Source organism: Nelusetta ayraudi, unplaced genomic scaffold, assembly GCF_046127955.1.
Source record: "Nelusetta ayraudi isolate G7.1 ecotype Tasmania unplaced genomic scaffold, CSIRO-AGI_Nayr_v1 ptg000034l, whole genome shotgun sequence".
NCBI classification, from domain to species: Eukaryota; Metazoa; Chordata; class Actinopteri; order Tetraodontiformes; family Monacanthidae; genus Nelusetta; species Nelusetta ayraudi.
In genome coordinates, this window is record NW_027466084.1 from 240,001 (window position 1) to 354,126 (window position 114,126).

The 114,126-nt window shown below is 46.0% G+C and overlaps 5 protein-coding genes and 1 long non-coding RNA gene across 11 annotated transcripts; 4 read left to right on the forward strand and 2 right to left on the reverse strand.

The window, feature by feature from the left end:
• The first annotated feature begins 4,167 nt into the window (after positions 1-4,167).
• Positions 4,168-4,701, forward strand: LOC142892204 (uncharacterized). The gene is made up of 2 exons (XR_012927389.1): positions 4,168-4,389; positions 4,421-4,701. It is a non-coding gene; the product is annotated as an uncharacterized LOC142892204 (long non-coding RNA).
• Positions 4,702-10,528: 5,827 nt separating this feature from the next.
• LOC142892212 (primary amine oxidase, liver isozyme-like) lies at positions 10,529-19,360 on the forward strand. The gene is made up of 6 exons (XM_076032201.1): positions 10,529-12,170; positions 14,035-14,153; positions 15,571-15,737; positions 16,960-17,092; positions 17,185-17,589; positions 17,629-19,360. The coding sequence occupies exons 1-5, from the start codon at positions 10,595-10,597 to the stop codon at positions 17,467-17,469; spliced, it is 2,280 nt and encodes a 759-aa protein (XP_075888316.1). The 5' UTR covers positions 10,529-10,594; the 3' UTR covers positions 17,470-17,589; positions 17,629-19,360.
• A 2,940-nt stretch (positions 19,361-22,300) lies between these two features.
• Positions 22,301-26,064, reverse strand: LOC142892540 (primary amine oxidase, liver isozyme-like). Its single transcript, XM_076032752.1, has 6 exons — positions 24,492-26,064; positions 24,266-24,384; positions 23,975-24,141; positions 23,705-23,837; positions 23,334-23,605; positions 22,301-22,799 (listed from the first exon to the last, which is right to left on the reverse strand). Exons 1-6 carry the CDS (start codon positions 26,062-26,064, stop codon positions 22,634-22,636), a joined length of 2,430 nt encoding a protein of 809 aa, XP_075888867.1. The 3' UTR covers positions 22,301-22,633.
• A 4,402-nt stretch (positions 26,065-30,466) lies between these two features.
• Positions 30,467-35,646, forward strand: LOC142892213 (apoptosis regulator BAX-like). 2 transcript variants are annotated; one of them, XM_076032203.1, is made up of 6 exons: positions 30,481-30,711; positions 31,740-31,770; positions 32,803-32,961; positions 33,046-33,184; positions 33,273-33,377; positions 34,072-35,646. In XM_076032203.1, exons 1-6 carry the CDS (start codon positions 30,705-30,707, stop codon positions 34,213-34,215), a joined length of 585 nt encoding a protein of 194 aa, XP_075888318.1. In that variant the 5' UTR covers positions 30,481-30,704; the 3' UTR covers positions 34,216-35,646. The 2 variants fall into 2 exon arrangements, with proteins under 2 accessions (XP_075888317.1, XP_075888318.1); XM_076032202.1 differs by lacking the exon at positions 34,072-35,646 and having other exon boundaries at positions 30,467-30,711; positions 33,273-33,823.
• An 860-nt stretch (positions 35,647-36,506) lies between these two features.
• LOC142892525 (anti-apoptotic protein NR13-like) lies at positions 36,507-38,094 on the reverse strand. The gene is made up of 2 exons (XM_076032738.1): positions 37,636-38,094; positions 36,507-36,696 (listed from the first exon to the last, which is right to left on the reverse strand). Exons 1-2 carry the CDS (start codon positions 38,092-38,094, stop codon positions 36,544-36,546), a joined length of 612 nt encoding a protein of 203 aa, XP_075888853.1. The 3' UTR covers positions 36,507-36,543.
• A 12,655-nt stretch (positions 38,095-50,749) lies between these two features.
• On the forward strand, positions 50,750-110,247 carry LOC142892214 (voltage-gated potassium channel KCNC1-like). 5 transcript variants are annotated; one of them, XR_012927391.1, is made up of 6 exons: positions 50,750-51,442; positions 77,411-77,542; positions 78,485-79,346; positions 83,428-83,640; positions 102,595-103,579; positions 103,618-103,913. XR_012927391.1 is itself a non-coding variant. In XM_076032206.1 (5 exons), the coding sequence occupies exons 1-5, from the start codon at positions 50,900-50,902 to the stop codon at positions 109,677-109,679; spliced, it is 1,764 nt and encodes a 587-aa protein (XP_075888321.1). In that variant the 5' UTR covers positions 50,750-50,899; the 3' UTR covers positions 109,680-110,247. The 5 variants fall into 5 exon arrangements, 3 of the variants coding, with proteins under 3 accessions (XP_075888321.1, XP_075888319.1, XP_075888320.1); XR_012927392.1 differs by having other exon boundaries at positions 102,595-103,575; XM_076032206.1 differs by lacking the exons at positions 102,595-103,579; positions 103,618-103,913 and adding an exon at positions 109,666-110,247.
• Positions 110,248-114,126: the final 3,879 nt, after the last annotated feature.

The following is a 114,126-nucleotide window of genomic DNA, read 5'->3' on the forward strand; positions in this document are numbered from 1 at the left end:
GTAGTAATAGAGTGAAGAGTAGTGTGGGCAGTGCTGGCTACACAGCCAGTGTAAATAATGATTTGATGTGTGGTTCGGCTAAATTCCTTGAAGCTGTAATGCAGACTTCTTTCTTTTCAAGACTAATAAAAGTAAATTAAAATAAAATTGAATTGAAGCGCTTCTCACAGTCAAGGAAAAAAAAAAAAGTCTGTTGCTGCCGTCGGTGTTTCAACTGAGTTCATGTCATGGACGTACCTGGCTCATCTCGGTCTGTCCTGCTCATCAACTCAGCTGAGCGGCAATACATGAAAAAACTGGACTGGTCACGGCACCATGGACTTAATTTCATGTTGCATTTCTTGCCATGACCCCTAAGAAATGAAGAGGGCACCAACGGCTGCACCTGTTCTGCGCTGAACCGCACAGAAAGTGCATTTGCTTGCCTCTTGAAATAATGCGTCGCATTCACTCACCTTTTTAAATGGTGTTTATCCACTCGTTAGCGCGCGCGTCCGTGTGTGTGTGTGTGCTGAGAGAGAGAGATGAGAGCGACACAGACATTCAGCTGAGGACATCCTCTGCCCCGCCCCCTCATCCTGTCACAGTGCGGTGGTGATACAGGTAAGCACATAAGAGTCCTTTGCATTAGAGCCAATAAAATAATTATGGCAATAAAAAGTGCAGATCTTCTTTGGAGTCCTTCACAGCGACGACATCCTCCCGTTCCTCGGGTCAGCGGGCAGCATTTCAAACCCTGTCAATCACCAAAACGGCACGAGATTGACAGTTGTCGGTCTAAATTAACTTGACAGCAATGATAAACAAATACGCCTTGGAACGTCCCAGGTGCGTTGTGATTGGCTCGGCTCAGCTCAGCTCAGCTCATGACATGGGAAGTCGAACGGAATCCCAACAGCTCGTTTCAGCACAGTAACGTGGGAAAGCCAGCCCACGAATATAAGTTGTCATATTTTTGTACTTGGTGTTATTTTTGTTTGTTTGTTTGTTTTTTTAAGCCAGTAACACAAAAACACGGGTGAAAGAGCTGAAAGTGATTTTTTCCTTCTTAAATTAAGCAAAGTGGGGATGAATAAATGTGTTTACAGCCATGTGACAGTCACAAAGCTATAATTATAGACTCTATAAAATGCACATTATTATTTCGTGCACACCACGGTCCAGCAGGTGGCAGCAGACAGCGTGAGCCGTGTAAAATATATTGTCTTTATTCCTTGATGATTTTACTTAGTGTGTATCGGTGATTCTGTCAACGCGTTCGGTCATCATGCACATAAAAATCCTTTACAGCCACACATAGGACGCCTGGGCATCGTTCATTTGCGCTGCAAACTTTGTAGTCCAGGGCAGAACGCAGTGTAGAGTACTTGTTTGGACATTTTCTTCTGTCTGACATCCATTAAACCCATTTCCCAGACTGACAAATAGCACAGTCTCATTCCCCGTCTTTCCTAAGCACCAGTTCCCAGCTCACCACATTCAAGACTATATATGTACTTGTACAATGTGCAATCCTGAAAACTCTCCAACATGCCACTGTGTGTGTCCTGCTTTCTTGAATCCAGAAGATCTACTTCATGACAATACACTCAAAGTGTGTGTGTGTGTGTGGGGGCGGGGGGGGCAATGACAATCCAAAGATGCACTTCTGCACTGTTACTTACCTTCTGTCTGACTTGCTGTGTCATGTCCCGTTAAGGTATTAAACAATGAGTAAACAAAACTGACAACAGCCAGGTGGGAACACGGACAAGTCGGTGTCTCGTCTACGTCTCTGTCTCTGTTCTCAGAGACCATTAGTGAGCCGGGACATTCAACAGTATCAGGAGGAGTGAGCTCTCTTTCCGCACTTCTGGGAAGGAGCTGGCAGGAGGGAGGGAAAAGTGATAAATCACCGCGCAGGAGAATGAGGCAGTGGATCCGAGCGTCGGAGGATCTTTGCTAAGTTCCAGGTTGGGGAGTCAGATGTGGAGTCTCCCCCAGAAAGCAGCTGGAATGTAGGGAGACCACGGGGTCAACCAAACACCCATTCATAACACTTAAAAGGGAACAGATGTACTGTATGTGCGTGTGTGCGTGCGTGCGTGTGAGAGAGGAAGGAGGGGAACCTTTCCACGGTAGTGCAGTAATGATGTGATTATTTGAAATGTAATCCAGTGTGCACCAGTTTGTACCCAGCGCGCTTGTTGGCAGGCCGTCACTTTTATTTTATCTGGGTTTTTGGTTGAAAATTAACAGTGTCCTTAAACACACACACACACACACACACACACACACCTCTTGGAAAACAAGAGGCTCCATGAGAAAACAACCTGCTGGACAGTTATGAAACTGGCCCGACGCTACACTAGCCCTGGTGTCAGCAGCTCTTTTTGGTGCACTGAATGAGACTCACAATCGCAAAAAAATGCACGCAAAAACAGATTTCATTTCACTCCCCAGCACTTCACAAAGTCAGTGCCGTTGCTTTCACAGTAGCACCAAAGTGTTCAAAAACTATAATAATGGCAGGCAATCATGACTTCCTTTACATAATGTGCTTGATTCCAGCAGTTTTTTTTTGTTTTTTTTTGCCAAGGTTTTTGTCACATTCAGTCAATTTAGTCAGTACAGTTCCAAGAAGGAACCGCCTTCGTGAATTCCGTAAAAGTGAGTTACGCAGACCGGTCGTATATCCGACTGTCCACGTCAGCCCTTTCTTGAGCCTTCGCCACGCTTTGCTAAGGTGGCGAAATGTAAGTCCTCCAATGAACTAAGAGTTGAGCAAACACTTTCAGGAAGTGATTCTGTAAGACATAAGACATTAGCAAGAAAAAGGAACTACATTAGACACTACATTATAAATATAAAAGTAAAGACAAAAAATACATGTAGCACATGCCATGAAGTTAGTTAGTTAGTTACCAAGGTAGTAGGCTAGTAGTCTAGCAGACTGCCCTCCTACAACATATGATCGACAACAACACTAGAGCAATCCTGCTGGTTAAATAAACATGAATCCAACAATATTATTATACATTGTATTAAAGCCTAGTTAACAGCTTTCACTCTCAACTTTTAAACTACTGGGTGCACAGCGCAGAGTGTGGTGTCCTGCCACATGGAACACTTACAAAGACAACAATCTGGTTGAATTGAGATGGAAAGAACAACATCCAAACAACCGCCGCTGCCAAGAGACATGGCGCGATCGCTACAAAAACGAGCTCTGTTAGAACTGGGTGGCGTTTTTACATGAAAAGAAAACTGAAAATGACACTAAAGGTTTTCCCTCGCTGGATAACTTTTTTTTAATTTTTATTTTTATTTTTTTTTACTTTGCCCCCGACTGGCTTTGGCAAAAACACAGGGGAGACAAAAAGATAACAGCTTGCCACATGCGGCTAATGTTCCCCTTTGCACCAAATAGGAAGCCTTGGGCAAGCTAGCACTGGCAGTAAATGAAAGGGCGGGGAAAATTAAATTAAAAATCTAAGAAACCTGGCAGGTGATGAGAGTGAAATTTAGACGCAAACTTTGAGAGGAGTTGAAAACCCTCCACTGAGGATTGGCAAGGTGAATGGGCAGGGTTGTCGGGTAGAAATCTGAGCAATCCAGCTGTTGTGCAAAGTTAACCCGATAGTTTAATGGCGCTCTGTCTTGGCTCGATGGACTGTGAAAACGCACCAACTCCCAATGCTGTTGTAGTGGGGTAAGGTTGATTGATTCATTTAATCAATCAAACTCACAAAGGAGTGGAAACGGACATCAAAAAGAAATTGATCATTTTAATGTTTATAATATTTAATATGATTTGATCGGGGCACCACCTGCTTTTTGGTTGTTGACGTCAGCAGGAAACGCCAGAATCAGTCTCAATACCGTCTCCTTAACGGGGAGTTCTTGACGATACGCAGGGATTTGAACCACACATTAATAAGTCAGTCAAACAATGACATCAGGCTTAATGTGCATTTATTTGTGTAACAATAGATGGTTCACACAGAACAGTATGACATGAGTGTGATCATAAAGACACAATCAGCAACGAACTGTGTGAGTCTTGTGTGTGCGTGTGTGTGTGTGTGTGCGTGTGTGTGTGTGTGTGTGTGTGAGAGAGAGAGAGAGAGAGTAAGAGAGAGAGAATAAGTAAAGAAAACCTAAACTTAAGCTGAAAGTAACAAAATAAAAGAGTTTTGTTTGTCTACTAGACTTGTTGTGGCTAAGTCTAGCAAAAATAATTTAGCAGTTATTGGTTACACTGATGCGACAACCAGACTCTTGACAGTGAGCAAGTGATGAGGGCTTATGTTGGATGAGCTTCTTCCAAGGTGGTCCTGGGAGTTTGTAATGTACCGTTCGGGTCCGGTACCGCGCAGGAAGCTTGGATTAGCAACACCGACCGTCGAGGTGGAACTGCCCGTTCTGCTCTGTCCTGCAGGTGGCTTCACTGGCGTTTTGGCATCAGAGTAGAGTCTTTCTTCGTAACCAGTTGTAATGTTGGTGATCAAACGAATTACACGGTTACGAGGAAGGAAAAACTGCTTGGCTGGTCCAAAAAGAAAAATCACAAAAATCACAATCTCAGGGCTGAGGATGCCAGTTGAGATTGGGCAAAAGTTAAAATGAAAAATAATGGTCACTGGACGAGGCTGAGTTGTTTCTGCTTCTGTCTTAAATTGGCCTTTTGCCAGAAATGAGGAAAAATCAAGTTGACAAAAATTAGAAGAAAGAAAAATGTCGAGGACAAAAACACTAGACAAGACGACACTAAGAAAGACTAGACAACACTGAGGAAAACTTCTTCTTCATCTTCTGATCTTCTGAGACAAAGGAACTGAGTTCGCTGGTATAACTTGGAGAAGAGGGTGGTCTTTTGAACTCCAAGAACCAATGACAAGGCTGTTCAAACACTAAAACTGATGGGTCGTCTTACGCTATACGCATCTGATGAATATGTATGTGGAGTCGGGTTCGTTGCTGATAAAGAAATGAAACAACAACCAAAAATGAAATAGAAGAACATGAAGAAATAAAAACCGTGTGATCCTTCATATGGTGGATACCTTGCGAAAGTTAGGCAACAGTTGAGGAAGACAAAGCGTTCAAAGCACATTAAAACTTCAACATATATTTTATATCTAAATACCTATCAAAATTTCCAAGGATGCATACAAGGGCAGGAGTAAGTTTGTTTATATTTAAAAGACAACTGAAAGATTTAATAGATTTCGCATTCAGGCACTTATATGGGCACGTATACAAATATATTTATATATATGAGTATATATATGTATATGTAGTTGTCAATATTTAAAAGGTGTATGTACGGATTGAGGTAACAGTCGCCTAAGTGTAACGTAGAAAACTGGTGATGGTAATGATAGGGATTATGGCAAAGCATGTAACATTGATATGAGGAAAACCGAGGTGCAAAGTTTATTCAACTTTTAATCGATCACCTCGGAATCACTTTTGTAACCCCCCCCCCCTTAGGGGACACTCTTGCTCCACCTGAAGCTTGAAAGCCTCCAGGCTTCCTTTATGAAGAAATCCTAAATCCGTTAATCTTGAGGTTAGAAGAGTGATTCAAAGTCCATTAATGCTTTATTCTTGATGGTGATCACGGAAATGTGACTTCCAGATGTCTCTGTAAAAGGGAAAATAAGAGTTTTTAACATTGTCTGTGTTGAGGATGGCCCCTTGGAATGTTCTGCAGAAAGATAACGGTCGTAAAACTAGCGCTGGCCGCCAGTGGTACCAGTCCATGTCTGGAACCAGGTCGTCTGAGAGCGCTTCGGAGTGGACACCCAACTGTGATTTGTGGGTGAAAGTGTTCTTCCGAGAGCGGGTGTTTTACGGCTTTAAGATATTAAGTAGGGATAGTCGCAGAGAAGGTAGCATCACAGCCAATCAGGTACCACTTTTAGTTCCTCCAAACGTGGTTCACCGGAAGGCCATGCTGCAATAAATTCCAATTGTCCCGGTGAAAAACATTAGGTCCAGATGTGGCACTACACTGTGCAGGCTTTTTTTGTTTATTTGAGGAAATTTTTCTCCATCTAATCGGACGAGAATCTACTGATGCCCAGCCGGGCAGAGTAATGGAGCGAGGCAGACAGTGGGGAGATTGGGGTGTGGTGGCGGTGGAGGGCAGTCCACGTGTTTGCTATTTTTTTTTTTTTTTTAAATGTTCATGTGAACCACCAGCAGGACCCAAACGAGGCTGAGCTGTATTTGGGGAAAAGTTATGTTTGACAGTATCCAGACCTTTAAGGGTGATAAACATCCAAAGTCGAGAGACAGAGTTAATGTGATGTTGTAAACAACTGGGATTAGCATGTCTGAACATTATGTATAGCTGTGGCTCTCCCTCCACCACTGAAAGGAAAGGATAAGAAAAAAGGAGGAAGCAGAAACAGGCTGAAACATTCCACGGTGAGGTTCATCCGATCACAGAAATTACTCAACTGTTCACTTCTTTTTTTCTAAACTGAAGAGTTTTTATTGTTTGTTTGTTTTTTTTGCTTTTCAGTGACCGGCCTGCACTTCATCTCGTAAACGATGACTCCGGATTCAAGATCACTGAGATTGAACATGTGTCGGTACCGGTCCGTGGGTCATTTGGCACTGGGCCGAACAAAAAGAATAATCAGCTTCCAGATTCTCTCCGTTACGTCCAACTATGGCTCAACTCTTGACGTATATCAAGGCGCTTGTCTCGGTCACGTGGCACGTTACTCCTAGATTAAACCCATGAGCCAGCAAGCTAGCGAGCAACAGCGTAAAAAGAGTGAATAGAAGCGTCCTTGGAAAGAGGAAAAGGCCCAGTGAGGAGACACAAGAGGCCACGACTTCCAAGAAAAAGAAAGCAACGTTTAACAGACAATACCAGGAGTCCTACCGCTAACATGGGTTTTATCTCGAGGGAAGATTCCTACGCAACAAGCCCACTCTGCTTAACATGCGGCCACCGGCCTCTCTAATGAGGCCATGAAGCCTTCAAAACTGCTTGGCCACTCAGAGACACAAGCACCCTGCATTAAAAGACCAGCAGCCTTTGGAGCATTGAGAGAGAAAAAAAGCGGCTGTTCCTCGCGTTACGTTGTCGTCGCCACGTTAAGAAGACGCTGCCGATAAAGTTCCAAATCAGTACATGGTGGATTCACGTTTATTATTATATTTAGGAAAGTACCACAGTTTTCATGCCGGTCCGGGAAAATATTACATGTAGTGTGTGCGTAGTGTGGGAGTTTGTTGTGTCACGTTCACTATGTTTGTCATTTGTTGCAAATTGAAAATCTTTTTTTTTTTTTTTTTAAACTGTTCTCTGCAAGAAAAACGTTCATCATTCACAAATCATCACATTTTGTGCCTTTATAATCTCATTGCTGCAGTTAAATACGGCGCGTTTAGGGCCCGCGCGTGCATTCCGGCCACGTCCGCCAAGAGAGACAGTCGCCCTCAAAGAAGTTTTTTTGGCCCCTCAAAACGTCCGCTAGTGCCTCCCAGGATGGGCCTCAACACCCCCCACCACCACCTTTCATTCTTTCTTTTCTTTTCTTTTCTTCCTTCCGTCCCCTTGTGTAAACACGTCTGAGGAAAGCCTGAGAGGCCTGGCTGCAATCAGGACCATCGGGGGTTGGGGGGGAGACGGCTACGCTGCGAGATTAATCGCACAAAAACATTTCCCACTGCGTCGGCCGGAAGCACAGCGCGTCAGCAGCGGGCCAATTAGGGCCCACTTCCTCTTCCCAGCGACCTGGCTGGACCTGGAGGGAGCAACAGGATCCCGATCCTGTTCTTGTATTTTTCTCTGTTTTTATTACTAATATGTTTGAATGTTTTTTTTTTTCCCACATTTATATCCATATATTGTCTGATATTGATCTTTGATTATTCTAACTAGGATTTTTCTTTGCATTAGTCTCTTTTTCCTTTTTCTTGATTCACTTTTGATATGTATATTTGACAATCAAAATTTAAAGAGTCTTGAATGGTATTCTGGCCCACTATTGAATTTGCTTGGAAAAGTGCGACATAAAAATAAATTTGAATTTAAATCAATTGATTGGTTTGCTGGTGCCGCATCTCAGTAAAGTTTATTTGCATAGCACTTGTCACAGATACTGGATCAGAAAAGTGCTTTCCATTAAACAAAACCCATACAGCAATATAACACATCACGAAATAGGCAGAGGCAAGGTGTCTTTCAAAAGTGCACAATGGAGGTAAAAGACAGAAAACAGGAGTTGATGAACCAAAAGCCAGTCTACAAAGCAGCGTTTTCAGTTGCTTTTTTTTCCAACCGCACTAATCACAGAGATTGTTTTATTGATAACGAAGCCACCAAAGCCGTCAGATAAATGAAGCGATTAAGCCTAAAATGACAATCAAAGGCACCAGTTAATCTCTGATTTGTTTCGCCAATCAATAAATAAGTAAAAAACCCGCAAAACAGCGACTGAACTGAAGTTGCAAACAGGGACAATAATTTGTGTTCTCAGGCAGGAAGGGATGTAATCTTTTTTTCTTTGTTTGTGTGAGAGCCGTGACAGTTTTTTTTTTTTTTTAGAAAAAACAACAACAACAATAAGCCGCTCGGAGAGAGAAAGCCCTGCAGAAAGGGGGCTGACGTCCCTGTTGTGCTCAAGGCTGCGACCCGAGGCAGCCAAACAAATCGCAAGGTGTGGCGGACGGATCACAATAAAAGCTCCCGTGAGGTCAGCGAGACAATGGCACTCTGGAGCCGCGTGTTTATCCTGCGTCAGGGCCAAACACGCCGAAAGGCAAAGCCAGAGCCGGTTGCGCTCGCATCCGCTTTATCTGCTTTGCTTTTCTTCCACTCCTCCCTCATTATCCGACCAATTCCATCCTACACTTCCAGGCCTTCCCCCTCAAAAAAATAAGCTAGCGATAAACAGAAATAGAAGTCGAGGGAAAATTGACTGGAGAAGAAAAATAAACTATTGTAGTAACGGGTCACTCGTTATTTTTAAAGGGGCAGTACGTGATTTCCTGATGTGAAATGTAAGGTGATAAAAAAAAAAAAGAATGCTACAGGTCGTTTCTCCAGGGTTAGAGCTTCACGAGCTGGATGATAGAGCATATAAAAATGTGGTTTATTATAGCATCGATAGCGCACAATGCTCAATGTTAGAGAAAGTTCTAAATAGCTACTTCGCTTTTCGTAAAGAAGAGTTTGTTTAGCTTTTTTTTTAACCGACTTTACCAAAACGTTTGTTGAGGTTTTCCAACAAAGGTTTATCTTCACTCTGATTATCAAGATGTTTCATACAACATAACTATCATTATTTGCGTGTGAACTCGCTTCATCAACCTCGCATGGATATTCGTCTCGCTTTATCGTTACTAATTCGGCTTTACTACTTTTTTTTTTATTTCAACTTACATTTGTCTCTTCTTCACTTACTCACTATTTATTTAGTCACGTCTTTCTCGTTTTTTCTTTACTGCAACGTTATTTCTCCATTGTGCGTCGCAATTCATCAGAATTTAAGCCGAAGCGTCACTCCGAACAACATCGAACAGCAAATGATTCTTTTGCGGTGTGGCCGGCCAACAAGCGCACAGTAACGGCAAACAGCACGCCCAAACTCCCCCCCCCCCCCCCCCCCTGCAGCTGCACAGTGATGAGTAAAGCTACTCTGATTACTGACGACCCCTCGTAGCTTCATATATGATCCATCAACAGCCTCATTGAACAAATCATCGCTCATTGAACAATCACCCCCCCGCCCCGTTTTTGTCAACTTGTTGCAGGAGTAGCGACGAGTTGCGCCGATGCTGCAGACAGCAAACGTGTGACTGCTGACACTTGATTGCACAGGAATTCACAGTCCCAGCATCTCGCATACATACACACACAAGCCCGCTGCTCACGCTGATGAATTCACCCAGTCCATTTCCTCCCGGTACCTCAGCATCCACACGCCACTTGTCATTCAGGGTCATCTCACCGTTCACCTCTGGGTGGCGCCTCCCTACACTAACACAGGCCACCTGTTTAGCCTCAGGGCAGTCATCTTCAAGACTGTTCTCGACCTCCCCATCGACAGTTTTAGATTCTTCCATCTGGTTCACTTCTCAGACCTCCATGTGCTGAAATGAACAGACACAAACACTCCTTCAGCCATCGCTCTTACTGAACTCGAGGAGGAAAAGGCAGTTTAGCTGTGGTGGTTTCTTAACTCGCGTTGTTTTTGTGATCGACTTTCAAATTTGTGTTTGTAATTGGTGTTTATTTTTTTCAAAACATTTATTGATTGTGTATATTTCTCTTTCTACCATGTATTTAGTTTTTATTGATTGATTGCTAAGAGTTCAGACATAACGCACATCACTCTGCACATGCATCATCGAAACGGTGTGCCTAACATCAGCGCGGCCACAGCTCTCGATGGGCCGGCTTCATCGGCAGAGAGGCGGGGATGAGGGGATGAGGGGGGTGTTACTGGGCGACTTTGGACTCGCCCCTACTCACTCCCCCTCCGACCCCAGCCGAAAAAAAAAAAAAAAAAAACAGTCGGCCAACCCGCTGCTCCCCGCGCATCTCACTCCTCTCCTCCACGCTCAGCCGAGAAGCCCGCGCGCCATGGTAGAGAAGAGGATGAACTCCTTGGCGAAATGGGCGCTCATCCTGTTCGTCCTCGTCTCCATCATCCTCAACATCGTCCTCATCGGCATCCACTCCAGCAAGGGCCCTAAGTGCTCCAAGCAGCGCGTCCACGCGCTGCGGGCGGCGCACGACGAGCGCAGCCTCGTGTTCGCCGACCTCAGCCGCGAGGAGTACGCGCAGGTCCAGCAGTACATGCGCGCGCTGGCCGGCGCCGACATCTCCACGAGCCAGACCACCAAGCCGTGGCAGAACTTCCTGTTCCTCATCGACCTGTCGCTGCCCAAGAAGGCCGAAGTGCTCGCCTACCTGGACAACAAGGGCCCCAAGCCCGTCCGGGAGGCTACGGCGGTGGTCTTCTACGGCTCGCGCGGCATCATCAAGGAGTACGTGGTGTGGCCCCTTCCCAACCCGACCCACCACAAGGACGTCACGCACGAGCGCTACGGCGCGGACCTGCCGATCAACGCGCGCACGGTCACCATCGGCGAGTACGCTGAGCTGTTCGCCTTCCTGCAGCGCGAGGTCTTCGAAAAGCTGCAGAAGCTCATGAAGGAGAGCTTCGACGCGAGCGACGCCGACGGGCTGCACCCGTTCGAGCAGATGCCGCGCGGCGTGCGCGCGGGCGAGAGGAAGACGTGGATCTCCTTCTTCCGGCCCATGGAGGGCATGTACATCCACCCGGTGGGCTTCGAGGTGCGCGTGGACCACGGCAGCGTCAACTCGTCCGCGTGGACGGTGAGCCGCGTGCTCTACAACGGCCAGTACTTCGACAGCGTGAAGGAGCTCGCGCGCGCCTACGAGGCGGGCAACAACGTGACGAAGATCGCGTACAAGCCGTCGCCCGACTACGGCTCGCTGTTGCCGCGCACGCGGCCGCTGCAGGTGGGCCCGCAGGAGTTCAGCCCCGAGGGGAAGCGCTACAGCGTCAGTGGCAACCACGTGGTCTACCTGGACTGGACCTTCGCCTTCGGGCTCAGCTCGCTGACGGGCATGCGGGTGTTCGACGTGCGCTTCAAGGGCGAGCGCATCCTCTACGAGCTCAGCGTGCAGGAGGCCATGTCCGTGTACGGCTCCGTCACGCCGGGCATGATCCTCACCAAGTTCCTCGACTCGAGCATCGGCATCGGCCGCTTCGCGCACGAGCTCACGCGCGGCGTCGACTGCCCCTACGAGGCGAGCTACGTGGACACGTACCGCTACATCGACGCGCCGAAGCCGGTGCGGTACCGCAACTCCATCTGCGTCTTCGAGCACAACACGGGCCAGCCGCTGCGCCGTCACTTCGCCGACTTCTTCCACAACAGCTACGGCGGCATGGCCAACAGCGCGCTGGTGTTCCGGACCATCACGGCCATCGGCAACTACGACTACATGTGGGACTTCATCTTCTACCAGAGCGGCTCCGTGGAGGCCAAGGTGCACGCCACCGGCTACATCTCCTCCTCGTACATGGTGAACGGCAGCCAAAGGTACGGCCACCAGGTGGCGAAGAACGTGCTGGGCAACATCCACACGCACTTCATCAGCTTCAAGGCGGACCTGGATGTGGCGGGTGAGTGCCGCTCGTGACCGAGTGAATCTTGAGTGGGAATGCTCTCAAGTCAGGGGCCCGGTGCGTCCCAGGGTTTTGCAGTGTGTCCCAGGATTTTTCCTTTGGTCACAGGGTGAGACCATGACTCACACAGGGCAGGGGTGGCAACACGTAGATACCCGAAAAGACTACATAACTGTTTATATTATTCCAATTGTGACTCTAATTTTCTTGTATTGATTGAGCATTCAGTTAATATTGATAATAAACCTATATCAGCTTTTTCCTATTGTCCTCTGGTCAGGATTAGTGTTGCGTTAAATCTTTTCTTCGAGTGTCTTGTGTCCACCAAGAACAAAACTGAGGCCAATCATCAAGTCCGAAATACATTAAACATATTAAATACATAAATACATGAATGCATTTTACATTAACAATCAGAGACAAGAGCCATCCCACCACAGCTACCACTGCCCACCCCGTGGCTATTGCCCACGCATGCCACGCTTGATTTCTTGTCCTTGTGTTATACTAGCTGTGATGCCACCTTGAAACATAAATAATGAGGCAAAGTATCAAGTGTGAAAGTATCGCCTGGGCTTGCAAGTCAATCTTATTTGTCGACTACACTTCCACACCGCAGCGTCTCAGGCGTCATGCCTTTGTTGATGGATGCACAGTATCTTTTTTTTGTTCTGACTTGATGATTTTCCGTGGCGGAAACTCAAAGAGTAACTTTAATTTAACACTAACCCTGACCCTGACATAGGTTTATTAATAATATGAACATTGGTGAAGATTTCCTGTTCCCTAATTCGCAGTTAGTTTTCTTCTTTCGTTTGTTTGGAGATGGGCTTGGGTGCGGTTAAGTCCACCTTCACAGGGTTGTTATGGGTAGATTGTGGGTGAAATCATTCTCCTGTTGAATGCTGTGATCCGGGACTGCGAGGATGTGCCTTCGCTTCAGGGGCGAGGCTTCGGAGTAAGGCTTGGCACGGGTTGTTTCTGTGCAGGCGGCGGCGGCGGGGGGGGGGAGGCATCACTCGCTGCAGGACTTTGGTCACAGTGGTGCCCTTATAGTTGAAAATTAAAGAGCCTGCATTGGCAATAAAGTCTTATGATCTCCAATATTATACTTTTCCAGCCACGATTTAAAAAAATAAAAAAATAAGATGCCCTGGCCGAAGGATTTGAAATCATCTGCTGCTGGATTTCCTGTTTGTGTTGCCCTCGCCGAAGTCGGGGCCGTCGTCGCCAGTCGAAAACCTCCTGAGGGACGTTGCATGAAACAGGCGGAGAAACAACAGACGCTGAGGTGCAGTCAGGCAGAGTTCTGTCTGTGTCTTTGCCGTGAGAGCAAGAGGGAGAATGCAACAGTCCCACTATTTATTGTGCTCACTCACTCCTCACTTTACCACCCCCCCCCACAGGGTCTTACACTCTGGAATGTTCTTGGCATTTACTAGCTGTTCATGTTGTGTTTTTTTGTTGGGTTGTTGTTGTGTTTGTTTACCTATTTAGCTGTTCATCAGGCCAAGCTAAGCAGCTCCCTTTGCCAAGTTTCCAAACGGTGGAAAATGAAACATCTAAACACGGGCAATTCCAATTTGAAATCTGTGAAATAGCAGGATTAATGATTCAAACATTCTGCGGCTCCGAGGGCGGTTTTCCTAATTTCTGATGTTAATCACTGCGAGAGCTCTCTTTTGATGTTGCGAAACAGCCCTCCCACTGCGGGCCCATAATAACCACTTCGTTGCTGGCTCCATTCGGGAGTAAAAATAGCTGGGAAACGCAGCCTTGTCGATTTGGGTCGGGGGAAACTACAGATGCGACCGAGCAGCGTTCCAAACGTTTGTTTGTGTGCCCTCCCGCCTCCTCCCAGGAGTGGAGAACATTTTCCAGACCAAAGACATGCAGTACGCCAAAGTGAAGACGGGAATGGAACCCGACCACTCCGCCATGGTCCCAGAGCTGGTGGAGAAGCAGCTCCATACAGAACAGGTCCGAGTTCGCCGTCTTTCAGTTTTACGCCGAGGTTTGACGAGAAGGTCCAATATCACCTGACCCACAAAACTATTGTTGAGTCCTCCTCGTTGTAGTTTAGCTGAATTCCACAATATCGGGAATTTATCCCTTTGTGATGTCACAAAGGGAACTCGTTTTGGAGCCGTTTGTACCGCCATTGGAGACTGCCAATGCAAATGTCACCTTTTTTATGCCTCGAGACTTTTTTTTTTTTTTTATTAGAAAAGTTCAACAAAATTCATCAATCTCAGCAGGAAATCAAATTTAAAAAGTTTTTTTTTTTTTTTTTAAAAGTTATAATTATTATTATACATTTCTTTGATAAGCATTCATTGAAAGCACTACTTCATTCACAGTCCAAGCTTCTCATTCATTTCTAGGTGAGCTGACTGAGGGACAAGGAAGCGGGCGCAAACAAAAACCAGCATGTCAGATTTTTTTTTTTAGCCAAGTTGTGTTTTGGGCTTTCATGCTACGAGGCTAAAAACAGCAGCCGTTAGCTTCATTTGTGAACAACTCACCTGTTGCTCGCTCAGTCCACTGGTAGAAGTCGTCCATGTCCACGCTGTCTCCAGGTTAACCGCTGTTATTCCCTTTTCATGTTTCCTGTTGTGTTTTAGCGTCGTTAGGGCGAGATTTCAGGTTTCGGAGGACCAGATTCTCCATCGATGATAGAGCAGAACCACTGTGTGTATGTGGTGCGCAGTCTTTAGAGTTATTTTTTTTTAAATCCTTAAGCGTGTTTTCGACTTTTGATCAGACAAAGAAGAGCTGGGTGGGGTTTTAAATAGAAAAGAGGGAAGAAGACATGGTAAAAAAAACAAAAAAACACTGGCAAATCAAAGAGGGCACAGGTGATAAACCTTCTGCAATCAGAGAAGGTGGGAAAACTACGACAGGAAGAAAACTGGAGACAGCACGGGGGAAGACGAGACTATCAAAATAAAACAGGAAGTTTTCGCAACACGCAGCTTATAAAACATCCATCTGGGCTGTGTGAAAGTGGGAAGGACATGGAAGTGGTGCAACATGTTATACGTAACTGTTGAAGGTATAAAATAAACAAAGTTGTGAATAAGTTTTTAGTTTAAAATGTACATTATGTAATATTCCACTACTCTGTGTGTGTGCGCACATTTTGACTTTGGGATTAATACATATACACATATAATAGTTTTTTTTAAATATATATATATATATTTAGATCACAGTAGGGGGCGATAATGCACCGATGAAGTTGGTTGCCACCCGTCTAAAACCAAGAAGAAGAAGAAGCCGTACGAATCGTGACGACTGCTAACTTTCGCATTACTCAGCAGCATCCGTCCTTGTTTAACAACGGCTACAACCCAAAGTCTCTCGGGAGATTAACGCTCTGCGGCTCCCCCTGCAGGAAGCGGCCATGCGTTACGGCACCAAGACGCCTCGCTACCTGCACATCGCCAGTAAGAAGAAAAACGAGTGGGGTCACGAGCGCTCCTACAGGCTGCAGGTGTACAGCTTCGCCGGGGACCACCTCCCAGAGTCCGACCCCGTGGAGAGTTCCATGTCCTGGGCCAGGTGAGGAAGGGGATGACATTCCAAAACAGCACCGCACTCCTCTGTCATTGGGCCATTTTTTTTTCCTTTTGTTGACCGTGGGCTAGTGCCCCAAGACTGGGAGGTCATACCGAAAAATGCAGACCCCGAGGGAACACTAGCAGTCCCCCATCCCCCAACCTCCCAAACCCCCCCCCCCGCCCCCCCCCGAGCAGGGAGCTCAGAATAACAAGTGTGCCAAGCCCGACATCCAATGTAAAGACTTGTGACATTGTAAATCGTGTGACTGGCTTTGACTCCCTGCGGAGGGCGACGTGCGAAAGGACATGCAGAATTAAGAGCATGCTGCTTAACTTGGCTAAAATTACTATAAGAGGACAAGAAAGCCCGGGAGCCAGACTGTGTGTTTGTTTGTGTTTCTATAACCCCCACCTCCCACCTCCCACCTCCCTTTTTTTTGTTAAACTTCAATCCAGTTCAAGCTTTGGAAACAGGAAGTTACACAATGTACATGAAATGACTTTACTGTACACACACACACACACACACACACACACACACACACACACACACACAGCTAAACTTCTGAGAACGTTACTGTCAACGCAGAAGTGGTGTTGTGATACATGTTGTTTGCTATGCAAAGTTCGTACCAATTAGTATCCCCCATTTATCACCAGTAAATCAGGGCCACACAATTCCCCTTTTATGATATTACACACTGCCTAATGTCAAAGTGGCGAAACTTGTGCAATCGTTATTTGCTGTCTAACTGGGAAGCAGTTGTGTCTCGCACGAGCAGTCCTCATTTCGGTCCGCTTCATCTCTTTTCCTCGCAACTGGAAAACTTGCGCATCCGCAGTAACACGATCCCACGAGTTTGTATGGTGACTTCCCAAACAAGAGAAATCACTGACACTTCGTCAGTGACTTCTGACACTTTGTCAGTGACTTCTCGTGTTCGACACAAACATTTGTCAAAAACAAAATTGTCATATACATACACATACAACTGGTATCAATGTCCTGGTATTGGCATGTATTTTACAAGTACGACTAAAATACTCAACCCCAGTATTAATCCCTACTTTTGAGAAAAATGTGCTGGAGTGAGATATAAAGGCTCAGCGTTTAAAAGCAAACAGCTGCTTTTGTTTTGGTTCTGGTAATGAAATCCGTGATGAGCCACTTATCCTCGTGCCTGTCCCACTTTACCCTCATCCTGTCCTTTGCGTCTCCCAAGGTACAAGGTTGCCATCACCAAGCATAAGGACTCGGAGCAGACCAGCAGCAGCCTGTACTGCCAAAACAACATGTGGGCTCCGACCGTCGACTTCAGCAAGTACATCGCCGACAACGAAAGCATCGTCAACGAGGTGCGTGTGGTCAGACGGCGGCCGCCAGTTTATTTTATTTTATTTTATTTTTTTGTGGGGGCGTGACATGCGTGAATGTGTGTGGCTTGCAGGACCTGGTTGCCTGGGTGACCACCGGCTTCCTCCACATCCCCCACGCCGAGGACATTCCCAACACGGTGACGGTGGGCAACGGGGGCGGGGTCCTGCTGCGGCCTCACAACTACTTTAACGGGGATCCGTCCATCGACTCGCCCGACTCGGTGTACATAGACAAGAAATCTGCCGACAGCTGTGAGAACAACAGGATGGCCTGCCTCGCCCAGGAAAGCTGCAGCCCCGTGCTGGAGCCCTTCACTTACAATGGCTTTGAAGGTGTCATGAAGTTTGAGGACTGAGAGTGATTTGCGTGCTGGGGGTCTAATTTACCGACCAGAAACTTTAGCCAGAGTTAAGAGTTTGGAAAAATGTTGGTGACATTTGTTACATGTGTTTTAATATTTTTTTTTTTTTTTTTGGTGAGCATTCAAAGTGAGTTTGTGGTTAGCCTGGGCTAGCGTAAAACACTGGATCCAGAGGAAGAAGCTAGCATGCATCAGGCCGCAGTCAAACCTTTCCTAATCAATGAACTATGGAGCAATTGTAATCTCAATGGGGCCTGTTTAATTTCTGGCATGTTTAATTACATTAAATACTAGCATAAAATGCTGCAGGTAGCCTTTAGATTGCTGTTATTTCATCCTAACGATTAACAAAAGAATGAGAAAGTTTGAGTTTGCCTGTATAGCAGCAGCTGGGATAAACCTCCCAAATGGAAATGAACCAGCGGTGTCACGACACCCAGAGTAGAAAGTGCTGTCACACATAATGTCCGCTTCCCCCACGCCTTCAGAAGCACTGGTCCCGTCCCCTTCCTGACTCTCTGTGAGTAAACACAGAGTAGTGCTAAACACACACCCTGAGGCGCTAGCAAGAACATTGCACGCAGAATGCTAGCTTAAAGTGGTAGTTTCACAGAAATATAAACGCCTTCAACCAGAGGCCTCTCAGGGCATGCAGGTAGGTTTTTTTGTCACAGTGAACACGCCACAACATTTAGCAGTGAAAACATGTTGCATTTCACCCCTTTAAGTTTATGTTAGCTCTTGTTCCTGTTAGTGCCACACCATTATCGCAATAGCATTATAACCAAAGTGTAAATATAAGTCACATTTTGTGTTGTTCAAACGTACTCAATCTTTTAAAAAGGCATTGTAATGAAGTAACAAGATCACTGGCTGCTACTCAGTTATATATATATAGTGAGAGAGATATTTTGTCAGATAGTTTTTTGATTTGTCTGAAACGGTCTTTCTTTATGCTTTTGGTGTAAATCATGGATGCACTCACTGATACGTTTTATTGGACTCTAACATGACATTGTATCGATCGTGTTTAAAAAAAACAAGCAAAAAAAAACACACTTTTGAGTATGCAGTCACAGTCGACACAAAGGGAATTGGGAGAAACGCAGTTCTGATTTTCTTTTTTTTTCTTTCCGGTTGTTCTCTTTGCATCTTCTATGTTAATCCACAGTGATATAAACTGTGATATCAACGGTTTAAAGTTACACTGTGCCAGCTGCGCGTTGCCATGCGCACTGATGAAACACGACCCCTCTGGGATTACTGTCTGATGCGGCTCTTGGCCCGGGCCACTGCGCGCACAGCCAATCTCCGAATCCTTTTGTTTAGCTTTGGATGGACTGCGCAAAGTGCGGCCATCCCAATCAAACTGTTTTCCCTGCGGTGGTTTTGTTGGGCTGGCACAAATATTCCTGAATGATATCCTGGAAGGGCGTTAAGCTTTGTTTATGCTCACTTGGAACACTGTGCACCTGTAGAACCACTGCACTGAGCAGATCTGCGTCAGCTACATTGTTTGCGCTGTGCCCTGCAGGCCAGTGCTTGAAGGAAACAGTGGCTCCATTGTATGGAAATAGTGTTTGCATTAGATCACAGCTGTTGTTTTTTTTCCCCAGTTTTTTTTATTTGCAGAATTTGGGTTCTTAGATTCAACTTTCACCGACATGACGCTGTTTTTTTTCAGCGTCCTTTCCCCCTTGAGTTTTCCGCAGCGGGTATAAACAAAGCTTCATAGAAATGTGCACGTTATCCTCATCACAATGCACTCGAGCGTACAGTGACCATACATGGTCCCGCCTCGAGCTCCTGACTCGCTCTTAAAAATCTGAGGGATGCTGTTGCCATTTCTACTAAAAAATACAATTTAAAAAAAAAAAGAAAGAAAGAGAACAACATCTGTTCCACTCCAAAAAAAAAACAAACCCTGATGTCAACAGTGTCGTATGTGTGTGAATGGAGTGACAGTGCATGATTGTGTTTTGCTAAAGACGTGGAGTGGATTTGTGCCTCTTTAAAGCTTTCCTGGAGGCGGGCCATGGCAAACGGGAAACAAAGACGACTCCGGCTCATAAAAGCTCCGCCTGATTTGGATTTGGACTGTCCAACTTTTTCACCAAGAGATCCTGTTCTGACGAGCGCTATCAATGAAAGTACAAGATAGACCGTATGGACAAAAAAAAGAGAAAATGTCAGAGAAAATGGCCCATTTGCCCCACAGCGTTACATTTAGAAAAGAAAAGAATTCCACTCTCCGGCGCCACCTTGTGCTGTCTCCCAACATCCTTTTAATATCACACACACACAGTTCTATTCTAGGTTCTACCCTTGGTTCCAGGACAAGGAGTTCATTTCAGGTTTTTCTCCTCTAGAGGGTTCCAGGAACTCCAGAGTCTTTGACTACTAAGAAAATGTGTGTGTGTGCCCAAATGTGAGCGTTTATGCAGACAATTCCTCTGTGGTGCAGGCCTTTTTTTTATTATTACTTTCATCTTTCTTTGAACCCACTCCAATTGTATTGGTTGGGGACAGCTCAACTATCCCCCGTGTCCCCATTGGCCGATAAGTCACAGTATGGAGACACACCACTAAGGAATTTTACATAATCTGCATAACACATGACTCAGTTATTATGGCAGTTTTTGACAATGACAGCTGATCGTTAGCGATGCAAAGGCGACAAAGGTGTAAAGTTTACTTTTAAGTGTCCGTGTCATACTGTAGTACTCCAGGTCATTAAAAACTATTTCAAACGTACAGTTGTCTGGCCGCTTCTGATTCTGGCGACCAATTCAAGATTGAATTTAAATATAGCAGTCCCTAAAGTTGAAGGCATTACTGTTTGTGTCTGGTCTGCAGCTCCAAGCAGATGAATGATCCCCAGCTGCCACTGCACTGCACCTCCCGCACGGCTCCTGCTCCCCAAACAGGTTCGCTCGAGGTGGCGCAGACAACGGACCACCTCTCCTACCAGCAGCAGTGTCACACGCGCACACACACAGGAACAAAAGAATAACAAAACAAAACAGGACTGTGGTGGAGTTGTTTTAGTAGGACTTTTAAGCCTCCCTCTGAGCAAGGGAACCATCGGAGAGCAGAACATGGGGTCCATCTGAAGGGCGGCCAAAACATCTGAAAAACATTTTGCACATCTGGAACCGACTCTCACAGAACACATTCCAACGACAGTCCTGTGTCGTTCGGTGCACTCTTGCAAAGCAGTGAGCGTCACAACAGTGTTTTTGCACCGCATCGCATCAGGGCTGCGAGTGGCACCACTCAGCATTGAAATGGTGCTGGAATCGAGCTTCTCCCCACAACTTCTCCCCCACCAGCATTAAAAGCAGTGCTTGAAGTGTTATTTTTGACTTAGCTTCACACCAGGAAGGAAGCACTACACAATGGTTGGCCTCCAGATGCTTGTCAATGTCACTACAGTAGACTGGAAGGGACGTTCAAATCAGATATTCAATGTGCCAGGCTCAATTGTCACTAAATTTGGCCAAATTTCCTATCGGGCACTTACGATGACTGCACACGCTCAATGGAAAAGGTCCCAGATCATTATCAGCTCATCAGATCATCAAAGCACAAAGCTCTCTACTTAAAGCCTCCTGCAGAAACATTTGTTTTTAGTTTACTGCTCCTACTGACAGCTGCTTTATTCAACCTTTTTTGACCGGGATTTTTCCCAACTGCTTATGACGCTTTCTTAGGAAAACAGGAGCAACATGTGGACTTGTTTGACCCTGTTTGCACTTGGTCACTTGTAACTGTTTTGGGGGATCGGATCACGAGAACGCATCTCGAAGCATCTGTTCGCACTTAGCATTAACGTGCGTCTCGAGCGCGCCATTTGTGATCGCATAACCCCCCGCCCCCTGCAGAACCTATGCAAATGCAACATGCGTCATTTCCGTTTAAAGAGGTAAGTGCTAGGTTTGTTTGTTTTTTTTACGACTGGGGGCCGTAAAGCGCAAAACCACAGCTAGTTTTACCTGAAAGTAAGGGATATGCGGACAACGGACATCTCACAAGAGAGCAGAGACACTTCAACTACAGACTGAGCCGTGCACGCATGACTGAAGGGTAGATTTCGGTGTCTACTGAAAAAGATGGACATCAGCGTTGCAAAGGTCCCTACGGTTGTCAGCAGCTGTGTTGTCTTGAACAACTCGTGTGAGTCACAGGGTGATGCCTTTCTCGACGAATGGAGGAACGGAATGGATGAGGCAGCTGAATTGGGAGAACAAGAGTTTCAGATGCATCCCAAGGAAAATGAAGAGCCACATAATACTAGATGTGCTCTCTCCGCATATTTTACTGAGAACTGATTGTGAGAATAGGAAGTTCTGTTTGTGTTTCAATAAAAAAAAATTACTAAACTTTTAAGATACTAAAGGTCAGCCGAGATAAAGAGTGAGAGGGCTGGATGCCTCTGGCATTCCTGAACCAGAGGGCCTCAAGCTCCACACAATTATAATGACAGTTCAAATGACTTATTTAGAGTAACTGGAGTGTTTAGAGTTACACTGGGCCATCTCAGGATAAACATTGTTCTTGGAGGTTGAGTGGTTGAATCTCCTGGGTCAGGATAAAAGGGCAACATTTTAAATAGGAAACTGCTTCTCTCTTAAAGGAAAGCTTTCATGTAGACACACAGACACGAAAAACCCAAACATCAAACTAAATATGAGCTGGACACCAGAGAATTTCCAGACACAGTTGTCAGAAAATTTGTGTTACAAAGTTAATATTAATAACATGGTGCAAGTGTAAACATTTTGAGGCAAACTGCTTCTTTGCATCTTTCAGACTCAACAATGGAAGTTAGTTGCAAATTGTGCACAATAGTCAAATTATAAATATTTGTCAGAAACACGGTAAGAATTTGCAAATTAGGATTATGGTATTTTGTCTTAGCCGAGTTGCTACAGCTACTTATGGGTACGTATTAATGAGGTAGTTACATTGTTGGCTTACCAAGCTCTATGGTGATTCAGCATAAAACGGGTGTGTTTAGTACCCGGTTGCAGAACAGCAGACATACACGTCAAGTTGGTAACATCTTTAATTAATAGGGAAACCAGAAGAAGGCAGAATAAAAGGCCGTGGTCGGGGACGAAAGGCTGAGATTACCAGGAATCAGGTGAGCTAGACCTCAAACTACCTCTGGAACATTTGATAGTCGTGGGCATCCACTGCTACCATTGTACGGAGGATGAACAATGGGCATGGACCATGGCTTCACTGCTGGCAAAAGTTGCATAAGCGCTCTGGTGGCCAATCTCAACCAAGGAATGTCCAGATGGTTCTCGAGATGTGTGCTGCAGCACAAAGGTCAGGAAACCACGCAGCGCTCAGGGAATACCACAAGTTCAACAATTCCCTCCCTGCATGCATCATCGTGTATCGACATGGAGTTGGGGACGGTCAGCTGCACAGTTTGGTAAACTATGGTGTGGAACAGATCATCGACTCCATCAGGTCCAGATTGGTATGACTTCCACATTGTAAGCCAAGCGGTCAACACTGGAAGCATTTTGGCAACGCACTACAACATGCAGGAGACTGCGGAGAGGCTAAGAACAATCTGGCAGGAAGTCTTAATACTGCTATACTAGGTGGGTTGGAAAAGAACTGAGTGGAGAACAGAATGGCAGAACTGTGACACAGAAAAATGTTTTTCACCCAACGTCAATCACCTCAAGGTCAAGAATTAAAAAAAAAATGCACACAGTTTTTGTTTGTTTGTTTCGAACATAAACTTCATTTTGTTGGAAAGAAACTGAATTTCTGGCAAACCAATGATTACAATTTCAATAAAAGAGCAAAAAAAACATTGAATCAGATTGAATCACTGAATTTCTTGATCAAAGCCATTGTAAATGAAGGGTTCCAGCATGGGGCTGCAGTTCTCTTCAGCAAGGCAAGCCATCCCGTTGCTCTCGCAGATTTCTTCTGCACCAGGTTCAATGTACACCGAGTCGGCCGAGTGGATGGACGGGTCCTCGTCAAAGTAGTTGTGAGGCCGCAGCAAGACCCCGCCCCCGTTGCCGACTGTCACCGTGTTGGGAATGTCCTCAGAATGGGGAATGTGTAGAAAGCCGGTGGTGACCCAGGCAACCAAGTCCTTCATAACACCAGGAAACAGATGAAGACATGATGTTACACACTGAATGTCATCATTTTGGTTTGCTTTTATTATCTGAGTAGCCATGTAAATGCTCACCTCGTTTGTAATGCTCTCATTGTCTTCAATGTACTTGCTGAAATCCACGGCTGGATCCCAGATGCCATTTTGGTTGTAGAGGCTACCGCAGCTTTGCTCAGAGTCCTTCTGCTTCGTGATGGCAACCTTATACCTGGGGAGTTAAGGTCAAGTAAGCTTAAACAAAACAGGTACATGAAATGTCCTGCGTACAGTCATTATGGTAGAGGCAGTGACGAGCAGCTGAAGCCGGAGCTCTTTGACGTTCCCACAATGACTTGGGCTCCTCACCTGGCCCAGGACATGGACTTCTCCTCAGGCTGGCTCTCTGGGAGGTGGTCTCCATTGAAGCTGTACACCTGCAGCCTGTAGGACCGCTGCTGACCCCACCTATTTTTCTGGGAACTGGCAAAGTGCAAGTAGCGAGGGACCTTGGAGTCATGTCTCAGTGCTGCCTCCTAATGTGATTTAAAACCACAGAAAGCAGAAGATTAAAAAAAAAAAAAAAAAAAAAAAAAAATGGGGAAGAAATGGATACTGGTGATAATACACAGTTGTGAAGTAAAAAAAGAAACACCTTACCTGTTCAGTTCGAAGCTCTTTCTCCACTATTCTTGGGATCATTGCATGGTGTTCCGGCATCCAGGGCAGAGACACGTTCACAAACTCCATGTCCTTGACCTGGAATACATTCTTCACACCTGGAAAACATCCATCTTAAGTTGAATCGTTATCTTTTAAGTAACGCACATTTGCAAAACCCGCATTGACCACAGTTCTGACCGGCCTCATTTCCTGTGTCACGCACCTAAAACATCGAGATCCACTTTGAAGTTGATGAAATGAGTGTGGACGTTCCCCGTTACATTTCTTGCCACCTGATGACCGAACGGATTGCTGCCCTTTAGCGTGAAGGAAGAGGCGATGTATCCGGTGGCGTGCACCTTGGCTTCCACCGAGCCACTCTGGTAGAAGACAAAATCCCACAAGTAGTCGTAGTTTCCGATCGTTGTGACAGTCCGAAACACCAGAGCGCTATTGGAAAGTCCCCCGTACCTATGCAACAGGATGTTTGAGAAGTGCCTGCGGAGTGGACGGCCCATGTCGTGCTCAAAGACACAGATGGAGTTTTTGACTTGGGACGGGACACCGCTGTCCATGAAGTAGAAGGTGTCGAGGTACGTGGCTGAATAAGGACAGTCCACACCTCTAACCAACTCGTAGGCACTGCGGCCGATGCCCAAGCTGCCGTCCAGAAATTTGGTGAGCATGAGATTTGGAGTGACAGAGCCGTAGACGGACATAGCTTCCTGAACGCTCAACTCGTAGACAATTCTCTCTCCATTGTACCGCACATCAAAAACTCTCATGCCTCTGAGTGGGCTCAGACCGAAGGCAAAGCTCCAGTCCAGGTATACCACATGATTGTTTTTGATGCTGTATCGCTTACCTCGGACATAATATTGCTGGGGTCCAATGCCTGTAGGTTTCTTTTTAGGTCTGAGAGATGCATAATTCAATACGGGTCTGTACTTGACCTTCTCCACAGTGCCTGCATCGTATTGCTGCTTTAGGTCTGCCAGACTGTCAAAGTACTGACCATTGTAAAGCACTTTCAGCACGCGCCACTGCGTAGCACTTGTGTTTTTGTGATTTATTAAAAGCTCGAAACCAACTGGGTGGATGTAGAAGCCCTCCATATTTCGACAAATAGAAATCCAGGACTGCCTGTCCCCGGTCTTCACTCCTTTGGGCATGCTGTCATAATATGCAAAATATTCGGAGAACTTGATTCCGAAACTTTCTTTCAACAGTTTGCTCACCGGTTTCAGTGCTTTCTTTAAAAAAAGTTCTATAAACCAGTGCTCCCCTGCACCAATTGGACGTGCGGTGAAAGGGATCTCCTTTTGATACCTCTCAAAGGTGACGTCTCGGTGGTACGTCGGGTTGAGCAGAGGTCCAACTACATATTCCTTTATGGTGTTCTGACGGCCATGAAAAACCACCACAGTCGCCTCTCTTCTAGGTCTTGGTCCATTTGCGTCTAGATGCTGTAGAATGTCCAGTTTCTTCGGCAGGGAGAGTTCAATCAGATACAGGTAGTCGTCTGAAAGAGGCCCATACGGTTCGTATGAGATGTTCATTCCAGGGATGTTGGACATGTAGTCACGCACCCGAAGAAGCTCCCTGAATGAAAGGTCTGCAAAGACGGTACTGCGCTCATCATGCACCACAGGCACGGCTGGGTTTGCCTGTTGAGATGGGCAAGTCGGGGTGCGTTGAGTGTTGAGCCATATCAGGACAAAGTTGCCAATCAATGAGGCAACAAGCACAAAAACAAAAAGGCTTCTGAGGGCGAGGTAAATAACTTGAGAGACCATTTCTCTCCAGATGCAGCTGCAACCCGCTACAGCAAGAGACTAGAAAGTGCAGGTTTTTATATGGGCTGTGAAGCAACTCATGGCTTTTACAGCAAGAGAGAAGTTGCCTCTGATAATGTTATATGCTGGAAGGTACCATTGTTATGTTAAACATTGACTAAAGTTGAAAAAAAAAAATGAATTGATGTAAAAAGACCAAGAACCTTTATCATTTTTTTCAATGTTTCATCTAGTTATTTTTGCATTGCTTGCTACCACAAATGCACTGATAGGTCAGAACAAACAAGCAACGCAGATAATCAAGTGAACAACTTTTGTTTCTCAAGAAAGGGGGAAAACATTTTACTGTGTTTCTAGCGAGCTAGCCCTCCGATAACAACGTTATCAGCGATACATTTTGGACTGCTGGCAAACACAGCAAATCACTTGCTGCCCTAAACCAGATACTAAGCTTATCATCAGAGTTCGACATGTGAGAAACTGCCGTAAACTACAAGATATTAATATTTTTGGTAAATATTAACCAGCTTTACCATCTTAGACCCAACCCAAACGGGACTTCTCCCTACATCAGTGCTAGATATCATTAGTCTGTCCTTTACATCAAACTGAACAGAATCCATTTTCATTTGAGACCTTATGGCAACAAGGCCGAACAGCTGTGGCTATGGACAACAGACTTTTTTTTTCTAATGTAGATTGCAATGCAAAGCTATAACTATACCAGGGAGTGGTCCAAGAATGAACATTTACCAGGATCCAACAAGTGTATTTAGTATACAAATGTATTACTAAACTTTGCTCAGTTAAAGATTATCAGAAGTTATCAGAGCTTTGTTCACATTTTTACAGCAAGTTGTCATGGCTTTCCCAGTTCACATTAGCATCTTCACAAATATGTTTGTTACTTGTTTTTGGCTTCATTTTCAATTAAGAATGAAGAATTAATACAGACACAATATACTGACAGGAGTTCTAGTTAAAGTTGAAAATTCAAGAGATTGAAGATCCATCCCTTGCTACTGAAGCAGGAGGTCAGCTTTGTACACCCGCGCACTGTAGGAAGAAATAAAGGAATGTAAAGATTACGGTGGCAGTTACCCCTGTGAAAGATAAGTTGACTATTAGACATGTGTGATCACTTTTTCAAGGATTTTGTTCCGACTTTACATTAACAAAGTTGCAGAAGTAAAAGATTGGGGATGCAAAAGAAAACTCGGCAACAGAGGCCGCTAATATTTTTAGCAGGAGTAGCTGTACTATTAAAAACGTACTGTTTCCAGTGAGCTAGCCCATTAATTAAATGTATTTATGTATAATAACATTTTTTTCTTCAAAACATGAGGTCTGTTTCAGAAATTAGGTTAAACTGCAAGCACATATATTGGGAGTCAATTGTTCACTTTCTCAAACAAACAACAGTCATGACTTGGACTTCAACGTTTTAGTTCTGACTCAAACTAAATATCACTGGTTACTTGACTATGCAGTAGCTTTATCCAACTTGCAGTGGTGTTAAGATTCATGAAATCTACACCTGCATCCTGTTTCTTTCATTTGAAAGGCCTGTTAAATTCATATCTGTGTTAGATTTAGTTAATATTCATAATGTTCATTACTCATTCACATGTTTTACAATATGCAAATGTACCATCTCCCCTCTCCACACCAAGAAATGCTGTTTGTGTATTCCCCAAAAAGAGTCCATCATTTACTTCAGCAACTTGTGTGTGCTATGTCTCAAAGGATTTAAATAAAACTTTCATAGCTTTCGTGACTTAAATAAATGAAAATTTCTTGGGGTGGGAATGGAAGGGCTTTAGCCGGCTTTTGTGTAACAGGAAAGCAGACAAATCAATGTTTTTCCTGGAAGGCTTGCAGCCTTCCAAAAAATCAGCACAGGATTTGTGTTTTTAAAGAATGGTGGAGGAGGAAGGATGAAGACTGGAGCCAACAAAACAAAAACCCCTTGGTGGAGAGTTTCAGTGCTGCCTCTGCATTTCAGTCCAGTTGACAGCACTGCAGCTGGAGGACAACAGCTGCTTTTTTAAAAGGTTCAACAGCTGCCTGGGTTGCAAACGGAAAGTCCCAGGTCACATGATGATTTTAATGGCCGAATAAACAAAATCCCTTTAAATTTCAACCCTGAAAATGGTGTGAGAAACTGCCACAAAAAAAAAAAAAAAAAAAAAAGCTGTTAGACAGCATACAGTGTTATTCCACACTCTTTCAACAATGAGCTAAATAAATGGTCCCAAGAGAGCAGAAGAATCGAGGGAGACCATGTTGGTTGATGGTGGAACTAAACAGAAAACTTATGGGAAAGAGTCTGAAGTTCAGGTCCCACAGAGCCAAAAGCTGCAGGAGAGCAGGATCCCACAACATCTCTGCACGTAAGGCAGCCAGAGCTGAGTGTGTGACCTCAGGTCAACATGTTTTTTTTTTCCTTGTCTATTTGTAAAGACAACAAGATGCTGAGGGCTGGGTGCATACCACACATATACAATGGTGCCATTAATTTAACAGCTCCAAATCACTTTATCCAAGGACAATAAATCCCAAACATCAGACAAAGTGTGAGGGAAGGTCACAGCTGGGGGATCAGTGTAGTCCTTCCTTCCTAAGTGCTTTTTAGGATTGTATCACATCAGCATTCACATTAAAGTGATATGGAAAAAAAAAACAACATATAGATTGCCATCGTGCTATCATAAGCATCTTGTTGGCGCCCGGAAGAATGGTTCGTGGCTGTTTGTAGGAACAGGAAATAAGAAACCAGATATACATTTTTGTTTTAATCTCATGTAGTCATCAGGGAGTTTCTGAGAACTTTCTTTCCCTCTCCACTGCTATCTTATGCTGTCTCCCCAACATCGTTCTTTCAATATCACACACACACACACACACACACACACACACACACACACACACACACACACACACACACACACACACACAGATAATGTATTTTGATAACAAATTTAAAAAAATAATAATGTTATGTTTAAATGATGCTAAAGATAAAAGCTGAGTTATGCCAGGCATGCATTTTATCCAAAAATTAAAAATTCAGGGGCATTTCAAAATGCAGCGTTGGGAAGTATTTGATAAGCAGCAGAAAACTTTATACTTACTTGAAACTAAACAAACAAAAAAAAAAATCCACAAAAACAAGGGTCACAACAGAGGCATGAAGGTCCAGCCAGAATTTGCCAATTATTAATTAGCTCCTCCTGTCACATAATGACAAACAACAATGACAATCAGATGCAAATCCAGGATGTGTTGGGGTTTGTTTTTTTGTTTTTTTTTACACAAAATACAAGAAATATTTGCTAAATGTGGATAGTTGTACAATAATGTGTTGTTAAATGGATATTTTCAGTCACAAGTTTAAATCTCAAATGAAATCACCACCTGGAGTGTGAGATGGAAACATTCTGCCAAGGTCTGACCGCACACACATCCGCTGTCTTTAACGTGTTTTGTGTCCATGCTCAGTACTCAGTACTCAGTGAGATGTGAGTAAGATGTGAGTGTGTGAGTAAGAATTGTACAATCAATTTATGATTTTACAATGGCCAGTATTTATTTTTACTCCACTTGAGATTTTCATTTTCCCCATAAATAACCCTCAGTGACTGTTATGTAGCGCTCCAGCGACCCCGTTTGGCCAGAATGAGAATCAAATGACGCTCAAACGCTCCTTCTATGGTACGCTGACATCTGGAGAAACGGCTTGACGAAACAAGGTCACGGACGCCGTCGTGGTTGCGCTTTTTCTTTGACGGTCAACTCTCCCGAAAAAAGTCAGGAAAGTCGCCCTCGCCCTGTGACAGAGACCTACAAACATTTGACCAAATTCAATGTACACTTGTCTTAAAGATCCCCCATTAGTTTTTAATCTTATGACTGAATAGTGCCATCCAGTGGTGAGCCCTAGGTATTTCAGCCGTCCCGTTATCACTATCACACACGGCTGTCAATGGCATGGCACTACATTTCGACGCTTTTCGTCAGGGGCTCGAGAGCAAATTGTAAAAATGTCATCAATGTCTCCTCGCAAGACTATGATTTTAAACCTATTCATTTCACTCAGTTGTATACAATAAGTAAAACTATTTTAGGTAAAATGTAAAACATTAAATTCAAATAGAGAGAGACCGTTTCTACATGGATTGTTTAGAGTGACGTACAGTCCGTGGAGAAGGTGTTTCATCCATTGGAATCGTGCATACATGTATTATAACAGAATATGATTAAACACAAGCAGAAATCGCACAAATAAACAGCAGAGGGCAGCAATGCGTGTTGGAAGCGTCTAGTCTGTTGAAACTAAAAAAAAAGAAGAAGAAGACGTAGCGTCCGCCGATTGCGTCACAACCGGTGTTAGGCCTTTTCCGCGGTCAGTCTTAACATTTTCTACTATACGTAGCATCACTGCGAGCTGCTTGAACGCGTCGCGAAGACGGGTTAATAGTCCTGGAAACTGTTTTTACCAATACATTTAGTCATAGCCTTCGTGTCCAGGAACTTTGAAGGAAGTTTGTATGCGAGAGTTGGTTTCCGAAGGAAGTTAGTTGGAAGTTTTTTTGTTTGCTTTTTTCTCCCCATAAATTATTGCTTGTGAAGGTAACGAAATGTCAGGTGAGTAAAGAAAATCATTGTTTATCTCTTGTCAGATCAATGAAATGATGTCAGCCATTGATGCACTTATTTGCGAAATTTTCATCACCTCGGGTTGTATACTGCGGCCAAGCCAATTGACAGTTTGAAAAAAAGCGGTCGAGCCAGCAGGCACTCGCTTTTTGCTTGCTCCGTGTACACCAGGTATTACGGTAGTCATTGTACTCAATGGGGAAACGAGATCGAATCGCTTTTCATTGTACTTGGTTTCGGATGAACATTATTGGAGAATTCCTAATTGTCACGCCATCATTCCACTTCAGGGCGCTAGGGAACCACCCCAGGAACACCCTCACTGAATTTCAGGAAATTCTGATGGAGCGTTTCAGAATAAAGCTCATCCAAAAATGTGCATTTTTTTTTTTTAATGTTTATTATTCTTGATTTCAGATGTAAATATTTGGAGAATTCCTAATTGTCACTCCAGTATTCCACTTCAGGGTGCTCGTGCACCAAAATTGTGAAATTCGGTGAGGGTGTTCCTGGGGTCCCAGGAACACCCTCACCGAATTTCAAAAAGCACCCTGAAGTGGAATACTGGAGTGACAATTAGGAATTCTTCAAATATTTACATCTGAAATCAAGAATAATAAACATAAAAAGTGTACATTTTTGGATGAGCTTTATTTTGAAATACTACATCAGAAATTTGTGAAATTCAGTGAGGGTGTTCCTGGCGTGGTGCACGAGCACCCTGAAGTGGAATACTGGCGCGACAATTAGGAATTCTCCAATAATATTAATCTGAAACCAAGTACAGAGAAAAGCGATTCGATCTCGTTTCCCCATTGAGTACAATGACTACCGTAATACCTGGTGTCCACGGAGCAAGCAAAAAGCGAGTGCCTGCTGGCTCGACCGCTTTTTTCGAACTTTCGGTTGGCTTGACCGCAGTGGCGGACTGGGGGAGAGGGCAAAATCGAAAGTGGAAAGCAGACGCTGCATCAATACTGTTTTATTTCATTATATATTTTTTAATCACTCCACAGAAGAGAGGATTGGAGAGGCCGCGATTCAAAAGTAAGTTTGCTTCTTTCTGTGCATGGGTAACGCACCCTGTAATGGGGCAACGTGCCATCGTCTTGGTGCCATTCATTGAAATCTTTAATGAAGACGGATAACATTTTATTTAAAAAAAAAAAAAAAAAAAAAAATCCCTCCATGCACTCATCGCTAACTCGCTTTGGTAAACCAAACGTGGTCACCTGTTGCCCCATTTAGTGTAAGTTTCTCTTTCGCCCCCTTTACTGGAAATCACACCCTTTTTACTAGGCGCAGTAACAGATGACTCATATGTGGAAGGCACTAATAAAAAACAAAAAACAAAAATACCTTTCTGTGCAAGTAATAATTAACAGCAATGGGAGTGTCGACCTGTCAGATGTCACCATAACCGTAAACAGACTGAATGTAGCTCTATCTTTAAGCAATTTAGTTTCCGTCTCCTGCAGAATAGTTCCGTCCTGTTGTTTGCACAGGAAGTTAACCAGTGAGTCAGTGAGTGGCATGGAAACTCGACCGACGGTTTCGCTTTAGTGTGTAGCTGTAAGCGAGTCAGCTGCACGTCACTTGTTTTCCTTTATTTCACGCAAAGCAGTGTAGATGGTTTTCATGGCGTGTCATCAAAACAGGTTTCGACTGCAGTAACCACTCAGGCTGAGAAAAACATCTGGAATACTTTCGACTACCAAAATCAATCACAAATTAGGGAGAGGAGTGCAAAAAAAAACTGCATTCAGAATGGAGACGTTTGTCTGGCACAGAATCCGTGATTTTATTGACACAAATATGACCGTCAACAAGTTCAACATCACTGAATAAGTGATTGTATGTCAGTGGGGATGTTCCCTTTACTTCATCACATTAAAAAAAAAAAAAAAAAACACTTACTGATGCTTTTCCGTCCATTTTTAACTCTTTGTCAAGCCCTCGATAAGCTTCGGCTGCTTGATAACGAATAATTACAATCAGGTGTGTTAGACAGCAGACCTCCAGAAGCAGAATTGGCGACCACTGAGTTAGAGCATCGCTCACATTGGCCCTGTTCCGCAGCGTCATACAGGGGGAGCTGCAGGACGCCGCCCCCGCAGAGGTCCTTCCCCTCACCCCGCTGGGTGTGATGACGGAGCAGGACCGCAAGACGGCGACCCAGCTGGGCAATATGATCCGCATCGTTGGCGACGGGGTCAAAGGCCACAAGGAGTTCCAAGAGTGAGTCTGCCGGTGGCTCCGGGGCCCACGGTGCAGATGCTTGACCTCTGACTTCCCCCCCCACTCTGTTTCCTCTGTTAACAGCGCAATAGACGCCGTGTCTCGGTGTGGCGGCTCCAGGTGGGAAAGTTTCAAGGCGGTGGCGGAGAAGGTTTTCCAGCAGGGCATCACCTGGGAGAGGATCGCTGTGCTCTTCTACGTGGCGGGCAGGCTGGCGGTCAGGGTAGGTCCTGAACTGGTGCCGCCAGAAATGTTGAAACGATGCTGAATGCAACGTCTGAAGACTGCCGTGTGTTTTGTTTGCGCCTCAGATGGTGGAGTTGAGTCTCCCTCAGTTTGTGAAGGACATCCTGAGGTGGACCGTGGACTTCTTCCGTACAAATCTCCTCAGCTGGATCCGCGAACACGGCGGATGGGTACGTTGGACCTTCCATCCTTTCCTCTGCAACCTGTCTGGTCAGGGTGGACAGCAGTGGAGCAGACTCACCATGAATACCAATGAATACCATTTTCAGTTATCAGCAACTGTGTTTTTACAATTTTTCACTTTTGTTTTGTTGCTCTTTGTTATAAAATCAGTAACTCTGCTTCAGGAAGAGAAGCAGGCATGGAGCGTGACTGTTGTGGGCAGGTGTGTCGTCCTGAATGAGCACTCATGGGCGCCTTTGTGCAATCGTGGACGTTAAAGTCCCACTGATGCTCCCATGCCAAATGATGTGAAAGCGCCCAGCAGGCAGAGAGTCAATGGGTACTATTTTTAATGTCTGGTGTGACTCGGCCGGGGGTGAAACCCAACCTCCTGGTCTCAGGGCGTACACTCTACCAGTAGCACACTGACAAGTCTTTCTACTATAAAAATATACTGAAATATCTGAATTTGTTTTGAAAAAAAAAAAAAAAAAAAAAAGAAAGAAAGGAGGAGGTGAATTTAACAATTAGTTCACATCCTAGTGAATCCGTCTGCATTAATCAGAAACCATGAAGTTCATAAAACTACGACTGAGCGTCACACGCTAGGTGGCGCTCACCTCGACTGGACGCCGCAGGGTTTGAAACATCTCGGAGGCGATTGGATTTCCCCTTTTTGAAATGAGAACACTCCTCCCGCAGATCAACAGTTTCTCGGAGTTGGCCATGGCCTCCGTGAACGGCGCGTCCTCCATGACCTCCAGGAGCTACGGCTTTATCCTCATCTTCGTCATGGGCATGGCTTTGGGCAGCTTCATCACCTTGAGGGCGACCAGAAGACTTTGAGGCCAAGCACGCCAGACTTGAGTCGCACGTGTTCATAAGTGAACGCGTGTGTTTTTACCAAATGATGAACAACATCAGGTACTGTTTGGCTGTGAACTGTTTACCAGAGGGTTTGATTTGATTGGATTATTCTATCATATGGTGTTTCTTTGTCATCAAATGGCCAAGCGTCCAGGTGCCAACGCAGCCCGGGTATTCACTCTACACAGTCTTTGTTTTTTGTAACCCTCTTTAACTTTTCATTTGCAGATATAATCAAGATGTGCTGTATCACGTTTAGCAGTTAAAAGACCCAAACAGAAATGTAATACTGGTCTTATGTAGTCTTGTTTTTTTTTTTGTTTTTTTTTACTTTCCTGTCTTTGTCCATTTAAGTTTTATTTTGGCCTAAATCTAAATGTTATTGAGAGTCAATCTGACCTTCGTGCTGCAGTGTGTCAGAAGGGCCTCATTGAGCGCTACAAGCAGTGCTCTGGTTGTATTTGGCTCAGACCAGCAGCGGCCCTCTGCTGATGTTGGTAAATGTATCTAATATTTAGCTTGTAACCCAACAACAACAAAAAACTGTCTTAGAGAATAAATGGAACCTTGCAATATGCAGGCCTGCAATCAAAGCCAAATGACATGACTGAAAGAGGCGTGCTGATGGAAAGTTGCGACACCGACACAATGCATCATCAAATTACAACTAACTCAAAATTCAGGTGAAAAAACTGTCCTAATAAATAAAAATTGCCTTATGTCGCAGATATTTTTGCACCAGCACATAAAACCTCAGGAAACTTAATTGTTTTTTTGTTTTGTTTTTGCAATGTGGGTTTTGTTGATTTAAAATGTTTATTGAAATTTCTTTATTTAAAAAAAATAATAATAATAACTTTATGGCTTTCAACGCTTGTCTTCTTAGATTTTTTTTTCTTAATAGACACAATCAGCCAGGCACAGCTATTGGAACAGCTATAGCAGCTATAGCAATAAGCATTAATCGATTCTTGTTTCTTAACTAACAAAAAATGGTAGTTTTGTTTTTCTACTTTTTTTCTACTAAAAAAAAAAGAAATATGTCACAGCTGTCATTTTTTACATGTTCTTATATCTTTGGAGGGAGATCCTCGTATGAGCTACACCCATTCTGGGACCTTGCATTTTATTTTTTAGGACACCTTTTTTTTTATTATAACATTTTACTTAAGGCCTTTTTGGGAACCAGTGCCTTATACCTACTTACATATAGCAATGTGGCAATGGGTGTTACCAGTTTCATACTCTTCATCTTGTTAACGGTGAAAAAACAACAACGGACTTGCAATAAATCCAGAATCGAACCTGTCTACCTTGATGGAATGAATGGATTCATGAATACCTTTTGTTGTGACTTTGCATGTATACTGTGGATGAAAGAAAAATAAAACATGAAAGCTGTAAAGCTGCCGTAACTGCCTTATTTCCTGAATTTTGAAACTTGAAACTTTTTCCAAAAACAGAAGGGAGTCTGTGGTCTTCACAAGACCTTACGATTGCCCGAGAACTGACATCAATCAATTTGTATTCACAAGTTATCTACACATATCTCTGCTTAAAAATCTTGACTTTTATAATATTCATTTATTTATTTTGGCCTCATCTGCTAATTTTAAGGGGAAATTATTTGGTTCTGGTCAAGAGTAATGTTATAACACAAAGTCAGTGCAACACGAGTCAACCTCCTTGGAGTTTGACTCCAAGAAACTTTTGAGTCTTCTCCACCTTTTTGTCCTGGTTGCTGGAACATGGGGCATGACATTCGGAACAACCTGTCAATTCTATGATTGCATTTTCTTGTATTATTCTTCCATGATAGTACGATGCACTATAAGTACAGGAAGTGAACTAATGTTTCAGTAACTGCTGTGAAAAGGAGGAGGGGTGTGAGCGAAACAGCTCTGCTTGGCTGCTTTATGAACATGTAAATTGTGAAATTGTATGTGTTGCATTTTCAAAATGAACCAACAAGATGAAGTCATTTTCTAATGCGTGATAATTAGGGTCATAATTAAAGAATTGAAAAATATTTTCATACATTATCAACAATTAGATTTAGGCCATGGTTAAGCTGATGGACATAAAGGTGTACAAGTATTATTTTTAATTATCTAAGAAAGGAATTAATTTCCTGTTCATTGTGAAGGCGGCCTCGCCGTGCTGTAAAGAAAACCAAGGTTTCAGTCTGCTCACAAAAAGGCGACAATACTCTGAGAGGGAAGAACTGGGTTTCATATGTGCAAACATTCAAAGCTGAGGTCGCGACCCCGGCGTGGTCAGGACGCATGAGGGCCGTCCTCAACAGTTTTACGAGGAGGACAAGACGCGGAGGACGTAGGGGAACACCTTGCGGCCCGCCAGGAAGGTGAGGCCGATGCCGACGGCGGTGTACAGCGCCGTCTTGATCACCAGCTTATTGTCGATAATGAAGCAGTGCAGGTAGAACCTGCAAAAGCCGTCCTGCGAGACAAGCGAGAGGGAGAGAGAGGGCATAGGCGTTATTTAGCGAAAGAGAAGAAAGAAGAACGTTTCTCAAAAGTTTTAATTTGTAGTTTTTTTCACCCGCTAAACTTATTTCCCTCTTTCACTCGTCATTCTTAATCCAAGAGTAGAGGCAAAATGTAAAACGTGGACGCGGGTCGACATTGATATTTATTGAAAAAAATGTTCCTCCAGATATAACAGTGGAGCTTTTTATATGGACCCAAATGAGTTTTGCTTCAACAGGAATATGGAACAAGCAACTCTTGATACTATGCAATAACTTTATATCACACAAAAGTGCAAAATCAAATTTCAAAGTAAAAAAAAAAAAATCATCAAAATAAGTAAAATAGAAATTAAAATCTTATGGGTCTTTTTATTGTTTGCAGCGTTCTGATTTAAAATTCAACAGGCTAATAACACATTTAAAAATAAATTTGTAGTATTAGCGGCTGTGTAATACCAGCGGTCCAGCTCGAGGAGTGACTTTCTATTTGTGCCTCGACGGCAAAGGTTGACCAGCAGGCCACAATTTGACACCCATGTCTTCAGAACGATGTCTTAGGCTGAAAAGTGTCATTTTATAATATTGATGGTTGGTGGCGTTTCAATGTAAAAAAGTTGCTGGGGCTTAAAAAAGGTTTTTACCCACAAAATAGAACCGGAGTCCTATTCCATTATTCCTAGCTGCGGTATTCAGGCGACCGGGCCTGCTTTGAAGACTAATTTTTTTAACGTAAACTCTTGGGACCCCTACTAACTCTACGGTTCCGAGAGCAACCACTGCAGTCAGGCCAACCGACAGACGGGCTTGCAAATAATTTCGTTGTTTTCAAGTTCGGTGGGCTGGATTGAAAAACTTTAATGGATCGCATATGGCCCCCGGGCCGCAGTTTGCCCGTGTCTGACACTCACCCATCCATCCTGCTTCAGCAGCCAGTCCCTCTGCTCGTCCGCCAGGAAGTCAGCGATGGCCTCCGCCAGCCTGCGGTTGTCGTGCGACTGCTCCTCCTCTGCCTCCTCCTCCCGCCGATCCTGGTGGCTCCGCTGCGCTCTCAGTTGTTTGGCCAGCACCTCGGCAAAGACAAAGATGGTGATCACATCGTCCCAGGTGAGGCTCCTGCCCCTTGGAATCTCGGTCATCACCGTCCTGAGGATGAGTATATAGTCCAGCTCGGGCTGCCCGGGTGGCCTCACCGCCTGGGCCATGGCAGAGACGAGAGCCTGGTTCCGCTGCTCAAAGCGCTCGGTCATGTGCCTCATGCCGACCGCCAGGCGGTTGGGGCGCCGAGGGGGCGGCCTTTGGCTGGAGCAGCAGAGGGAGAGGTAGTCCTCCGCGATGGCCACGGTCTCCTGCCACAACCTGTTAGGCATCTTCTGCAGCAGGAGGGAAGGAAGGAAACAAGGCAACATGAACTTAATGAGGGAAAACCTGTTACCTGTCACACCAAAGATCTTCTTTCAAGTCTTGCCATCACAGGCGCCTCTTTCCTCAGGTCAGCATAGTAAAAAGACTAATGTGCCCTTCCTGGTTTTGAGGCTAAATTTTTTGTTTTCATATTTTTTAGACAAGTTAAAACGAGGAGGAACACATGGAACACTACTTGACTTACATTGTGGCACCAGACTGCTGGTGATGCCATGGGAGACGCAAATCTTAGGCCACAAACTGACACTGAACACATCCAATAGTATTTATAAAGTATAATAAACAAAATGGCTGCGAAACCCTTAAGCGCGACACGACTTGACAACATGTGCTTTCGTAGGGAGCCGTTTGTGGAGAGAACAGGCTTACCGTCCCTGGTGGCGATGTCAGACGGAGCTCATTGGGTCGCCCACTCGGTACCAGTCACAGAGGCGAAAGGCACTCCGACCTTACCCAACTGCGACAAAGTCCATTGACAATTTATAGCACAGCTCAGTTAGAATTCTGCTTTAAAGTGTCCTAACGGTCGCCTTTGATCACAACATTCTAAACGGTAGGCCCCCTATAAATCCTTCCAACCCATCCAGATATCCTACCGAGCCTCACTGCGCTTGTGAATATAATTTGGTGGATTCGATCTGTCGCAGTGTATGTACAATACTGTACACTGATGCCATCATTAACCGTTCTCTTTGAAATACTTCTAAAGTTTTTTGCTTCCTGGCTTCCTGAACATGATGAGGAACAAAAAACATCCGTCTCTGATGACACTTGGCAGAGCTCCGTGTCACTGAGCTGAGCTCCGTCTACTCGTGGTGCGTTCAGTCTTCTGTATGCCAGTATGCCCTCCCATTGGCGAGGAATGGGATGGCATCTCTTCTTTTGATTTGACAGCACACCTCATGCCAAAAAAGTCTCAATCTACATTAAAATATATATCTATGTATGTGCTACACACACACACACACATATATAATTACAAGAACTATAAGAATTACACTTCAATTAATTACAAATGCAATGAAGTATATTTTAGATTTATTATGATTTTAAGGAGACTACTGACCTCTCAATGTGAATTTTGATGCATACTTCCTCAGGTTTTGCCTCTTGGATTTGTCATAGTCGCTGGGGTATGACCCTGCAGAGAGAAAAGCATAAACTTCTTTGAACTTCTCTTCCAAATCTACAAAAGACAGTCGTACATCATTTCTAGTCTGGTGCAGTTCACAGTGAGGAACAAGCCAAGTAGGCTACATTGACAAACATTACCCGCATGCTCAGACCATATTTACACCATGTCTCAGCGCTAACTTGAGCATGGAGATGCAGTGGTTTCTTAGAGGTGGATAAATTCGCTCAATTTACTTAGCAAAAGTTATTTGTTCAAGTGACTGAAAGACTGAAAAACAGAAGTTTAGGGGTCCCATACACTGCGTGACAGACGTAATCCGCAAAGGATAAAAATCCGTTTAGACGGCTTTTACAGTTTTTTTCTTCAAAACAAGGCAAGGACAATGAGTTAAGTCGGCCAAAGCCTCAAACAAAAGTTAGAATTCAGCATTAGGTTAAATTAAGATAACGTTAAAAGTATAACGTTAAACTTACCGCTTTTCGCTCAGAATAGCTGTTTAGTAGGACAAGTTTCTGACGAAGCGTGATTTTGCCGATTTGCGCATGCGCAGTCAGGCTCGTTAGGGACTCCCGATGGGTAGCAAACATTTACGGGACACCAGAGGTCGCGAGAGTTTCCCGCCTAAAAAAAATCAAATTTCAGGTGAGTACTGACAAAAATCATTGATCTCTTATCAGATTAATAAAATTATGCTCGTCATTGATTCACTGCTAGCATACTTTTCATAACCTCAGGCTTTATGAACGGGGGAAAATACCACAATTACAACATGTATATATTTATTTCTCCCCCCCCCACAGAAGAGAGTATAGACGAGGCGGTGATCCACTCCTAAATTTGCTTTTCTTTACCTTCCTTTCATGTGTATATGGATCACAAGTGGAGTCTCTTATACTCCAAGGCGGACTGGCACCGGTGGGATAGGGCGGATAGGGCCAGTCCGCCCTATCTCACCAGTGCCAGTCCGCCGGTGGGATTGGGGCATGAGAAAAAACAAAAAGAAAGAGGGGAAGAGATCGATCGCATCGCACCGCGTTCGCATGGAGGGGCTGGGTCGGTTAGCTATGGATGTCATAGTCTATATCACATCCGGAGCTATAGCAGCGGTTCTCAAACTGTGGTACGCGTACCACAAGTGGTACGTGAGCTCTCATTCGTGGTACATGCCTTTCCTCCACGTTCCCCACCCTCAATCGATCAGAAGAGGGGAAAAACTGTTGGAGACACTCTTTAATGTCACCTTCCTTGAACATCTGAATTGCATTAACATCTTCACTTGCTTTTGTTGCCTGATGAGTCCTATTGGTGAAAGTAATTTTGCTGAGTGAGGATTCAACATTTCAACATTAATCGTGCTAAAAATTGTTGAGACACACTCTCATCAACAGGAAATATCTCTTACACATTTGCCACGCGTAGGCCTGTCACGATAACAAATTTTGCTGGACGATAATTGTGCTACAAATTATTGTCGATAAACGATATTATTGATACCATTTTTTTTAAATCATATATAATGATAATATATGACATAATAATGCAAGTACACCATGTCAAAAGCAATAAACTTTCATTTCTCAAGATTAAGAGGTTGCAAATAAGATGAACGAACATAATAAACATAAAAGACCACGAGAACAACTAAAAACAATTAAAAAGGGGGGGGGGGAGAAAGAAGGACTTTTACGCTGTCTGTAAGCATGCACCATTTTTTTTTTTTTTTTTTTTTTTTTAAATATTTGCTTTGCTTACCAAATGCTTCAGTCAGCGTTGCTCCGCGGAACCTCGGGCGGTACTTTTTTTTTTCACAGTTGGGAAAACTGGAGGGGATGATTGTGCTTGAGGTGCGCGTGCATGTTCCTCGTATTCGCCTTCTTCACCACCACTACTTTCGAACAAATGCGACGTATCGGCTCGTCCGTGTTCATGGGCTCACCTCGTTCGTTTCGTTTGAAGCTGAAACGTTCCCATACTGGCACTGTTCATCACTCATAGCGTTTGCTCGCTTTTCCTTCACTTCGCTGGCTAGTTGAAAATGTAGATGCTTACATGGGGGAAACGGCACTACAGTCTCTTTCTCAATTCTCACAAAACTTTATCATAACAGCAGAAGATTTATAAATACACTGCAAAATAACGTATCACTCATTTACGAGGTTTTGTGATATTTTCCATATCAAAACTCACCTGCTCGTCCACCAATGTGTGCTCTTACTTTGCTGTTTGGCTCAGAGTGAGATCACGCTCAGTGGTCGTGACACTGAGCAAAGGCTAATACGCCACCATGTGGTGAGCAAAGGGTATTACTTTCAAATGACATAAATGGGCTTAGTAACCATATGGGTTACAGTAGGCAACTGGGTGGGAAAATTTAAGCAGACCACTTTCAACATTGCTGAAAACGTAAAGACTGAAAGCTTGCTGATTTCATGTTTTTGTTGCTCAACGGGTACATGAAACAAGACGCACGACAGTTCTGCATAGAAGCTGCTCAAAATCCAACAGATGTGAAGGGAATTAGTTGTAGGTTTTTTTGTTGTGTTGTTGTCTCATGTAATGTGCATTTTGTTGTAATGTGTAAATCCTTTCAATAAATGTGAATTTTTAAATTGCACCTGGCAGTTTGTTGTCAAATCCTGCTGTGCCACACACCAGCAGTCTGCATCCCTCACACCAACAGGAAACCGTAGACTGGCCATACTGGCAGTAAAATATTTTTTGATTGGTCTAACACATCCGGGCAGGTCTCCACTTGGCATCCCAGGTATATCAATTTTGTGCTCCAACCAGTAATAACCACAATCAACAATAGGTTTTCAGTCCTTCAGTCCTGACTGCACTTTGACTTGTCATTTTTCACACTCGTCCATAATCAAATCAAACGAGCCTAGTTGAGCCTTCTTTGAGCTAAAATAAACTCGTGCTCCTGCTGCTGCCCGTCTTTCTACATTCCTTGTGCTGAGAATAAGCTCTATCAAGTTCATGTGTGATTTGGCTCAGCATAATTACACCCCTTGCACGGCCACAGTCTCCCTTTATCTCGCCGTCTTCCCACTCCTGCCGGCTCCCCTGTGTCTCCTATGCTCCTATAAACGGGAGACAACTAGCAGAGAAGGATAGTTTTATTAATTAGTCTGCAGCAGGGAAGGAGGAAAGCAGAGGTTGATTGATGAATTGAGGAAGATGAGGCAGAATAGGAGAGCAGGAGAGGAAGAAATGCCTATTTCCATTGTTGTGGTGGGGAAAAAAAACATCACCTTCCTCACGCCTTCACATCATATTTCCCTTTTTTTTTAATATTAACACCCTAAAAATCTCACTCCCCTTTATTTATTCAAATAGCGCATCTCCAAACTTGTCGGAGAGACACCGGGCAATAAAGCTGAGCCAGCATTAGCTTCTGGCACAGTGGCAAATGATGTCATCTGGTGTAAATAAGCAGATACTCCACAATAACATGCCAGGGTCCCAAATCTGTTCTGTGGTGGTAACATCTTTTGGCTATACGATGCTGTTCATGCCACAACGAAATTCTGAATTCTTGTTCCTCCAGTTGTGCCACGTTCCAACCTCAAGCTCTAATTAAAACCATTCCCAGTGGTGAAGAACTGGTAACGGAACAAAAGCAACTGCCACAAGCCAACCTCAAGAAGACCATAGTAGAAGACAGGTTACAGGTTATTACAGGTTATTGCAGGTTAGGTGAATTGCAACATGTTTAAAATGTTAATGTGGCAAGGCACTGACGAGGACCCATGCGGGCTTCAAGCCCCAGAATCCCAGGTTATTGTTATGTGCGCTAACCAGTCGGCCAAAGGGGTGGCCAGCATACATGATCAATTGGAGGCATAGTGACAGGACCCTCAACTGTCACATTTACATTGTAAAGCAGTGGCTTTTATGTCAAGTGATTCAAGAGACCTTTCAGTCTATGCCAGCTCCAAAGGGGGGGTGGAGTGAAAGAGGGCCATCATTTTTCTGTAATCTATAAACATTGTAAAATACACCAGAATGCGGGAAATTGCATCTACATCTTTCACAATTTTCGATGGAGGACCCCCCAGGGACCTCGAACCATTAATTCATATATGCTGCTGACACTCTTCGTCTGCACATTTAAGAAACAAAAAAAAAGATTCTTTAAATTGAAACATGTTCACGTGTGTTATTTTACACAACAAAATGAATATGAACACCGTCTACGGGACTCAAGCGAGCAAGTATTTACCAGGCCACAGGTGCAGAACCATCGAGTTCAGGAGGGCTCGGCTGGGCAAAAAGCCTGATCCCTGCAGCCATAGCCGCCCTGAACAGCAAGCCCCGTTGATCAGTCCACCTAATCCCACTATTGCGCTGTCTTAAAAGTGCCATTGTTGTTATTGTTTGTAATGTACGTCATTTTGTCAGTGTGTGTGTACTGTAGTGTTTGTGTGTCGTCTGACATATGCTATGTACTGTCAGTGAAGACAAATTTCCCTACGGGCCCAATAAATCAAATCAAATCAAAATCAAATGCTTGCAAGATTTCCATGATGTTCAGACTGACTAAATTTGCTCGCCAAAATCACTCATGATGCAGACATCTTATCAGAAGTAGGTTCCTTGTAACAGAGGAAACATGCATATTCAAGAAAAACATTATTTGCAATCGCTTTACGTCAGCTGAAGGGAGAAATTGGGAGTAACGAAGCGGGACACGATGTTACGGCCGAGGTTCAGGTTCGAATAGTGACACGCCCCCTACAGGCAAAACTCGGAAGATCAGAGCAATCAATCAAATCACATCTGTCTCTCTACTGAAACAATGAATTACAGACAAATGAAAAAACAAATGAAACCTTGGGAAATAAATTATATTTTGTATTTAGCTGTTGTCTTAGCCAGTTTGTCTTTGTGTGCAATTCTATTACATTAGCAGTTTTCATTCATAGTTTTTGGCAGTCACTAAAACTGAATCTATTTTATTTTTTATCTGATATTTTTGCCCCTGTCTGTCATTCGCTCTTCGTGTATTATAGATGACCGAAGTGTGCGGCTCTCATCCTGCTGCTCATTTATTATGGCTTGTGCCGTGTAATGTGACGTGTCCGGTGTCCGTCACCTTCAGAATGCACTGCTAGCGATAAACTTTAGCCCTGAGCCGCTGCCCTGCACTTGCCTCGACTGCTGAATGTTGTCATTATTGCAGTACACATTAATGAACACCAGAGGGAGCCATTGTGCGCAATGGCTTAAACCTACTTAGGGAGCACAGTTCCAGTTCCAGATTGAGTGCGTTGATTACATGAATAGTGCAAAACACATTACGAATGAATGCAAATATTTGATTTCATTTATCTTACTTATAATCACTTAAAATATTTTTTATCCGAGTATGTAGAAATGAGTGCCACCATCATTATAAGTATTATTATAAGTATGACAAGTATTTATTTATTTATTTTAGTAATTTATTTAACTTCTGTGGTGAATGACAGTGAATGAACTGGTTCCATTTCTCACAAAAATATGAAGCTGTTTTCTTTGTTTTGTTCTAACAAAGACTCAAAGTGTGCTATTACCAAAGGGAACCAAACAATCATTGCCACTCAATATAGCATATCATAATTTAAGCTTTTCAATTTATCTTCAAATCAGATGCCAGACGAGTTAACGCACTGCTGAGTGAGTAAGCACATCATCACAAGATGGATCTCTGCGTCTTGCAGCGTGTCAGACTTTGAAGCTGGTGTCTGTTGCAACGTGGATTTACCGTTTTGTTTTTTTGTGTGTGTTTGTTGTCGTGGTCTGGCCTGGCTCAATCTGTGCGCATGTTCAAAATGTCCTGTTACACCTGTGTATCGTCTTTTAAACGTTACCCCTGTTGAGGAGGTTTCCGGTCTTGCCAGCGCCTTGCGCTGCAGTTGCTTGAAAATCTGGCAGAGACTGTGTTAATCCTTCATTTTCTCACCTTCATCGGTCCCCCCCGTTATTGTGCCCGCAAGACACTTGGGGCAAATCCCAAGCCGTCTTAAATTTTGTTTTTCTGGAAACGAGAGGACACAAAGCAGAGAGAGCCAGGGCATGAAATATGAGGGGAGGGAGGGAAATGCGAGGTCAGAGGGGGCACTCGGAGAGCTGAGTTAGGGAGGGGGGACTGCACCATTTTTGCTCCGTGCTGTTCTCTGGTATGGCCTCTAGGGGTCCCCACGAGCCACGGTGCAGTGCGAAAAGAGCAGATTCAGGAACTGCACTGCACTGTGTGTGTGTGTGTGTGTGTGTGTGTGTGTGTGTGTGTGAGAGAGAGAGAGAGAGAGAGATTCAGGTACAGGTTCTCTCCGTAACGACTCTGCAGTTTTATGTCCTTGCAGTTCCAGTGTAATCACTGTAATCTGCTGCTCTATTTCTTGTGTTTTTGGAAAAGATAAAATGCGCTTTTTGTTTAGACAGATAAAAAGGTGGCCGTCAAACCTAATTCTTTAATGGGCCTTAGTAATTTGAGTCAGGATCTTGCGGACCACCCTTAAAATGCAGTGCGTTTTGTGCAGTGTGCATACTTGAGGCTTCTATCTGTGTTCACCCTTTCCATTTAAACAGCCAAGTTACGTACGTCTACCGGCTGTGGTGAAGATGATGATAATGAAGGTGAAGGGCAAGAGAAGAGATAAGCCAGATGTGAACTACTGGGAAAGACGTTAAAAATCCCAAAGTGCGCTTTGATTTTCTGACCCTTTCTCCAAAGGAAAACCCAAATCTTCTTTTGGGAAGAAAAACACCAATTCCATGTTGCGGTGGCTGTGAAAGCTGTGATGTTGGGGACTTGATCTTTCAAAAAAAAAAATGCAACCCTCACAACGCTCCATCTCTCTCTCTCTTGCTCTGCGTGAATGGTGTTTGGTGCCAGCCTAGCAAGGGACAGAGGGGCAGCATCATCCAGGAGTTTCCTGTCATCAGAGCCTGAACCTGAATCATGCCTCGGCCCGGCGCTAATTCCCCCTGACGGCGCCAACGCAGGTGATCATTGAGTGTATTTCAACTTGCTGATCCAACTCTAATCCCGCACAAAGGCTCATGAGGTGGCCGAGAACAGTGGAGAGACTCCTTGGACTCTGCTGGCTGCCAGAGAACTGGGGAGGAAGCCTCAACGCTGCAGTAGAGCCGAAACCACAGACGTCAGCGGGGCTCTCGCACTTGCAATTGTTGCATTTTTGTCGTTATCAGACCTTTTTTTTTTGTCTTCTTTACCATACCAAAGTTTTATGTCTTAACCTAGTGATTCAACATTACAGATCAAGATAAACATTGTGAAATACCTTTTCAGTAGTTAAAAAAAGACACTCAAACAACAGGTGTCACTTCTAACTGCTAAGGGTTTTCCACTCACGCACACACAAACACAAACACTCTCCTCCCGGCGAGTGGTGCAATGTCAAAACAAACACACAACTCTCTCTCTCTCTCTCTCTCTCGGCTCAGGCCTGTCACACGCCGCCCGCGTGTTGCGTTTGTGCACTTTGTATGCGCGTGTCCCCTCCTATCGCTTTCATACCGCAAAGAGCTCCGCGGCCCCTTCGTCAGCATGTTAACTTAATTAACTGGAAGTGTGTGCGCGTGCGCGTGCAGTCGCGCGGGCGGGCGAGGGAGCGCGTGCAGACGTGCTTGTGCGCGCAACGTGTCTACATGTGCTAATGCACTGTCCACCTGTGATGGCAGCTCAGCGCTGGCGAGGGGCGGGCACTAGTGTTTTGCAAAGGGCTCGCGTGAAGGAGACAATGGCAAAAAGGTGTAAAAGAAAAAGGAGGAGAAAACAGGATGGGTTTTATTTGCTTCTGTATGATAAGATTACACATGAAAGGTCATCTTGTCTGAGTTAAAAGGTTGATTTAGGTTGTTTTTATTCTTGGAAAAAAAAAAACCCACTGCAACAGGATTGCAACGGCAAGCTACTTTCTGTTTTCAGCACCACGGACAGCGCCGTCACTGCACTGCACTGCACTGCACGGCCACAGCTCAGAGTTGTGTTGTGAAGGGGGATAGGAGCCAATCACTGGTCATTTGTTTGACTGTTGAATGAGTGTGTGTGATGACAAGACGACAAAGGTTTTCAGAAACCGGAGAAGACCGGCTGCCATCTGACTTTTTTGACTCTGAAAAAGAGACGCCCGCTGCTTGCACAGAGCCACTGCTGTTCCCTCAGGCGGCGATATCCCCCAGATTCATCCTTCACGCTCCGCTGTGAAAGTTTCTTTCTGGGACTTCATTATTAATGCAGCAGTTGATAAACTTGCTGTTTATGGCGTTTTAAATTTCCCAAGCGCTACTTTGAACTTCACCTTGAACCGAACGACTTGTTGCCACGTACGTAACCTCGGTCTACCTCTCTACCTTTGCCACTTTATTGCAGTGATTTGGTCTTTCATTTTTATTTTTACCACGGTGTTGGAACCACCTCCCCATAAGCTTCAGGGTCCAGGTATTGCAAGAGGTAGCAGAGGACAGAGCCGCGGGCGCAGGTGGAAGGAAAGGTCGTGGGGGTAAGTTGACGGCTGATGGTTTAAGGATCATCGCTGATGGTCTCGTTTGATCACATGTTGTCGTGCACAAGGAAAAAGAGAAGAGCGGGGGCGGGAAGAGGACGGGGGTTGACACAGGGATGTGATGGGATCACGGGCTGAGGTTGGGGGGCGTGGGGGTGGAAGAAAAAAAAACTGCTGGCTCTACCGCCAGCAAAGAAAACATTGCAGTGTCAGTAAATGCGTATAAATAAATAAATCTATTTTTACACTGCCTGGCCTTGTGCGTCCCTGAGAGTGCACGCGTTATTAGTCGTGTTTCGGGGGGGGGGCCTGGAGGTTAAAAAGGTAGCAGAGGACGCGGCAGGGAGCATCCCCGAGACGTGTTTTTCGCATTCGAAAGCAGCGCGCTTCCAACTTACGCCCTCCGAGCCTCTAAATGGGATGACGCGTGACTCGCGTCGCCATTCGCCCCAATCGGAGGCCTTTAGCTTTTAGCCGCCTGGCTAGCTAAACTAGCAGCCAGACGTGCGTGCTCCGCCTCCCCTGCACACGTGAGACAAAAAGGATTTCCGGGAAGGTTCCCGCCAGGCCTGCAGAGTCGATACAATGCGACGATAAACGGACGGAACAGCTCGAATCTGTCAAATTTGGTGGGAGGCGCGTCACACGTTGTCATCCTGGGAGAGCCTCACCAAATTCGTCCATAGACTGAAAACCCGCTGGTTGGTGGCTGGAAATATCGTTACCTTCCCACAAAAAAAAAAGACATAACATCACCCATGAAGTGGCTGCAGCAGCATCGATTGTCAGTCGCGGAAAAATAAAATGAAAAGAAAAAAAAAACATCCAGGCAAAGCGCACCTGCTTGTGGAATTTCAAGGAGAGACCTGCAGAGGTGGCCGTGCTTGTGTGCACGCGAGTGTTTTAGAGCAACCGGCCGTGCACAGCAGAGCCCAGTGCAGCAGAATTGCCGTGGACCAGCGCAGCACATTAGCACTGCACTTGAGAGAAGGAGGGGACAAGCAGAGGGAGTGGGGGGGTGGGGGTGGGCTGGGAGAGATAAGGAAAGGTGGAAAGAGAAACGGAGAGAGCATGCTGCATGGAAAGGTGGGGGGGAAGAGGGGAGAGAGGGTTGGGGGGGGGGGTGAGCGGTAATGATCTGATGGGTTGCAGTCCTTTTCTCTCGCCCACCCCCCCACCCCCCACCACCTCTGTTTTTGTGGAGCTCAGCAAATACGGCGCTCTGCTCCCCCTTCTTCCTCCTCCCTCGGAGAGGAGAGGAGAGGAGGTTGGGGGGGGGGGCAGCGAGGGAACTGGGCAGTGGGCGTGAGACACTTTATCATCTCCCTTCTGCCGCGCTCTAATTGAGCCAAGTGTTTTAGTTAGATTGAAAGACAGCGCGGAGGAAGGGAAGCGACGCAGCGCCGGCAGAGGAGAGGGGAGGAGAGGAGAGGAGAGGAGAGGAGAGGAGAGGAGAGGAGAGGAGAGAGGAGAGGGGAGGAGAGGAGAGGGGAGGAGAGGACAGAGAGGGGACTCATTTCCATGCAGGACACTCAACCAAAGCGCTGGAGGTCCCGGCACACCGGGCTTTGAAAAAAACAACCCCCCCCCCAAAAAAACCTCTTTTAGTCATTATTAATGCGTTGATACGAGCACATCATCTGCGTGTTTGGAAATGTTTTTCTGAAATGGAAAAGGGGAAAAAAATGACATGACGTCACCAAAGGAGCCACTCAGACCCTTTTTGGCTGTTTAACAGACGCAACGCAGCTTTTCACCCCCAACGCAAAGGAAAAAAAAGTAATAGTTCAGCTTTGGTTGCATCTTCCGCAAGGCCATAGGGGGAGGGACCCCGACGTGCAGGCTGGCTTGGGCTGTCGCTCCAGCCCGGGAGAGGTGGCAGGCGCCCTTTGTGACATCACAGGGGGGTTATTTGCATGTGACTTTAGCATGCGCTTCCTGCAAACGGGAGTTCTACGTAGCCGACTATACAGTTGCACTCATTAGCCAAATGAACAAAAAAAAAAAAAAAGAAGAAGCAATAGGCAGGTGGTAATGAATAAATCAATGAATGGGCACATACAGTCATTTACATACGCACATAAATATGCAGTATACCTACACATACATGTGTGTTTTCGTGCCAAGTTCATACTAACAGACGTCAGACGTTAGCGATGTATTGTGGGATGCATTGAGTGTACTGCATAGTGAATACTGATGGTCATTCAAGAGTTGGACACCACTACGCAAACACATACCCCCCACCACCACCACCCCCCACGTCTCCCCCATAGAGTTCAATGCGTAGTGAATACGAGAGAACCAGAGAGGAAATCAATGAGAGGCTGCAACTGTCGGAAAACGGTGGTCAGCCCAACTTTCCCAGTTCCCAATTCATTCTTTCTTTACGTGCAATTTATGCAGCAGTCTATCATCCAACGATTCTCTTCCAGCAAAACTCTGTTGTCTTGCACTGTGCCGTGTCTTGTCCCCTGTGAAAGACACACACACGCACGCACGCACACACACACGCACGCACGCACGCACGCACGCACGCACACACACACACACACACACACACACACACACACACACACACACACACACACTGCTAGTGTTCTCAGGCTGCGGTAAAGACGCGACGGATCCCTGAAAGATCTTCTGAGTCGCCAGCTGCAGCCTTCCGAACCTCGATAAGATCTCAACGATTCCATGATGTGAATTCGAGCAGGCAGTCATTCATAGCCTATCGATTCATAAAATCCGCATCCTCCTGCTACTTGCAGCGAGAGACCCCCCCACCACATACCTCTTCTCTCTCCCCCCCCCCCCCCCCCCTCCTTCTCGCTCTCTCTCACATCTTTCTCGCTCACTCACGCAGACTCCTCCTCCTCCTCCTCCTCATCTTCCTCCCCCTCCTCTTCCTCTCTCCTCCTCTTCCTCTCATTTGCCCCTGTGCCTCCTCGGCGGGACGGTATAACAGTAGGCTACAGCGCGGTGGATGGAGAGGAGGAGCAGCAGCAGTAGCAGCAGCAGAGGAGGGAGCAGCAGCAGCAGCGGCGGCGGCAGCAGCAGCAGCATTCGGGCGCAGCGGGCGAAGCATGCTCCAGTGCAGCCATGACTTGCTCGGCGTCAGATAGCGAGAAGATCGTGATCAACTGCGGCGGGATCCGACACGAGACCTACCGGAGCACCCTGAAGACGCTGCCGGGCACGCGACTGTCCTGGCTCACCGAGCCCGACGCCTACAGCAACTTCGACTACGACCCGAAGTCCGACGAGTTCTTCTTCGACCGCCACCCGGCCACTTTCGCCTTCATCCTCAACTACTACCGCACCGGCAAGCTCCACTGCCCCAACGATGTGTGCGGGCCGCTCTTCGAGGAGGAGCTCGCCTTCTGGGGCATCGACGAGACGGACGTGGAGGCGTGCTGCTGGATGAACTACCGGCAGCACCGCGACGCGGAGGAAGCCCTGGACAGCTTCGAGCAGCCCGAGCCGGACGCGCCGGAGGACGACCCGGCGCTCACCGGCGGCGCCGACGGCGACCTGAAGCGGCTGTGCATGCAGGAGGACGGCCGCCGGGCGACGTGGTGGGAGGTGTGGCAGCCCAACATATGGGCGCTCTTCGAGGACCCATACTCCTCCAAGTACGCCCGGGTGAGTTTGGCCGCGCGCGGCAGGTTTTTCTTTTGGTTTTTTTTGTTTTTCCGCAGGTTTCGCACGGTCACGCTTTCGCGCGCGCGCGCGCGCTCGCTCCAATCGCCCGCGCTGCCTCCTTGGCGCTGCCTCTTCGTGCCAATGCGCACCCTCTTGCGCGTAAAGAAGCTCAATGAGGGAAGGATAGATAGATAGATAGATAGATAGATAGATAGATAGATAGATAGATAGATAGATAGATAGATAGATAGATTTGCACTCCTTTCATTAACACTCTCCACCCAGTCACTTCGCTGCTGTTCTTTCCGTCGCAACCCCCCTCCCCATCATCAATGTGATTGTGTGAAGATTTGCCATCCGCTCCCAGGCTCCTGTCTCTCCCCGGAGAGTATATGCAGCGTTAGATCTCTCCTGCCAAAACACTTGCTTGGTTGCACACGATTCAATTGCGCAAAAACCTAATTTTGGACCGCCACCTCCCCTACTCTCCCCCACGCCACCCATACCCCTCTCAAAAATGAGTCCGTTTGCAGCAAATTGTCCCCCAGTCCAATAATCAGGCCAATCAACTCAATCAACCAAGTGACTAGAAGAAGGAGGGTGGTGGTGGTGGGGGGGGGATCCAGAGGATTGTCGCATTTCCTCCGTTCTCCCTCTCAGGATTTGGGGATTTCGCCAGCCGCCACCGGTTTTGCCTCCCCGAGGCAGATTTCAACGCACAACATGCGCAAAAGCAAGTACTTATACCTCCCGGCCACGCTTAAGACGCACCCTTGGAGCAGGATCCCCACTCAAACTCATTTGCAAAGGGCCTTCCAAGCTGCGCCGTTACCCCTGACTGGTTTTCACCATTTTACTGTCGGTAACTTCACTTGACCCCAGGACATTGAATGGTCGACAACCTGATAACTTGACAGGTGTTCAGTCAGGCTAAAAAGCCTAAATAAACTGAAATGACTGGGCTTCATGAGCACAAACGTTAGCCAAAACGCAGCTGTGTGGATGTTTGTTCAAGGGTGCATACATGCATACTGATTTCAATTCTTTTCAATAATGGCATCAAGCAAAAATAATGACAGAAACAAAGTGCAATGTTGCTCATTTGAATATGAAATAGCCGTTCGTCCGCTTTCCTCGCAGTCAAATTTTCTTAGACATAAACAGAAGGTGTATCTTTGGTTAAACAAAGGAGCACTTCACTTCCCAAGTCATTTTGACACTTAAAGTGTCAAAGTTAAAAGCGGCAGCTCAGCCTCTGTGGTCTGACAGTCTCTACACCGTCACCATCTCTCTCAGGTTTTTATCCCGTGCTTTCAAAATATTATTTTCAAACTGGGAAAAAAAAACTAAACCAAAAGAAAGGGAAGCGTTGCTGCATTGAGGGCATTTGAGGTTTCCTTTGAAGAAATCTGACGTGTGCTTAAAACCGTTGGGCCGAGGGAACTCTAACTAACTAAGCCAGGGATGGTGAACTGTCTTGGACAGGGACACTTGGTGGCTTCAAGAATTGGACACATTGGTTATTAGTATGTCTACACTTGGAAATATATTGGCCCTGTTTGCAAAATTTCAAGTTTTTAGGACGCCTGATTGCTTAAAGGGCTGTTTAAGTCTGATGTTTGTCCATTCGCCTCGATTCTGTTTGCAATCACTGGTTAATTAATTCAATGTAGTTGCCCCTTTAAACTTGATAGTGCCAGGTTTGAAAAGAATGATAAGGAGTGGTCAAAGTTGTTTTTGAATTGGGTTCGACTCGATTCCTCTTAGCGCCTTTGCAGACTGAATGACATCACCTCCCGTTTTAATGAGTGTCTTTGCTTTTGTGTTTTCTACTTCAAACAAAGGCTTTGAAGTTCATATTTCCTTCCCAAACTTTGCACTGACTGAAACCTAGGCGTTGGTTTCTCCACTGGCCGTCACTTGCTCTTTCCTCTTTGTCTGGTGCAAACAAAAAGAGTTGGGAACACGCGTCGCTCGGGCCTCATCTTTCTTAGACACAATCCATCCGAAGATGTTTCAATTTGGGCCTTCGAACCTTCATGTTGTAGTCTGCAGTGCTGGTGCCAAGGCTTGAAAAACAAGCACGATGTCTTGGGGAATGTCCCTTCAAGCTTTCATTCCCTGCGCTCCCCGTCCTCCCCTAATTCGGCATTCTGCAGAGCTGCGCCGTTCGTTTTCCACTCCACTCTGCGTTGTTGTTTTTTATTATTTTTACCGCACCCCGTTCGTTTTGTACGGAGATACCAATCAACAGACACCCAGTCGGCTCCCTGCCGTGTAAAACATGAGGCTTGACTCTTGCACTCAGCAGTCCGCCTCTTTGTTCTGGGCCCGGTGGACGCGTGCCCAGGTACGGTTGCTTCCACTCTGACGCCCAGGAGCGCCTTTCAAGCGGACCCATGCACAGATGGCGAGCCTGCACAAAGTTGCAGTGCACTCGCGCTTACAGTATTCCAATTACTGGGCTAACTGGTCCATCCCAGGACTCCTAATTTGGAACGTCCTACATGGTATCTATATTGAACTTTTCAAAAAAAAAAAAAAAAAAATGGAAGTCGAACAGGAGCTTGTTTTTTTTTAGCACCCAAAAACAACAAACAAAGCGCTGAGCTTGCCTGAGCCCCAGTTTATATTTGGCAAATGTGACGGTCGGCCTGTCTTGTCTTGTCGGGAAAACAAATGCAGAACATTGTGTTCCCTGACTGTGGTAAAACAGACAGTAGAGGTGACGAGGTCAGCGCGACACTTTGCATGTCGTGCGCTTGGTCCCCACGTTGGGGAGGTGGGGTGGAAACTGGGGTTTGTGTGCCCTGGCATTCAAACAGAAGCACTGGTCCGTAGCCCTGCTTGCACTGTGCTGAACTAAAAGCCCTTTTATCGCGATATGTAAGCATACATCGCGTCCAAACCTTTGGTCTTAGCGTCTCGTGTTAGTCACTTGGGACTAGGAGTAGGAGGTGGAGCCAGTGCTTGGTGACTCAGTGACTCGAAAAACCAGATTCTCTTTGGTGAGTGTCTCATTTAACTCGAAAGTCCGTCCACAAAAGAATCGAGGTCCACATCGCTAGTCTGGCCTCGTGCTTTCTCCTCTTTTCCGAAAGACTGGGGCGACTTTGCAAAGCCAGTGGCCGTTGCTGACTTTGGGATTTGAGGCGTTTACGACTGAAGCCTGTAGATTGACTTTCTCTTTCACACACACACACACCTGCACACGCACCTGTGGGCTGAGACCGAACTGAAACCGGGTCCCCATCATGAGGTCCCTGCAGACAATCCTTTCCAAGAACGGCCCATGTTTGAATGTCCAAATGTGCACCTACTCAGCAATGTTTCTCGAACAATTTTGGTGCATGTGCCGGAGTTGCACAGCACCCATCTTGTCAGTTGCAGTCATGGCACAACTTGGTATGAGCCCAGTCACTATAATACCTAATTTCAGCCTGGAACCTCTGCTAAATTAGTTTTTTTCCATTGATCTTATCAAAAAACTCCATCTCTTGGCGCCCACGGGACGGCGTTCCTTGCTGTGGTCCGTCTGCCTCTGAGTTCTTTCCATCAAACGGCGGGCTGCCGACTTCCCAAACGGTGGAATCTTATTTTATATTCCAAAGTTCCCTTCAAAACAAGTAAAAAAAAAAAAGAATTCCACTGCGCCGCCACGGAATTTGTTGCTCCTTATTATTTTCGTAGGGCCGCTGGGGCAAAACAAAAAAAAAGGCTCATTCTGTCCCATGTCTGCAAGCTGGACCTCTTTCCCTCGTGACGCAACGCTGAGCACACCAGCACCGCCGCTCTGTTTACACTCGTACATCGCGGCACCAAGCTACAGTAATGTTGTGACTCACGCGTCCTTTTTACTACACAGGTTGTAGACATACACGCATGTGCTTGTTTCCCTACATCAAATGCCAGCTCAGCGTTAACGGTCACAGCGGTACGTTGGAAAAAAGGGCTGAGGACCCAAAAACCAGGGCCGAGTCTCTCTGGATGGAACCTTGGAGTCTTTCTTCTTCTTCTTCAGCTGAAAAAAAAAATTTGCAAATTGCGTCCCTGAAGGCGCAAAGATCCAGTGGTAAGTAAACAGTGTAGCGTCACTGTTAAGAATCAAACGCCGGTTGCGGTGTCATGTTCGGGGGGGAGGGGCAGAGGGTGGTGGGTGGGGTGGTTTAGAGAACATCAGCATGACAGGTGAGGTGACTTTGAAAGTGTTGCAGTCAATAGTTTTCGGTGCCAGTGCGGCGACATAAAGACAGGGCGACAGTGCAGCAAAAGCAGCAGCAGTGGCAGCGGCAGCGGGGGGGGCCACGTGGCCACCATCGAGATTTTAGCCGATTAGCCCGCCAGGGGCGAACGACGAGGGCGAATCTGTGAAAAAAATCTGCTGTAAAGGTTGTCGAAAGCCGGCGAGGCAGAGGGCGAACGACTGGGACGACTGCTTTCCCGACTGGTTTTCCCGACTGCTTTCCCTACTGGCTTCCCAGCTGCGTACGCACGCAACATCCCCGTCGGAGGAGAGGAGGGAAAAAAAACAGCAAGGTTCTGCGTTTTCCTCCTTCTTTCCCTCCCCTCTCTCTCTCTCTCTCTCTCTCTCTCTCTCTTGGTGTCAGTGTGCCCCCCCAATCCCCTCCACCCCTCCTGCTCCTTCTCCTCCTCGCCCGCCTGCTTTATTACTGCGATTTCAGAGCCGAGTGCTGGATTGCTTATTATTGCTATTCAGCTATTCACCCTCCCTCCCTCCATGCCTCCTTCCCTCCATCCCTCCATCCCCACCAAACCCCCCTCCCGCGTCCTCTCCTTCCACCACCTCCCTGTCCCTCTCTCCCTCTTCCCCCCACCCTCTCTCTCTCTCTCTCTCTCTCTCTCTCACTCTCTCTCACTCTGCTTGTGCTATAGCGTAACACTGCAGTCCCCCCCCTCAACCCCCCTTCGTAGTAGCTGACTGCGCTCTACTCCTGCTGCAGCGACGGAGGGAGGGAGCCGCGCAGAGAGAGAGCGAGAGAGAGAGTGGGAGGCGGAGAGATTGAATTCAGGGTACGACGGAGTGGCGGTGGAGGAGGAAGAGCAGGGAAAGGATGGAGGGTAGGGGTGGAGGGGTGGGAATGGAGGGGGGTCAATTTCTGCACCCACTTGCTTTTTGTTTCCCCCTCCCCCCCCCCTTTTTTTTTCCTTTCTTCTCTTTCGCTGAGCTCGGCACGCCGGGGCTGCTCCGTATCCGCTCATCGATCGGGCCGGCGCTCGGTCTGAGCCGACCGCCTCATTCAAGGTGGACGTCTCGGTGGGTGAACGGTGGAGCAAAGTGAAGTGAAGCGAAGCCCTTCCTCCCCGCTCGCGCGTTCCTCCGCGCTTCACCCCCCGCCCCCTCTCACCCCCCTCCCTCCCCCTTCCTTGGCGCTGCGGGGTGTGATGGCAGTTCCCGCCGTTCCCTCCTCCAGGACGAAGCCGCGCAGACGGCACTGCGGACTCGCGCCACGTCAGTCGGCAATCAAATGCGAATTCATAATCGAATCAAATTCGAATCGAAATCAAATCGAATCGAATCAAATCTGATTTGTGTAGCCCAAGTTCGCAAAAAAGGGTCTAAGAAAAAGAGAACTGCAGAGAACTGCAGATGGCAGATGTGCCAACCAGCAGATTTTTTTCTTTTATTTTTATGGTTGACTGTCGCTAGAGGTGCAGTTTATGGAATTTAAAAGGGGTCAAATTCCATTTAGTGCTTCAAAGACAGCATGGCCTGATTTTCTGGCGCTTGACTTAGCACGTTAGCCTTTTGGGTTTGTTTCGTCGCTGAGGAAGAAAAAAAATTTGGCTTAGCCCGGCCCCCATTAGCGGGAAATTTCATCAATGGTGGCTGCTGATGTGGCTAATTTGCCCAACTCAAAAGCAAAGAAAATGCTGTGAAACACAGCAGCACGCAGTTTTCGGTGGATTTAATGTGGCAGGCACTTCTCAATCAGTTGGAATTAATAAATGATGTGCTGAATTTAGGCCAAAACTTCCTCCCTTCAATCTAATGAAATGTCATGCATTCTTTAAAGGAGGCAGGTAAGGAGATTATAAATAATTAAACCACGGTGGCTATTTGTGTGTTTTTATTTCCTTTTTTAAAAAAACAAAAAAACAAAACATACTTCCAACCAATGCATAAAGAGGGAGTACGACCACGAGGGGCTATAGCAAGCTAGCTAAAAGATGCTATGGTAAAACCTAACCTAGCCGTAGTGGCAACAGCCAAAGTGTGGCAGAAACTGATAGAAGAGCTGATGTGTAACAGTCAAAGCTGGCTGGGGCCGACAAACTGAAGTGAAGTGAAGTTGAAAACCAAAATCGTCCAACACAACAGTTAGCGGGACAGACACATTTCTCTACCTTTTACGGCGAGAACATCGGCCGCCGCCGAGCGTCGAGGTCAAGAGGGACGTCTTGTCTGCGTGTATTAAGCGATTGACCCAAAAAAACCAAAGACTTGGCCAGCGTTATTTATGGCGCAGGGACAATGGTTCTGACCTTCAGCGCGGAGCTCGGCATTGGACGGTAACGCTGTTGAGGAGTGCATTGTGCCCCCCCCACCCCCCGCGGCCCACCTTCCCCTTTTGTATCAAGATTCACCTCAAACAGTTTTTCGACTATTTTTGACAGAAGGGAGAAAAAAAATAATAAAACCTTCCCCATGTTGTCTCCTCCCCACCTCCCTCATTTTTCCTCTGGCTCTCGCTACAGGCAGTATATCCACCAGCCCCCCACCCCCGTGCTTTTCAGGATAATGCTGCGACAGAGCTTTTTATTTTTTATTTATTTATTTATTTTCCCCCTTCCTCCTCCTGCGCGCTTCTCCCACCGCGGTCACGAGCCAACGCCGTGGCGACGCAAAAACATTTGATGACGTGTCGAGAAATAAAAGTGCTTAACCTCGGAGCGTTCGCCGGAGTGCTCTCGCCTCGCGGCGGCGCTGAGCGGGTGGTGGTGGTGGGAGGCGGGGCGGCAGCGCACACGCGTACGCAAACTGGCTCAATGCGGAGATGAGCTAACCGAGCGGGGAAGAATGACGCGCGCGGCGAGCCCCTCCAGCCTCGCGCAGCCTAATACACTGACACATGCGGCAGATTACTGCACAAGTGTCTGCTGCCACGGGCTGCAAAGCGAGCGCGCGCGCGCGCGCGTGTGTACGTGTTTGTGTGACAGAGAGAGAGAGAGAGAGAGCGCGAGAGAGGTGAGCGAAGCAGGCTGATTTTCCTGCACCTCACTTGCTTGGATAGAAACGTCAGTTTACGTCCTACGCCAAAGTCGGTTACATTTTAAAATACGATTGACGGCCAGATTCCAAATTAGCCGCAAATTAGCCGTTCAACCTTACTTTGCGTATCCTTACTTTCCCTCCGGAAAGAACCACGCGGTGAGCAGAAACGGACCGACGTCGGAATTCTTTGCTGTCTTTCGCCGCAATGAACGAGGCGAGCGAGGTCTGCCGGTGGCGGCGAAGAAAGCGGCAAAGGGTTGCGTTTTAATGAACATGTTTAGCTTTAGGTCGACACACAAAGGGGAGGGTGGTGGTGGTGGTGGTGGAGTGGGGGTGAGGGGTGGGGAAGGGATGAGATTAATAAATCATAGGCAAACATGAATACTTGAGCGTTAGCACCCGCGCACTTCAAAGAAACCTCCATTTGTTATCATTTTCTAGGGGATTTAATGAAACGCTGCACTCAGTTCGGCCTCTCTCTCTCCCTCTCTCCCCGTGATGCACGTTCGAGCCACGTCGCCGTCGACAAAGCCCCGGAAAGACGGATGGTATCTGCTGTTGGAGATTAATTACTGCTTTGAGGTTGCGCCACGACGGCAAAACTTTGCTGAGTCGACAAAACACACGCCCCCCCCCCGGGGTTTGGTTCCGATTGGAACTTGGAATGCAACCTCAGGTTACGTGGCCGGTGGGGTTTTTTGTTTGTTTGTTTGTTTGTTTGTTTTGTTTTTTGTTTTTCTTTTCTTCTTGTGAATAATTTTTTTACATACAAAAAACAAAAACATTTCTTTCTTACAAGTCTCTCTTTCGTCGCTGACGTTTTCCCCTGCGTCTGCCTCTGTCCTCTGCGGGAGCCCCCCCCCCGACTTCCTCACACGATCCAAAGACGTGCACATTAGGCTAATTGAAAACTCCCCCACGAAGGAACTTTAGGGACTTTGCTAGTTTAAAAAAAATAATAATAATAAAATAAAAAATCTTGCCTGTTTTCGGTCTCATGGTCCCTGAAATCAAAACGATCCGAAGCTGTTAAATTGACGTGTGAGACGGTGTAGTTTCGAGCGGGCTAATTGAACCACGAAAAAGTCGAGTCTTGAGTCCTGGCTCACGGTTGCAAAGACACAACCAAGAATTTCTCCTCTTCCGGTTGTGTTTCTTTCAAGCGTTTCTTCACCACGAGTTGAAGAAATGGCGTCTTTCAACTCGGCAGCCACATGCCAGTAACGGCTCTGTTTGCAAATGAATTCTTCACAATAAATAAAAATAAAACTCTAATGCAACGCAAGGCTCTCTCTCTCTCTCAAACACACACACACACACACACACACATGCTTGGACACATTAAAGCTCGCGCATTCTTTGATTTGCGGCTGAGCAGGCTTAATCCTCTCTAGCAGAACAGACCCCGCTGTCAGCAGCGGAGGCTTTAAGACGTCAGCTCTGTCACACACACAGCCTCCAAAAGGAGCCCAAGTCAACCTCGCGTGATGTTAACCTGCAAGGTGTTTTTTTTTAACACTTTGGCAGCTACCGGCTCGTGCACGTCAATGGTGGTGGTGGTCGTCAAGATGTTCAGAAATCCCAATCCATAAGAACTTCTCTGAGGTGTTTCATTCCCGGTCCTCATTATTCTATTTTTTTTTTAATTTTTGTGTTTTTTTTTGTTTTTTTAAGTTATTACAGAAGCAGGAAGTTTCTGCTGCCGCCAGCTGCCCTCATAAACCGCACAAGACAAAGGAAGAGGAGAGGAAGCGAGCGCAAATCCAACTGTTAGCTACGTCAGCAGTAGTTTTGTTGCTTTTAGCGCTTGAAGGTAAACTAAGAAAGACGCGGGAGGCTTCACACAGCTTTCATGCTCCCCCTTGGCTCAGGCAAAAGTTGAGGTGAAACACAACAGCACGTTTCGGTCTGTTGTGGCGTGTCCAATGTCGCGCCGTATGCTAATAGGAAAGCTCCAAGTCCCGGCTAAACCTTGCTATCGACTACTGTGTCCATAAAATCCAGAAAATTTGTAGAAACAGCATTTTTAGCTAATGGGCTAATGTTTTTGAGCTAATTAATAAACAAATTTCCCAGTTTACTTTATATCTGAGAGAAATCCTTTCCTTTGCTCCGCTAGTTAGCATAGCCTCAACGTGGAAACGCTGCACAAGCATTTTTATTTTTTGCGTTATTAAGCAAAAATCTTATTTTTTTAAATTTCACTATGATGTTCCATGTTGTGTGTGTGGGTGTGTGGGTGTGTGTGTGTGTGTATCAGGTCCAGACCGGAAGTCTGTGAGAGCTCGTTGCCGGTGAATGAGTCCCGCGAGCACAGGGTGTCGGTTTCAGCTAACAGAGCCGTCCAATAAAAAATGAAAAGCTTTACATGCGCTGTTTGCTCCCCCGGGGTGCTGCTTGGCGCTGAGGCGGCTAATGCGGGTCACCGGCACCAGGTAGCCACACGGATGGGGGTGGGGGACACACGCACAAAAAAACAAAAAAAAAAAAACAAAGCAGGAGCTGAGGAAGTGCTGAATCGACCTCGGAGTCGTGCCGTTTTAATTTTGGAAGCACTTTTCTTTTTCTGGCAATCGTTTCATCGGCGCTTTTCGGATGGCGAAGCAGCTGCCGAGGCGAGAGCCAGTCCTGCTGGTGAAATAGTGCTGAAATTGTGTGCGGATGGCAGTTTCTCCTCAGGTCCGGGGGATCCACTTTGAAATTAAATGGAGCAACTTTAATGTGATGACTATTGCTGACAAGACACGTCGGTGCAAAGATCCAGGAGGCTCTTATTTATTCGCACTGCAGAGGAGATTGAAAGGAAATGATTTACAAGAGGGCGACGCTGGCTAGCATAGCATAGGGTTCACAGTCCAGATTGCTGTGGGATCTCTAGAGTAGTGATGTTCAATGTGGGTGGCCACCAGGGGGCGCTATGGGGGCCTTCTTGGTTGGTCCTTTACCAGAGGGACAATTATAAAATAATAGAAGGATAAAAGTTAATATGACTGGAAATTGGAAAACATTTATTTTAACCGGGATTATTTTAAGCGCTTGACGCTAACAAACGCGCGCCATGCACTGAACTTTGCTAATTAATCATTTTAGCATTCTTTACCTTTTTTTTAGGGAGACGCTGAAACAACGTGTGTCCACAAAGCACAGTTAGCGCGTCGCACACTGCAACTAGCAGTAGATTAGCCTTTATGGCAGGGGTTCACAAACATTTACACGCCGTGGCTTCCCAAACAACATTAGTTCCTGGTCGGGGACCCCCTTCACAAACCAATAGACAATGTTCCAAAATATGATTTAATAAAAACAAAAACAAAAAAAACCCATCAACATTTTTGATGTTGAAATTTGCTATTCAATAATTGTTAGACTAGAATGCAACCAACTCATGTTGATGATTCATGTGCATTTTTCTGGATGGCTGTAAAGGCAAACTCATGTGATACTTACTTGGGTTGGACATTTCTTGGGCCTTTTTTTTTTTGCAGCAGCAGCAGTGTCTGTTTGTCTCTTCCTTCAGTGCTTTTGTCGCAAACCCGTCCATCTGCCACCTACCTCCACCAGCTTGAGGAGCAAATCACCTTGATGAATCGTCACACGCAACACCATGAACGATGTCTTTGACTGGCAGGCAACAATGCGATAGATTATTTTAGATGATATCGAAAAATAATCATTAAACAACAATTAAATTATTCGTTATTTGAGAAAGATAATTCGCTTCGATTTGTTTTATTTGCACTCTTTGAAAACCACTGTGTGATGAAGCTCAACCAAGCCTTCACTTTAACTCACGGCTGCGTGTGTCTCCCTGCAACTGCTGAGAAGGAGCAGTCTGATTTTGGTAGAAGAGAGGAACGGGGGGGAAGGAGAAGAAAAAAAAAAGCGCATGCCTGCATACATACATACATACACACATACATACACACATACATATGCATTTGCGCGCTGCAAAAATCTGTGCTGCTGACGCATCAGCAGCTCGCGGCCCGGCGACCGCCGGCGCTGTGGTTGCCGGGCGAATTTATTTATCGACGGCAAACAGCGCGGCAGCGGCAGAGCTTCCTCAGGGGAGGTATTGACCCCAGGAAGCCTTTCACAGTCGGCTGACCAAACCATCGGGATGATTTTTAACACCCGTCCGCGAGCTCCCCGTGGCTGCGCGAGGGAGGGGACGCACGCACACACACACACACACACACACACACACACTTTTATGTTTTGCAAGAACAGCCGTCAACGTTGAGCCTGTTGTGGTTTGATTTAGGTTTTTAGATCAAATTTGGGGGGGGGGGGGATTGATCCATTGTAGCTTTAAAGAAATACCTGAAATTGTTTTATATTGGTAGAAATACAGTATTTTTATTTTTTTTAAATGGCTTTGGTTGGAGTAAACGTCGTACAAGTACACACAGCTCCTGTTTTTTTAAAATCCGTCTCTCCCAGCAACCAAAAGCCCGTGAAAAGCTTTTTCCCCTCTCCCTCTCTCTCCTTCCCTCCTCCCTCTCTCCATCCTCCCTCCTTTCTCCTATATATAGGTTCCTTTCACTCAGTCATTTCCATCGCTAGCCCCTCCCCCTCCTCCCCAACCCCCCACCGAAGCCATCGGGAGGAGCACTGAAGGAGGGTGTTGCAGGCGAGCCCCCCCCGCCCCCCCGACGCAGTGTGTGTCTCTCTCTCTCTCTCGCGCGCGCACACGCACACACACTCATATACACTCGTGCACGCCCCACCCCAGAAGCGTACAGCGCCCTGCGGAGGCGCTCAAGGCCGCTCTGCGAGCGCCACGGCACGAAACAGCGGTTTACCCGGGCGGCTCGTCAGGGTCTCGCGGGGGTTGCAGGGCGCAACTTCGAAATAAAGAAAAGCCGCATTCGTTTTTCAGGGAGCGACGACGCTAACATCAACGTAGACGCCCTGCGCAGCATGAAACCACAGCAGATTTATAGTCAGATTTTGAATAAAGAGAATAATTATTTTGTTTTGTTTGTCTCGCTAAAATTGCCGAAAAGTCGCTGAAACTCTCCAGCTTAGCGGATCTCAACTCATGGCCTCCCAAAACAGCATGAACTTCTGGCCGGGGACCCAACTTCTACAGTGTTTTTCTTCCTTTGAACTGCCATTCAATGATTGTTAAGTGCGTTTAGGACAAGAATACTGTCAACTAAACATGTTGATAATCATGGCCCTTTTTTCTGTCTGGCTGGAAAGCCATCATGAGCCTGTAGCCTGTGCATTTTCTACTACCTACGAGAATGATGAATTGTGCGAACCAGCACATCACACATGCAAAGCCAATTGCAAGAAAAGTTGATTCTATTATTTATAATGTGCATTTTTTTTCTCTCTACAAATTGCCCCACTTTGAAAACCACTGCTGTAAACTGTTCTAAACTGCACAGTGCATTATCAGGCAAGGTGAATATCACTTTGCTTACCTAGCTGCTTTGGATTTTTATCACGTTCTGTTGTGTTTTTTTTTTTTACCACCTTTACCGATATCTTATATTTATCAGCAGTTTCATCAGCAGTTGTGTCCTCTGTTTCTGTCTTTGGTCCATTTTTTCGCTCCGTCGCTATTATTTTTACTTCGCTCTCTAAACCGTTATGTAACTGCAGAGGTTTGAAAATTGCTAATAAATCACAGTCAGGCGCGGCGTTTGCAACTGGGGGGGGGGCATCCGGGTGAGCAGGCGGCGTGCCGCAAAACATATTGATATTATTTATTTATCCCAAATGGACGTTGTACTCGTGTTACCTTCGGCTATGGAACAGTCAGGTGTGAACGGGCCGGATGAGCTCAGAAGAGCTTCTTCGGTGGCGAGCAGGTGCAAAACGCAAGTTCGTCGTCTCGTCTTGACCCACTTGGTCTCACGCGCGGCTGTGACGTCAAGGCAGAACCGCATGATGCTAGGTACCAACACAGGGCTGATCTCCGTGTGAACATAAACATTTAGCAGCAACAAAAAGCACGGTTTGCTGCTATATTTTGTGTTCTGCGTGTTGTCACGTTTAAGAAAAAAGAAAAAAAGAAAAAAAGAATCGTAATTTGCAAAAAATCCAAGTCAGCAGAGCTCAAAATCTTTTGGCGCCTCGCTAGCCGCCGACAGCCGGCCGCGCGCTCACGTTCTCAACAATCTCCGGGCACAGAACAGCAGAACAGCTTGACTTGTCCGCAGTTTGGCTCCGAGCGGGAACGCGGGGGTGGGAGATCAAATTGGCCCCCTAATACACAGCGCGGGCCCCTCGGTTTCGGCCCAGAGATCTATTGAACGCAGCTCGGGGAGAAATCCGCTGGCCCTCGATCGATCGGCCGGGTCCTCGCGGCACTAACGGCCGTTTCGCCCGCCGATCTTTGTGGCCGCCTTTTCTATGAACACGTTACCTGCTCGCTAATGACATCGACAGACCGGCGTGGAGAAAAACAAAAACAAAAAAAAAAAAAACGAGTTCTGCCTTGTTGGGGACCGTTCCCTCCCCTCCGGCAGCCCCCCGAGATGGTGCCGCTTGATTTGACCGGTCGGGTTTTTCACAGTGTGACCAAAAAAAAAATCGTCACCAAGAGACTTGAGAGTGAGTCGACGGCGCAAGACGCAGAGGAACCGTCAGAAATGCGTACTTGAGCATCTTGTTTACTGGCACATATTCCATCAAACAGAGGGGGACAGGAAGCAGCGGGAGGGGTTGGGCAGCGGCGGGAAAAGGAGGCCAGGAGACAAAGAGGGTCCATTTTAGTCCCGTTTTTTTTCCTTTCTTTCTTTCGTTCTTTTTTTTTTCTTTTTTTTTTTTTTATGCTTCAGGCCCTTTAAAAGATTCCTGCAAAGTCGGCCGTTTTCTTGTGCTCGCCCGGCCGCACAAACACACAAACACACACACACACACACACACACACACACACGGGGCGGTCGTGTCATAAAACTCTCCATCAGTCCCGGCGTTTTGCATCGATGAAACGATGATTTCTGTAAAGCCTTCTGTAATGTTCAAGTCCCGGACGCCGCGCTCCCTATCGATCGCCTTTGCGTGTTAATGCCCGCGTGTGTGTGTGCGAAAGAGAGAGAGAGACAGAGAGACAGAGAGACAGAGAGAGAGAGAGAGAGACGACATATCTGCATACTGCGGGGATGAGCTTACCGGCGCGAAACCAGTGCAACGCTGCGGCTGAACGTATGGGGGGGGGGGGGATAAATTAAAGCTGCAGTGAGGAGCAGAGAGGAGCCGGCTGGCTCGCAGGGGGCAGCAGGGAGACGTTCGTTAGGAGTAAGGATGGGGGGGGGCGTGGGGGGCGAGCCAAAGCTGGAGGGTTCCGGGAGGTAAAATGGACCCACACGCACACACACACGCACACACACGCACACACCCTCCTCGCCTGTCGCTCCCCTTCCTTCGGAATATCCTGCAACGCTTTTAATCCACTTCACTTTCCATATCGTCACGTCGAGCTCGTCGGCCGCTGCGAGCGCGCTAAGACGCGACGGGGGCGGGGGAGGGGTTGCTTTGAAGTGACGTGGGGCCCAGAATCGAAACTGTTATAAACCCTCAGCCGTCACTTATCCAGGTGGCTCCCTGAACGCCACGGCGAGAATGCGGGAAAATTTACCGACGTCTTGTTGTCTCAGTGTTCATTTGAGGAGAAATGATTCATCACCAGTCACCAGTGATCAGTTTTAAGGGGGGGAAAAAAATCCACCTCCAGGCTAGCGCAACGTTTAGCGCCAGGCTAGCGCATCGTTTCTCACACATTTCTGAATACACTTGCTTGTTCTTTTTTGAATCCTTCTCCTGCCACACAGTGGTCGTTGTGTCTACATGGTGGTGGTCCACCCTCTGGTGGAGGTCGCACATCTCCGGACCATGCCATAACCCCAACTGACCTCAAACGGAAGCAAAAAAAAAGAAGTTGCTAATAGGTGGAGGAGAATATCGGGTAATTCCTGTTTGAGATCTGTGGGCTTGAAGTTTGTCCTTGAAAAATAATTTCAAAAAGCAAATCATTAAAATCATTCAAGCAACAGCAGCACCCAATACATTGACTCGGCGGTGGAGTCGTGAAGCTGAACCCATTCCAAGGGTCAGTTTTGACAATCGGCCACCGGAGGCACTTTTGTAATTGGGGAAGGGTGCTTAGATTTCCTTTTAGGATTTCTATCCAACTTTACACTTTATACACTCAGTGAACAAATCAGATCTAAAAAAAAACAAAAAAAACAAACAGGATATATGAGCAGATTGTTTTCATGAGCAACTCTTGAAAATTGTTTTAGACTAAATCACAGTCAAAGAAGTTTCCATACTCGTATTTAATGTGTGTAGAAGAAATGGCAGGAGAATAATTAAATTTTAATTTCCTTTGGGATATTCTACTCTAGTGTTGAGGAAATTCTCCCTGGTCAAACAGTAAATGGTACAGTGGGGGGGGGGGGGGGGGGGGAACAGAACTTGAAGTCACTGCGTGGAGTCTAGAAACAAAGCGGCTTCAACCTCCTCACGTAGCCAGCGGCAAGAAAACAGTCCACGCTATGCTTCTTATTTTTATTACATTACTGTGTGTAATAGTACTCCTCTGGACATGAACAGATAAGGTTCCATAACATATAAAGTGTTGACTTTGTAGTAGAAGGTCGTAAATGCTGAGTCATCTTAAGGACCAGCAGAGCAGATGAAGACGCATTTTAAAATAAATGGGGAATAAATAAATAAAATTCATTCATCTGTTCATATCATTTTCCATCATTATTATTATTATTATTATTATTATTATTATTATTATCATTATCATTATTATTATTATTATTATTCTATCAGCCTTTGAGGGTTTTTTTTTTTTATCTTGTTTGAAAGTCTCTCAGTGAACATACGAACAGCTACACTTATTTCACTCCGTCTTAACCTCAGAGCAACTTCGTCCCAAGTGAGTCAGCGGTTGAGCGTCAGAAGGGAAGGCCGGACCAGATGGAGAGAAATAGGGAGTAAAAACAGAAGGAAACAAAAGTGAAGGAGGAGGAGGCACAGAGCGGGAGCTCCGGCCCCGGCCGAGTCAAAAGGCAGGAAGTCAGCCGGTTAATGCGCCTCGGAGCTGTTTTGTTGACATGGGTGGACGCGAGGCGGCTCCGGTGCGCCGCCGCGGAAAAACTAAAGTGCACCAGAAAATGTGTGAGCAAAAAAGAGCCCCGCGACCACTCGCTTCCTCTCCTCTCACTCATGTGAATTACCTGCGTCCTCCGCAGAGCTGGCGGCACTTTGCTTTATTTCATTCATTCCTTTGTTTATTTATTTTGTTTACCCGACGCTGCGGCAGACAACTGGGCATTCTTGCCGTCCGTAGGGCGGACCGGGAGGGCCTCTTAAGAAAAGTATCTCTATTTTATCCTCCGCGCGTTCCTGCGTTTGGCTCTCTCACGCGAATGGAAAACACGCTTCCTGTCGCCAGTCAATTATATTCTGATGAAAACTTTAAAATTGAAATCTATTTTAACAGAGGAGGATTGAAGCGGCATTGCGCTCTTGCTATTGTGCTACATCATGACTTCCAACGCATCGACACCGCTGACAGGCTAGCGGTGTCGTGCGTTCAGAGATGCTATTCTGCGTACGTTGGATTTAACCGGTGGTTGTTTGAATTCCTGGTGCCTTTCTGTTGTCTCCAACCAGGTCCGTTCAAATCGGATCTCTGACACCAAATTTCTTTTCCTCGTCACAACCATCCCTTACTGGGTGCGTCTGTGTCCATGTTGAAAGTTTGCCGAAAACTCTCCGACCTGCACCAAAGAGAACGCGTTCGCCACGTGCAAAAGTCACTTCGGCTCACTTTCTTCCCCTTTCTGATGCTCACTCGGCGAGTCGTCCTCGGCACGTCTACTGTACCTGCCTCAGTGCATTGAGTTTCTGCAATGTGATTGGCCTTTTTTTGTTCAAGAGAAACTGTAGCGATTGGCCAGTGAGGGTGTTGGTGCGAGTCTAAGCTCACTGCCTCGCTTGCATCCAGTTTATCGTGCTGACTCGCACGTTCTTGTGTTCATCTTTAGCTTCTTTAGCATCTTTAGATTGTTTTCCCTGCTGATTTTTGTCCTAAACCTCCTCACGTGACCGGCAGCAATAAAATCGTACTTATAGTAGTTATACTTGTTCTTAAATTGCTACTGTATTGTGATAAGTTGATTTTAGTGCCACAGGCGTTCCGATTCTTCCTCCGCTTGCAAACGTGAGAAAAAGCTAGTTTGTCCATCAAATGTGTTATATTGCCACTGGGGGGCGTGGGTGGGTGGGAGTTGTAATTGTGTTAGTGTTGTGCGGTACCCTCCCCGCAGTTAGCAAAGGTCATCTTTAATGAAAAGCCGTCGGGGGAAATGATCTAGCCTGATGCCACTGAAGGGGTCGTTAAAGTTAACCAGGCACTAGAAAAGGTTAAAAAATAAAATAAATATTCAACGCACGCGGCGCTACAGCCGAGGGCGGACCGCAGCGCCACCTTCCAATCGCCCGCCTTTGCGGAGAAATGGCTTGAATTCAATTCAATTCAATTCAATTCAATTCAATTCAATTTATTGTCATTGCACAAGTTGCAACAAAATTAGAATTGCTGCTTCAGTACGCTATGTCTAAAAGCTAAATAATTTAAGTAACAACAACAAGAAGAACAGCTAAGAAGTGCACACAGTGTAAGGTGCGTCTGTTTCCATAAAAAAGAAAAAAGACGTGAACAATGGCGAGGAGCCCTTCGAGTTGGATTTCCCATCTTTCCGTTTGCCTGCTTGTAAATGCCAAAAAAAAAAAATTACTTTTTTATTTTTTTGTTTTTTACCAGTGAGAGTGGAGGGGCGTCCTTCTATGAGCTAACTGTCCTCGTGGGGACCACTTTCAGATAAACGGAAGCAGATTGGGAGTTCATTTTTCCTGGTGAGGGATTGTGGGGAAAACCTGGGATTTTTTTAATCAGGCACATTGCAGCGAAAAAGATCAATCTTCAAACGCTTTGTCATTACGTCGAGACGGGAACGCGCGCAAGCAAACGCACGCGCAGTCGCCGCGCCTTTGTTTCCCCGGGGCGCAAAAGATCTGCCTTCATTGTAATTTGACTGCATCCATTTTTTTTCTTTCTTTTTTTCTTTTTTTCACGAGCCAAGAACGCCCACGCCAATATACCGTAGCACATAAACACGCACGCGAGGCAACGCCGGATCAATAAGTGACCTTAGCCGGCGCTGCTCTTCTCGGCTGATGACCTCATCTAACCAGCTGGTAGAAACGTCAATACGGGGCAGGCGAAGCGGGGGGGGGGGGGATGTCCGGGGGAGGGGTTCAGGGCGTCAATCATGCGAGCGGACGGCGGCCGCTGCGTCTGCTCTGTCTGTCTGCCGAAAACCGGCGATGATTTGTATGAGTGCACGCCGCCGCCGCCGCGCAGGAACGCTAAATAATGCACGCCGAGGCCTGCTGGTGGTGCTGGTGGTGGTGTTTGAGACGCAGCGGCTCTCCACACTGCGGCCACTCGCTTACATCAAGGCTCAAGGCGGCGTCGGGGACGACTTCCATCCTTTTCCTGCTCGGAAAAAAGAAAGAAAACATTTGTTTTCTTCGGCGTTTAAGCAGCAAGGATCGGTTTTCAGGTCCTCATTTTGTCATCGGACACTCCGGTGAAACTGCGCCGTTAATTACCAGTGATACTTTCTTTGTCCCTCTACATGTCAAGGAGGGACTGACTGGTTTGGACGTTGCAGCGCCGGCACAGACGCCATTCTCAGTGTAAATTTCTTGACAATCCACGGCTATTTTGGCATTTTTTTGTGCTGAAGCAACGGTCGACTGCAGGCTTTGCTAAACGTTCGTGGCCTTGAGAAACATCGCCCCCCCCCCCGGAACCAGAGTCCAACCTGCTTTCTCCATCGCGCGGCGCTCGACCGGTTTGCGTCAATCCCTGTCAGCCGTCGACTGCAGCCCCCTACTGGCCAGTTGGGCCCTCAGGTATGCCTTCGCTTTCTGGCAGCGCCTGCTTCTCTCTCCCTCTCTCTCCATAAGGCTTGGCAGCCTGGGGGCACTATTTGGCAGCGCTCGGTCCTTTCAACTTTAGCGTCTGTAGGGGCACTGCAGCAATCTTTGGGCCTGCAGCAGCGTCACAGCGGAGCAGGACGAGGTGGGGGAGGGGTGGTGAGGACAGCCAGTCACATAGCGGATGAAATTTTTTTTTAAGTTTTTGTTTTTGTAAGTTTCCAGCTTTCTTTTCTCTTGGAGCTTTTTTTTTTTTTTTTGGAAGAGCACCACTTAGCCGCATTTTGCTTCCTGTCCTCAAGACGTCCCTTTTCCCCGCCATACAAAAGCGGCGGCACACTCCTTCTCTATCACAGCTCTTTTTGGCTTGTAAATCCATCCCAGCGTTACCAAGCCCCCCCCCCTCACACACACACTCGCACGCACGTACACGTGCTAGCACTGCAGCAGGTTTTGCGGCGTTGCTCGAGGCTGTTTCAGCGCTGCAGCCACTCCACAGTATGGACGGATGCGGTCTTCTCCGCCTCCACCCGGCCTCTCACGTCCTCGATGAGCCGACAAAAACCCAGTCAACGGACGCGGCTTTCCACCGCCGAAGGAACTCCTCCCGCGCTGTCACTGTCTCTGGCCCGAGCCGCGGCACAAAGGGGGGGGTCGGGGGAGGATCCGGAACTCTGGAAGCGTGGCGTGCCCCGCCGGTGGTATTTACGACTCGGGCGAACGCGGCGCTGTGATTGAAGGGATTTTATCCTATTGATTTATAATGAAAAGACATCGAGGCTCATTTGGTTGCCATCCAAAAAAAAAAAACGGGGCGCCCATCGATCCGGTGCCCCTCCGCTACCTCCTGCAATCCCCCCCCCCACCCCTTGCTGATTCAGTGCGGCCAGGCTTTGCTTACGCAGACGTCTGGCGAAGGCCGGACGGCAATTACCAGCGGAGTGCCTCGGCAGGTTTTTTTTTTTATTAGTAGTATTATTATTATTTGCGGCCGGGGGTTCGCAGGAAAGGGACAGAAGATGGAAAAAGGTGAGGGATGAACGAGCGAACGTTAAACGCTGAAGCCGTAGAGCGATCGGCCCTCGTCCTGATGTCGTCTCTTATGCGCTTTCACACCTGGTCGACTTATACTGGGCTAGAAATTATTCCAAAAAAAAAAAAAAAAAATCAATGTGGAGAGCAACGCAAGCTGGGGTCAAAGTCAGTCGGCTTCGTCAGCAACATTTTTTTTTTTTCTACCGCGCGTTAATTATTCATCACTTGTTCTGCGCTCTTCGCCGTTACGCCTAATTGTTTGTTTGTTTTTGTTACCGATCAAGATGAAAGTGTTCACGGAGTTTCTGTCAAATTTGGAGTGAATTTACGCAGAAAATCATCGCATCATGACAAAGGCTGCAGCAGCGCCCCCTGGAGGCCGAGGGTGGAAGTCAGGTGATCTGGAAACGCAACCAGACAGCACGATACAGCGTTTCATCCTGGTGTCACCTGTTGTGTTCGTCGTGTGCATGTGTGTGTGTGTGTGTGTGTGTGAGAGAATGTGACCTAAACCACTGCTGCATTTATGCATATTACCTTGATCACTGGCGTTCAGACCATGACACACGCATAGCTGCGGCGAGGCCAAAATCCATGCTGTGTGTGTGTGTGTGTGTGTGTGTGTGTGTGTGTGCGTGTGTGCGAATGTGTGTGTGTTATGAGGGATCTTGGCCAACATACCGCTGTTTCCGTTGCCTGGGGAGCAAACAGCTGCTATTTGTAGTGTTCTCCTTTACAAGGGATGTACGTACGTGTGTGTGTGTGTGTGTGTGTGTGTGTGTGTGTGTGTGTGAGTGTATGTGTGTGTGTGTGTGTGTGTGCGCCCGCTCTGCAGCATTAGAGAGGGCACCCCGCTTGCTGCGTCACTGCTACAGTAGGACGGGAGGTGATGTAATTGTGTTGTGTACCGTCATTTGGCTGCAGCGCAGGTGTTTTCTTTCCAAGGCGGCGACCTGCAGTCTCTGCAAGAGGACACCATTTGACCGCCGATGGTTTGCCACATAAAGACCTGGTTGAGGCTTTGAAAAGGGCGACAGCTGTTATCTCGTGGGTCACGGAGCGGTGTTTATAGTTAAAAGTGGTTTCGGTTATTCCTGAAGTCCGCAGCCTGAATTAAGTCTTCGTTTAAAGAAAAGTAATCTCAAAGTTCAGCGATGTTACAACCAGTCCCAGCTATAAACTGCAGTCATGTGATGAGATCAAGGTATATATTAAACTACGTATTAGTATCGAATTCTCGGTTGCCAGGTACCCTGCTTCACCTGCTGCAACGACCCAGCATGATAAAAACAAAGTTAAGGAGGAAACTGATAGAATTACGATTATAAATATGGCATATTTTAGATTTAGAAAGTTGATTTTTTTTTTCTACTGCAGTCTAAAAATGAACATAAAGATTTAACGATACTGCTGCAAAGACTATTGATATTTTATCGATTTTTTTTTTTTTTACCAGATGCAGAATTTATGTCCCCTGTTCCAAACTGTGGCGACTTCCTGCATTCTCTCCCTGTTGCCTCGCAACCTCGCTGTTGTGACACGTCCTTCGCACACTTTATTTTTTTTTTCCTTTTTGCACGAAAACCAAACAAACGGAGCCGTCCGTGTTCGAACATCCACCGCACGGACGAGAAAGTGGCAGGAATTTGCGCTTGGGCAACCTGAAGCGAAACATCTTTCACAGCGGCAGGTAAATTAGCGCGAGCAACAAAGGAAGGTCGAGGGCGGTTTGAATTTGTTTGACGAGAAGAGGAAAGGAAATGAGAGGAGGCAGGAGTTGGAGGTGGCGGACGTGATAAATGTTGAGCTGGTCCTTGTTGTTGTTGTTGTTGGAGGGACGGTGAATATTATGGGGTGGAAGGATGCCGAGGCAGGAGGGCCTGGAAGGAGGGCAGAAATTTGTGGATGTGTTGAAAGAGGACGTGAAGGTGTGTAATAGGTTGAAAATGGAGGCAGCTGATTGGCTGTGGCCCCCCAAAGGATCAGGAAACATTTTTTTTTCCCACGGCAGCACTTCAGTCTCTGAAGATTCATTGTCCAAAAAAAGTTTTTTTTTGTCACCTACAAAATAATGTTTGACAGAGAAAAAATATCAAAATCACACAAGCGCGACTTTCAGAAAAGTGGTCTCCTCCCGTCGTCTCCATCGCTGCCCTGGCCCGGAATATATCCATATCACAGTACAATAGCCTTTTTCCCGCCTCCGCTCGCTCCCTCTCTCGCTTCCTCCGCAGACATGTAGGTCAGGGTGGGATCAGCGAGATGAGTTTGGGCACAGATCTCCAGCCCGGCCAGGGTAAATGACTCTAATTAGAAGCTTGTTATCCTCTGTCCCAAGCTGAGAACCTCCCCCTCCACCACCACCACCTCCTCCTCGTCATCCCCCTTATTTGCAACTGTTTTATCTTTTTTTCATTTCCCTGATCTCGCCCTTCTTCTCCTCCTCCTCCTCCTCCTCCTCGGCGGCACTTCCCCCTCTCGCTGCACCGTGCACTTTCTCTTCGCTCTTCATCTCCGCCGCCCCCCACCACCACCATCCATCTCTTCTCCTCTCTGTCTCTCTCAGTATTGACACCATTAGACAAGTACTTAAGTAATGAGTATTTTCTTAGTCACCGGAAGATGTTTTAATGTTTCAGCTTCCGATGTGCTCACACAAGCAAAGTTGCACGCGACCACTTATGTGCTTTTAAACAGGCTGCTGCTGCTTCTAGTGTTGTTGTCAGATCTTTCTTTTTTTTCCTCCACTGTTTGCTCTAATTAGCACACTGGTGCTAATAGCGCGGTAGTTACATGTCAGCAAAAAGTTTAGTGATAAATCGGCATCTCATGACTTCTTCCCACTGGAGGTCAGAAGAGCTGACAAACACACAAACCACTTTGATTTTTTTACGACATGCAAATGCTGAGGAATGCCGATTAGCACAAATCGATCAGCCTTCTGCCCGATCTTCCGTAGCTATGTTTTTATTTACATTTTGGGATTATCAACACTTAAATACATGTGACAATAGTGGAGCCCAGTGCAGGTGAAATTGCTTTTGTTCTTCTTCTGTGTGGCGAGAGGTCGAGTCAGTGAAACGAAGCGAGTCTCCCTTCAATCGTCTGTGTTTTGTCTTCATGTCCACGCATGTGTGGATGATTTTGAGAACTTGATTTTCTTTGTACCTTCTTGCGACATCTCGTACCATAAAAAGTGGAGCTTCCTTAAAATCAGAAAAAAAAAAGGGTTATATTTTTGAACAGTGTGCCTGATCTATTCAAACTCTTATATTTAACTAACTGTAGCGACAGAAGCACAGAAACCTCACTGTGCATGCTGAGAAGACTGAGCTAGTCGGAACATTTGTCACGACACATTACGGGTAAAAAATCTAGATAGTAACCAAGATGAATTAGTTTGTTCATAGTCATTCATTCGTTCTATATATTATTCATTCATAGGCTATATATGCCCATTCATATTCCGTATTCATGCCGCCTTAAAAGAGGGGCTGGGGGCTTGATTGTCGTGGCAGGCAACACAGCTAGAGGTTGTCAAATATGTTTTATCAACCAATGAGACGATTTAGCCGTTTTACCAGCCAACCTTGCTGCCAAATCGCGGCTGGTTACCTGCCAAAGTGTCTGGCAAAGTGAGGCAGCCAGGGACACTGAGGCGGAATTATGCTCGTGGAAGGAGTTTCCCACCTTAAAAGGCTCACATCCGAAATGGTAAAATGTTCTGCAATATATCAGGATACAAAGTGAATTGCGTTGTTCTTTTGTGCATTCCTCGGGGAGATGTGTTAAAAAAAAAAACCCGCCCCCCCAAAAAAAAGACAAAAAACAAAAAAACAACAACAACAACAACAAAAAATAAAGAACCTTAAACTATCCGTCTGTCCGACTCAAGCAAACCAGTCCGATTTATGCTAGTGCAACATTGGCCCTACGTCACTGCCGATAAAAAATGACAAACAGCGGTCAAAAGTGGAATGGGCCTCCTTTTCTTACTTCCTTGTCAGCCGGACATGCAATTACATTAATGTCTGTGAATCCCGCCGTCTGTCCCCTCCCGACATTGCGTCAATAAACAACAACGAGCGGCAAAAAGGCAAGTCGGCGCTAACGCTACCGACGCCCGCTAAAATGGCTGCCTGAGTTGCACGTCACAGAAAGCGGGCTCTGCAACTCTTCCTGCGTGAGTGCGTGTGTGTGTGTGTGTGTGTGCGCGTGCGCGCGCGCGCTCGTGTGTATCCAGGGCAGCTCTAGATAGTAGTGTTTAAATTAGACCATGATAATAAGCTGAGGGACTCGACGCGATCCCGCAGGATTACAGCAAGACTTCATCTGTCTGTCTTCATCACTGACCTAATACACACACACACACACACACACACACACACACACTCACGCCGTGCTCCTCGTAAATGAGACAAGTACAAATATATGTACATACATCCGAGCTGAACTGGTGTTGCTGGTTTTTTAAGTGGAACAAGCATGTCGCAGAGGTCCGCGGCTTCTGATGTGGACCAAAGGCTGAAAATGGCTGAAAGTCCTGGTGCAAAAGGGTTTGTATGCAACTCAAGTTCCTTCTATCAAAGAGCAACGGCGCTGCAGAGACCACAAGGGTTCAGTCTTGCAGATGAAAGTGGAATGGGGAATATTTTGCACTATTAATTAAGAGGAAAAACAAAACAAGCGATTTTAAAAACGGGGAAACTAATTTAGGAATCAAAGGAGGAAAGGGAAAACGTTTCTCACGAGTGCGCATTGCTCATGAAGTGCCTGGTAAAATACTGCAGCTGGGCAGTAAATTCATTTCGATAAGAGGAAAAAGACAGCCGTCAGTTTTAACTTTTCGGGACCATTACATTTCTGTAATGGCTAATCAGGAAAAAAAAAGCTATCTGATGTGATTTTTGATGGATTTTTTTTTTTGTTGATTATTTTACCATAAAAGGAAAAACCATGGTGATGATGTTAGACCACATTTTATGTGACACGACATTTGCCCGTCGACCGCGCAGGCCCTTGCGTATCCAGCCATCGGTGTTGCACTGCTGGAAGAAAAAAAACAAGCGGCTGTGCAGCTAAAGCAGGACATGTGATGCATCCGACGCGTGTGTGTAAATCCTCTCTGATCAGCCTGATGCGTATTTTCATGACGGTGCTAACGGAAATGTATGCATGTCATTATCCCCCCCCCTAGCCCCCCACCCCCACCCCACCCGCGGCTCATCTTAAATTCTCCACACGCTCTATTTTCCTCCCTTTCTTTCCCTAAACACACACGCGCGCATATGCACACACACACACACACACACACACACACACACAGAGCCCGTGTACCTCATTACTTTTACACTCTTCATCTATCATCCCTCCCTCGCTCCCTCTCTGCCGCTGTGACTGCTGCGCTCTTATCAATGGGATTGCAGCAGTCAGGACATTTGCACCGGGCGATCAGCCTGCACTCCTTCCTTCCGACGTGCAAACGGCGCCCCCCATCTGCAGCTCCCCGCCGCAGTCGGCGCTTCTCGCATACTGCATTGCCCCCCCCCGCCCTCCTACCTCTCCCTCCCTCCCTCTTTGGCTGCTTCCACATAAACACCTCCGTGAAAAATTGTGTCGGCGTGCGGCGGCGTCCCTCTGTGACTTTTGAGTGAAATCTAGACGATGTGGCGCGAGTTGTAACTTGTCTCTGCCTCTCTGCCTGTGTCTCATTGCAGTATGTGGCCTTCGGCTCGCTCTTCTTCATCCTCCTGTCCATCTCCACGTTCTGCCTGGAGACCCATGAAGCCTTCAACACTATCTACAACAAAACGGAGAACGTCACCGTTGGGAACGTGACGCATGAGGAGGTACATCAGAATTTTTGCGAATTTCTTTTTTTTTACCTAAACGACCCGTTTAGTTGTCCGTATAAGCGCCCGAGTCATTCATCCCCTGTGAATCAGGGCAAAGACCAAACCCAAGAACCCTGCAGTCCATAAAAAAAAAGGAGCTTGGACTATAAATAGTGTGTTTATCCAGAGCTGTTTAAAATTACTTTAGCACAAACACTTTGTGAGACCGCTAACTTCAGCGATAGTCTCCACTGATGGCGCATTCTTGCCCCTGGCTGAAACGTTTAGTGTTGGCGCCGCAACCTCTTTTGTTCAAAGCCGTTTGATTTTCCATCTGAGTTACAGTAGCTCCATATATTTTAGCTGCTTTAGGTTTGCCCAGATCTATTCAGGCCCGGGACTTTATCGCGTGAATTTGATACTTAATTAAAAGGCGTTTAAAACATTTTTGTTTACATTTTATTGCACTTTTTTGATACCCTAGACAACACGGAACGTTTCTCGGCGCACAAGTTTCTGGCGTACAGATTATGGCAACGCACTGAGTGACAAGCAGAAGGCAGAGTATTAGTTGGGCTAGCAACTTACCTTTGCCAACAACAAACGTGATGGATGACGACGATAACACCGCCCCTCTTAGCTCAGTAGATGGGAAGGTTGCCACAAGAATTTGCATTCCACCACATTTATTTAAGCCTACAGTACCACCTAAATGTGAAACACGTAGCTAGTACAAGCACCAGTGCTAACAATAATGTCAATGTACCAACTACAAATATGCAACGTCAACAACTGAATAATCCATATGCGATTCAAATACGATTAATCACGATTAATTCATTACAAAGGCTATAATTACTTCTAATGAATTATTTTTTTTAATCATATCCCACCGCTAAGTTTTTTTATCGAGACAGAAACCAACCCTTGCCTCATGTCTTTGTCCCCGCCCTGCAGATAGTGTACGAGGTGGTCACCGACGGCTGGCTGACGTACGTGGAGGGCGTCTGCGTCATTTGGTTCACCATTGAGGTGATGCTGCGGGTCATCTTCTGCCCCGACAAGAACGAGTTCTTCCGCAGCGCCCTCAACATCATAGACTTCGTGGCCATCGTGCCCTTTTACCTGGAGGTGGCGCTGAGTGGCCTCTCCTCCAAAACAGCCAAAGACGTGCTCAGCTTCCTCCGCGTGGTGCGCTTCGTCCGAATCCTCCGTATCTTCAAGCTCACCCGCCACTTCGTCGGCCTGCGAGTCTTGGGCCACACCCTGCGGGCGAGCACCAACGAGTTCCTGCTGCTCATCATTTTCCTGGCGCTGGGCGTCCTCATATTTGCTACGATGATCTACTACGCCGAGCGCATCGGCGCCGATCCGGACGACCCTACCGCCGCCGCCCACACCAACTTCAAAAACATCCCCATCGGCTTCTGGTGGGCTGTGGTCACCATGACCACCCTGGGCTACGGCGACATGTACCCCGAGACTTGGTCTGGAATGCTGGTGGGCGCTCTGTGCGCCTTGGCTGGTGTGCTGACTATCGCCATGCCCGTGCCCGTCATTGTCAACAACTTTGGCATGTACTACTCCCTGGCTATGGCCAAGCAGAAGCTCCCCAAGAAGAGGAACAAGCACATCCCCAGAGCGCCGCAGCCGGGCAGCCCCAACTATTGCAAGCCGGATGCCTTGGCGATGGCGACCGCCTCACCGCACAGGCTGATGGGCAACGTGCTCGGGCCAGGCATGGTGGGATCGGGCAGTATGATGGGTACCGGAGACTGCCCCCTGGCGCAGGAGGAGATCATTGAGATCAACAGGGCAGGTGGGTGATTGAACTTTTTGAACTGCCTTGAGGGACACCACAAACACCTCTGGCGCACCACAGACCACTTCTGTCAGTCTAGCTAGCTCATCTTTCGCCAGCTGATAACTCAGTGGGCTGTTATTCTAAATAATGATAATAGTAATCAAATTAGCAAATCAGATCAACACTAAAAGCAAAAAGGACATAAGATGTAAGGAGGATGGGAACCACTGGAATTTGAATAACTGAGTTTTGAGGCTGGTTTTGAAGGGGGAGGGTAGTCAGTGTTGTTATTTGACCGATTATTGTGCATTGATCAGTATCCACATAAATATTTAACTAATTCATTAATATTTAATTTAACTGTTGCCTTGAATATAAATTGAATTGTGTCAGTGTCCTTAATCTGTACTTGACACTAAACACGTCGTCTTGAAAGTCCAATTTCCACATTTCTCCATTTTTCATCCATGCACAATTACTAATCAGAGTGGCTTTTTAGAGCTCCGGAAAACAGCATATTTGTGCCGTCCGCTCATGGTCTCCCACAAAAACATGCTCAGTGTTTGCATTCTGCTAAATACTGCTGCTCTTTCAGGCCTACCACATTTAGAAAAGTGAACAAAAGCGAGGCAACGATGGGACTCCGATCCTGGTGTCACTGACCTTGGAGAGGTATCAGTGCCGTATTGAAGCATTTTGTGTTGCCACAAAGGGCTGAGTTCCAAAACCCAAACTTTTCTGAAAAGTGGAGCAACCAAACACTGTAAAGGATTGACTTTTCCCATTTAAGCAGAGTTCACTGGCAGACTGGCAGAGATACACCATTGTTAGAACACATATTAGAAAATGGGGCTGCGCAAACGCAGTGACAAATAGCATCTGTAATAAACAAATACAGGTTAGAAATCCTTTTAAAATAATGAGGAAGGCATTTTTAAACATTCTTTTGCCTTGGATAAGAAACTGGTAGCAGTTGAGGAGTGGTGGTCATGTGACACTTGTATATGTGTATATGTTGGGTGGCTATGCCAGATATTTGTCAACTGGAAAGGGGGCCTCATCATTGTCGTTATAGAAAAACTGTCTCTTGCATTCTCATCAAACGAATAACCAGAGATCACATTTCAGGCACCAAAATGATGGGAGGTGTGTGTGTGTGTGTGTGTGTGTGTGTGTGTCTAACAGGTTTTGAAGCTGTAAATAACTTGCTGATGTCCTCGTTCTTCCAAGAGCAGAGTACACCAAAATAGATTTTAATTTACGATGAGATGAGAACGTACAAAAAAAGGACTCTCTCGACAGATTTGTCCCGGCCCGCTCGCCGCCAGACGCCGTTGCAGCCAAGACGGACACGTTCACATAATCCGAAATTGGGCCCCATGCAGATGAATAGTATTTTCCGCCTGTCAAATTATTAATCCCGGACCTCCCCGTCTCTGCTTAGGCGCCTTAAATGGACACGTCCGTCACGCGCGGATTTGATTGGAGAGCGTCCGTGCTTGCAAGGGCGGCAAAAAAAAAATTGTTTCCTGGAAGTGAGGGATGTTTTGAGGTCGGGTTTGGGGTTGGACATATCATGGTTCAGGTCGGGGTTAGTGCGGTGGCCGTGAGCTCATTTGAGATCGGCTTCCCGCCGGACTCGCCGACGGCACAATGATATGCAATCAAGCGCACGCATGTGCAAGCTCGCACAAACTCACACCGTCAACCGTTGTCCTCCCCCCCCCGTCTGGCTCTGCGCTTTAAGCCGCCGCCCCTCCCACGCCTGCTTTTTTTTTTTTTCATCATCATCGTAAAAGCCCCAAAACATCACTGTGGTGTTTGTTAGAACGCTATAGCTATGTTAGCAGGAGTGCTCACCTGGACAGAAAGCCAGTCGCAAACTACATTAGTGTAGCGAGTTTAAAGGCATTTAAGTACCCGGCAATTTTTGCATACATAATCACAAATGCTGGCCGCGCAGGAGTATTTTTCGCACACGGTACAAAACACATCAATCACCCGGAACGGCTGCGTTAAAGAACAACGTCGGCGACGGCAGCTGACCGAGCTCCTTCTCTGCGTCTGTCAGCGCCGAGGGTCATTTGACAAACGACACAAATTTGGAAAATATTCATCTTAAAGACAGCATGCGGCAATGTCTGCGCGTCTTTCCGTTGCTCCATCTTCCCAGAGGACGCGACAGCATTCTGACTCGTCCCTCATACATATTAAGGTTTGCAAGTCTTTTCAAAGTCCTCTCGCCCAGTGCGGAATTTACATTCGAGCTTTTTTCAGCCTTTCTATCGCAAAAATTCACCGAAGAGCTTTGATCTGAACGTTTTGCGTCCGTCCATTTTTCCTTTTTGGCATTATTTGCTTTATTTCTCACGCACGTCTCATCTCTGATTCTGAGTTGTGCGAAAATGCCGCTTCATTTTAGCATTTCTTACACCACAACAACATAAAAAGACCACTAGCGCTGGTTGCTATATTCATGAAAGGCGACGGGGGAAGAGTGCAGTCGTGGGTGTTTGTTTGTTTTGGGTTTGTTTTTTTTTTTCTAAAAGAGAGAAAAAAATGAGACTAGACTCAAGAGCCATCTCCAAAGAGAACGGCTTCAAGTGCGGCCATTGAGAAGATCATCGCTGCACTCTTGAAGCCGACCTCCAGTTTGACCTGACCTCCAGACTCGTTACCAGTTTATGATGCCATTTATGTTCCTCTCTGTCTGTCCCTCACTCTCTCTCTCTGTGTGCGTGTATGTGTGTTTGTGTGTGTGTGTGTGTGTGTGTGTGTGTGTGTGTGTGTGTGTGTGTGTGTCTCTGCTCGCTTGTGGATAAGTGTCTGCAACCTGTTCTGCCGCAGTGTGGCGGTCATGTGATCAGCCCCCGGGCAACGTTTCTTCACACTCCCCTCCCCCCTTATCATCCCCTTCTCCTCTCTTTTCTCCCCTCTAATTTTATTTCTTTACCTCCTAATCGCTTTTCTCTCACACGCTCCCCCCCCCCGCACTCGACACCGCATCGCTTCTCCTTCCCTTTCTTCAAATCCCTTCTCCTCGTCTTCCCTGGAGTCGCTCCCCATCACCTCCGCTCTTATCACCCTTTTCCATTTTTATTACTTTCATGCTTTTTACTGCTCCCGTTTTTCTCGATGCGCCCCCCCCCCCCCACCCAACCCCACCGCTACCCCTCCCCTCCTCGCTGACGACCATTAATCTTCTCTTCCTCGACTCCTTCTGAACTTCGCCTTCTCCCTTTCTCCACGACTCCTGCAATCTCCTTTCCTTTCCTTTCCCGTCCCCTTTTCTACTCCCCTATGCTTTTCCTTACGTCATTCGCTCCATCCAACCATCTTCCATCTCCTTTTATACATACATACATAAAATATATATGTGTATTTGTGTGTGTGTGTGTGTGTGTGTGTGTGTGTACATATATATACATATACATATACTATACATATACATATACGTGTGTATATATATATATATATATATATATATATATATATATATATATATATACATACATACACACATATGTATTTATCTTATACATATATAATGCATATTATGTATATATATATATATATATATATATATATACGTTCATACATATGTGTGTATGTATATATACATATATATATACACTTATATGTACGAATCAATATGTATCTTATATTTACATATATAAAATACATATTTATACATACCTAAATATATATATATGTAAATATATATATATATATATATATATATATATATATATATATACACACACACGTATATACATACATATACGCACACATATATGTATAAGATACATATATGTGTGTGTATATATATATAATACATATTTATACCTACTAAATCCTCCGTATCTTCAACTAAATATATATATACATGTTTATATATATATCTCCACATACATAAATAAATGAATAATAAATAAATACATACATACATACATACATACATACATACATACACAAATATACATACATACTGTATATACACACACATATATGTATCTTAACTGTCCATCATCCCAACACAATTCTCCAATGTCTTCCTTCTCCTCTCCCCCCACCTCCCCCTCCCCCTCTGCTCCAGACTCCAAGCAGAACGGCGACGCGGCGGCCAACGCGGCTGCCCTGGCCAACGAGGACTGCCCCACCATCGACCAGGTGCTCGGGGACGAGCGGAGCCCGGCCACAGGCGGCCTGGGGTCCACCGCCAGCCGCGAGCGCTACCCGCACGACCGGGCCTGCTTCCTGCTGAGCGCCGGAGAGTTCCAGCGCACGACAGACGGGAACGTCCGGAAAGGTAGGCGGGCAGGGGCGGGAAGATTGGAGGGCGAAGGCGGGGCCAGGAGAGGGGAGGAGGGGCGGGGCTTGAGTCACAGCGGCGGGCCGTCGCGAGATGCATGGCCCTGATTGGTGTGCGGGGAAAAAAATAGCGCGCGCCTCACACGTTCCGGCCGCACACGTAGACACACACACACACACACACACACACACACACACACACAAGGAAAATGTCATATTTTTACCGACTGGTGTCGCGTCCGCCTTCAAACTGTTGCGTACAGATATGAGAGAAACGCACACAAAAGCCACTGCAGAAAACTGGCACAAAGAAGACACACAAAACACAGACACAAAAGGGAAACCCGGAAGGTCATGTGACCAAAAGATCATTTTGTCCTTTGCGCAGGAAAAAAAAACAAAAAATTGGAAACAGCCAAGAAACATTTTTAAAGTCCCAGAGTATTTCAACACACACACACACACACACACACACACACACACTATGAGACAATTTGCATGCGCGGCAGTATTCTGGTGCTAAGGTGAAGGTCGCCCCCCCATCCCTTAGTATGACACAACCATGTGAAGAGTGGTTAATTGGTGCATTAATCAGAAACACATTGAAAGTGTGACATTTGACCGAGTGACAAATCGGCCGCCCTCTTTGACTCCCACGACAAACTGCGGTATTTGGTCACCTCGGTCGGAAATGAAACATTGAAAGTGGAATATTTACAGCTGTAAGTAGCAGGTGTAGTCGCCGCCTCCTCACATGGAGGACAGTCAGCGTCCTCACTGAGCTGTGATGTAAAAAGGGGCTGAATATTTTTTTTCTTTTTCTTTTAAAAAGCGGCTACCGCTAGCTAGCTAGCTAGAGTCCCGACGGCCCTGAACAGAATACGGCTCAATCTGAATGATCGTACCCCTCCTCCTCCTCCCGACCTAACTCCCTTCCGCACTCCCAGATGACGTATCAATGTCACGCAGCTGACATTGATGTTGGATCCGGCGGCTCCTCTCATCCCCACCTTCCACATTCCAACCGCACAGCTGTTGAAGAAGCACGGCCACCCTCCCTCCCCCCTTTACCCTCCCCCTACTCACTCTCGCTCTCTCCCTCCTCCCCCTCCTCCGCGTGCTTCTGTCCTGCATGTCTACTGCAGAGGTACTGCAGGGGGCTGCTGCTGCTACTGCTGTTGCCGCCGCTGCAGCAGCGCTGCCGACTCCGAAGCGGCAGCTCGCGAAATGCTCGATAGTGCGGCGGCAGGCGGGGGGGAAAAGCGGCGTCTACTCGCCGCCAGGCTCCTCGGCGAGGCACGCGAAGCCCGGCAGCGCTTTCCGATTTTCTTTACGGCAGCAGCTAAACATACTAAACATACAGAATATACGCTACCGTGCAAAAGTTTGGAGTCAGTGACTCATGTCTGCATTGGACTCACACATCATAACCAGTTTTGTGAGGTAAAAATGATCTCGAAGGCTCTGCGATCATTATGAGCGCACTAAAATCAGTCAGGATGTGCTGAACAAGTATGGGAACGTTTCATAGTGTTGAATGAAAACCATTTGCAATGTCAAATTAAAAGTGTGCAAAATCCTGTGTGAACGCAAACCAGAGTAGGCTGTTCTAAAGAGCTAATAATAATAATAATAATAATAACTTCAATTTATGTAGCTTTGTTGACTCTTTCATGGTTTAGCGCACACAACTAAGTGTGATTATAATACAAAGCTTTGTTTCAGAAATTTGGGGATTTTTTTTGGGGGGGGGGGGTATTTTAAAGCATTGAACTTCGGTAATGATGGCCGTATATTGCACAATTGGACACTCAAGGCAACAACTGCCATCCGTAATGTGTACAGCACATCCTGACTGATTCTCCTGCGCTGCTCATCTTCTTAGAGCATCCCGGCTGGTTATTTCATGAAGCTGGTTAAAATGTAGTTCAGTGCAGGAATGAGTCAGTCAGACCCCAAACTTTTGAAAATGAATGCATTTGTTTTCAGAGGTCGCGACATCTTCACAGACATCCGACGTGATCCGGTGCAGAAATGCCTCCGTGTTTATTCGTTAATACTGAAAATGATGTCTCTTGTTTTCCTCCTGGAGACATAAGAATCACAATCCACCGCGTTGCTCAGCGGCACTTTGAAATTCAGCAAAGCCCTGTTTTTATACTCACTAACAGCACTTTGTTGAAGGGGTGTTCTCCTGAGATTTGTTGACGTATTATCGGCGTATTATCACAGTCAACTATCCAGCCATTAAAGCGCATTTAAAGCTACACTTTAAAAAAAAAAAAAAGAAAAGAAAAAAAGAAAGGAAAAGTTTTTCTACCTTTAAACAACACTTACAGCTTTGTTGACTTGCTACGTCGACTCTGACAATCCTGACACAGCACCCCCAGCTGGCCTGGCATGCTAATCGCATACGTTTGGTTGCCTGCCCAGCACCCTCCCATGATGGTCCTTCCTTCTGGACTCCCCTGTGAGCGAGCGAGCTTCCCGCAACCAGGCAGGAGGCGCTGAGGCTGTGGTGTGAAGAGTGAAGGGTGTCACAGGTCAATAAAGAAGAAAAATACTCACACATAAAAGTGTTGTCTAAATGTAGAAAAACGACAGGAGTCTTGGTATGAAATAGACCTCTTCCGGGGTAAACATGCAGTGTTTTGAGTCTGATCGAACCGACAGGTCAGATCAGACGATTGACATCTCCTCTTTTTCACTAATCTTTTCCTAACTGCAACCTGTCTAACCCTTTACTCTCTCTCTCTCTCTCTCTCTCCCTCGTTCTCTTCTTTGTCATTTCTGCCCCCATTGACCTTTCACCCACCTCCTTCTTTCATTTTCTCCTCCGTCCCCTTTTCCTTTTTTTTTTTTATAATAACACCCATTTTCCCGTTGGCTTCCCTCACTTTCATCGGGCCTCCTGCTACCCCCCCTGACCCCCCCGACCTACTAAAACGAAAAACATTCATTTCTGACCTTTTGCACCCGTTACACCGCTTCACGCTTTCCGGGTGTTAATTCCCTGACCTATACACACATTCACTTTTGGACAACAACAACAAAAAAACAACAACTATCCGTATCACACACCGGGCCACAGACTGCTCAGAGTCCAGCAGTGTGACATCATCGCTAGGGGAGGAGTGGTTTAAGACAGACGGGCCTCTGCTCCGTCAGCAGCCCAGTGTGAACTCCAGCTCCTCCTGGATCAAATCCTAGAAATGCAAAGGTTAAGCTCAAAGTCCCCAACACACACGATTACTCGAAAACGTTTTGTATCGCATCAGGCTATTATGAGTAGTATTATTACATATCGTCCCAAAAAAAAAAAAAAAAAAATCAGAAAAATGAAAGTTAAAGGAAACGTGACGTAGCTACACGCGGACGTAAATCGCACAAAACAGAAAAAAAAAAACAGAACAGATGACGAGTTTATTGTTATCGCATGTAGAATTAATTGGACACGACGACGCGTCTTTGTTGATGCGCACCAGTCAAAGAAAGTTAAGGTTTGGCTAAATATGCACATAGTTGTGAAAAGCAAAGTGGGAAATCCAGCGTAGCGACGCCACGACACATGAACAGCAACATTCTGCCCACAAAACCCCAAAAACCCTGCCACAGAGCCCCACAGTGCGGCTGTTTTAAAATGATACAACCTACAATCACACACACACACAACAAACAAACACACACACACGCACACACACACACACAGTTTGATGCATGCAGGTTGCTTGCCATCGATAAGCTTCTGATTCGTTGAGCATCATATGTGTCAAACAAAAGTGTACTTCAAAAGTGTGTGTGTGTGTGTGTGTGTGTGTGGGTAAGTGTGCGTGCCTGCGCTTGTGCACTCACATAGACAACACGCAACGCCCGTCGAGGTTCATTCATCCACAGTGTGTTTAGACCACGCCGACGACAAAGTTCGCGTCCACGAAGCAACACGCGCTGGTTCATTTCGATCCCATTGGATTGCATTGGTGCTTTCGAAATAGAAATGATTCTTATGCAGACAAATATGGTGTTGTATTTGGGTCTCGGATATAAATGCACAATGGAATATGTATAGAATGTCAACTGAGGAGTTTTTTTCTCAGGCATTTTAAGGGGATAGTTTATCATTTTTGGTGCATTTGCCTTATTGCTATAATTCATATGGTCAAGATTGAGTGCATTCCTTTTAATTCTCTGTGCCTGTTTTGAGACTTAAAGCTGTCCAGTCCCCACAAAAGGAGGTTCACGGCACAGCCCAACCAGCTCTCAAAAACAACAGGCGCTGAGAATCGAAGGGAATGTGGCGGCTCACCTGACCGTAGGGATTATGGCAGTAGGCAAATTTTCCAAAATGTTGAACTACCCCCTTTAAGATGTTTTGTTTTTTGTGCCGATGTCTGATGGTAGCATCGGTGAAGGCTGAGTGGAAGACATATTTGCACCCCTGACCCCAATTGTTATTTTTTGAACAACATGACAATGCATCTGATTAACTCTTGTCTATGAGCTCCCCTACATAACTCTTCAGCCAAATTATATATATATATATATATATATATATATGTGCATATATGCTCCATCAAAGCCAAAATTGGACATAGAAAAACTCAAGTAAGGGGAAACTAGGGAAATAAACGGATCATCTCTCCAATAATCCATGACCAAGAAGCACTGTCACAACTAAGCTGTAATCTGACAAACACTCATTTCCTTACTTTCTGTGCTTGATTTTGTTTTTCCCGCTGGCAAACCTTACTATGCTTTTGGGAGCTAAATAACAAAGCCAATCAAAATGACCTCGGTGCTAACTGAAAAAAATAAAGTAGTAGTTTTATATAATCAAACAGAGCACAGTAAATGAGTATGAATGAGTTACACTGTGTTGTGTTGTGTTTTTTTTTTTTTGATCATTATTGCTCCTGAGAATGCTAATGCTACGTAATTTCAGCACACGCATGCAATTTCCCACTGTGACATAAATACAACACCATATGAGACGGGGGAGGGGGGGGGCTTTCAGTGCTACTGTCGGTTGACTGAAACCTACCTTCAAGGGTCTCCGCCAAACAAAATCCGCCCTCGCGGCGGCGCACACCGACACACTAAAACCACATTTCGCTCAAAAAAAAAAAACGAAACCCCGGTGTGTGCGGCTGCGAACGACGAGACGCGCGAAATCTGTGTGTGTTACCTTTTGCCCTGTGTGTGCTCGTGCGAGTGACCGAGAGAGCTGCCGACGTCCTTACACCTGCACTCTGCTCTAACCAACAGGGTGAAACAGGTTGTGGCGTCCGAATGGGTTGAGAGGTTAAACCAAAAAAAAAAAACTCACAGTGTGTGCTGTTGTTGCTGTTGCTGTTGTCGTTGTCGTTCTCTGTTCTCGATGTTGCTCTGTTGTGTCACTGTCTCCTTCCCCAGGTTGTGTCAGGTCATGCGTTTGTATGTTGCCCTCGTGTTGGTTTGTGTCACACTCTCCATTTTTTCTGTTTCTCTGTGTGTCCTTTCTATTTTTGTTTCTTGTTTTTGTTTTTTATTTGTGCGTTACCGTCCGTCCTTTTCTGTGTGGGTCTGTATCCTGTGTGTAGCTGTCTTCCCGTCTTCCTGCTCCTCCTCTTCCTCCTCCTTCTCCTCCTCTCACCCGGTCTCGTCTCACTCTGGTACTTACAGATAGGAGGGCGCCAAAAAGCGAAAGAGACTCTCATTGCCTGCTTTCCACAGTGATTTGTCTCGATTTGCGATTTGTTTATTCCCAAACTTTCCTCTACACGTAGGCCCAGATCCCATTCAACAGTGGCTATTAAAGTCTATTGAGGAACGTGTAATCTTATTTAGACTTAAAAAAAAAAAAAAAAAAAAAAAGAAATCCAAGATGTAATGGGGAAACGGTTAAAAAAAAAAAAACGTTTGTTTCCAGACGGGTGCCAGAGTGACGGCGAGCGCTGTGCGCTGGTTGTGCTCGGTGCCCCTCCAGGCCGAGTGAGAGCCGGCTTCCGATTTGTCACTTTATCGTTTTACCTCTGTCCTCTCCTCTGGAACTGAGCTCAGGTCAGTTTTTTTACAGCCCAGCCCACAGAGAGCGGCTGTAGCAGGCGTGACTTCTTAAACGCTTCATCGAGTGGACGCAGGCATTGCAATTAAAAGAAATGTACAAATTTATTTTTGTTGAAAATGAACATTTGACGCACTTTTTAAAGAGGCATTTGTGGCGCTTTTATTGGACACTACGACCTCTTTGTGAAGCTGGGCTGGAACGCTGACCTCTGGTAGTGCTGTAGCGGCGTGTAAAGCTGACAAAACTGCTAGCAGGGTTGTGATGAAAGCTAACCGGCAGACGCGCAGGGGGAAAGAAAGACAGAAAAAAAAAGCAACCGTAGAAATAAATCACAAACTCATCGGGGTAAGTATTAGAATCCCTTCTGAAGGACGAAACAATAATATAAGTGGTGGCACTGCTTGCTCTTTCCACGCTTTATAAGCTCTGTGACCACAGGAGGGGGAAAAAATCCGCCTCTTGGAGGAAAAAAAAAAAAGTTCTAATATTTTTCATTTATCTTTTTTAATATTATGTTTACATATATTCAAACTGGTTTGACTTAGGAACTACAGCCTTGCACATATCAAAAGGCTTCTGGACTTTTTTTGCTCTCTTCCAGTCCCTCTCTCACAGTCCTCTTTCTTTCCCCCTTGTTTTCTTGTGCACTATCAGAGCTCATACTGTACTCGGAGGGTATTTACCTCAGCTCCTTAATATGACTGCAGTCAATGCATCCCAATACCCATCACACAATCGGATCTGCGACGGGTGGAAAGAATGAAGGACTCAAGCTTCTCGGACGCATTCTGAAAAGGGCTGCGTTGTAACGCTCGTCCTGTTTTGCCATCTGTCTGAACTTTAGCTCATCTGTCTCTGTGCTGCCTTTGTGAATAAGTATTAAAAAAAAAAAAAAAAAATAGGGCAGGGGCGCAAGCGACTGATACCAAAATACCAACCAAGACCAAAATATCTCTGTGACAAAAGAACCTATTATTGGGAAATTCTTCAGCTTCCTGTTTTGCTTCGCCCCTGCCAGAGGGATGTTGTTGCCTGGTGTCTGGTCTTATGTTAATGCAACGCTTTGACCTTTTGGTGTTCCTGGCACAAGTCACAGGAGGTCAAACAACGTAGTCTCCTTCTTCTTTCATTGAAAACTTGTCTTATTTTATTAGCATCAAAGATTTATCTATCTAGCTAGCTATCGCTCTATCTAGCTAGCTAGCTAGCTCGCTGAAGCTTCCCGGACTTCCCGGAGCTAGCTAGCTAGCTAGCTTGCTCTTTCTGTCTGCCCATCTGTAGGTGTGTTTCCACAAATGTTGTTTGAGGTCACACTTGGAGGCTTTGCGTTGAAAACCACGGAAACTGCGACAATTCAAAGAAATTTTGACGAATTGACATCCACGTTTGCTTGAAGCCTCATCCTCAGTCGAGGGAAAATGGCTTTGTCGATCAAGTGCCAATGTTGGGGTCTGCGTATCATCGTTCACATCTCAACATCTGACACACTAGGGCAAAGATACGCTGGACAAAAGCCAAAAAGCAATTTGTTTATCTGCCAAGTAAAAACTAGCATGTTGCTAACTGCTAACATGCGTTGCCTTCTGGCACTGACTTGTCCAAACTTTACGTTACATTTGCTATCCATAAACGGAAACACACCTATCTATCTATCTATCTATCTATCGTTTTCCACATTACCACACAATATATCATGTCTCTGTTAAAAAATTCTGCTCTCACTTTCCTATGCTGTGAACATTCCCCCTCTATATCTGCCCCTTCCTTCCACTCCCTATTTATTTCTCCCAACTCTTTTCTCCCCTCTGTTGCTACGGAAACAATGAAAAGAGGGGGGGGGGGATTCTGGGACTTGCGGGACTGCAGCATTTTTGGGCCATGGCTTGGTGTTTGATTGCGCTATTGATCCATATCAATGCAGCGCGCTGCGTCCCACCAAACCCCACTGGCGCCTCACGTCCAGCAAAACCCAGCACAACACACCTGCGATGTGAATCACACACCCTTAGTTTGACAAATTCCCAGAAACCCTGCATGTGTATGTTTCCATTAACATTAGTTAAAGTAACGTAAAAAAATCACAGATGGTGGCCAGTGTCTGCTTAGAAAAAAAAAAAAGCATTGTTCTGTGATGGTAATACAGTCACGTTTAATGCAAACATATCGGAAGATGTCGCTATATGATACACTAAAATTCCACAGAGCCCCGGCATGAAACATCAGGACCAATTTGTATAGACGGAAACACAACACCGCAGTCTCACCGCAACTCTGCGGTGAAAACAGATCGGCCCCCGATTTATTGCGAAATTGTTGTGCGTGTGTTGGCGGTCAAAACACATTGATTTTGTAAGGAAATACGGCGCGCACACACAAAACCGCACCGTTTATCCTATAGCCGTCTGTGAATGGCAGGCCTGCTGCTGCTACGCGGGCCGACAGTTGCCATGAGGAATTCCACATTCAGACCGATTATGGTTGCCGTGACAAAGTCCTATATTGAGCCGCTACTGGCTGACACCCAAGGTGAAAGAATACAGGGGTTGAGGGGTTTTTCGCCTCCAAATTGATCAATTATGCTCCATGATGACGTCAATGCAGCATCAACAGGGGGGTGGGGGGGGGGTGTTCTAAATAATACACCCATAGATATGTATGAGAGAGCAAGGTGAGAGCTCTCCACTTTGTTTAACTCAATAATCAATAATCAAAGGAAATAATTGTTAGATTAACTGATGAATTCAAAAAATAACTTAGGTCTTCAGACTTGAGTCTTGTAGCGAGTCAACAATATTTGCTTTTAGCTTTGACAACTTGTTTAGTTATACATTTTTTGGTTTTATTCCTTACAGCTTTGTGCGTTTTAAATTTAAAGGTGTGTTTTTGTTCAACAGCGTCCTTCTCAGGTTTTTTACACCCCCCTCTAGTTAAAAAAATATATATATCTTAAAAAAAAACGTAAGTTAGGGCACATTCAAAAAACAGTTTGTTCCCCCCATCAGCATTTTTGTCAACATATTCATTAATCAACACCTGCAGTAACCCTCAACTTCCCCTGAAAATAGCACCTGCCTGCCCTCTAGTGACTCGGAGGAACCAACCGCAGGTGGTTTTCCCTGTATTCTGATTCTGATTCTAATAATGCCACGTTGACGACGAGGTTGCACGGACCGTCAACCAAATGCCAGTGTGCGTGCTTGGTTGTCTGGTTTTCCCCATGACTGCACTCATTCAGATGAGCCTGAACGCCCTGTTGTTGCGATCAGACTGTGGCACTTAAGGTCGAGGTCTCGATCTTTATTTTTATCTCCGACTTTGGAGGAGCCGATTTGGAACATGAATTATTCAGAAAAACACACAACTCTCTGTGTCTCCACAAAACAGCCTATTTAGCCCGCTGTTTTCAGCCTCCTAGAAACTCATTTTTATCTTCCTGCTCCAACAGATGCCTTGTTGTCCTCATGTTTGAAGGGGGGGGACAAAGACAGGTTGTTGGAACAGGCTTCTGTGACATTATGAACATGAAGTATTGAGAAACACACACAACTCTCTGTGTCGCCACAAAACAGCCTATTTAGCCCGCTGTTTTCAGCCTCCCAGAAACTCGTTTTTAGCTTCCTGCTCCAACAGATGCCTTGTTGTTGTCCTCATGTATGACGGGGGGGACAAAAACGGGTTGTTGGATCAAGCTTCTGTGACATCACAAAGAGCACACATGGAGTTCCATGACAGGCGACAGACACATTCCGTTGCTCGAGAACATTTGTAAATAACCTTTAAGTAATGTGAAACACGAAGCCCTGCTGAATAAAGCCATCCATTCCGTGTGCTTCGCCATCTTGCCGCCTTGTAGTGAAATTGGCAGGACAAGAAAGTGGACGCTGGGACACCGAAGGGCCCTTCTGTCTTACAATGGACTGCAGTAGCAACAGGAATCAGCTTTGGTGCAGTGCTGTCGCTGCCTCCTCAGGCCGAGAGTGCACATTACACCCTCCCCTGCCTGCCTGCATGAGGTTTCAAAGCCGCATTAGAATACCAGACCATGTATTTCTCCCCCCCCCCCCTCCCCGTTAGTTGCGAGGGCCTAATCAGTGAGTGGGTGGAGGTCGAATAAAGGAGTGAAATGTTGCATTAATCACTCCTCCTACTTTATATTTCACGGCCTCTCTCTCACTGCCGCCCTTCCTCCTCAAAGCTTTTCGTCCCCATAATTCTTGTTCTCTCCGTCCTCCTCCTCCTCCTCCTCCTCCTCCTCCTCCTCCTCAGTAGGAACAGTATCAGATCTCCTCATTGACGGAGGGTCGCCGCCGGCCCGAGCCCACTCCCAAGTCTTATTGGCCTGAGAGACCCAGGGGAGACCTTCTCCCCCTCCTCCCTCACGTCCCCCACGCCCCCCACTCCTTCCCCCACCACCAACACGCCTCTGGTGCCGCACCTGCCGCTTTCATCCGCTCGCATTCCAAATTCTCGTTCGTCCGTCCGTCCGTCCGTCCGTCCGTTCGCTTCGCTTTCACCTTTTCGCGCTCGTAACCGCTTCCCTTTTATGCCGCCGTTAAATCACCGCCGCTGGCCAGGATCCCGTGAGGCCTTTCGCATTTGGCTCACATCTATTTCCCCCTCCGCTGCGTCAGTTGATCCGCGGTGGTGTCGGAAAGGAGAGGCAGGTTTGAGAGCAAGTTTGCAACGGTTCGTCCAGTTTATTTATGCAGGTCAGAAATCTAACCGTGAGGAGGTGAAAACGTACTTTTGTGGAACATTTGGGTGAGAACGCGATTCGGGCAGAAAGACCAAACAGTGCAAACAAACACTGCAGGCTTCCATCCAACTGAAAAATGATTATGATACTATTACTACTACTTATCATTATTATTATTTATGATATCGTTACTGTGTTTTTAATTACACCTCATGGCTTTTTAAAGCTAGGTGGAAACGTGGAAACTCCAACTTGGCATCGGTTTTACCCGCAGGTTTCTGCAGGTGCTAGTATATATATAATAATAATAGCAGTAATGTCCTTTCTTTTGTGTTTTTCTTTTTTTTTCTTTTAAATTGGATTTCTAAATCTCATCATCATTCACTAACACTCATTTTGTATTTCAGCCTGTTCACTGCGACAGGGGTTTCCTTCTACATGGTTTAATCTTGTACCCAACAGTCTGTTCTTTCCATGTTCCACCTGCTCGTGTGTGGAACATGGCCTTATTAACCTGTATCATACATGCACGTGAAATGTATGTATGTACTATCTATGCTTAAATGTATTCTAATGCATTGTGCAAATATTACTTAGTGACAATCGCCTTTTTAATAAATATTTGTGCATGACCATGCTTGCTATATTTCAAAGTGTCACCACAAAGTAAAAAAAAAATTTTTTTTTTTGGTTGTTAATGAATCCCTATTTGCATTTAATGCAGATTGCTTCTCGAGTAATATTTGCTATGTATGTTATAGATGTTGTCATCACTGTCCCCTCCCTATAAACCTTCAAAACCCCCCTCTTAGCTCTGCAACCTCGACGTCACCATTTCCTTTTCCATTAAAAATCTATTTTTCCATTACATTGCTAACCAGTCCCAGATGCACAGGACAGTTTTTTTACCCACTCTGTCCTCTGCGTCCTACATCCGTCTCCCCTGCGCCGCTGTGCTCCACCGGCGTGATTTTTAAAAAACCGCCAGTGAGTCAACGTCGCTTCACTGGTGACATTTTCCTCCGCGACTCTGAACAAACGCTGCATTTTTTTAATTTTTTTTTGGTCACTTAATCCCACACCATCATGCTGCCCGCAGATACTCATCGCTGCATATGGTGCGGAGATCCACGGCGCAAGTATGCAAAAAGTGAGCTTGCGTGTGTGTGTGTGTGTGTGTGTATTCATGGAAGAAGAAAAAAAACAAAAAACAACAAAGGCTGAAGTGAGCGATGTTCACTAATGTGAGGTGGGAAAGAGTCACACAGTGTGATTCATGCAACTCTGTGTCAAGCATCCTGTTGCTGAGGCTCGAGGCTAGCGCTAGCTCTCGCTCTAAGCCCTTACAAACTGGACTTCACACAGTTATGGATTTGCTCTTTTGTTAAAGGACTATTCCAAAATAATAATGATAGTAATAACAACAACAATGATAATAATAATAATAATAATAATAATAATAATAATAATAATAATAATAATAATAATAATAATAACTGCAAGTATTAGCTTCTTTACTGGACCACACTTTGGCCTCGTTCAGACTGCCAGGCAAAATCCCATTTTTCGCCCACCCAGATTGAAACCGGCTCTTTTGTGGTCTGAACAGTCACAAATCACACAAAATCCGATTTTTGCAACACGGATTGAAACCACCTGCGGGAGGTAGTTTTCAAATGGCATTTGGACAAATGCGTCTCAGTGTGAACAGATCCAATCACACTGTCCGTGACGTACATCACTCTACGCAACGCGAGACCCAATGCGCCACAGCAGAGGGCGCCGTTCCCACTGTGCGGAGCTGTAATGTAATGGAGCACACAGAAGAAGTAGGAAACTCATTGGCTCATCAGTCTGTGGGGCGATACTGTAGCTCCAGTCAAGCCAAGCCCCAGGGCCTGTACCGCAACAAGTGCCGCAGTCGCAATTCTACGACGTCACGCGCTACGCCCGGACGATGCCTCCGCTCCGACGTCCTTGCTACAGCAACCTGTCAGATGGGTCAATAATGTGGCCCAGTCTGAACAGAGCCAGATCCCATTTGGACACCTGCTAGAAATAGTGTGGACAGTCAGCCCTGAAAATTTGATTTTTTGGGGGGGGATTTGAGAAGGAATCTGATTGGCCTGCAGTCTGAACGCAGCCATAGAATGGAGTGAATTATTTGAGATGCATTGGCGCTTTTTATACTGTGATAAATGGTAGAATTGGTTACAGTAAGTATTTATACAATGTGGAGGCATGAAATAAAAACCGGTGGCTTCCCACTATCCTGTTTGGATACTTGGCTCACTTCCTTCCGTGAATGGCCATCACCGCTCCCGCTTTGCTTCCTCTCTGCCTCTTCTTACTTCCTGTCCCGTGTCCTTCCTTCCCTCCTCCTCCTCCTCCTCCTCCTCCTCCTCCTCCTCCTCCTCCTCCTCCTCTTCCTCAATGTCTTCTCATGTCACACTAACACCGGTGTGTCCATCCCACCCTCAGGCCGTCCTCTCCAGTCTCTCCCGCTGCGTTGTGTTACTAAAGTCTGACTGAGCGGAGGGAGGTACGTACGGGGGTGAAAACAGAAAAAGTCGCCGGCCGCAGCTCAGCTAGCGCTGTCGCCGCTCCTCTCCGGCCGCTGGCCTCTACTTCTGGCTTTTGGCTTTAAGGGGGCGCAGTCTTGTCTTGAGAGACGCGGCAGCTTCCCACCCTCTTAGCGCCACAACGCTCCCATGAGCGTGGGAGCCGCATCGCAGGGCAAAAGGTGAAAGGCGGGCAAGGTTTGTGAGCCCTGCGGCATGACGCCGCGAAGCGAAACGTTTGCTTGCACGTCGTAGCCCGAAGACGCTCGGTGCTGCCAAGTAGGGGGCGCCGCGGCCGGTGCCGATCGATGGCGCGTTGCGACGCTTATTCTGATAATATCTTTGATTGCGGCGGCAACCCTGATCCGAGATTACAGCCTATAAGTGGTTGCTGCTGTACGCTGTAATCTGTAACTTATTGATCCGGTCAATCTGCCCCCCCCCTCCCCCCGTGCCCCCAAGTTCCCCCAACCCCCCACACAATCCTCCTTTCGTGTGTGTGTGTGTGTGTGTGTGCATGCGAGAGCTCCAATCAGCTAAGAGGCACAGTGCAGCTGATTTATTAGCTGTGCTTCAGGGATTGATGGTGCACACGCAGCTCTCTACAGGCGCAGCTGAATGTGTGTCGCTACGCAGGAGACGCAAAAGGGAAAAAAAAACAGCCACACTCACATGTGCGCCGCTTAAAAAGAAAAAAAAAATTAATAACGATCATGTAGCTGACATAATGTTTGTCTCTCATTTCAGGTTCAAAATATTTTAGATCGGTTTCTGTTGTCTTTTGTTTTTGCATTGAATAGTGCATTAAATAGTGCATTAAATAGCCAGTTCCTTTTAAACCCAGCGACCTGGATTTCTCTCTGCAGTATCCAGTATCCACAAGGCTGGACAATTTGAGCATGACATCATGGAGGCCTTTTGATTGGCCATCCTAGTCAATGCCATCCCCCTGAAACGAATAGCGACAACACTGACGTCACACAGTCACCATAGCATAGCATATTTGCTGCATGTTAGGATTCCACAGAATCGCAGCAGAAAGTCACTCAAGATAAAAAAAAATAAATAAAAATTTGTGAATGTTCCAATATGTGAATAAAAAGAAAGGAGGTGGGGGATAAAAATAAATAAATAAATGTGACCCAATATGAAACTCTTGCCGGTGTTGAAACTTCTCAGCCGAATTGCCGATGTTCTCCGGCTCGCTTTGCATTTCCAAGGCTTTCGTTCGATTCTCGGCTAACTCATCGTGCCGGTCTCTCGGAAAAGCCACGCTGCAGTATGAGCTCTGCTCTCTGCACCCCCCCGGCCCCTAACCACCACCACCACCAGCAGCACCGCCCCCCCCCTCTTTGCACCAAGTTTTGAGGGAGGGTTTGATACCGGTTGCACATTCAACAGGCGCAATAGAAAGACATCCTGGGCATCTTTGTCAGGCGTTAAACCGGGTGTCTTTCTGCGGCAGTTAAATTCTTACTTTTCAGAAAAACGGCGACAAAGCATTACAAGTCCTCTTTCAAACATCAATACCGCCTCCAGGCAGTGTTTCAAAGTGTAGCTTTTAAAAAATTTGTCGTCCTGGTTCTTGGTTCTTGCATCAGCTCCCCTGTATCTGTTTTGTACGGCACGTCCCGGTTGAGTACCCGCAAGCTGAGAGTGATGCCACACTCACCTTGCAAGGGCAAGTCCTTCCCTGGGAAGTGTTGATGAGTGTTTAAAAAAAACAAAAAAAAAACTGTTGTATTGTGTGTCAGTGGTTATGTAGGGTATTGATTTATGGTCGCTTACTGTTGTAGTCATTGTGATGAGGGTTGCAAGGTAGAGGTGCCCTTTGGTTCTTACCTGTCAGCTCTTCTGTGACTCTGCCAAGGACAGCACAGGGTTATTTTTTTTTTTTTTATGTATGGGTGCTGAAGAGAGCGATCGCATTTTGTCAGCTAGCTTCAGCGTTTGTCACTTGTACCGCAGCTGTTAGGCCGTCTAAATTTAGCACTTTACTGAAAAGCTGCAGCCAGCAAGCCCAAAGCATCCGACCAGTGATTCTCTCTTTTTTTTTTTCTCTCTTTTTTTTTTTTTAAACGTTCCATAGCTTTATTGGTCCAGGTTTACCATTGTAAACACTCAAATCAAGGACTGCCTCAAAATCTGGCGCACTGGGACAGAGCTCATTGTAGAACATGACAAGCACAGACGCGGACGGCCCGAACTTTGAGGAATCCAGCGAGCGTGAATCTAGTGCAAAGTCTCTATGTTACGTCAACAGCAACAACCTCTCACAGGACTCAATTCAAAATGGCCAATGTCGCAAGGTCACACACTGAAAGAGGCATAACGGTGCTAGCGTGCCATTGGATAGCATTAGCATCCCCTCTTTGCCACGTTTTAAGTATGAAATCCTTTCGAATAAATGCCAAGACTCCATTAAAAAGGACAAAAAGAAATACATGCATAAAACAGAACAATCCCGTCAGTAATGAAGGATTGTTAGCATAGCATGCTAGTGTTCGCATTTATCTGAAATAGAAATTTAAAAAAAACAAGAAGCTCTGCCCTAACACAGTGAATAGAATTTGTCAGAAGACAAAACTAGTACAAAGCACTTTCTGTCTTTCTGTCTACCTGATAACAGAGGTCTGCCAGTGATCACCTCCCCTGTTATTGTTGTCATTTAGTGTCTAAATCTTGAGTTTAGAAATCTCAAAATCTAGAATTATAAACAGTAAAATCTCAGAATGGGGATTAAATGAATGGAAATGTGTGTGTACGGGCTCAGCTCCAGATGATCTCTCCATCTGAGATTCCCAAAGGAACATTTGCTTTTGGGAATCTCAGAGGCGGTCCGGTGAATACAAATGTACACCCGCTGGACTCGTGCATCCTCTACCCTACACAGTTGATGGCAGTGCTGTAGAGCGCCACCCTGAGTTGGCTGAGGGATATTGTAGACTTTGATCGCTAATTTTCGTAACCAATATTCCTGTTTTGTCCTGTCTCTGTCTGTCTGTCCATCTGTTTGTCCCTCCGTACATTTTTCCGTCCGACTCTCGTTCTGTTTCGTTTTGTTGGTATTTTTTATTTATTTTTTTTTTTTTTGGTCTGAAATATTTTTTACTTGGCTGTTGCCTGTTTTGTTTTGGTTTTTTGGAAATGCTTATACACTGTGAACAATGGTTTATATTTTGCAATGCTGTGGCGACATAACATAAATGAATGTATCACTCCATTCCTTTTCGTTTGGTTCGGTTTCATTTTGTCATGAAATTTTCTGTTCCCGTCCAATGACACGCATTCTGTACACATCAACATGTTTTCGCCATATGATGCTAATATGGACGACCCTCCATATTCCCACTAACCTCTCCCCTCTGACCTGTGCTTGTCCATTCATGTAGCCCCGGGTTATGAGAAGTCCCGCAGTCTCAATAATATCTCCGGGATGACGGGCGCACCGCTGCGCCTCACCCCCATCACCAACTCCACCTTCGAGCCCTTTGAGCCGCCTGGACTCAGGCGATGCCACTCCCCCATTCCCTCCATCTTGTAGCATAGCCGTGGGGACACAGCGCAACAAATATCAGCAACAACAGCAACAATTATGAATCTGTTTTACTGTCATTTCTGGTGAATGCGCAGAAGAAACAAAGCAAACAAAACCATTCTTCTCAACAAACAAAAAAAAAAGACTGTCTCATGTAAATCATACTTGCTGCTCTCTCATCTCCATCACTCCCATGCACTTATAGGGATAACGTTAAATCATCATTCTCTGAGGCAATAGGCGGTTGAAGACAACAGCATTAGCAAAGCCTGCTGACTAAGCTCAGATAGACGCTTGAGCAAATGTGCTTTAAAATAAATCCCCATGCTAACACGCCATGCCTTACTAACAGGGATAGGGGTCTAGGTTAGCTTAGAGTGACATTATAGCTGACTTAGCTTAGCGACAGATATCCGTGTGCTACATCTTCCCTGTATCTCAACTGCACTCGTCGCAAATGCTTTAAGAGTTGTACTTAAGAGTAGCTTTTACGAACAAGAGACTTTTTTCAGTATGTGAGCCTGAAAATGCGCACATTCACGCACAGAAACACGCAATGCGCAAATGCGGCATGCAATTCGCTAGAAGCACCTGAACGAGAAAAAAAAAATAATATAAAAAAAAATATGCAGACTTTTTTTGTACAGTTCCTGTCAAAAGCATATCTCTTAGAAAGCACCTTGAACAAAAGAAAATGTAGGCGGTAGATGTGAAATTCCTACATTTAGACAAGACGTAGATGTTTGGAGTTCCAAGGCTGTCGATACACGTACCTAGATTACGTTCACCGTATTCCTTTAGCACAGCATCGCCATCGAAAGCCCTACTACTCCCATTATCATTATTATTATTATTATTATTTGTTAATAAATATATATTTTTAAAAAGCAGTTGCATCAGGACATATGACAGAGGTGCCCGGTCGAAAACCCAACGAAGAGCTGCAAATCGAAAACATCCATTGTCCAACATCTTCATTTGCATCGGCTGCAGGCAGAGCTGAGATTTTATCCCCCGTCTAAAAATCTGTTAAGTTTTCAATGCCCGTGCTGTAATGGCCCTGTGCAATAAGTTGTGTGTCTTGAGATCCTGGAGCTGAGGCTGAGATCAAGTCCAAGTTCCAACAGGGAGGGCAGAGTTTTGAAAGTAGCGTTTAATGTGAGAAAAGCTTTCGAATCGTCATTGACATCTTTCTTTTTCGTGACCACCCCGTTTTGTTTTGGTTTATCCTTCCTGATGCTCAGGGCTGGGACAGTCATTCAGAGCAGACTGTGTGACTAATCAACCATTCAAAAGAACTCTAGTTCAGAAAATCTTTAGCCCTACGATGGCTAGCTAGTCCGTGCTTGACCTCAAGACCAAGAGTGAGATCTCCACCTCGTAAGACTTTGCCTGCTTTAAACTCAGGCTCACCTGCTGTCATTCTTTCACCAAGGCCTACAGGAACAATTTGAGATGAGACTAATAGTAACACTCATGCCTGATGTCCTCTGAGCTACAGCTGGCTGAGGTCAGAAGAGGAATTTTGGAGGCAGGAAAGTGCAGCTAGCCTGGCTAAGAGTTGTTGGATTGGCAGAGGTTAAAAACTGCAAAAACTTATGGCCTGAAAACTTCTCTTGGGTCCGTCCAATGAAAAGCTGTCAACGTACAACCCGTTGCTAGCAGTTTCCAGCCCGCCCACAGTCCTGCTACGCTAGGCTAACAAGTCGCTCCTTGAGCGAACGTGATCGGCAGCCCTTGTTTTTTGAACTCCTGCACGGTGGCGGGGGTAACTGTCCTAGACATGGCAGCTAAGCCCGAGGGGTGGAAGTGTGTTTATCCTTAAGTCTGAGTTAAGTTCATCCCGCCATCGTCAAACCTTCACCCGTCATCGTCGCCGCCGCCACCACCACCACCGCCGCCATCGCCATTGCCGCAGAACGCCGTCAGCGTTGCGACGTGCACTGACTCCAGTGTGACTCAGCCGGCAGTGGCAATATTTTTAGTTTTTCTCCCTTTTTGGCTTCTCTTTCTTTCCCCCCTTTTTTCGCCTCTCCCGGACCCCTCCCCCCTTCCCCCTCCCCTCTCCTGTCCGTCCATCTTCTCTCCCTTGTTTCCCTGCTGCGGCCCGTCAGTAGGAGGCACCGTGAACGGCTACTGGAGCGACAGCCCGTGGTAGAAGAGGAGCCGGCGACAAAAAAAACACAAACAAAAAAAAAGTCGACGTGGGGGACGAAGAGAGAGGAGAAAAGACAAAAAAAAAAAAAGAAACAGAGAGAGACAGTATACAAAACATAGAAATATGCAATGTAGATACGAGAGAGAGAGAGAGAGAGAGAGAAAGAGTGGGAGAGACCTGTACGTCTCTCCTCAGATCTGAGTTTGTACGGGCGGCACACGTGGTGGTGTGCATATGGGGTTAGCGTGTGTGCATTTGTGTGTGTGTGTGTGTGTGTGTGTGTACATGAGCGTGCATGTGTGTGTGTGTGCTTGGCCAGGCCTGCATCTACCTCTGTACCAAGATGCACAAACGGAAGCGCGCTGTCCTCCTCACGTCAACGGAAATGTCTCATTTCAGTTTTTTGATGTTTATTATTACAGTGTGTGTGTGAGTTCACCTTATGATGTCATCGCTCTGCCGCTTTCCTCTGAATTTGTCCGCCCCTCCCCTCCTCGATTTGAACATTTCCTTTTGTCTTACGCAAAAAAATGTCCTTTTTTTCCGCCGATGTTGCTGAAGCGCAAAGGTGTCGCAGGCGCTAGCGGCACGCGGCGTCACCGCGTGTCCGTTCAAGAACTTCTCACTGCTGTTGGAACCGCCTGGTCCTCATCTCTTGCTCTCACCTCCCTGCATAGCTCCTGCCGGGGATGTTGATCTGTATTCAAATAGCTATAGAGAGGCAGGGGGGTCTGGGAGGGGTTAGGTTATCAGCAACTAATTCCACTAGAATGTTCTGCTTAAGTCCCTTGTTGATACTTCCTGGCTGCCGTGTGGTGGCATCCATAAGTCCTTCCCATTGGCAGACTGTTCACTCGGAGCTGAGGGCACCAAATGAGGAACACCTTGTGTGTGTGTGTGTGTGTGTGTGTGTGTGTGTGTGTGTGTGTGTGTGTGTGTGTGTGTGTGTGTGTGTGTGTGTGTGTGTGCATGATTGGAGACAGAAAGGTCCAGGCTCAGATGCTGGAAGCCGGGGAGGGAGGCGGAGCCGTCCAACACACCTCAGTTTCAATGACAAACCTGTTTTATTTGCACCAGTGAAATATACGAGAAACAATTTGGATAGTCACAGATAGATTTGAGATTGATAAAAAAAAAAAAAAAAAAACAACAATATATATATACATATAGATATATATGTTAATAGCGTCTTTGGGGCTATAGCCGCCTCCCACGGTTTCCAGCAGAGGCCTTGCGTGAGCCAAAGCTTCCGTACGTTGTGTATACGAGCCAATGAGGTTCGATTCCGCCGGAAATTCAGGATGGAAAAACCTTGTCCAAAAAAAGAAGAAAAAAAAAAAATCCTCCCCAGGGGAAATCTGTGTAGGACTTTACTCAGGTCACTTTTGGGAAAAATTACACGGACTCTTTAATTTTTTTTTTTTTGCTGTTGCCCCGAACACAAGACCTGCTTCAACTGGGGGGCCGCTGGTCCAAAAAAAAAACAGATTGTCCCCAGGAACAAAAAAAAAAAAAAAAAAAAACGGCTTTCGGCCACCGGCCGCGTCGGCCGAGCTTCGGTTCCAAGCCTTGCTAGAAAGTCTGACGTGTGTTTCTGTAAAAAGTCGCCTACCACACACACACACACACACACACACAAGCGCACACACGCACAGTTACCGCTGAACCCGTGCGTCATTCCTCACCATCACACCGCCTCACCCCCCCCCCACCCCCACCCCCATGTTCCGAGCGTGTCCACCATCCCTGATTGGCCGCTCCCATCGCGACGGTGTACATATGTAAAGTTTACAACTCGTAGATGAATCTGCATGGGTTCCCATCGCAAGCAATAAGGTTCCTGTTATGACTACTGACATCAGGAGGTTTGATAAGACTTTAGCGTAATGAATGTGTATATATACATATATATATATATATATATATATATAAACGGCAACTTTAGACTTTACTACGAGTGTGTATGGATGTGTGTGCGTCTAGACGCGCACATGTGCACTAACAAGAGCATGCGGGGACGAAGAAAATAAAAAAAAGAAAACAAAAATAAGAGTAAATCTTCGCCTCTTTGAATGCGAGAGGCGGACGGGGGGCTGACGTTATGCATGCGTAAATGCTATGATGCTATTGGTCGAAAAAAAAAGGGCCAAGTTAGGTACTGTAACAGGGCTGGGTGGGGGTGGGAAAGTTTATTTTTTCAGGACGGGACGGGGTTACATTTCTAGTAGGTCTTGTATAGCTGCTTTCTTATTGATCTTGAGAGACTTATGATAAGAGAAACACGTTAATAACCGTAGCTTGTGTTTTTTTTTTTCCCCCCTCTTTCTTTTCCGTTTGCCTCTCTTTTCACAGAGAACTGTTCTGAAAGCCCCGTGCTTATCAGATATATGCAAAAAGAAGCAGTAACTGTGAACTAACGTTATGACAAAAAAAAACTAAACAAAACAAAATCCAACTTCTTCCGTCATTGCCGTCATCAAACCCTTCAACCCCCTTCCTGTCCTAACAGACATCTTCTGTCCGTCTTGCTTCCACTCGTCCCGCTTCTTCCCGCTTCGACATCCCCCCCCCACCCCCAACGTGTTCAGTGCCACGTCCCCATTTCCCCTCTGTCCCGTCACTTGGCTCTGCGCTCAAATTCAAATGCAGTGGTTTAAGAAGAAGGGCCCCTCAGCGACGTGCGAAGGTTCAGCGCAGCCTCCAAAAAAAGAAAAAAAAAGAAGATCAGGAGGACGCAGGATTGTCCGGGACGGTAGTTTAAGACAGGAAACAAATATTTGTCAGTGTTCAGTCAAGAATCTGATGCTGCAAGTCGACTGAAGGTCAGAATTCGACACAATCAATGGATGATAATTTGGTAAATTCCCAAATCCCAAACACACAGATCCAGATCAGTTCGCTTTAGCCTGACTCGATCAGTTAGCCTGACTCGCTTGTTTTGTTCGTTTCTTCCTATTATTTTCCCGCCGCGTCTTCAAACCCCAATTTGACCCCCTTAAGATATACGTAAACGCGTTTGTTTTTGCACACAGGTCTGAACTGGCGAAAAATTTAATAAAATGAAGAGAAAATGGCAACATTCTACTCTCTGGCGCCCCCTAGAGGCGTCCAAAAACACGCAGATCAGCCAATCGTGACTTTCAATAGAGTAAGATGTGATACAATGCAACTCTGAATTTCGCACGTTTAGCATGTTCAGACAGGAATCCGATGCTGCAAGTCCAGCAGAGGTCAGAATTCGTCACAATCAATGGATGCTAATTGGGTAAACTCCCAAATCCCAAACACAGGGATCCAGATCAGTTCGCTTCCTGTAGGTGTCGCGCCTCCGTCATTTTTAAATTAGCCGGACCTGGATTGGTCTTCACCACATGAGGTCTCCCGCAGAGTGCATGGTCGTTCCACACATTGCGGCCCCCCGAGACTGAAGGAGGCTGCGCTGATCTCTCCGCCGAGCTCCTCGAGCAAAGATCACTGCGGGCTCATCGGCTCGCTCCCTCTCGCCGCCAAACATCACCAGCTCCCCCTCCCCCATTCCTCCATACGTACACTCACAACTCAGGTATCTCTTTCTCGAGCTCTCCTTCGCCCCTCCCCATAGCCCCACCTCCACCCCCGCCACCTTCACTGCGCCGCCTCCTCCGCCGCCGCTGCTCCTGTTCGCCCCGTATTTGCGAGGTGTATTGTATGCATGAAAAAAAGAAAAAAAAAAACGAGAGCAGGAAATACGCAAGGCGCTTTTCTCCTCCGCTTTTGATGTGCTCTGTTCTGTGGCCCTCGGCCCCCCGGCGCCACCCTTGCTTTTCTTGTACAGCTGAGCGTTTCCTGTCGGCAGCCCCCTGTGTCGTCCACTCATCTGTTTTCAACCTTTTACTTTGACAAACTGCCCCCCCCTCCCTCCCCCAAAACCCTTTTTTTATTTTTCCTGCACGGGACTTTAAAAACGCTCCCAACGCGCCATCAACTCAGCAATCCCCAGAGCCTGAGGCCCGGCAGCAAGAACCAAAAAAAAAAAAAAAATGGGATTGAGCGAAACTGGAGCACCTTCACCAGTGGAAACGAAAATAAAGAACTTGTCGGACTGTGGACGTCGCCGCCGGAGGGAACAGAGGCCCCGGACGAATGACAAGGACTTTCCTCCATTGTTGTTGGCGGGACGGAGGGCAGAGATGCCCTGCCGGTGGCCGAGTGTTCTGAGGGGATGATCAGCGGGAGGAGGAGGAGGAGGAGGAGTTGGAGGAGAAGGTGGAGGAGTGGTGTGAGGAAGACAGAAAGTGTGGTGGTGAGGAGGAGGAGGAGGAAAGAAGCAAAAAACAAAAATTGCTTCCCCATGTAAGAGTCACTGTCGCTCCTGTGCAACCGTCTTGTCCCCTTGTGTTGTCGTGTTCCCTCACCTGTGTGTACATGTATGTGTGTGTGTGTGTGTGTGTGTGTGGGTCAGTGTCGCCGTGACGTTTTGTTTCATCCTTTGTGTTTTTGTCTTGTCCGCCACACTTTGTGTCCCTTGTACTTTCTTTTTTTTTTATGACTATCACTGTTAGCTTCAGTTAGCCACCGTGTGCACCCACACCTGGGCCAAACCGGCCTCACGACCCCTACAGCTTGCACCAATGTAGAGGAAGTGTTGTCCATCGTGCAGCCAAGTCAATCAGATGCCAACCATCTGGCCGGTGCAGTAAACAGTGCCTGACTGATGGACGTGGGATTGGGCTTTTTTTTTTTTTTGGCCGAGGTCTGGTGGTGCAGGACCAACACGCCAAATGAGAGGTTCAACCCTCAGCTTTTGGTCGAGGTTTTATGTTGGAAGGTCCCATCCTGGTTGGCTGCCCGTCCTCTCGCTCATCTCACAAAAGTTCAGGATCTCCATTTCACTTTTGGGCCAATTAGCGGACAAAGATTCGTCTTTCCCAGAGGACCGAGCAGCCCCCCGAGGACGAGTGGAGATCGTGTCTGTGTGTGAGAGACTTACCCAGTGGAACGTTCGTGCGCGTGTGTGTGTTTGTGTTACGTTCAAGCTTTTTGGCTCTCGTTGTACTTGCATGTCAGCTGGGCTGAGCGAGAGCTTCCTACTAATGTGTCTCTTTCTTGCTTCACTGGTCCATTTTTGCCTTCTGCCTCACTGGCTCACAGTATCGTGTTCTAACAGCTTCCACTGGTGCCAAGTGTTCCTCACTAAACACCTCCGGAAACGAAACACTAGAGGGCCGTTTTTGGCCCCAGCCGGTCTTCAAGCTGGTGTTTCCTCTGGTGTCAGCCACTGGCTCGTTGTACCCTCTAGTGTCCACGCATCGCAATTGGCGTCGGAGTGTTTGCAACGTGATCTACGTTGAAGGAAAACGGATTGAGTTCCAAGTAGGATTATTTAAACCAGTGTCTAGTTCAGAGTTCAGGGGGGGGCAAACTTATTGACTGGTGGGGCCACAATGGGACAGAGGGGCCTATAAAAATGTATGAGGGATTGGCAGAAAACATGTCATGTAGCTTTAACGTCAACTGAAAATGAACGAAAGCCACGACAACGAAATATGTATCTTTGAAGCCCCACAGCGTTTAGCTCTTTATTGAAATGACTCTTAAAACACTGAAAACATGGACGGAATAGAGTTATTTTATGACTTACCTACTATTAATAGCATTTCTTCAACTTCGGCCGGCCAGATTAAAAAGTTTAACCGGCTGCGTATGGCCCCCAGGCCATGGTTTGCCCACATCTGGTCTAGTTTCTTTTATGAGATGAGATGGTAACTGGAATGAAAGGAAGTCTTGTGTGTGATGCTAAAGGGTACAGCACCAGGTGAAATACCAGAACGGAGGTTTTTGGATTAGAACCGCCAGCCATTGTAGAAGTCATTACATTTCTCTACTATTGGTCAATGTCAAGAGGAGGTGTGGCTTCTATAATGGCTGACAATGTCACACTTGTTTTTTGTTTTGTTTTTTTCCAATGCCTCATTGCCAACAGTATCATTGGGTTTAAATGCAGCGGATTGAGGAAAGTTAGCATCAGCTCTTTGTCACAGTATAAACTACTCATCACCCATCCGGATCATTGACTAGATATAAAGATGGGTGGGGCTTCCGGTTTCCAGAAGGAGGCCAACGCAGACGTGCCATGAAACCAGAATTTTATCTTCGGACAGAAATGGCCACCAAAAATGGTTGCAAAAAGACTACAAATGATTGGCTGCCGATATGGAAAAGAGCACTAAATTCATACCATTACGAACAAGCTCAAATTGTTGTCAATCAATAGACAAATGGGGGGGGGGAAAAAAAACATTGAATAGGCTTCAATGTTCATCTTGTCCAATTTGGCCTGTAAAATAAAGCCCAGAAAGTTTGTGAAGCGAAGTGTAGTAAGGTGAACTTTCCAAAAATATGAACTATTATTTTCAGCTAACTGTTGCATGAAGAGGACTGACTGATTCTGTCTCTTGCTTGATGCTTTTGGCAAACAGGCCCTACTGTGTTTGGTTCTCAGAAATATTTGAAACCTTCCCATGAAAAAAAAAACAATTAAAACCCAACAATTGGAGAAGGGATTTTTTTTAGTTTTGTGTGTTGTGTTGTGGTCTTTGGTGTTGATGGGTAAAATAATATATAACCTATTTTTGTAGTCCATCATTGGTGGTTTCTTGCCAGTAATTGATTGGTCCTTTGGAATCTCCAAATTGGTGAACAAAGTGAATAAAGTTTGGTTGCCCAGATGATTGACGGCAGTAAATAACAGCGGAGCTGTATCAAAATGAAAGACAAGATTATTTAACCCACCAGCATCACCCCACTGACCTACAGTAGGTCGTTTAAAGACGGACCTTGACCCTCGATGAGCGCCAGGCCTGAGTCGAACTAAATCAACTCAGAAGTCGAATTAACACCGATTGGCCTCAATGCGAATCAATGAACGCAATCGAATTGAGAGACTCGACTTTTTTTAACCGCCCGGCGTCTGAGGGTCCAGGAGTCCCCGCGGGCCTCGCTCAAGTCTTTTTACGACCTTGTCTCTCTTCTTTCTCCCCTCTTCCAGTGCTGAGTTTCTAAACGCATCCTCCCCTGCGCCAAGAGGGAACGCGGTTAGACTCTGAAACCGCTGCTCCTCCGTCCCTCTACCACCGGCGGCCGATTTTTCACGGTAGCAGGAGGGAAAAAAAAGGTTTAGAAAAGGACTCTCTGCAGCCGGCCGACAGCGACCCCCGCAGATCACCGCGACCGATGCGACGCCCTGATTCATAGCCCGTTTGAGCCGACCCCTTAAAGACGCCGACGACGACCGCATGGAAGCTTCCAGCATGGCAGCGGAGGCCCTTCAGCAGACCCTTGCAACCTTTCCGCAGATGATTTCTAAGCTATACCGTCCTCCTTTGTTCCTCCTTTGGTCCGTCCCCATTACTTCTGGCAATTGAAGCACTATGCAAGCTACAGGGTTTGGGTCCACGGCGATGTCCAGCAGCTTCCAGCGGCAGTCCGAACCCCCCACAGAACACCCTACACCCCCAGCGCTGCTACTGCTACTGCTGCCCGGAGCTGCCCTGCTTAACCTCCGCTCAGCTACGGGACCTCTGAACTGAAAACTATCCATACATATCAGATAAAAATAAATAAATAATAACATCAGCCATATCACAGCAGTAGAGTCGACGCGAGAACCAGGAGCGAAGCCAGTCCGACGTGGGAGGGAATTGCTCCGTAGGTGGTCCTAACGCGGTTCTTTTTTTCTTTTCTTGAAAAAAAAAAAAAGAAGGAAATGACTGAAAAATAATTTAATTTCATTTTTGCCCCCCCGACCACCTTTTCTGGGGAGTGTCTGACGAGATCTCCGCCGCCCTCTTTGCCCTGCATCTCCAAGCTCCAGCACCGCTGCTGCTACCTTCCTGTTGACAAACCTGCATGGCATGAATGAAATCAATTAAAAAAACAGGAAGAGGGAGAAAAAAAAAAAAAAAAACTCTGACCGACCGGAAATCAAGAGAGGAAACAAAAGGGGGGGTAAGAAGGGCGCAAAGACATTTGATTCGTTTATTTTTGTTATTCCCCCCCCCCAAACAGAGTGTGTGTGCGTGTGTGTGTGTGTGTGTGTGTGTCGGAACAGCATATGGCTGCAGCAAATTGCTCTCCCGGAAAGGCATGATGGATGAGGCAGAGTTGTCCACCCCCCCACCCCCACCCCCTTTCCAATGCCCCTCCTCCCTCCCCCACCAGCCCCCTCTCGGACACGTGACACCTCCGGGGAGGCAGGTGAGAGACACGCAGTAGCCGACAACGGAAGGACAACAACGGAAAAAAAAAAGACAGAAAAAAAAAAAATTCCGAAAAAACACTTTGAGTGACAAATTAGAAGTGGTTGCAAAATTAGAATTGCGTTTTCTCTTTCTTTTCTTTTTTTTTTTTGCCTTTTTTGTGGGACAGAGTGGGGGGGGGGAACGTTATTTACCAGCATGAAGATTCTGCATGACTTCTGCAAGCCATTCTGATCTCCCTCTCGCCGATAACAGGGCTAAAAAAAAATTTAAAAAATGTAAAAAAAAAACAGAAAAAAAATTGTCCGTCGTTTTAGGTTCGGAAAGGAATGGTTTGGGTTTTTTTCCACCACCAAAGGGCAGCGGAGTCCAACGCTCGTGTTCCTTCAAAAGAAAAGGAAGAACCTGGAAGACCCCGACCTCACCCCCCCTGATCCCTCAAACCCCCCCCCCCCCCGGAAATCTCCTCTACAAGTATTTACTCTGCTACCACGAGTTCCTCTAGTACTCCTACTACTACTACTACTGCTACTGCTACTTCTTCTACTACTCCGACGACTTGCACTTCTCATCGGGCTGCTACAGTGCTCCTTCTTCTTCCTCCTCCGTTTTCCTTCTTTTCTCTACTTCCTCTTGTAGCCTTTTTGGGTTGTTTTTTTTACAGAGTCATTGAACTCATCGCGTCTCTCCGACGGCAGCTGTGAGTGCGTCACCACCAGGACCCGGGACTTTCAAACTGCCGTTGAACTGAAAAAAGCCTCCCTCCCTCCCTACTCCCCCCCCCCACACCGTGGCACTTTTTCCCCCCTCCCCCGCTCCAGGTCGATGCAAATATTTACCCGCTACCCGCTCCTGTCTGTACTTCCTCATATGAAATGGTACAAGGTAACTGCCTCTTCATTCGGGGTCTTTATGTTTCTGATGACGGTGCAATGTTTGTCTTTTGTTTTGTTTTTTTTGTTTTTTTGGTTGGGGAAAAAAAATTCATCGCTCCTCTTCGGAATGATGCTTTTCTAGCTTTTGCTGCCTCCACCCCATCACGTAACACTGACTTTGCCATAGGCCACGGAGAATCCTCTCAAGTCAGTTATTTTCATCATTTTTGTCGGTTCATTTCAAGATCGAGATGACCATTTTGAAATTTTAACCGAAATAAATCTTCCCGGATTGTGGAATGTCTTCCAGATTACAAAGAATATATATTTTAAAAAAAAATGTTTATGTCCTCAAATGGCGGAAAACCAAATTGAATTTTGGTGTGAGAGGCAGCCGTCTTTAACACAATCAGCTCAAATCCCCTCCTGACATCAAGCACACTCCTCTCCAGAGAAGACTGGCGAGGAATGTGACTGAAGACGGAGTATATTTGACGGTATCATTTTACCTTAATCATTTCTTGTTTTTCACTACATCATTTTCTCTTTGTGGCACTAACATTGATTTTTATTTTTTGGTTGTTTTGTATTGACTATCGCCATGGATTGCATTTCAACCCAGAGAAAGGTCTTACATTGTGTTACTCGCTCATTTGTTATTTTACACACCATTATGCAAAGCACTAATATCGATTTTTAGTTATGTTACTGATTCTTATTGCATTGAATACTATGGCAATTATGTTTTGTAGTAGCCATCATCATGGATTGCATTTTAACACAGGTCAACATCTTACGTGGTATCATTTACCTTATCATTTCATATTTTACACATTTAAGCCCATATCTTTAGCATAAATGTTGATTTTATTATGTTTTTTGTTATTATTAACTACCATCATGGATTACATTTTATCAGAGAAAGAACCTACATGGTATCATATACTTTGCCATTTACTATTGACACATCATGTCTGTAGTTTTAGCACTAATGTTTATTTTTAATCATGTTGTTTTTTAATTACTTATTATTATTATTATTAACAACCATCATGAAGTACCTTTTATTACAGAGGATAATGTTACATGGTATTATTTGCAGGTACCTTATAACTGTCACTTACTATTTCACACATTTTTATGACTCAAGTTAGCACTAATATTGATTTTTAGTCATCGGTATTTTTTACTATTATGAACTATTATCATAAAATGGCATTTAATGACAAAGGAAGATGTTACGTGGTATCATTTACAGCACTTGTGTTTCTTTTTTCATTCCTGTTTATTAACCATCATTTGAGATGTTGGTTGTTGTTGTTTTTTCCGAATCTGTGGCCCCACCATAAATGTTTCGAAACACTGGAGAAAGGTATGAACAGGCTAGTCTCGAAAAGAACAAGTTGGAGTGTTGTTGGTTTTTGTTTGTTGGGTTTTTTTTTCCACTTCTTCACTATGGAAAACATCAGTATTGCATCCATGTGTCTGTTGTATGCTTTTCAAATGTTTGCAGCAACAGGCGTTCAACCAGCTTGCTCGCATTCGTAGCCCTCACAGCATTTAAAAACAAATTTCCCGTAACGGTTCGCAGAGGACGCCGAACGTCAAATCTGTGTTTTGCTACTGACGGACGAGCGTGCACGTCCAAGCGGCCGTGCACAGATTTTGCGAAAGGGCCGGCGTAATGGGAAGGCACCAGTCCAGTCTGCGTGTCTGTGATGGCAAAGCCAAGTCCATTGTTTTACAGGACAGTACTCACACATTATCTGCGTTAAACTCAGTTTCGTTTTTATACGACTTACTTTCAGTCCTGCAGTGTATATGACAAACAGCATACTGATGATTTAGTCTTCGTCTCCATTATTAGCAATAGCAATAGTCTAATAATACTCTTGCTAACATGAGATGTTTGATGAACACAACAGATGTGGTAACCAAGACAAAATGTGTGTTGTCCGTTTTTGTCACAAAAGACGTCCAAAGACGTCAGTCCCTTAGTTAATTTTCCCTTTAATCCTGCTATTCTGTGGGAGTCTTGATGAATTGCAGACAGCCAAAAAAAAATAATAATAATAACTCAATTAGATAAAATAGGGCCTATCTCAGGAATGTTCTGAAGCCAGGAAGTGAAATTATTTGCTCATTTTTAAATCTTACCTGTGTCCCACTGTCAGTATTGCCTGTCTTCCTAAAGGTATGAAGTACGGCTTCAGAAGTGTTAAACAAAGCCTAAAACGTTGTGTACTGTAGCTCTACCAATCTGCACACAACTCTGTGTCAATGTCATTCATTTATTTCGACACTTTTTATTCCTTCTGGGAAAAAAAAAAATGTTTTTCTTTTATTTTTAAAAATGTAGTTTTGGTTTACATAGAA

Excerpts from the sequence above, each read along its gene's own strand:
- LOC142892212 (XM_076032201.1), top strand. The coding sequence starts at position 10,595 with ATGGTAGAGAAGAGGATGAACTCCTTGGCGAAATGGGCGCTCATCCTG. Across the intron at positions 12,171-14,034 it reads GGCGGACCTGGATGTGGCGG|GAGTGGAGAACATTTTCCAG; the intron begins GTGAGTGCCGCT and ends GCCTCCTCCCAG. Across the intron at positions 14,154-15,570 it reads AGCAGCTCCATACAGAACAG|GAAGCGGCCATGCGTTACGG; the intron begins GTCCGAGTTCGC and ends CTCCCCCTGCAG.
- LOC142892540 (XM_076032752.1), bottom strand. The coding sequence starts at position 26,064 with ATGGTCTCTCAAGTTATTTACCTCGCCCTCAGAAGCCTTTTTGTTTTT. Across the intron at positions 23,838-23,974 it reads AAGTCCATGTCCTGGGCCAG|GTATAAGGTTGCCATCACGA; the intron begins GTGAGGAGCCCA and ends TTAACTCCCCAG. Across the intron at positions 22,800-23,333 it reads GGCTTTGATCAAGAAATTCA|CACACATCTCGAGAACCATC; the intron begins GTGATTCAATCT and ends TTTGTGCTGCAG.
- LOC142892213 (XM_076032202.1), top strand. Across the intron at positions 31,771-32,802 it reads GGAGAGGCCGCGATTCAAAA|CGTCATACAGGGGGAGCTGC; the intron begins GTAAGTTTGCTT and ends CCTGTTCCGCAG. Across the intron at positions 33,185-33,272 it reads CGGGCAGGCTGGCGGTCAGG|ATGGTGGAGTTGAGTCTCCC; the intron begins GTAGGTCCTGAA and ends TTTGCGCCTCAG.
- LOC142892525 (XM_076032738.1), bottom strand. The coding sequence starts at position 38,094 with ATGCCTAACAGGTTGTGGCAGGAGACCGTGGCCATCGCGGAGGACTAC. Across the intron at positions 36,697-37,635 it reads TGCTGAAGCAGGATGGATGG|GACGGCTTTTGCAGGTTCTA; the intron begins GTGAGTGTCAGA and ends CTTGTCTCGCAG.
- LOC142892214 (XM_076032204.1), top strand. The coding sequence starts at position 50,900 with ATGACTTGCTCGGCGTCAGATAGCGAGAAGATCGTGATCAACTGCGGC. Across the intron at positions 77,543-78,484 it reads GGAACGTGACGCATGAGGAG|ATAGTGTACGAGGTGGTCAC; the intron begins GTACATCAGAAT and ends CCCGCCCTGCAG. Across the intron at positions 79,347-83,427 it reads CATTGAGATCAACAGGGCAG|ACTCCAAGCAGAACGGCGAC; the intron begins GTGGGTGATTGA and ends CCTCTGCTCCAG.